General features: G+C 47.6%; 2 protein-coding genes across 2 annotated transcripts; one reads left to right on the forward strand and one right to left on the reverse strand.

Annotated features, from left to right (window-relative positions):
• Positions 1-238: 238 nt before the first annotated feature.
• On the forward strand, positions 239-27,994 carry APRT (adenine phosphoribosyltransferase). The gene is made up of 5 exons (XM_029608623.1): positions 239-431; positions 15,667-15,770; positions 15,883-16,016; positions 21,321-21,399; positions 21,976-27,994. The coding sequence occupies exons 1-5, from the start codon at positions 340-342 to the stop codon at positions 22,113-22,115; spliced, it is 549 nt and encodes a 182-aa protein (XP_029464483.1). The 5' UTR covers positions 239-339; the 3' UTR covers positions 22,116-27,994.
• An 887-nt stretch (positions 27,995-28,881) lies between these two features.
• CDT1 (chromatin licensing and DNA replication factor 1) lies at positions 28,882-86,947 on the reverse strand. Its single transcript, XM_029608622.1, has 10 exons — positions 86,483-86,947; positions 85,825-85,974; positions 74,287-74,507; positions 67,061-67,255; positions 66,039-66,184; positions 48,444-48,547; positions 47,599-47,787; positions 42,148-42,288; positions 29,802-30,003; positions 28,882-29,478 (listed from the first exon to the last, which is right to left on the reverse strand). The coding sequence occupies exons 1-10, from the start codon at positions 86,789-86,791 to the stop codon at positions 29,315-29,317; spliced, it is 1,821 nt and encodes a 606-aa protein (XP_029464482.1). The 5' UTR covers positions 86,792-86,947; the 3' UTR covers positions 28,882-29,314.
• Positions 86,948-101,547: the final 14,600 nt, after the last annotated feature.

Genomic DNA, 101,547 nt, shown 5'->3' on the forward strand with positions numbered 1-101,547 from the left:
TGCAGCTCCTGCTCTGATTGGCTGACTGCTGCAATATAGGGATAGGGTGCGCCTGCTATGGACAGGCTTCATCGCAGCAGCCGCCGCCAATCACTGTAACATGATTCAGAGCACAAGTCCCGCCCAACAAGCCCAAAAAAACGCGACTGGCAGAAAAAATAGCCCAATTAAAAGCAACCCGCGAATCGGAAAAAAAAACCGCGAATGACTACAAAAACAAGCCCAATCTCGCGGTAAATAAGCGAAGTTGGCAACAGGACAGGAACTTCCGGCGGGGCGCGCTCTGCGCATGCTTTCTAGTCCAGGGGCTGGCGCGAGGCTTTCCGTAGAACTGCAGCCATGAGCGTGGAGACCCCGGAGCAAAAGCTGCTGCGCGTCCGAGAGCGGATCCGGGACTTCCCCGACTTCCCGGTGCCAGGCGTCTGTTTTCGGTGAGAGGAGCGGTACGGCCCGCGGTAGCGCTTCAGGGTATCCGCCGCCCCCTCCCTCCCTCCTTCGGTGCCCCGAGGCTCCGTCCCCGCTTGCAGCTCGCGGCAGAGCTCCGGTGGCTGCCCGGATTCTGCTCCTCACACCGTTTCTGACCTCCTGGTCTCTTCTCGGTGGCTTCCATTACATCTTTGCTGCCTCCTAAATCCGTACGGACAAGTGCTCAGAGCGGCTTTCTCGTCCACGGATAAAACTTCTTGTTTGTTTTTTCTCACTTTTGCATATTTCTTTTTGTTTTGTTTGCCTGCTAATTTCTCTCTTCTATATGGTCTGCAAATTTTTCAGCCTTCCTGGTTAGCCATGCCCTTGAAAGTATATAGAATCAGCTTGGATCCTCAAATTGCTACAAGGACAAAATCCAATGGATTCTGCCACTAGGCCAAGAACAGTAATCTGACCAGACACATGACCATCATCCTGGAATTGCTCTTTGATCTCTGTAATGTTTTTTACTCTTATTTTCAACGTTATGTACTTCCACTTTATGCATTATTTTGGTAACATTTACTGGAGGCGAACTGGGCTAGTCCCGGGGGCGCGGAATATAACACTGGGTCGAGCAGGAGGAAAGGCGGTGGAAGGGAAGGAAAATAGGGGGAGGGGGCAGGAGGTAATCAGACCAATAGCGGCGCAGCCTTTTGAATGGCTGCGCTGCTATTGGTCATTGGGGATGAGGAGAATAGGGCCAGCAGGGGTACAGGCAGTTGGGAATCCGGCGGCGAAGCAAGCAGCCGAGTTTTGCTTCCCTCCCTCCCTCAAGGTGGTTGTTGTTTGGATTTCCATATGTGTTGCAATGTCACAGTAGGTGGAAATCCGAGCCATGTTTGGTTTGTATTATTTGAAATTGTGAAGGACACGGTGGAGGGGGGGGGTTAATGCTCGTGCAGTTTGGGGCTGCTGCACGAGAAGGCCTAAAGAGCAAGGGGGGGGCCGATGCTCAGGCCGCAAGCTTACCCTCGCTGCCGACTTGGGGGGGGGGGGGGAGCTCCAAGCTGCTTACCATTGGGCCGCGGTGGTAAGTGAAGAACGGCGTGCGGCGGAGGTGGGGGAGTTGTTTTGGAATTATGTTAACTTAAGGCTCGGGTTAGGTTTAATAAACTGCGGCCTTATTTGTTATTCCATACAGTTGTATTGTGTATTTTGTATAAAGGGGGGGGGAGGAAGTTCGTGTGCTTGCCTGGACGACTGGTCTCGAGTACCTGTGTTACAGATCCTACTAGTTAACTGAATCGGAATAGGAGCCTGACTCACTCAGATTTGACCTAAATTTGAGCAACTATAGGCTCTGCTGCTTTGGAAGTCATGGCCAATAGCTGTTGATTTGGGCTCATTAAATTTACCATATTTTTCGCTCCATAAGACGCACCTGACCATAAGATGCACCTAGGATTCAGAGGGGGAAAATTAAAAAAAAAAAAAAAATTGTGCTAAACCGGCTCTGCGTCTGGGCGTCTTATGGAGCAAATTAGGGGAGTGCATAGCTTTTTTTTTTCTCCCCATTTTGTTTTCGGGTCTGGGGAGGGCCATTTCGGTCCACTCCCCAGATCAGAAAACTTTTCTTTCTCTGGGAACCCCCGAAACCCCCATCCCAACCCAACCCTTTAAATTAACAACCTCCACCCCCCTGACCCCCCAAGACCTGCCGAATTAATTTCCTGCAACCCCCCACCCTCCTGACCCCCCCCAAGACCTGCCGAATTAATTTCCTGCAACCCCCCACCCTCCTGACCCCCCCAAGACCTGCCAAACGTCCCTGGTGGTCCAGCGGGGGTCCAGGAGCGGTCCGGGAACGATCTCCTGGGCGTGAGCCGTTGGCTGCCAGTAAACAAAATGGCGCCGACGGCCCTATGCCCTCACTATGTCACTGAGACCGACCAATAGCAGCGGTCTGTCTCAGTGACATAGTGTGGGCATAGGGCCGTCGGCTGCCAGTAAACAAAATGGCGCCGACGGCCCTATGCCCTCACTATGTCACTGAGACCGACCAATAGCAGCGGTCGGTCTCAGTGACATAGTGAGGGCATAGGGCCGTCGGCGCCATTTTGTTTACTGGCAGCCGACGGCCCACACCCAGGAGATCATTCCCGGACCCCCGCTGGACCACCAGGGACGTTTGGCAGGTCTTGGGGGGGGGGGGGTCAGGAGGGTGGGGGGTTGCAGGAAATTAATTTGTCAGGTCTTGGGGGGGGGTCAGGGGGGGGGGGGGTTGTAGGAAATTAAGTTGGCAGGTCTTGGGGGAGTCGGGGGGGGGGGGGGTTGTTAGATTTTTGTTTGGTTTTTTTTATATTCGCTCCATAAGACGCACATACATTTTCCCCCCACCTTTGGGGGAAAAAAAGTGCGTCTTATGGAGCGAAAAATACGGTAGTTTGCCTGATAAATTTTGAGCACATTCTGTAGACTTAAAGGAGAGGGGGTTTCCCCTCAAAAGTCTTTTAAGTTGCTATATGTGCAGTTGGGGCATCTTATTAGGCAGTGTCCTACAAAATAAAACTTCCAAAAAGTTAATCTATCTTAATATGGAATTTGTTAGCTTTTACATGTCTCAACTGCATGCCACTGCTAGCAGTTAACATTTTGTGGTGCATGTAGCATTTATATATATCTGCCAGTTTAACATTGTTCAGAGCCAAGTACATATTCAAGAATCCAGACTCCGGGAGGTCATCCTTCAGAAGTTCCTGTACTGCTTCAGAAACAGGTTGTGAAAATGTCACAATCTTTTAATGTTATAATGTGGCTGGTTGTTTATTGTTTTTTATAGACAGCTAGCCTGATCTTAATAAAAGCCTCCAAGGTGGTGAACAATAAACAGTAATAATATCAACAGCATACAAATATAAAATAACACGAACATAGATAACAACAATCCATGACTCTTACAATCTAAAATAACAAAATACCAATATGAACCAGCTTAGTGGAAGAGGTGTAGCCTTATCCTACTCATCCTGTTTTGTAAAAGGACAAATAATCCCTCTCCAACATCTATCTCAAATGGCAATTTATTCTTATAAGGTTGTTGCCACGATGAAAAAAATTCTAGCATGGACCCTTGCCCCCATCACTTTCTTGAAAGAAGGGATACTTAACAGCTTGCCCTGACCAGAATGCAATTGCTTCCTTGGTTCATTCCAACTCACTTTATCACATAGCTAGTGAGGCCCATTGCCTCAGCACCCTAAAGACAAGAGTCAAGATTCTAAAACTAATCTGTTAGGAGCTAGTATACGCTGTAGAAATGTGGCACTAGGCAGGAGATCTCAAAAGTACCTTTGCTGCAGCATTTTGGACCATCTGAAGTCACCTTGGGTAACCCTTTTGTGCTCTGAAGTCAGAGTATTGCAGTAGTCCCAATGACACATCGCCAAAGCTTGAATCACTGTCTCTTTATTGTCAACCACTTTAATATGAATGTGAGATTGCAATATATAAAAAAATTTTTTAGGAAAGGTCGCAATCTTCTGCCCACCTAAAACATTTTCTTGACATTAAAGACGTATGGAATTTCCAGTCCAGAAGCACTCCCAAATCTCTTACTTGTAGCACAGAAACATGGAGGCCACGCAATGCTGCGACTGAAATAGGTAAAATCTCTGGATCCTCAATTGTCAATCCCCAAAAATATTCAATACCAATTTACTGATCAACCACTTGGCCATCTATAATAGCCCTTCATTCAACTTATCCAAGATTTTATTAACGTCCTTCCCTGAAGGACCCATAGAGTGGGTCCTTCAGCCTGGATGCATCCTTTTAGGCCCTATGCTTGGAGTAGCCTACCCAAAAGTTGCATAAAGATGACCCCTGGGGAACTCTGCACAATAAACTTCTAGTTCTTGACACCTGATTACCTACCCTAAAAAAATGAGTGAATCCACTAAAGAACTCTTCCCTCAGGCTCAACTACTTTGCATCTATTCAGCAATATATCATGATATATATAACTTTTTGGGAGCATGGATCCCTTTTCAACCTCCAGAATGTTCAGACTCCCACATTCTTCTTTTATTTTTACCTGCAGTAATATATCATATATAGAAAAGTTATTTATGTAATTATATGCATCCCAGACTCATCATAATGTATCAAATTTATTAAATAATGCTTACTGATATAAATGTAAAACAAGTAATTGCAAAGCACAGTAATAAATGTGCAAGAATGTGCTCATATTCAATAACTTGTGGTGTAACTATAGGCAGTCACACAGCTGGATCTGGACCGACTGAGGGGAATGGAGTTGTGGAAGGAGAGAGAGTGAGATTGGTGGAGATGGACTGATTGGGGGGAGGGGTGCGGGCAGAGAGACCAGGATAGACTGGAGGAGGAAGGAAGAAAGGGATAGGTGGAGGGAGAGTGAGAAAATGGTAGAAAATGGACTGATGGAGAGAGATATAGACAGATTGGGAGGTACTGGTAGAGAGGAGACAAACTGTTAAGAATGGACTGGTGGAAGGCAATGGAGAGTGGGGAAAGAGAAACTGGTGGGGATGGCATGGTGGAGAGAGACAGACTATCAAGGATGGACTGGTGGAGAGAGTTCCCTGTACGTACCCAGATCAGTCCAGACTCCTGGGGTTTATTCATCCCTGCCAGCAGATGGAGACCGAGAAAGTTTCACTGACACTGCTTGATAAACCCTGGTGCCACCTGCAGTTCCTCAATATTTCTGTGTCTCCAGCAGATGGTGGCTGGTGCATAAATCTGCAGTTTCTGGCGGTTTTTGTTTTGGTCGTTTTTTTAGTCTTTCCCTGTGGAACCCTTCCCTGTTTGGTTGAGATCAACGAGCTGGAGGTCAGTGACCTTTGAATACACTCGCCCCGGCTCTCATCTGTGGGGTGCAAATCTGGTGGTCCAGATCCCTCCCCTTCACGAGGCCGCTTAGGTGACTTTGGGCTCTGGTCAGCTGCTTTTTTTGTGAGGGCTCTCCTATCTTTCAAGCTGAGATGATGCTGGGCCACTGCAGTCAGCTGGGGATGTGGAGGATTCCAGAAGGTCCTAAGAGCCTCCAGGGGTTTATGGGCTCCCCTGGGCGGGGTCACCGGCCTCTGATCATGTTGTGGCTGACTCGGATGCGGGCGATCCAGATGCTGATGGTCCGGGGGAAGGCGTGTCAGATTTACCGATTTCAGACTGAGTCGATCCAAAGATTCTTCGCTTGTTTTGCCACGAGGAATTGGCCCCCTTAATTCCGCAGGTCCTCGGGGAGCTCAGATTAAAGCCCCCTCTGTCGGATTTGGACCCGAATGGGGCGGACCCTGTCCTGGATGGGACTCGTGGTCCTCCCTCGGCCTTTCCATATCATAGATCCGTGCAGAGAATGGTGGCTCAGGAGTGGAATTCTGATGCCGGCTTGAGGGTGGGGAGAGCTATGGCGAAGCTTTATCCCTTATCCGAGCAGACTTTGTATCTCTTCATGATGTCAAAAGTGGACACTGCGGCCTCGGCGGTCACTAAGAAGACAACTATTCCAGTGGCGGGGGCTTCGGCATTAAAGGATGTACAAGACCGTAAGCTGGAGGTTAATTTAAAGCGGATCTTTGAGGTTTCCGTTTTGTCTCTGCGGGCAGCCATTTGCTCCAGCTACATGCAACGGACGTGTTTGCATTGGGTACAACAGTTGCAGAGCGGTCAGGCTAGCCCCGGTGTGGATGATGGTCGCGCTGAACGCATGGAGGCGTCAGTGGCATACGTAGCAGACGCCTTCTATATCTTGGTGCGAACCTCTTCTCAGCTTATGGCCTTTGCGGTTTCAGCTCGGAGGCTTTTGTGGTTGCATCACTGGTCTGCTGATGTTTCGTCCAAGTCCCAATTGGGTTCTCTGCCCTTTAAGAACAGTCTCTTGTTTGGTGAAGATCTCAATCAATTGATAAAAAAATTGGGGGACAGTAAGGTTCACAAGTTGCCGGAGGATAGGCCTAAGTCCAAGCAGTGCTTTCCATTTCAGTCCAATTTCCGGGAAGGCAGACAGCCTCTTCATAGGAGGGGTGAGCCAGCCTCGCAGAAGCAGTTTGTGGGTCGAGATCAGTCCTGGGGGCAGTCCTTTCGTGGACCTCATCGGCCCTTTAGAGCCCCCACCAAAGGAGGGGTGCCAGGAGCAATATCCTCCCAATGAGGCAAGGCTGCACCACTCCGCCATTCCTTTAAGGGGGGTGTCTAGCTATTTTAGATTTAATTCTTAGTGGAGCACAGGATTTGCTGAGAGAGGTAACAGTGGTGGGGCCACTTGGCAATAGTGATCATAATGTGATCAAATTTAAATTAATACCTGGAAGGGGGACAATAAGTAAATCTACAGCTCTAACACTAAATTTTCAAAAGGGAAACTTTGATAAAATGAGGAAAATAGTTAGAAAAAAACTGAAAGGTGCATCTGCAAAGGTTAAAAGTGTTCAACAGTAATGGACATTGTTTAAAAATACAATCCTAGATGCGCAGTCCAGATGTATTCCACACATTAAGAAAGGTGGAAGGAAGGCAAAACGATTACCGGAATGATTAAAAAGGTGAGGTGAAAGAGGCTATTTTAGCCAAAAAAAATCCTTCAAAAACTGGAAGGGTCCATCTGAAGAAAATAGGATAAAGCCATAAGCATTGTGAAGTTAAGTGTAAAACATTGATAAGACAAGCGGAAAGAATTTGAAATGAAGTTGGCCATAGAGGCAAAAACTCATAATAAAAACTTTTTAAAATATGCCCGAAGCAAGAAACCTGTGAAGGAGTCAGTTGGACCATTAGATGACAGAGGGATTAAAGGGGCTCTTATGGAAGATAAGGCCATTGCAGAAAGACTAAATGAACTCTTTGCTTCCATGTTTACTAATGAGGATGTTGGAGCTACCAGTTCCGCAGATGGTTTTCAGGGGTGATGAGTCAGACAAAATGAACCAAATCACCTGGACCGGATGGTATGCATCCTAGGGTTCTGAAGGAACTAAAAAATGAAATATCTGATCTATTAGTTAAAATTTGTAACCTATCATTAAAATTATCCATTGTACCTGAAGACTGGAGGGTGGCCAATGTAACCCCAATATTTAAAAAGGGCTCCAGGGGCGATCTGGGAAACTGTAGACCAGTGTGCCTGACTTCAGTGCCAGGAAATATAGTGGAAATTATTCTAAAGATCAAAATCTTAGAGCATATAGAAAGACATGGTTTAATGGAACACAGTTAACATGGATTTACCCAAGGGAAGTCTTGCCTAACAAATCTGCTTCATTTTTTTGAAGAGGTTAATAAACGTGGATAAAAGTGAACTGGTAGATGTAGTGTATTTAGATTTTCAGAAGATGTTTGACAAAGTCCCTCATGAGAGGCTTCTAAGAAAACTAAAAAGTTATGGGATAGGAGGCGATGTCCTTTTGTGGATTACAAACTGGTTGAAAGACAGGAAACAGTAGGATTAAATGGTCAATTTTCTCAGTGGAAAAGGGTAAACAGTGGAGTGCCTCAGGGATCGGTACTTGGACCAGTGCTTTTCAATATATTTATAAATGATCTGGAAAGGAATATGACGAGTGAGGTTATCAAATTTGCCGATGATATTCGGAGTAGTTAAATCACAAGCAGATTGTGATACATTACAGGAGGACCTTGCAAGACTGGAAGATTGGGCATCCAAATAGCAGATGAAATTTAATATGGACAAGTGCAAGGTGTTGCATATAGGGAAGAATAACCCATGCTGTAGTTACATGAATTTAGGTTCAATATTAGGAGCTACCACCCAGGAAAAAGATCTAGGCATCATAGTGGATAATAGTTTGAAATCGGCTCAGTGTGCTGCAGCAGTCAAAAAAGCAAACAATGTTAGGAATTAATAGGAAGGGAATGGTAAATAAAACGGAAAATGTCATAATGCCTCTGTATCGCTCCATGGTGAGACCACATCTCATAAAAGATATAGTTGTAATGGAGAAGATACAGAGAAGGGCAACCAAAATGATAAAGGAGATGGAACAGCTCCCCTATGAGGAGAGGCTGAAGAGGTTAGGGTTGTTCAGCTTAGAGAAGAGACAGCTGAGGGGGGGATATGATAGAGGTCTTTAAGATCATGAGAGGTCTTGAACAAGTAGATGTGAATCGGTTATTTACACTTACGGATAATAAAAGGACACGGGAGCATTCCATGAAGTTAGCAGATAGCACATTTAAGACTAATCGGAGAAAATTCTTTTTCACTCAATTGGAGGAGAAGTCCATACTCAAGTTCACTTAGGGAATAGCCAATGCTTTTAATCACATCAGTAGCATGGGATCTTCTTAGTGTTTGGGTACTTGCCAGGTTCTTGTGGCCTGGTTTGGCCTCTGTTGTAAGCAGGATGCTGGTCTTGATGGACCCTTGGTCTGACCCAGCATGACAATTTCTTATGTACTTACGAGGAGTGGGCCAATCTTACGCAGGAACAGTGGATCCTTTTGGTCATCAGAAACTGCCTTAGATTTTGCTCGTCCCATCTGCGACATCTTTTTGCTCTCCCCCCACGGGTCGTGGGAAAAACAGTGATTAGTTCAGGAGACCTTAGACAGGGGTTTAGGTCCCCCCTGACGGAAAGGGGCACTGGTCGGTATTCCATATCCCAAAATTTCGCATGGAAACCATGTGGTCAGTTATTGTGGTGGTTCGCAGTCAGGAGTTTCTGTCTTCATTGGATCTGATGGAGGAGTATCCTCATATCCCTATTCGTCGGGACCATCAGTGTTATCTGAAATTCATGGTTCTGGTCAGCACTTCCGGTTTTAGACTCTTCCTTTTGGGCTAGCCACGGCGCCCCGGACCTTCACCAAGATCATGGTGGTAGAGGCCAGTTGTCACACAGCAGTCCGGAAGATGATTCAGCTCTTGCAATCTCTAGGCTGGGTGGTGAATTTCGCCAAGAGCCATCTCAACCCGTCACAGAGTCTCGAATATTTCGAAGCCCGGTTCAACAAGAGCGTGGGCAAGGTGTACCTGACGGAGGAGAGAGCATGCAAATTGCAAGCGCAGGCTCACAGTTTGTTGGCATTGTGGGTACCCAGAGCCTGGGATTTTTTACAGATGCTGGGATCCATGGCCTCCACCCTCAAGTTGGTTCCTTGGGCCTTTGCGCATATTAGACCGTTACAGTAGACTCTGTTAGCACAATGGAATCCACTGTCGGAAGCCTTTCATCAGCCAGTATCACTCGATACCCCTAAGTGGGACAGTCTCTCTTGGTGGCTCCAAGCCTCTCACTTTCTTCGGGGGGGGGTCAACTTACAGGTACCAGATTGGATCATTGTCACTACTAATGCCAGTCTATCTGGTTGGGGGGCAGTTTGCCAGCATCAGTTGGCTCAGGGTATTTGGTCGGCGGAGGAACGCTCTTGGTCTATCAATCGCTTGGAAACCAGGGCAGTGCGATTAATGTTGTTGGCCTTTCTGCCATTGGTCCAATGTCGCTCACTCAGAATATTGTCAGACAATGCGACAACCATGGCATATATCAATCGATAGAGCGGAACCAAGAGTCAACTTGGTAGCCCAGGAGGCTCGGGAGTTAATTCTCTGGACTGAGGCCCACGACCCAGATAGCTGCCTCTCATATTGCGGGAAGCGAAAATATCCGGGCGGATTTTCTAAGTTGCAGTCTTCTAGATCTAGGCGAATGGGAATTGTCATTCAGTAATACAGCTCATTTGCGAGAAGTGGGGTTGCCCACATGGATCTGATGGTGTCTCGCCACAATGCAAAGGTGCTGCGCTTTTTCAGCCGCAGATGAGACTACGGAGCAGAGGGAATCGACATTCTAGTGGTTCCTTGGCCTCTGGCGGTATTTCTTTACGTATTTCCCCCATGGCCTCTGGTGGGGAAGATCTTGTGCGGGATAGAGCGGCATCTGGGGGAACATTGTATTGGTAGCTCCGGAGTGGCCGCATCATCTGTGGTTCGTGGATCTCGTCAACTTGGCAGTGGACAGTCCGATTTGGTTCAGTCATCTGCTTCCTCAGGGCCCCATATTTTTCGATCAGGCAGATCGCTTCGGTTTAGCGGCTTGGCTTTTGAGAGGTGATGTTTGAGGTGTAGGGGGTACCCTGAACCGGTTATTACTACCCTGCTTCATGCTAGTGGACATCTACCTCATTGTCTTACATCCAAGTCTGGAAGGTTTTTGAGGCTTGGTGTGTAGCTAAAGGGGTTCAAGCGTTTACATTCTTCAGTGTCTCAGGTGTTATCCTTCCTTCAAGATGGCTTGAGCAAAGGCTTGGCATTTAACTCTCTCTGAGTTCAGGTAGCAGCTCTAACTTCTTTACGTGGGACAATTGATGGGGGAACTTGTCCACTCATCCTGATGTCGTCCGATTTTGGGGGGTTAAGAATTTACATCCTCCAGTGCGGAGGGTTTGTCCATCTTAATTTGGTCCTTCGAGTTTTGAGTGATCCACCTTTTGAGTCTATTCGCAGGGCGACTCTGGTTGTTTTCTTGGTGGCCATTTATTCGGCGAGGAGAATATCAGAGTTGCAGGCCTTATCTTGTCACGATCTGTTCCTGTGGATTTCAGATTCAGGCATATCCTTGCAGACAGTTCTCTCTTTCCTTCCTAAGGTGGTCTTGGCTTTTCATTTAATTAGACTGTGGAGCTTCCAGCTTTTCCAGATTTGGATGCTTCTACTCGTCATGCGCGAGAACTCAGACGTTTGGACATCCGGAGGGCCTTACTGAGATCTTGAGGTGACCAATGATTTTCAGAGATCCGATCACCTGTTTGTTGAGTGGCGCAAAGAAAGGTTCCCAGGCTTCCAAGGCTACCATTGCGAGGTGGCTCAAGGAGGTTATTGGGTCAACCTATATTCTCAAGTGCCTTCAGGTGTCTGACAGTTTATGGGCTCATTCTACTCTGTCGCAAGCAGCCTCGTGGGTGGAGGCTCAGTTAGTATCTCCACAAGAAATATGTCGGGCGGCCTCTTGGAATTCGCTCCATACATTTGAGACATTATCGCTTAGACGTCTGAGATCCAGAGGCTCATTCTTTCAGCGAGAGTGATTTGCGAGCGGGACTCTCCAAGTCCCACCTCAACTAAGGAGCTTTGGTACATCCTAGGAGTCTGGACTGATCGGTATGTACAGGGAAAGGAAAATTGGTTCTTACCTGATAACATTTGTTCCTGTACTACCACGGATCAGTCCAAAACCCACCAACTCTATGGAGGTGGAGAATCCTCCACTCAGCTTTGATCTTTTTGGTACCCTTTAGAGGTTGAGATTCATATTTTTTATTTAACGTTTTTACAAGTGATTTTTATTTGTTGCTTGGGTACAGATCAATACTAAGGAACTGCAGGTGGCACCAGGGCTTATCAAGCAGTGTCGGTGAAACTTTCTCTGTCTCCATCTGCAGGCAGGGATGAATAAACATCAGGAGTCTGGACTGATCCGTGTTACTACAGGAACGGAAATTAGCAGGTGGTAACCAATTTTCCTATAGCAACTGGTGAGTATGAACTTGTGGAGGGAGACAGAGTGACTGGTGGGACTGGACTGGTGGAATGAGAGAGGGACTGTGGTGGGAAAGGGGAAGGAGGGATGTTTGAGACAGCTACATATTACTACAAGGGAGATGTAGAGAAAGATTTGGTGTATATATTTCCATCCCACCCACCCCCAAGATGGGGTGTTTTGTTTTGTTTTTAAATTATGATTTTTAAAGAAAATCACTTGTTAGTTTGATCTTGGCGGATTCCACTGGCTCTCCCACAGCTGCCTATTACTAAATTTCATACATGCAGAATCAAGACCCCCCTCTACATAAAGCAAGAGGCACTGCTACAAACATTTTGCATCATTGTTGCAAGGTTCTGAGCATGCATATCAGTGGCCTCTCCAAACAAAAGAACCTTCTAAATAACAAACAAAAAAAACCTGGCCAGTTTCAGCTATCTAGTAAAACTACCACTAAAATTATTCAAGAGCATAATGAAAATGTCTAGATAGGAGTGGGACAATCCCAATATAAAATCTGCACCTCTCATTCTACAGTACCCTATGTTCACAGAAGCTCCCCCAACAAAGGATGCAGAGTAGAACAAGGACATTTTCCCCCTTACCATTCATCATAAAAACATAATCAAATGTCATCTCAGCAACAGCAACACACAGTCCCTTTTCTACCAGGAACATTGTATACTACAAAATCCTGCAAAAAATGTACTTAGAGACTATAGAAAATCTGCCATACCATAACACACTAACTACCAGACTCAAAGCAGTGAGAACCTTACCTATGAATTACACCAGGCCCTAACACACCAATATACCTCCTATTAGGAAAACAAATTATGCTGCTATAGATCCCTATTTAGAAAGTACATGCTAGCAGAATACCTCATTGAAGTCATACATGCAGAATACAGACATATGTTCTCCGAATACAGAATACACAGTATACATACAAATGTGCAGACAAAAACTGAACTGGAAACTGCAAGAAGCCAAACTACATAATCATAACAAAAATGGAAAAACTGAAACATTGTCATTTCTCATAAAACAAATACAATCAAAAATATAAAATAATAATAAAACCTTACTAATAAAAGAATATTTCAAAACTGACACATACAACATCCAATAATTTAAAACTCATTTAAATGTTTCAAACTTCACAAATCAACAATATTTCAAACATCAAACAGCCAAGGATAAAACTAAAAAGGATTTTAAAAATTCCCCATTCTCTGAACCTGGAACCTTTTGATTTCCAGTCATCCTGAAATTGCTGTGAAATAGTAGGGCTGGGGAGAGGGGTGCATAAACTCTCTTCTCATAAATGCACACGTTCATTCTCACTCAAAACACATGCTGAGATACACGATAACTGCTCCCTCTCACCCCGGCCGTTTCCTCTTTGTGCTGCACAGGGAGAGAGGGTCCAGCGGCCTCCTCACTCAGGCTGCTGGTGGGATGGAGCGAGCCAGTAGCCCTGCTGCCTCCTGCATTCTTTGGCCGCCGGCAGGATCGGGTGAACTGGTAGCCCTGCGGCTTCCTGCAGTCTTCAACTGCTGGCAAAATGGGATGTGCCATCATCTTCGTAGCCTTCATTTCTCAGCTGTCGGTGGGATCGGGAGAGACAGTGGCCCACTGCAGTCCTCCGCCGCCAGCGAGATGGGATGTGCTGGTGGCCCTCTTCACTCTTCAGCCGCTGGCAGGATGAGGTTCGCCAGCGGCCTGTTGGGTGTTTTCTCTTTTGTGTCCGCTGTGGAATGGGGTTTGTCAGGCTGCCTCTTGGCCTGGGTTTTTGCAGACCCCTGTTATGGTCTATGGACCACAGGTTGGGAACCACTTATCTTAAGATAAAATGCTGAGGAAAGATCCAGCTTTACTAACAGCATCTTCTCACCTTTATCTACATGCTGTAAAATATCTCTAATGTTAAAATTGATTGGATTGAAACTTTATCTAGCCTCTTAATATCATCCAAAAATGAGACCAATTAATGCGTAGCTGAACTTCCTAAAAGGTTTGCCAAAAATGGAATGTTTGTCCCAGTTCTGACCTGTGTTAAACTGTCATCCAGTTTTTATTTCTTCAAGGTGGGTGTTGCAATAGCTCCTTGAAGCTGGAAAGTAAGGTCACCATCCAGCAGGGATCTGTTGATGATCTCAAATAAAAAATTATAAAATCATCATCCAGAAGTGATTTTAAAAGTTTGAACAAGGGCCCAAAGAATAATTTGAAACCCCTACTCCCATTCTTCAGGCCTTCTCCCCAGTAATTCAGTTCATGTGAATTATTGTAGAATGTGATAAAACATATTTTTATGGTCCCTACTAGCTTTCAGTACTTGCCTGTCTACCATTAGGATGGTCACTCAGAACAACATCCTTACCAGAGCTCAGAGTATACTTAGCTGGATCTTGAATTAGTTTAGGCCTAACATTCAAGGATCTGGAGTGTGAGTAGTGTGTCCAAATATTAATTTTTTATCATCTTCAGAAGTAAGTTTGGATGTGGATTGGGCATATTGGGGCTCTGATGATTTGACATGGGGCTCTGATGATTTGACATCCATAAACTAGCTTTTTTTTTTTTACTATTGGTCATTTTCCATTTTATTTGCTGCCCTGGTTCCCATAATAGAATTATATTATTGGAAAGTTGGTTTGTTTATAGTAGCAAAACTGCTTGTAGTTTAAGGGTGTGAATTTTGAGTGCTAATTCAATGATTGTATTATTAAAACACTTTAAGGGAAAGCTCATAAATGTGAGTTAAAGGGACAGTCTCCCCAAACCAGTTTTGCAGGGTCATTTATCATTTTGCATTAAATAGCGCAGTGTGTGTGAATATGCAAATGTGGTTAGTTTTGCAAGTGGGAGGAGTTTGGGTGGAGTTAATGTAAATGAGCAGGGAAAGCGCACGCCTCTGTAGAGACCAATGTGTGACTCTGCTATTTATACCACTGTAAGAGGGGGCACGTTTAACTCGATTGGGGGCAGTTTTACATAAACAGAGGTACAAACAATAAAGTTGACTTCAGTGAAGATTTTCTGTCATTTGAAGCGATGAAAGGTAAAAAATGAGTTGATTTGTACAAGCTGAGTAGAGAGAACATTGTACAAATCAACTCCTCTTTTACCTTTCATCGCTTCAAATGACAGAAAATCTTCACCGAGGCCAACTTTGCTGTTTGCACCTCTGTGTATGTAAAAATCCCCCCCCCCCCCAGCCTACCTTACCCTGAGTTAAAAGTGCCCCCTCTTACTGTGGTATACAGTTACAATATTGATCTCTACAGAGTCTGTCCCCCCAACGGCATTTGCTATAAAAACCTTTTTGGTTGGTAAGTGCGCCTGCAGTGAATTAATCAAGCATGCGATGCAAAAATTAGTGCTGGTGCGATAAATTTATCACAGCTTTCAGAAATTACCTGTGCGATGCAAGAGTAGGGAAATTAGCCTAACCACACTTTTTTTTTTTTTCTTTTTTTTTTTTAATAGCTGGCACTATTTTTGCTATATTTTTAGCTTTTTGGTGTTAGTTTGCTTGTCTTATTGAAAAGTAGGCTTTCAGGGATTTTGTGGCTTTTATTCATCTCAGTAGCCTAGGCATTTTTTTCCCCCTTTTTATCTTTTGGCATCCAGTAGGATAACTCATTGCTTCTGCCACATGTATGTATTTCAGTATTATGAAACCAACACTGCATCTTTAATTTAACAGTGACATCTCCCCACTACTAAAAGACCCTGCTGCCTTCTGTGCTGCCATTGATCTGCTGGAAGATCATTTGAAGAAGACCTACGCCCAGATTGATGTCATTGCTGGTCTGTACAGTATGGATGTTTATTTCTTGCAAATGCCTCAGCAATGTATCTTGGATGATATTCAAAATAATTGGTGCCTTGTTTTGTTAATGCACATTCTCATTTCCACCAGGCCTAGATTCAAGGGGTTTTCTGTTTGGCCCTGTTCTGGCCCAGAGGCTTGGAATTGGGTTTGTCCTAATTCGAAAGAGAGGAAAATTACCTGGTGCCACCGAATCGGTGTCTTACTCGTCAGAATATGGAAAGGTAATTGTATGGTAGGCGTGATCCTTGCACTCAAGGTTAGCCATACAGTGCATATTTCTTATTTAGCTGTGTAACCAGAAGAGAATTTAGGAAAGAGTTACTGTTGTCTGACTAATACAAGCTGGTTTGGTAAAGGCAAAAACTCAGTTGTACAATATCATTGAAATACAAGATGTTCTATCTACATTCACCATTAGAGCAGGCCACCTTTTTTTTTTTTTTTTTTTTTTGACCCTGCAGTTTCCTCCTGCTCCTTTTGCACTTCAGGTCAGTCAGACCCAAGGCTGGGATCTGGCATCACAAGCCTTTATTCACAACTACCTGGGATTTTTCCCCTATTTTATATTTCCTCCCAACTTAATCATTGTAGCAACAGCCCTCAGCCACGGGCCACACGCCAATACTTAATGAACCCTGCAACCATGACTTTAAATCTAGCAACTGGATTTATTTAAATATAAGCATTTGATATTTTGCCTTAAGCTGGTTTCAAGGCAGCTCTCCCTAGAATTCTTTTACATTGGCATATACACTAATCCCAAAGAAATTCCAGGAAGGGCGAGAGGGAGGTACGAAGGCTTAGAACATTCCAGGATGGTTATAAAGGAGATATAGGTACGGATTGGTTAACTAAAAGGGTATAACAAGGCAAAGTAATTAGTTGGGACTGCTGGGTGCTATGAGAACAGGGGGATGGAAAACGTACAAGAAGGGGTGCATGAATTGAAGGAAGCACCTGGTACGAGGGGAGTTAAAGAGAGAGGGAGGCCAGGGGGTAGAAGATAAGAGTTGCAGTTATACAACTGTTTTGGCTTCTTTATAGTCTATCCCCAATAGGCCATGAACACTCTGCAGCAGACCTAAGGAGTGAAACACAGACTGAAGTGGCCGCATCTGTGCCCTTGCCCAGAGTACTACCTCCAATGACCTCCAGACCTGCCAATAAGTCCACACCATTGAACAAATGGCCAGCCTCAAGGCCTGGATTTGAGTCACCCACTTCTGGATGCGTTTCTCTGGCAGGAACATTCTGCCCTGCTCCATATTGAGTCGCACTCAGGTACTCCAGGGTCGGTGTTGGCTGTAGACTGCTCTTAGCTAAGTTCACCACCCTGCCTAGCTCCTGAAGTTGGCAGATGACTCTGTGAGACTCCAATTGACTCTCCGGTTTTCTTGGCTTGAATCAACAAGTCATCCAGATATGAATAGACTAGAATGCTCTTCTTGCTGCTACCACCACAATGACCAAACTGATAATGGTGCCCTAGGATGGCGAAATGAAAGAACCGCTAATGATCCCGTCGAATGGGGATATGTAGCTAGGCTTCTGTCAGATCGAGAGATGTGAGGAATTCCCCTTTCTGTACTGCTATAATTAGAGCGTAAAGTTTTCAGCCTGAAGTGAATTGCTTGCAAATACCAGTTGACTCCTTTCAGATCTAGGGTCAGTGGGAAAGAAACCTCTTCCTTCTTGGGAATGACAAAATAAATAGAATATCACCCTGTATTTTCCTGCTATAGGGGAACTAGAATCATGACCCTGAGGTTGAGCAGCCTTCTAAATGTAATCTCCACTGTCCCAAATGCTCTCTCCAAGGAGTGACTGTGTACAATTTTATTTGCATATGAGCAACAATGTTTTTAAACCAACAATTTTTGAGAGCCAGTATTAGCATTTCATTTCTGTATCTAGTAATGTAAAACCTGTGAGTGATGCTCTGAAATGTATGAGTAATCACTCATGCCCTCAGCTTAATGGGAACTATGACTGCCACTCTTTGTCAGTGAGTTGCACGGAGAGTCCATCTAGGTATCTGGAGGAAGCCTGAGAAGTGCTAGAACATAGTAAGTTCTTATTACAGCCAGGACACTGCTCCATTCTGATTGGGGCCCACCTGCGCTAAAAGCAAGATCGAGGTCCGCCTATCGCCAGAACCGGTAGGTGGGCTTCTGCACTGTTATTGCAAAGACTGAGATGCTCTGGTCTTGCAGCCTGCATCCTCACATGGCTTCTTAGGCTGAAAGGACTGAGCTATTCTGAAGGGATATGATTTGAGTCATTGGCCTCTGTAAGGCCACACCAGGGAGTCCTGTTTTCACCCCAAAAGACCGTGACCCTGCTGCCTTGTGCTCGGCAGTCGTGGAATCTTGGATTCTCAGACTCATTAACGAACAAGAGAGAAACCTTGAAGGGTAACCTTGAGAAATGTGACTTAGAAATCGTATCACCCAACCAGTTCTGCAGCCAGAGCAGGCATCTTGCCCCTATCACAGAAGCTACATGTTGCCTGGAGCCACCCCTGATACCCATGCAGGGTTAACCCTGGGTCTAGCTGGAGGGTCCTGCTAAGCACTGGACATGCCTGCCTGCACATGTGCTCCTACACTGGCACCCTGTCACCTGGGTTCCTGCTTGCCTCTGAGCAGGCTAGCCCGTGGTGCTTTCTAGGGCCAGTGGGCCCCCCACCCAACCTGAGGGTCACACAATTCCTTGAAAACCACCTATAGACCAAAATGCACAACATACCGGGATCATCTGTCAGTCCAAGACAGACAGAGCTAACCAACTAATAAGTTTAAGAAAAAGTGGGGACAGTGAACAGATAAGTTTTAAACTTCAAACAAACAGGTAAAACAAGGATTAAACAGTAGAAACTAGCTAAACACTTTTCAGTACTTAATAGTCCCTGGGCAGGTTAGACAAAAGGCTGTCCACAGAGGCTGAACAAGGCCTCCGCCCAGATCTGCTCTCTCTGTATTCCCAGCTGAGACTGGAGCATTCTAGCACCCTCAGGGCAAACAGTATTAAGTGTTGTGCTGCAGTGCCATTGGCCAAAAAGCTGTTTCAGTGTTACATGTACTCAAGAGTTGCTGGGATGTGTATGTTAAGCAAGCCACTTTCACTCAAAGCAGAGCTCAAGTCTCTGTGAATTACAGGGAAGAGGTCAATTACCACCTGCAGGCCAACACAGAGAAAATGAGCTCTGTGGGGAAATGGCACAAGGCAGAATAATAAACCCCACGTCATCTATTTTGCCACACTCCACTACTAGCAGCTGCCCACTCACAGTCACAGCCCACATTAGCTAGCAATGCAGCTCCTCGTTCCATTTGCCAGCGTGCTATCTGCTCCTACTCCTCGAGTCGCCTGAAAGAGATGCAAACCTGCTCGTACTACCAAGGAACAGCAAGAAGCTGTTGGCAAATTCATTGTCATTGCTTCAGATACCTGCTTGAGGATGGCCTCAATCCTTTTATGCTGGGCATCCTTCACTGCTGCTCCACTTTTGCCTGGGATGGTGGTTCACTTGGGGACAGCATACACTAAGATATCAACCCTACCTTCCCATCCGAGGAGTACAGGCCTGCCAAGGAGTGCCCACTGTTAAACCTCTCGGCTGCAGCCTTCCACTCAAGGTTAATTTACTCTTGCACTGGTTCCAAGAGGGGAAAGAAACGGGATGGCTTCTGCAAGGCCACCAAGATGGGGGTCTTTCTGTTGTAATCTCATAGCATCACCCCTGTCTATTCTTGAGTGTTTTCAGGGTCCACATCAAAAGAGCTGGCCACTTGGCCTTGTGAAAGAAGTGGAGTAGAGTCCAATGTGGCTCCAAGGCAGGTGGCATTTCCCTCTCTTTCCAGAGGTGTGGAATCAGTGGCAACTGGAATCATCCGATGGTTCACAATCCTCTAACTCACCAGGGACAGCCTCACTGTGGCACTGCCCTGACATGGACACCACGTGGGATGACCTAGGATATGTCCACTTCTTACAGGGCTGCTTCACCTCTGCTGGATGCCCTTTCAGGAAGGCCTATAACCCCTGGAAAAACTCAACCCAGGAGGAGGATAAAGCCATACCAGGGCCCATAGACCTAAAAAGGGCAGTCTGTGAACTGCCCCCCTAATGTCTCTCCCAGTGGGTGTGAGGGGTGGAGTCCATTGTCTCACCTCCTGTACCCCCCCCCCCCCCCAGCAACTCTTCCATTCGTAGGGGGGGGGGGGGGGAATGCCCCACTGCTGCCAAAATCCTTGGGAGGCAAATTGCCTTGAGCCTCCAGCCAGTGCTGGCATAGGCACTGGATCGCACGACTCAATCCTTAAAAAAAAAATAAACCTCAACACATGGCTCTTTAAAAAAGCCTTCCTGACAGCAAACTAATGCCCATCCTCCAATTGCACTAAGAACTTCCTCCCCCATCTGATCCTCCTCTCACCCTCCATACCTTTCCCCAATTCCACTTCCAGCTCCTTCTTCCCTCAAATTCCAGAAGCTTAGATGTAAATTACACCCCACTAAATTCACACAGACTAAGCTCCCCATGACATACTATTAATATGCATAACAGCACCAGAAATAACCAATCATAAAACCTTCAGTGCTACCCATTAATATTATCTAAAAACTTGTATAAAATTCCCCAAATAAAAACTTGTTCTACTTTATATCTAAATTGTTCTACTGTTGTCATACAGTTAAATTGTTCTACACTGTTATTTAATAAGTGTTATACAGTTAAATCAACATTGATCCTGTCTTTCTAAGCTATATTGTTGCTCCTATTTCAATCTAAACTATATTGTTACATATGATAAAGTTACAATGTAAAACACAAAGTCTTATTGAACCACTGTAAACTGGTGTGATATGCCAGATCAAACAAAAATAAGAGTACATGACCATCACTGGTTTTCCTAAGCGCAGAGGAAGTAGTAATACTTAGCAAAGAATCAGACTGCTACCTTCCAGGTCTCTTCAGAGACTGCCCGAGATTCAGCCTAGGAAGCAGCCTGTGCGTGTTGAATATGCTGTCAACTCTACTGCTATCAATATCTGCTGCCCTAAGCTTCCTTAATCCATCTGGCTATAGACCAGTGTGCAAATGCATTGGTGCTCTCTTGAAACCCAGACCAAGGTGTGGCACTTAAATAGCAGTTGTAAATACCACCTTCCATTCTGTACCTTCTGCTGCAGCACTGTCACCTCACCTAAACAGACTAAGCCCCCGCCCCCAGCATAAAGGGGAATTTTGTAGTTAGTTGGACATGAACTTTCATGCCATCTACATGCAGCATGTTTTAAGGAGAGAAGTTTAAAACTTAGTTATTGCTAATTCAGAAGGTGGCATTAGTCATTTAAAACTAAGGGAGGCTGAGCTTTTTTTCCTTCTAAAGAAAGGGGAAGCTGACATTTTATTTTTAGGAACACCTCCCCCACCCAACGCAGCAGTACTTCTGCACTCTTCCCAGGATGTAGCACTGCTGCTGCTCTGAAGTAAGCTAAATTGCTTTTCTATTTTTCAGGCTGACCTTGAAATGCAGGCCGATGCAGTAGAGCCAAGACAGAAGGTGGTTATTATTGATGATCTGCTTGCAACTGGAGGTAATAACTGCTTTCTAAGACTACCTTTTCACACAGGCTTTCTATCAGCCACTCTTACCAACTGCATATCTTCTCACACAGTTTTGTTTCTCTTACATGAGTTAAATGGCTAAGGAAAATGTTATTTGCAGACTGGGTAGCCAAATGTGAAGGAAAGTTACTGCCACTGCTCTAAGGAAGAAAATAATGGTAGTGCATAGTATCGAACAAGCCTTGCACTGAGCCAAACTGCAAGGACATCAACCTTGAGCAAATCTAACTTGAACAATGTCTTTTGGAGAAATGTACTACTGCATAAAATCTGAGTTTTGGCTTTAATTCATCATTCTTTGATGTAGTACTTGGCACACAGAGCTTGCATAATAATTAAGAGGCTAACATGCACCTGTTTTTATTAAGATGCCACTGGAAAATCAAAACCAAACTAGTTAGCTGTTGCCTCTTACAACACTTGCAAATTTCCCAACAGGCCACTAAGCACCTTTTTCTACTCTTGTCCTTTATGGATTAAGAAGCTTTTAATCTAGTAAAACATTCTATTCTAGATTAACTTTTTTTTTTTTTGTTTTACCATAGGTACATTGTATGGTGCCTGTACATTGATGAAGAAGCTGAATGCTGAGATTCTTGAGTGCTTGGTTTTGATAGAATTGAAGATGCTGGAAGGTGCCAAAAAGCTCGGCCCTTTCCATCTGTATTCTTTGTTACAGTATTAGCAGTGCAGAGGACCTGTATCATCAGTATCTACAAACATTAATTATAGCTTCTTGAACAAGTGTTAGTGACAGGTCTTTGCTCTCTTCATCCACATTACATGTAAAGTTCACTGCTGGTGGAGCATTACCTGTATCAGGTACAAGATGGAATGTCAAGAATTAGAGATAGGAAAATTAGTTTCTTACCTGATAATTTTCGTTCATGTAGAACCACGGATCAGTCCAGACACCTAGGTTGTGACTCCGCACCAGCAGAGAGAGACAGAGCAAGACCTCTAGGGCATCCCTACATCTAGTAAGGCTCCACCCACAGTCCCTCAGTCTTACGTAATGTCAAAGCCATATCATAGCCAAACTGACCAACTATCTAACTAGACCGCCCTAACCAGGGCCGATTCAACACCAAAAAACCTCCCCATCTGGAACAGAACTGCCAGAACTAGGGGCAAACAATGAGAACCAATCCACAAGAAAAAACAAGGAATCCACCGAGCGGACTCTCCATTACTTCAGAACAAACCGTACCGACAGACGAGCACTACTTGGGTGGGCTCCTGGACTGATCAGTGGTACTACAGGAACGAAAATTATCAGGTAAGAAACTAATTTTCCTTCCCCTGTACGTACCCGGATCAGTCCAGACCCCTGGGATGTACCAGAGCCAAATTACCGAGGGTAGGAACCAGAGAGTCCCGCTCTGAGTACACTCTCTCCAAAACCCCCCGATCCTGCACATCCAGCCTATAATGTCTAGTAAAAGGTGTGCAACGACTTCCAGGTCGCCGCCCTACAGATTTGAGGCAACACGTGAGAAGATTCCACCCACGAAGTAGCGTGTGCTCGCGTCGAGTGCACCCAAAGGCCCATTGGAACAGATTTCCCTTTCAACAAATACGCCGAAGCAATGGCCTCCTTGAGCCAATGCGCAATCGTGATTAGAGAAGCCACACCACCCCTCTTTGGTCCAGCGCACAGAACAAAGAGGTGGTCGCACACCCGAAAAGGGTTAGTAACCTCCAGGTACCGTAGAAGGACCCTGCGGAGGTCGAGTTTCCGTAATTCTTTCGCCGAGTTTTCCCACTGTTCTACCAGAAAGGCGGGAAGTTCAACCGACTGATTCAAATGAAACGCCAACACCACCTTTGGTAGAAAGGAAGGAACTGTCCCGTAAGGACACCCCAGAATCCGAGATCCGCAAAAACGGTTCCCTACAAGACAGCCTGTAACTCAGAAACTCGCCTCGCCTTGCCGACGCAATCGCGACGAGAAAAACCGCCTTCAAAGTAAGATCCTTTAGAGTTGCCCGCCTTATTGGCTCAAAAGGGGCCGAGCACAAAGCGGAAAGAACCCAATTGAGATTCCAGGACGGACAAGGATGCCTCAGAGGACGCAAATGCTTAGCCCCCCCCCCGAAGAAAACGCGCTACATCCGGATGGAGTGCTAGAGACACCCCTCGTACCTTACCCCGGAGACAACAGAGTGCTGCCACCTGGACCCGAAGGGTACTGCAAGCAAGGCCTTTCGAGAGGCCAGCCTGGAGAAAGGCACGGATATCCGACACAGACGCTGACATAGGATCCCCTTTATGATCCCTACACCAACTCTCAAACAACGCCCAGACCCGAGCATAGGCTAAGGACGTAGATTGCTTCCTAGACCTCAGCAAGGTAGCTATCACTGCCTCCAAATATCCCTTATTTCTCAGACGTGCCCTCTCAAACGCCATGCCGCGAGACAGAAGTGATCCGCCTCCTCCAAACAAACGGGTCCCTGGTGGAGGAGAGCTGTGGCCCTGTGAAAGCGAAGGGGAGGTTCCACCGCCAAGTGGACGAGGTCTGCGAACCAAGGCCACCTCGGCCAGTCCGGCGCTACCAGAATCACATCAGCCGAATGTTGCTCTATCCACCTCAATACCTTGCCTGTCAGGGGCCAGGGAGGAAACATGTACAGCAACATGCCTGTGGGCCATGGAAGTACCAGCGCGTCGACCCCCTCGGCCCCTCACTCCCTCAGGCGGCTGTAAAACCGGAGACTGTGTTCTGAGCGGTGGCCATCAGATCCATGTGCAGCGTCCCCCACCTTTTGCAGATGAGTTGATAGGCGACCTCCTCCAGTTCCCATTCTCCTGGATCGAGATGACGGCGGCTGAGGAAGTCCGCCTGAACATTGTCGACCCCGGCGATGTGAGACGCCGCAATGTGGCTGAGATTCTGCTCCGCCCAGCCCATGAGGTGATGCGCCTCCCCCGCTACTAGCCGGCTCCTCGTCCCTCCTCGACGATTGATGTATGCCATGGTAGTTGCATTGTCCGAGAGCACTCTGCCCGCCTTCCCCCAGATCAAAGGTAGGAAGGACTGTAGAGCAAGTGCTACCGCCCTGGTCTCCAATCGATTGATGGACCACCGTGCCTGAGCCCTGGTCCATTGGCCCTGCACCGAGCGACCTAGACAGACAGCCCCCTATCCGGAGAGGCTGGCATCCGTCGTAACTACTGTCCAGCTGGGCATGACCAGGGAAACCCCGCACATTAGGTGGTCGGTATTGAGCCACCACTACAGACTGGACCTCGCTTGGTCCGGGAGCGGGAGGTGGAACTCCTCCGAGACCGGCTTCCAGCAGGAGAGCAAAGCTGACTGTAATGGACGTAGATGAGCGAAAGCCCAGGGAACCAAAGCCAGCGTTGAGGCCAAAGAGCCGAGTACCATCAGGTAATCTCACACCATCGGCATTCGCAGAGACAAGTGCCACACTTGGCCCTGCAGCTTGCACACTCGTTCCTTGGACAAAAACACCTTGGCCTGTTTCGTGTCGAACAGCGCTCCCAGATACTCCAAGGACTGCGTGGGAACCAGTCAGCTCTTGGTGAGATTGACCACCCATCCGAGGGAGCGCAAGAGCTGTAGCACTCTGTTGACCGCCTGCCGACACAGTTTCTGACTTTGCTCGAATGAGCCAATCGTCCAAGTAAGGGTGTACGAGGAACCCCTCCCTCCGGAGGTGAGCAGCCACCACCACCATCACCTTGGTAAACGTGCGGGGAGCGGTGGCGAGCCCGAAGGGAAGGGCTCTGAACTGGTAGTGTCTGCCCAAAATGCAGAACCTGAGGAACCTCTGATAGAACGGCTGGATGCCTATGTGTAGATATGCTTCCGTGAGGTCCAATGACGCCAGGAACTCGCCCGGTCGAACCGAGGCTACCACGGACCGAATAGTCTCCATTTTGAACCGTGGGATGCGAAGACACCCGTTGACCCCTTTTAAGTCTAAAATGGGCCTGAACGTGCCTTCCCTTTTTTGGCACGACGAAGTAAATGGAGTACAGTCCTTTCCGCTGTTGCCCCGGAGGTACCGGGAGTATTGCGCCTAGGTCTGAGAGTCTCTGGAGAGTGTCCTTCAGCGCCTGGCGCTTGACTCATCCTTTGCAGGGTGACACCAGGAACTTGTCTGCCGGAATTCGTGCAAAATCTAAAGCGTAATCTTGATCTATCACGCTGAGGACCCACTGGTCCGAGGTTATTCTGGCCCATTCCTCTGTGAAAAAGGTCAACCTGGCTCCTACATTTGGCACCGCCGCTGGTAACAGCTGTGAGGAATGGACAGTCTGTTTCTCATTGGGATGCCTTGGACCCCGCTCCTGATGGGGGTCCACCAGGCCTCCCAAACTTTTTCCCCCGAAAGGACTGAGACCACGAGGCTGACTTGGCTGGCCCGGAACGGTAAGAGGAACCTGAAGATCTCTGCAGGCGCGACCTCCTGTTCCCTCGGAAACGTGCTCGATTGGTGAAAGGCGTCAGAGTCCTTGGCCTGTCCTCAGGCAACTTAAAAGCCTTGTTTTCCCCGAGAGACTTCAAATCATCCAGCTCCTGTCCAAACAGCAACTTCCCTTTAAAGGGTAGCGAACCAAGGTGAGCTTTAGAGGACCCATCCGCCGCCCAATTTCGGAGCCAGAGGAGGCGCCGCGCCGACACTGCTGAGACCATAGCTGTGGCAGAAGTCCCGAGCAAATCATGCAGTGCATCTGAACTGTAAGCGATCACCGCCTCCAGGTGATCTGCCTGTGCAGCCTCCTCCTCAGACAGGTCCGCACTGGCCTGGAGGACCTGGGCCCACCTGAGCCCCGCCCGCAGCGCAAAGTTACTACAAATCGCTGCACGGACCCCCAAGGCCGAAACCTCGAACACTTTAAGCTGCGTCTCCAGCTTCCTGTCCTGGATATCCTTGAGAGCGGTAGCGCCTGTGACCGGGATCGTCGACCTCTTTGTTACTGCCGAGACCGCTGCATCCACCCTAGGGAGACGAAGTAGCTCCATCGCCGCTTCTGGCAATGGGTACAACTTATCCATGACCTTGCTTACTTTCAGCCCCAGTTCTGGAGTATCCCATTCTCGAAATAAGATGTCAGATGCCAAAAAATGGAATGGGAAAGCTACTGCCGGGCCGGTAAGACCCAACAGAACCGGGTCCATATTGGCCCCCGGCCGGGACTCCACCTGTGGTGCCTCCACACCGAGCTCCTGCAGGATGGCCGAGATAAGCGGAGCTAACTCCTCCTTCCGGAACAGTCGGACTACCCTCGGGTTGTCGCCCTCCACTGTTGTACCTTTGCCTTACTTGGTGGGCCTGACCCCTCTACCTCCAGCCCATCAGCTCCCCCACCCCAGGGGCTCCGTCCTCTGATGAGGAAGACTCGGATTCAGACTCCTGCGGTCTGCCGCACACCAGGCGCATCTGTTTGGGAGGGTCCTTTGTTTTCCCAGGCCTTTTCCCCGCTCTTCTCTTCCGGGATACCCCTAGCTGCCTTTTAGACCTCTTGCACTTCAGGACCTTGTGTAAAAGCAACGCGAAATCGGAGGAGAAGGAGGCCTCCGAACCAGAGGAAGCCTCCTCCCCACTAACCTCAACAGGGGAAGCGGGCCCCCCCTGGGGGCCGGCTGCTGTGGGGAAAGCTCCGGAGGAAGGCCGCCATTTTCTACTGCCTTCCTCGTGGCTTCCCGGACCGCGTTCAAGATGGCCACCGTTCCCGCGCTAAGCGGGAACGGCTCAGCACTGCTCTCTCCTGCCTGCCCGTCGCACGGCTGCACTTTCGCGGGCTGCGAACGGCCTCCCCAACCTGTCTCGGACGGCCCCTCGCCGCCCAAGACACAATTGGAACAGATGCCGTCCCGCAACACATGCGCGGCAAAAAGATCCGCGCGGCATCCCCAGCGCAATAGAGAAAGCCCCAGCAAGCAAAACCAAGAGCAATTAAAACGGAGCCCGAAGTACGGAGAGCTGGCAAGGCGGAGCCGCTACAAAACAAAACACAAACTGTTTTGTTTTTTTTACTTGCGATCACCGCCTCCTGGCCACTATCCCTGGTCCTGAGCTGCCTGCTCCAGCGGGGGTAAGTGAACCGGGCTCCCCAGTGTCACCCCCCGACGCTGCTGCCAGCAAAAGGCTGCGGCCTCTACCAGGGGGGGATGGTTCCCTCAGAACCTTCCAAACCCCCCCTGGGAGGCTGTCAGGGCGAGAGAGTCTACTTCTGGAACTTCTGACTACCTAAACCTTTTTTTTTCAAAAAACCAAACAATCTAACAATCCTGACTAACGCACGCTACCCAGGATCCCAGAGACTGTGGGTGAACCTGCCCCATCTGCTGGAGACAGAGGGACTGTGGGTGGCGCCTTACTCTATGTAGGGATGCCCTAGAGGTCTTGCTCTGTCTCCATCTGCTGGTGCAGTCACAACCCAGGTGTCTGGACTGATCCGGGTATGTACAGGGAAGATGAATTTAATGTATTAAAGGAGTTACATGGAGCCCTGATCAAAGAATTAAAGATGTTCTGAATAAAAAAAAAAAACACAACTACAACTGTAGCTGACTTGTAGAGACAAAGCTCAAATTTTAGGCTACAACCAGGCCAGAAAGCAATCCTTATACAAGGAGGGAGAGGTTGCTTACATTTTGACAGCTGAGGTAAGAGTTGTGGAGCACTACTTAAGCTGCAGTTGTTTAAGCAGCCATAGAAAATTACATATCTAACATTAGAAATGTAATCAAAACTTGCCATTCATTCATAAGTGAAAGGTAGATGTACAAATGGATAAAAGCTTTTGAAGTCTTACAATACACAAGACTAAGGAGCACCACTATTAAAACGAGGTTAATGATTAGAAGTACAATATGTTTAAGTCTTTCCAGTACATTTTGTCCTCAGCTTAAGGCATGTTGAGTACCTTTCTAAATGGTCACCTGTTATCCAATACTTGTTATGACTTGAGCATCTTAAGTGTCTCCCTATAGGCATGCATTGGAGCACTGATGCCTAAGGTGACAGCAATAGGAAGAGTGCACCTGGGACTTCCTCCCCTCAACATCCTGTCAGTGCAATATTCTATTTTAAAATGTCTGTGCTTTTATATTTAAATCTAGGTTATTTTGATGAAGATAGTATAGAGAACCCTGCAGCTGGAGCAAATCACTTATAGGACACTTTCAGTTTAAGGCATTTTTCAGAAACACTTTCCTTAAGTGTGCAGCCTTCTTATACAGTACAAAGCCAAGTGCATGCACCAGTGGCCTAAACTGTTCCCAGTTTGAAACTTGGGAGCAGTAGCCACTGCCCCTTCATGCATTATTCAAAAAGCAGCAAGATGGGTTATGTAACCACATTTCTTAAGCACTGCCCTTAAGAAAAGCTGATTTGTATGGCATGTGCAGCAAGTCACCTTTTGTTCAAAATATTTAATTCTAACATGATTACATAATTAACCACTTTCTTTACAGGGGGGGGGGGGATTAAACAACAAGCTTAGAAGTCCTGAAACCCCATCCATGTTTTGACCAATCATTAAAAGCAAGATTTCACTGTGCCTGGAAGCCTATGGAATTTCATTGAAAAGCACCACATCCTGTATTGTTTAAACCTGAGGGTGTAAGATTCTCCATTAAATGAAGTTAAGGGTCAGTAGCAAAATGTTTCACAACACTTAACAGCCTAGGCAGCTATTTATAAAATCAGCACTAAAAATGTAGGCCTAGTGCCATCTGCATCTGCCAAGCACTAATGGGAAGTTTACCTTACATACTAACGTTCTCCCACCCCCCAAGGATCATTGGACCAAGCCCCAGGCCTGAACACAGATTCCAGCAGCTATTCTCTCTTTTAAAAAGGTATGGAGATGGTTGAGGAAGTCCATTCCACTGCAAATCCCAGGTTAGTGAGTCTCTTCTTCCTTCATCCTCTTGGCCAGGCTCTCTAAAACCAGATTTAAGTCCACAGCCTTATCCAGCTTGAAGTAGGTGTCCTTCCTGAGTGGACAGATGCTGAGCCAAGTGGGAACAAGTTCAGAAAGCAGACGCAGATGTTTCTCCATTTCTCCTGCAATGAGAATATCCACAAATACAGGAGAAAATTAGTGTTCCTGTCTAACCAGATTCATTAATACCTCGTACAGAAGTTGTTTACAAGAGTGCAGTTGTGCAACAGCACCACAGCCCTAGTAGTTTAATAGGACAATCCTTTAACAAAGTATGAAAGGGTGAGAATTAAGAAATTACAGCAAACAAAGAACAAACCTACAGCTTTGGCGTATTGTTACCTGCATAGAATTTGGTAATAGGCCAAGATATTTAAAAAATTTGTAATGTGAATATGGCTCCAGTCTACATATTTAAGATGCCGTCACAGCCACCCTTCTTTACCTAGTGTCATTGTGTTGCAATAACTGGAGATCACTTTAGTGCAAGCCACCTCTACTGTTAAGGCTGGCTTCTTTTCAGCTACAAACACGCTGCGGAGGATCCGTGCCATTTCCGGTAGCCGTGACATCATGAAGATGCGTTCCTCCTGTTGTGGGTTCCGCGTCATCACAGTCTGCATTTTATGGGCCTCCTTTGCCCGAATCTGAAAAGTAAATTACAACTTTCAGACAAACAATAGCACAGCAGCTATTGAAGGGAATTGGACATACTTAAATGTTGTGACTTCTAGGAATCAGAACTAACTAAACTGTGTATATTAAGTATAATTCCTATTCATACCCCAGATACATGGGTTTTGCTCTCCATCCCCTTTATCATTTTGGTTGCCCTTCTCTGTACCTTCTCCATCGCAACTATATCTTTTTTGAGATGCGGCGACCAGAATTGTACACAGTATTCAAGGTGCGGTCTCACCATGGAGCGATACAGAGGCATTATAACATTTTCCGTTCTATTAACCATTCCCTTCCTAATAATTCCTAACATTCTATTTGCTTTTTTGACTGCTGCAGCACACTGAGCCGACGATTTTAAAGTATTATCCACTATGATGCCTAGATCTTTTTCCTGGGTGGTAGCTCCTAACATGGAACCTAACATCGTGTAACTACAGCAAGGGTTATTTTTCCCTATGTGCATCACCTTGCACTTGTCCACATTAAATTTCATCTGCCATTTGGATGCCCAATCTTCCAGTCTTGCAAGGTCCTCCTGTAACGTATCACAGTCTGCCTGTGATTTAACTACTCTGAATAATTTTGTATCATCCGCAAATTTGATAACCTCACTCGTCGTATTCCTTTCCAGATCATTTATATATATATTGAAAAGCACCGGTCCCAATACAGATCCCTGAGGTACTCCACTGTTTACCCTTTTCCACTGAGAATATTGACCATTTAATCCTACTCTCTGTTTCCTGTCTTTTAACCAGTTTGTAATCCACGCAAGGACATTGCCTCCTATCCCATGACTTTTTAGTTTTCGTAGAAGCCTCTCATGAGGGACTTTGTCAAACACCTTCTGAAAATCCAAATACACTACATCTACCGGTTCACCTTTATCCACATGTTTATTAACCCCTTCAAAAAAACAAATCTGCTTCATTTTTTTGAAGGGGTTAATAAACAGATGGAAGTGGTGCAAAACCTGCAGTCTTGACAGATTCTTCAGTTTAAATAAAAAATTAAACAGGACATCAAAGAGCAGAGCAGCCTGTCAGCCTTCTTTGCTTTTCACTGCTGCTGCAAAAAAGTTAAAGTAAAAAGAAAAAATTTGGTCAATGGTTCTCAGAGAAGATAAAGGGCAGGCTCTTTCTCTGGAGTGGCATTTGTTGTCAGATATGCTCCGGAGCTCCACTGGTGCCTGCAATGAAGCACATTTCCCCTGTCCCGTTGGCTCTTTCCCCGCATCTTCCCCATGTTGCGTTTGACACTATGTGGCCTGCAGGCAATCCGCTTCACAGCTCTCCTGTTCTGGGCTGTGTGTCAGGCCATAGACCCTCTTGTGACGGGGTCCAAGTCCACTTAATGAGATGGCCCATCCCTCGGTTCCTCTGGTGGGTGGGTGGCTATCCAATTTTTTTGTGTTACTTTGCTTGGCCTCTCCAAGACCTCTTTATAGTCTCCCCTTAAGGCTCTCATATGAAAGAACAGATTGTTCACCAAACCCTCGACCAGCTGAACTGTCTCAGGGCCATTGTTCCCATACCCTAGGTGGAGTGGTGGCCAGGACACTACTCGATCTATTTCGTGGTCCCGAAGGAGGGCTCCTGCAGGCCAATCCTGGACCTGAAGGTGGTGAACAGGGCCCTCAAAGTTCCGCATTTCCAGATGGAGACCCTACGCTCTTATTGCAGTGGCGAGTTCTTGGCTTCCCTAGATTTAACAGACGCGTACTTGCACATTGCTATTCACAGGGATCACCAGAGGTTTCTTCGGTTCATGATCCCTCGGGCATGCATTTCCAGTTCTGTGCGCCCTTCCATTCGGTCTAGCTACGGCACCTCGCACGTTCACGAAGGTAATGGAGGTGGTGGCGGCAGCTCTCAGGGAGTGAGTACTGGTTCACCTGTATCTGGACGACTGGCTCATTTGGGTGAAGTTGAGTCCTCTGAAAAAATGGTGGTTACCAAAGTCGTGCATCTTCTGGAATCCCTCGGATGGGTCATCAATCAAGCCAAGAGCAACCTTCTCCCAATCTCAAGAGATGGACTTCTTGGGAGCCAGGTTAGACACCCATGTGGGCAAATTGTTCCTCCAGTCGGACCGGATCATCAAATTGATGCAGCAGGTCCGTCTCGTTGCTTCCTTGCCCCAAGATCTGGGACTATTTGCAGGTCTTCTGTTCCATAACGTCCACCCTGGAGTTAGTCCCTTGGCATTTGCTCATATGAGACAGTTACAGAGAACGTTACTCTTCCGTTGGGATATGGTCTGAAGAATTTCAGGTCTCTTTATCACTGAGTCCGCCAGGTCCAGTCTTGGATGGTGGCTTGTTCCAGATCACATGAGTCGTGGAGTGGACCTCGAAGTGCCTCAGTGAGTGGTAGTGACCACGGATACCAGTCTCAGGTTGGGAAGCAGTCTGCCAGTCTCGATCAGTCGAGGACAAGTGGTTGGAGGCGGCGAGCTGGTCCATCAATTGCCTGGAAAAAGAGCGGCACTTCCTGCTTCTGGTACGCAACTGAGATGTCTGTCTTGTCAGACATCGCGATGATGGTTGCCTACATCAACTGGCAAGGGGTACTAGGAGTTGGCCAATAGCCTCGGAAGCAGAGCAACTCATGACCCTGGGCGGAACGGCATCTCGCCCTTCTGGCTGCATTGCACATTGCGGGATCAGATGACATGCAAGCGGATTTCCTGAGCCGACAGCAGATAGACCCCGGAGAGTGGGAACTTTGAAAAAGTCTCTTACCACCTCTAACAACCCATTGATCATGGTAATCTTGGCCCATTCCCCATAAAAGCAGGACAATCTGCCCCCTCTACCAGCTCCACAGAGGTAAGGGTGCCTCTGGCATTATTAGGCTGACTTTCCGCCACTAGTCCCCTGACCAGCCTCTGAAGGATCTGCAATCTCCTTGAAAGGACTGCTGCTTGCCCAGATTCTGCCTTGGGTCAGATACAGAGACACTCTTACCAGAAGGGAACCACCTCAAATTCCAAAAATGGGACTGGGGAGGGAAATCCTTCTTGCCTCTTCTCAGGCAGCTTATTCCCTTTGGACTCTCCCAAAGTCTTTAGCAGTTGATCCAAATCCTCCCCAAACAAGAGCTTCCCCTTAAAAGAGTAGATTACATAACAGACTTGGACCACAAGTCAGCCGACCAATTGCGCAGCCATAACATCCTGTGAGCCGCCACAGCGGAGACTATGCTGCTGGTCAAAGTCCGAACCAAGTCACAGAGCACACCCACCACAAGCCACACCAGCTTCCAGCTGAGCAGGCTGCATGGTGCTAAGCGCCCCAGACAAAGCCTGAGATTTTTGAACCCAGCACAGACAGGCCCTCTGCATCATACTGCCAGCCACAAATCGCCACCAAAACTTCAAACATCCACTTCAACTGAATTTCCAATCCTGAACATCCTTCAGAGCGGCAGAACCTGCCACTGGGAGCATCTTTTAGTAATGGTGCACACAACCACAGCCACATCCACCTCCACCTTTGGAACCCACAGGAGATCCAGAATCTCTTCACTCAGCGGATACAGCTTCGCCATGACACAACAGACCTTCAAGCCCGCTTCTAGAAGTCCCACTCCCGGTTCATCAGCTTACGGATCTTCTTAGGCAGGGAAGGCACCAGGGGGACTCCCCAGGCCATCTATTACCAGATTCACCCCTTCATTATCCACCTCCTCCAGGGCTACCTTAACCCCTAGTTCCTCCAGAACCTGGGGAATGAGGGGCCACAATTTCTTCTTGAACAGAAGGACCACCCTGGGGTCATCTCCTTCCAACACTGGAAACTCATTCAGATCTGGATTATCCGTGGTCGCATCAGGATCAGCAGTCACATCCAGGACTGCTCGCTGCAGATCTGCAAGATCCTCCTACATGTTAGAGTCCTCCAAATCCATGGGAACCTGTTTGGCCCCAGAGCACTCGAGATCCAACTGCCTCAAAAGATCACCAGAGCCACCAGAAGATCCTACCTTCTGCCTCTTGACCGGGTGACCAGAAGCCTCACAAGCACGCTTGCCCCCTGCTTCCTGCCTTGCCAGATTGCCCTCCTCTGCATAAGGCCTAACTTTAGGGAAACCTCCTCTAGATCATCCGCACTGAGTAGGCAAGCTAACATCAGATTCCTCTCTTCCATCCTGATCCTGCGCAGGCACCTACACCACAGGTGAATGCAGGGTAGGGGAATCACCAACCTCCTTGGACTGTGGCCCACTGCCCACGATCCTCTACCAGTCCAGCTGCCGAATTTGATTTCCCTAGGACCACTGCCAAGGCCCCCGACCTATTTATTTTAGATTTCTATATTCTGCTTTTCGGTACTTCAAAGTGAAAAGCAGATTAGAGGCCCTCCGTTCCCCCAAGGAGGTTCCCTCCTCCTGCCACACAGCCAGTGCAAAGGGAACGAGAATTGAGCTGTGTCAACCAGAGGCCGCAAGTCTGCATGCTGCCATACATAGTTTTGGTGCCATCTCCCATGCGGTGGCAAAGGATCTCATTCAGGGAAGAATTGCCACCAGCGGGCTCTGCCGAAAAGCAGGCCACACACGTGGTCAAAAAAAAAAAAAAAATCAGCCCACACATGCAGTTGGACTCAAAACCACGCAGCCTTGCCACAGAGTACAGCACGTGGGGCAAAAACCACCCTTAGCTGCTGGGATCCCCAGCAGAACCAGATAGACTTACCACTCAACTGTCTGCGCCCCCGCTGCCACTAGAGCCCTACCTTCAGTCTGCCGCAAACTCCTGGCTTCTCTTTTTTTTTTTTTTGAAACTTAACACACAAATAGGAATACTTCCCTGTTCAAGAAAGATGGCAGGCAGGAGGCAGTCTGAGGCCATGAGGGAGCCAGTCCCCTGGCTATCAGGGCCTCCAGAAACAGTGGGCTACAGCCAGGGTTTACCAACCCCCAGATCAGCCTGGTCCACCAAGGTACCTAATACCTCAGGGAGCGACAACTCCAATCCAAAATCCACAAGTCTTTTTTACACTATGACTAGTCAGAACGCAGCACCTCTACCAATCTGGCTATGTACAAAAAAAGTTTAAAAAAATAGTATTTGGGACATTCTGTGATACGTATGATTATTTTAAAAAAAGGGGTAGAAATTCATTCACCAAGTGTTCCTATGTTTTCACTTGGAACTGCCATTTAGCGAATCTTTAGAAACCCCACCTATGATGGTCTCAAAGTATTAGCTTGGTTTAGTTATTTTCCTGGTGAATATCCCCTGGGTATTTTTGGTATTCTTTTGTTGATTTTTCTGCAAGCTGGGCTAGCAAAAAGGGCTAGCCTTCAATTTGCTGGGTTGTTTCCAAGAAAAAAAGTTCAAGGGATGCCTCTAGCTTTGCATCCAGCTATAGTCCATTTCCTAAAAGGAGTGAAACATTTGCAACAGCTGGTGTGGTGGCTGTTTCCTCCGTGGAACCTTAACTTAGTATGAGATCCTTCAGAGGACCACAGAGTACTAAGGGTGGTCTTTCTGGGAGAGATATGTTCCACTAGAAGGATTTCAGAGTTCAGGCATCATCTTGTAGAGAAGACAAAAAGGTGTGTAAAACCACATTAAGAATCCAAAAAGGAGTGGTACACAAAAGGACAATAGAGAAATATATATATAAAATATTAACGTGTCTAGAATATTACAAATTTAATAGATAAATACATTAAAAATCAAACAAAATTAACACAGGGATGGATCCAATATATCCAACAATGCCATGTTTTGACAAGATGCCGGCATCTGGGTGATTTGTCCTTAGTTCCTCCTAGCTAATAGGAGAAGAGACTGCCCACTGGATCATAAGCAATGCAAAAATCAGAAACCTAAAAGCATCTGTGTGACATATAAAGTATCAGTGATGGTAAAACGGATATTCTTCCTTACTTGCAACCAGAAACTGTTCGTAATAGAGAGTCTGTAGCACTGCACCACACAATGAAGATTTCTCAGGAAGGGGTGACTTTGTAGACTGTGCTATCATTTTTGCCAAAGCTGGTAACTTCTTTCCACCTCAGTCAAATAGAGCTTCCTGCTTTTCCAAATTGTGATGCTTCTCTGTTGAATGCGCAGAAGCTTTATTTGTTGAATGTGCGTCGGGCGCTGTTGCATTATAGGAAAATTATTTCTTACCTGCTGATTTTCATTCCTGTAGTACCACAAGATCAGTCCAGACTCCTTGGTTTTGCCTCCCTTCCAGCAGATGGAGACAGAAAATTTTGCAGACACTGCCATATAACCCGAGGTGCCACCTGCAGTCTGTCAGTATTGATAAGCACCTAAGCTAAGATAGCAACAATACCAATAACGAAATAACATCCCTCTGAACGAGCAGTGGGAAAGGGAACTTAGAACATTAGTGTGGGCAAAATTAAATAAAAAAAACATCCCGGAACAAAACCTGTGCCATTCTTCAAATTACAACAAATCGAGCAGACTCTCCAAATCTCCCTTCCTCCATTGGGCAGGACTCTGGAATGATCTGTGGCACTACAGGAATGAAAATTAGCAGGAAAGAACCAAAATTTTCCTTTCCCTGTACATACCCAGATCAATCCAGACTCCTGGGATGTACCTAAGTTTCCCTAAATGGGGTGGGACTGCAAGCTCGAAGCACACTCTCATAGCCCATGGCTTCTGGGGTCTGGACATCCAAACAATAACACCTAGTGAAAGTGTGCAATGACTTCCAAGTAGCCACCCTGCAAATCTCTTGCGGCAAAACTTGCTGACATTTGGCCCAGGAGGCCACCTGGGAACGAGTAGAATGAGTCCTTAACCCCTCTGGGACAGGATGTCCCTGACAGATGTATGCAGAGCCAATTGCTTCCTTCAACCACCAGGCAATCATGGCTTTTGATGCCTTATGACCCCTTTTTTGCACCACTCCACAGCACAAAAAGGTAATCCGACAATCAAAAGCTGTTAGTGTAAGGTATCGCAACAATGCACGCTTGACATCCAAGAGAGTATTAACTCTCAACTCTCACATGAGATGCCATAGCATCCAAATTTAGAAAAGCCGGGAGCTCCACAGACTGACTTAAGTGGAACAATGATACCACCTTCGGCAGAAAGGAAGGAACAGTCTGCAAGGAAGACCCCTGAATCCGAAATCCTCAAAAAAGGATCTCTACATGACAAGGCTTGAAGTTCCAAGATCCTAACAGAACAAATCGCCAATAAAACCAACTTCAACACGAGATCTTACATAGTAGCCCTTCTAAGAGGCTCAAACAGTGCCATACACATGCTCTTAAAGACCAAGTTAAGGCTCCAAGAGGGGTAAAGCTTCTGTACCTGAGGGCACAAATGCTTGCCCCCCCCCCCCCCCCGGGAACGCACCACATCCGGATGCGCAGCTACATCTGCTTCTCTGCATCCTGCCTCTAAGACAGCCCGAAGCCACCACCTGAACTCTGAGGGAGTTAAAGGACAAACCCTTCACCAACCCTCACTGCAAAAAGGTCAGAATACATGCCACGGAAGCTTGAATAGGATCAACACCTTGCTCTGCACACCAAGCCTCAAAAACTCCTCATACCCTCAAATACGCCAAGGACGTGGAAGTCTTTCTAGCCTGTAAGAGTTGAAATGACATCCACAGAATATCCTTTTTCGCTTAAGTGCTTCCTTCTCAAAAGCCAAGCCACAACACAGAAGCAAGCAGTCTAATCTGAAAATATGGGGCCTTGAAGCAGAAGCTTCGGCAGATAAGTGGGGCTTAACGGTCCATCCATCGCTAGGTTGATCAGATCTGCAAACAAGGTCACTCTGGAGCCACCAGAATTACACCTCCCGGATGAATCTCCACTCACCACAATATCTTGGAGTGCCATGGCGGAAATGGAACAGAATGTCCCTTTGCTCATTTCTGCTACTGAAGAAGCGCAGTGCTTTGGCATTCCGCTGAGTTGCCAATAAGTCCATGGGGCAGACCCTACATCTGCAACTGATGACATGCCTTGCTTCCTCTGATAACTTCCATCTCCGGGAACTAGCTACTGGTGGCTGAGATAATCCACTTGCACATAGTGGCTTCGCACATAGTTGGGACTGACTATCAATGCCAGATGCTCTCCAGCGCCACAGTTCAACTTTTGGTACCACGAGTTAATGTAAGCCACCGTTGTCACATTGTCTGACAATATCCTGACTGGATGGCCACGCAAAAGTAGTAGAAATGCCAGCAGTGCTTGGCAGACAGCTCCCCAACTGGAGAGACTGGGAACGGTGGTAACCATCATCCGCTCCGCAACACAACTGGTCCTGACCAACCCACAATGAGATACTGGACCTGGCTAACTCCATAAGAAGTAGTGGAAGTTGAAAATGCTCTGACAACAGATCCCACTAGGAAGGCAATGGCACCTGCAGAGGCCTCAAATGAGCAAACGCCCAAAGAACCAGTTCCAAAGTAGATGCAAGTAATCCCAAACCCTGGGCACCTGGCTCTCCAACAGCCTGTGAACTTGTGACTAACTTGACAATGCACTCCTCTGTGAGAAAAACTCTTCCCACCCTGGTAATGAAACGCACCCCCAGAAACTCCAACACCCGGGAAGAGAAGAGATGACTCTTGGACAAATTCACTATCCATTCCAGAGATGACAAGCGTTGCAGCACCAATTCCACCGCTTGCCTGCAAAGGACTTCTGACTTTGCTCGAATGAGCCAGTCGACCAGATAGGGGTGAGCCAGCATGCCCTCCTTCCTGAGAGCTGCCACCACCATGGAGAAATCGGATGGTCCGGCCGGATCTGTGTGCAAGAATGCCTTGGTCAGATCTAGGGAAGCCAAGAATTCTCCCTTGCGCACAGCTGCAATGACAGAACGCAGTCTCTCCCATACTAAAATGAGAAACTTTGAGAGCCATGTTTACTCTTAAAGTCCAAAATTGGGCAAAAAGTCGTCTTTGGAATCATGAAAAAAAAATGGAATAGCATCCCGTCCCCTGCTCCTCTAGGGGATGGGAACAATGGCTCCCTGCATCAACAGATGGTTGATTGTTTGCTATACTACCAGCCTCTTTGCCACTGAGGCGCAAGGGGAGACCATGATCAAGTCCCTTAGCAGATGAGCAAATTCTAAAGCGTAACCTTGTCTTATGCTTAAGACCCACTGATCTGATGTGATCTTGGCCCATTCCTTGTTTAAAAAAAGGTCAACCGAACACCCCCCCCCCCCCCCCCCCCCCAATGACTGGGCATATCTGGCTCTGCCACTACCCTGGACTAGAGATATCCCTGTTCAGCTTTCAGCCTTGAAAGGACTGATTCCAGGTCTGCAGCCTCCCTGACGCCTGCCTCTGGGCTCCTCCTGAAGCCCTACCTTGCTGAAGACACCTTTGCCCTCAAAACAGGTAACGCAAAGGAAAAAGATTAGGTTTATCCTCAGATAACTTGTGTACTTTATTCTCCCTCAGATGCTTTATCAGCTTCTCCAAGCCTTCTCCAAAAGGCAGCTTTCCCCTTAAAAGGGAATGTTCTGAGACTTAGAAAGGTCCACCAACCAGTTTTGTAACCAAAGGTTCCTGGCATCATTCTGGAGGAAGTCCTAATGAGGTCATACAGTGCATCAGCTCCATAAATGACCGCAGTTTCCAGCCACTCTGCCTGCTAGGTCTCAGAGGCAGACATGAAACTGCTGCACCCATTGCAGCCCAGCCCAAAGCATAAAACTGCTGCACACCGCAGTATAGATGCCAAGAGCAGATACCTCAAAAATCTTTTTAAGATGGACCTCAAGCTTTCTGTCCTGCAAATCCTTCAAAGCTGCAGAACCGGCCACTGGAAGAGTTTTCTTAGTAACTGCCAAGACAGATGGGACTCAAGAGTTCCAGCATGTCCTCAGGCAAAAGATAACATTGCTCTACCCACCTTCAAGCCAGTCTCCAGTATCCCACTCCCTGACCACCAACTTCACTGACTTATGAAACAGAAAAGCCTTTGCTGGATCCATGTCCTTCTGATCGGACTCCTCCGGAGGAACCTTTATGCCCAATTCTGCAAGGACATAGGGGGATAAGGGGTCCCAACTCTTTTCTGTGGAACAGACTAACCACCTTCGGATTGTCCCCCTCCACAGCCAGGACCTTCCCCGGCCCCTCATCTGGCTCCTGTCCCCCCCCCCAGGAAAGGATCCACCTCTGGAGGGCTCTCTAGACGGAGCCCCATGTTTGGAATCATCAGAAAAATAGTCCTTAATGGTCCCCTGCACAGACAACCCCAAGCCTTACTGAACCCTGGTAGCCTGGTCTTCTTCTTGGACTGCAGACCTTTCAACGCCCCCTGTATGGAAGCAGGCTGCCCCATGGACTTCCAGGCCAAATAAGATTTCTGTTGCAAGAGACAAAATCCAATGAGAAGGTGGAAGAATCAGGAGAACTCCCCTGATTGGGTCCCCCCCATAGGCCTGAAATTGGCCGGTGACAACAGACGATTCTCTCAGCCGCCGCAGCCGTAAAAGAATCCAAGATGGCAGCCATTCCCACACTCTCCAGGAACAGAGCCACTGCTTTCCCCGACACAGCCGAAGACCTCCCAGGCCTGTTGCGTTGCAGCTGCCATGGTGACTCCCAAAGTGCCCTCGCCACCAGAGAGGCACTGGGAATACTGGCCAGCTCGAGAAAGGCGCACCTGTAACCATGCGGTATGCTACAGCCCTACTCCGACTGTGCGGCACACACCTGAGGAGAAGCACCAGCGAGAGCTGCTGGAGCTGAGGCCCTGACTGGCATCTGCCTCGCTCTGCCATCACCAGTGGAAGAAAAAAAAATATTTTTTTTTAAAGCATGCCTTTATTTTTTTTTAAACTTTACTAAAGACAATAAAACTTCCCTGTGAAGAGTGGCAGCAAGCTCCACTAATCCTCCTGGAGGCGAGGGAACTGGATCCACCAGCTTTCTGCCTCTGGCATGGAAGGACCAAGCAACCAAGGGTCCCCAACCCCCTGCTCGTCCACCTTATACCCAGGAGGGATGGCCCCACAAGGACCTGCTAACCTCCTGGGAGGAAATCCTCCAATCTTTTTTTTTTTTTTTAAACAGGTTCAGAACTGAAGGTTTTTGCACCTCTACCATCTGCTGAAGCAGAGAATTACTGAAGGACTGCAACTGGCACACCAGGTTATATGGCAGTGTCTGTGGGACTCTGACTCCATCTGCTGGAAGGGAGGCAAAATCCAGGAGTCTGGACTGATCTGGGTACGCAAAGGAATTAAAGGTCACTAGTTTAATATGGTCTGACCACTTGTTTATTCTATTTGGTGGTGCGGCCAAAGAGAACGAGGCTTCTAAGGTGACCACTGCACAATGGTTAAAGGAAGCCATTGCCTCTGCCTATAGGGGAGCCCCTTACAAATAAATATAGGCAGCGTCCTGGGCTGCGTGTCAGTTGGTTTCTCCACAGGAGATCTGTCTAGCAGCGACCTGGTCTTTACACACTTTCACAAAGCATTAACAATTAAGATGTTCAGACATCAGAAACGACAGGCTTTAGAAAGTGTGCTGTGCGTGGGGCTTTCGGGTTCCCATCCAGTGTAGGATAGCTTTGGTACATCCCATGCATCTGGACTCTAGGGTTTGAAGAGGAAAGGAAAACTGGTTTTTACTTCTGATTTTCATTCCTGGAATACACAGCTCAGTCCTAAGCCCTGGTGTCAGCAGTGGTTGTATGTTCTCCGTTTCCCTTTTTAGCTATTGGGCTTCAAGTTGGAGATCCCCTTTTATCCCCTGCTCAGAATGGGTAGGTGTTGGTTAATTAATCCCATCTTGGCTTGGGTACAGATCATACTGAGGGACTGTAAATGGTACACTAACATAAGTTGTGCGGTGTCAGTAAAGCTTTTCTCCTCTGTCTCCATCTGCTGGTAGAGAAGCAAGACCCATGCGTCTGGACTGATCTGTGGTATTCCAGGAATGAAAATTAGCAGGTAAGAATTTTCCTATGCTTTCAAATCTAGAGCCAGTTTTCATCTTCAAAGCTACCCTTCTTCCCCTTTGTCAACCATTACCACGTTTTCATTATTTTTCCTCTTCCAGAAATGTCACCTTTTTATAGATTTAAGAAATTGTAGAAAAGGTTATTCCAACTCACCCTTTCGAGCAGCGACTGGGACACTCCTTTCAGAGCTCCTGTGGGCACAGCAGTCTTAAGAGTTTCAGCAGAAGGTACTTTCTGCTCTGCATTGCTTACTTCAGCAGTTCTCAGAGCTAAGTTGGCCAGAGCCTTTTCCATCTAAAGATACAGGGAAGGAGAGGGAAAAAAAAAACCAAAATCGAAACTAAGCTTTCATGTTACAAACAACTTTATAAGAACTAGCATACTGGTTCAGTCTGATGATCCATCAAGTCCAGTATCCTGTTTCCAACAGTGGCCAATCCAGATCACAAATACCCAGCAGGATCCCAAATTGGAGAACTTATTTACCTGATAGTTTTGTTTTCCTTAGTGTAAACAGATGCACTCAGGACCAATGGGTTATGCTCCCCTGCAAGCAGATGGAGAGAGATTTCAAAGCTGACCTCAGCCCTTCAGTATTCTCTTTAAAAGCCACTGTGGACATAGTGAAAAAAACTTGATTTAAAAATATGATTAAAGGGGGAAGTGACATCAACCAGGATGGCAGCTTAAACCAAGAGCTCCCGACACCGTTCAGACTATCTACATCGCAGTATTCCTTAAAGCTTAAATTTTAGATTCGAAGCACTGCCTAGCATCTAGATTGTTCTCCATGGCAGCCAAGCGCAAAAAGTTTGATTTTCGCTGCTTTTCCTACACAAGAGAAGACTTCCATGGAAGGGAGTAGCAATGAAGCGCAAGGCGGCCAAGATGGCGCTGATCAGCTAGGTCCGGAGGACGACAGCCTTATCCAGACTCTGAATGCACCTGATTCCACCGATCCCTCCAGAGCAGAGCTTAGAGAGTGGGTCACAAGTCTCTGTTGGGACATTAAGTCCTATTGCCAAGAGATGCTTTACATGCTGCTTTACATAATATGCTTTACATAATATGTCCACAGCCCTCCAAAACTGGGAATCATGCCTTACCGCCATCAATAAACTCCTCACTGACATGCATCTTGCTCTCAACCCCCAAAAGACTGAACTCCTTATTTCCACAAAACTACCCCTTCCCTCCCCTCCTCTATCCTACTCCTCCACCACCTTCCACCCACACATCCGCAACCTTGGTGTTCTTCTTGATAATCAACTCTTTCAAACCCCAAATCAAAGCTATTTTAAGTGACTGCTATTTTAAACTACAAACCATCAGAAAACTCAGACCCCTCCTGCACTTCTCTGACTTTCGCACGGTACTTCAATCTATCATCCTTTCCAAAATAGATTACTGTAATGCTCTCCTACTCGGCCTCCCCTCCAGTCACATCAAACCCCTACAACTCCTACAGAACGCTGCCGCACGTATCCTTACCAACACTAGAAAAAGAGATATCACTCCTACCCTCATTGAACTCCACTGGCTACCAATCCAATCTCGTATCCTTTTCAAAACTCTATCCCTCATTCACAAAAGTATCACCAATGAAAACTACAATTGGCTCTGCCCCCCCCCCCCCCCACTCCTTCCTCGCACATCCACTAGATCCACACGTCCTGCCCTCCAAGGAACACTCCGTTCCCCCTCTATCAAACCCTTCAAGCTCATCTATACAATGAACAGAGCTTTCTCCCTCGCCACCCCCACTCTTTGGAACTCTCTCCCTCCAGATCTCCGCACAGAAACATCCACACCAAAATTCAAAAAGAAACTAAAAACTCTGCTCTTTCAACAAGCCTACCCTCCCGCTACTTCATCCACATGACATATTAAAACCTTTTGTTCCATAGGACTGTGATTCTCTTGTAAATATTTTGTACATTTAGTTCATACCTATTATAAAACCTGTGTTTTCTGTACCTATTGTAATACCATCATCTCTAATTTTATAGTTACTGTTCTATGAAATGCTCTGCTTACCTTTTTTGTTTCTTGTAATACCTTTTTAATTTTATAGTTAATGTTCCATGTAAAGGCTCTGCCTACCTTTTTTGAGTTAAATGTACACCGATACGATGTGCAAACGGTTGTCGGTATATAAAAAACATTAAATAAAATAAAAATAAATAATAAATATGGAGGAGATTCGCGAGGAGATTGCCTCGATGGGACATCGAATAGACTATTTAAGACTCTCGCCTTGACTCCCAAACAGAGATGTCTAAAACGTGAAGACAATCTGTCCAGACCTGCAGGAAGATAACCAGAACCTGAAAGCTAAGCTTGGAGAACCATGCGCAATGGAGTAATTTGCACTTCAGGGGGTTTAAAGAATCCTCAGATAAAGAGGACTGTATTGACCTAATAACTCGCTTCTGTAAATATCTTTTCTCCTCCTCCCAATCTGAACAGAATGCGGAATTACCAGATATTGTTCAAGACAGAGCACATAGAGCTCTCCATGCCAAATGGTGAATTGAAGCCGCAATATTATCGTATGCTTTCACAGCTTCACAACCAAAAAGAAAATAGCACAGGCAGCCAAAAAACAGGCTACATGGTATGGCAGCCCCTAGACTCCGGAGGCGCCCCAGGGTCTGCTGAATGACCAACACCTTTGCTGGGGAACCATAAGGGGACACCAGAAAAAGGCTTCGAGTGGGCGAGTCAATTCTAACGCATAGCTGTGTTCTATCACACTGAGAACCCACCGGTGGATATGGACCCACAGAGTGGGATGGCCTCGATTCACTGAATGGACTTGACCCAGTTGTGCCCTGTCCAGCTCAGTCCCAGGGTGTGTGCTGTCCAGTTGGGGCCCAAGACTGGAACCACGCAGAAGTTTGCCTGTTGCCCGCATGATTATTCCTGCTCTGATAAAAACGCCTCTGCCCATGAAAGCGAGAGCAGTTGGGGGAAGGTGGTCTTCTGGCCTATCCTCTGGCAGCTTGAGGACCTTATTGTTACCAAAATTCTTGATCAGCTGCTCCAGGTCTTCTCCAAATAGGAGTCCGCCCAGAAAAGGAAGCACTCCTAATTGAGCCTTAGAAGATATGTCCGCAGACCAATTCCGTAGCCACAGGAGTCTCCGGGCTGAGACTACAGAGACCATAGTTCGTGAGGATGTGTGGAGGAGGTCATATAGGGCATCAGACCCATACCGCAGCCTCCAAACGTTCAGCTTTCTTTGCCTCCGCCAGCGCAAGATCCTTGGCACTCTGCAACTGTTGTACCCAGCGTAGGCTCGCCTGGAGCATGTAGCTACTGCAGACCACAGCTCGAATGCCCAGAGCAGAAACCTCAAAGATCCTCTTGAGGTAACCTGCCAATTTGCGATCCTGCAAATCTTTCAAAGCCACTGTCCCCGCTACTGGAATAGTAGTCCTCTTAGTAACCGCGGAGACTGATGCGTCCACTCTTGGACTCCGCAGCAGCTCCAACACGTCCTCAGGCAAGGGATACAACTTGTTCATAGCCCTGCTAACCTTGAGGCCTGTTTCCGGGGAATTCCACTCCCGGAGGATCATCTGCCCCAACATGTCATGCAGAGGAAAGGTTTGCACAGGACTGCACAAGCCCACCAAGACCGGATCCACCGTGATGGGGCTTGGATCAGCAGGAGGGTCCACAATGCCCAGTTCAGCCAAGATGTTAGGAATCAAGGGCGCCAGTTCATCTTTCTGAAATAAGCGGACCTCCTTCAGGTAGTCACCCTCCGACATTGCACCAATGTCAGGGTCATCCACGGGAGGGAGGGGGGCCACCGGCCCTTCCCCTTGGTCAGAGTCATCTGAAGAGGGTTCTCGGGGAGCGTTCTGCGCCCCTGGGCCCTGTACCCAACGAATCCACATCTCCACCGGCATCTCCTCCCTTCTAGGGATCTTGCACAGTGGGCTGCTAGGCTCCTGAAGCGGAGAGGGTCCCCTCTTTTCACCAGTACTAGCCAGGAAGGCCTGATGCATTAAAATTAATTGTGGAGAAAACATCGGGGGCCCTGCAGAAGTACCCTCTAAAGGGTCAAGATCTGCATCAGGGGAGCCCTCAGCGGCTCCCCAGGCCACCCCTGGACTGGAATCAGCTGGTGAGAGGAAGAGGAGATCCCCCTCCCCCCAACGCTCTGCTCTCCGTGGCGCAAAAAGCACCCAAAATGGCCGCCATTCCCGTGCTGAGGGGGGGGAACGGATCACCTGGAGCCTCTAAAGCAGCGAGCAGCCTCCCGGCACTGTGCTGCTGTGACTCAGCTGCCGCGGCCCCGCCGGAGTGGCACAGACTACAAACGCCCCGAAGAAACGCAGCTGGAGAGCCGATCGCCACAGTGGGAGCAACGGCCCGTTCGCGGTATGCCTGAGGGGAGAAGGAAATGCCATGAGGCAGCTGCCGGCTGGCCCGATAAAAATAAGTAAACTAAAAATAACCCTGAGCTCCCTACTTCGGGGAATCCCCTGTCCTACCTGCTGCCAAAGGGAAGCAGACGAATACCAGCTGCCTGCACAGTTTACTTTTTTTTTTTTTTTTTTAACTTTAACAATTAAACGAAAAAAATAGGAATACTTCCCTGAGGAGTCTGGTAAGGCAGAGATAGAGGGGGAGAAGGAGAGGGGAGAGGGAGCTGGCCCACCAGCCGACTCAGGACAAAGATCGGAGTTCCCAATCCCTACTCTAAGACGCCTGCAACCAGGGGGGATGGTCCCACCAGGACCTCTCAAACCCCCTGGGAGACTCCAAGATAGAATCAAATTTTTTTTTGCTTGGATCAGAACCACCTCCATCTGCTGGATACACAGAAATACTGAGGAGCAGCAGGTGGCTCACCAAGAGAGGGTGCTCTTGAATGTTTTCCTCTGTCTCCATCTGCTGGAAGGGAGGCAAAACCCAGTCTGGACTGATCCAGGTACATACAGGGAAATCTGAAATGTATGTGGTACACTAGCTGCAGACACACCACAGGGTATATTTTCAGTTTTATTCTCCATTCCTTTGCCTTAATTCTAGCACTGTTTGCTCAGGCCTACTTTGATTCTTATTTTTTTGATCAATTCATAATTCCTCCTCTCATATAAAACTTTTAAACTCCCTCAGGAATCTCATGAGGAACTTTGTGAAATGCCTTTTGAAAATCCAAACATTTCCACTGGCTCACCATTATCCACGTTTATTAACCCATCCTATTCAGTCAGCACTTAAAATTAGCGAGCCCGGTAATGTAGAATTCACAGTACCGCTTAATTAAAGAAGCAAAATGCAGTAATTAAAACAGATCTGCTGACCCACCAGAACTGCCATAGGATAAAAATCCCATTACAACCTTTACAAGTGTACTATCAGCAGTGGTCCTCAAAATCTGTCTATTCATTGTGGAAATTCTAAAGTCCAAGCTGGTTTGGAGCACTCAAGGGGACCCTCTATAAAGGAAATTACTATTTTGCAACTGTTAAAAAAAAAAAAAAAAAGTGCATCACGTCTTTGTTCAGAACAGATTTCATTTACATAGAAATTGCACTTATAAAGCAAAGCTTGTACAGTGATGGCCTCCCCACAATCCCTCACCTTGGGAGTCATCATGCCACGTGCCTTGCTGAGCACTTCCTGAGCTGTAGTGAGCCTCTCCACCTGTGGGGGCTGTGGGAGCTCAGCAGGATCAACGTCTGGGACTTCATCCACATTAAACCGTGGGTGCCATCGGGTCAGTCTGTCATCTGGTACTGACATTGGAGGATTCAGGGAAGCAAGGAATGCCTAGCAAAGAAAGGACAAACCAAGAAATTTACCCAAATGCTTCTAGGGGGGAAGATGCATGGCTGGAACAAGGTTTATAAAATCAGAAGACTGGGCCCTAAAGGCTGCACACCAAAGAACCAGACAAATAGTTACAAGCTAGATATCTAAGTCAACTAACTAGTACTGTCGATGGTCAAAGCCACATTGTAAGACCTGATGTATAGAAGCAGGTGACTCTGTAGCCTGGAACCAGTGATACTCGTTGGCTGACTGGTGAATGGCTGCTTGTCAGAAGCCACATTTAATATATACAAGTTCAGTGCAAAGACTCTCCAATGAGAGAGTATCATTCATGCAGAAAGCCAAACACTGACAATTTCTCATTAGTGGATAAAGAAAAAAAAGTTTAGCCAAACCATTTCTGCTTCTACCCAGTAACACCCCAGCTTTCATTTCTGCACTCACACAGACCATCAGCAGTTATTTCCTATATAGGAAGCAAAGGTGCTGCAATACTAGATTTATAAAATGCTTAACGGAGATCATCAGCTTCCAATCTAGAACAAAAGATGACAATGAGGTATACACCCAAGTGAATGAGGTGGGGGTTTTTTTTTTAATCCTAAGCAGCCCTTCTGATCAACCTATCCTAAAGGAGAACTTGTAGCCCTTACCTTGTGATGGTGCTTTACTATATTCATCAGATTTCTGTGGAATACACTGCGACGCTCCAGCAAGTGTGATGCACCCAACTGCAGATGCCCATCTGTGGTCTCCACTAAAGACGTGGTGGGAGAGAAGAGAAGGGTTTCAAGGGAAGTAACACTCCATTGCTAAACATATGAAAACAGACAATTCCACTGAAAAAGCAGAAAGCAAAAAAAAAAATGCCAAAGCAACTACTTGCTACACAGATAAGTACAAAACAACTCCAGGATAAAAAGCGCTCTGCTACAAACAAAACATTCTAATGCCGAGCTGAGGACTCGCTGAAGTGGGGAAGGGAAGAAAGAGGAACATGTTACAGACCTAGAATATCACAGCAGATAAGAAGAGTAAGGCTCATCCGAGTCTGCCTAAATGAATTCCTGTTACCGTGCCACAGCCCAGTTACTGTGGGTTCCCCTCAAAGTCCGGGATCCTCTGTGCTTATGGCAAGTTTTCATTTCCAAGCATCCACCGCCCTCTCCGGGAAGAATTATTCTGTTACTCATAAGCCTACCCCCTTTTCTGCTTTGTATCAGAACCCTTTGTTCTAGAAAGGAAAATTGGTTCTTATCTGCTCATTTTCTTTCCTGTAATACCACAGATCAGTCCAGACAAGTGGGTTTATTCATCCCTACCAGCAGATAGAGACAAAGGACAAAAAACTTTGGGCACTGCAGTCCTTCAGTATTGACCTGTCCCCAGGCCAAGATAAGTTACAATAGGGCAAACCAAGCTCCTGGGATGGATACCTCTGAACTGGATAACCACCAACCACAGTCAGAGAAACTCCAGAATATTGTAACGAATTCAACATAGCTTTGAAAACCATCTTCATTAGAGGCTAAAGGCCCAGCAGCAGAACAAGGAGTCTTTCAGCAGAGAACTTCCAAGGGTGGGCCTCTCCCTTTCCCGGACCTTTAACTTCGATTTGGGTTGCCAGATACTGCTATATACCCATATCTCCAATTGCGGCATTTTGCCTCACAGTCAATGATAAATACCCATTTACAACAAGGCATCTCCAACTTTGAAACCTTATGCAAGAATGCAGACAGAACAAGAAAATTATTCCTTGCCTGCTAATTTTCGTTCCTGTAGTACCATGGATCAGTCCAGACGGTGGGTTATGTCCCCCCATCCAGCAGATGGAGTCAGACAAGGCTTCAGAGGGTGCTGTCATATTAACCAGTGCACCCTCTGTGAGTCTTCAGTATAGAGACTATCAAAGCCAGAACAACCACCTAAGAAGGATGGATCAAGTGTACCAATCAGAAAGATTAAAAGGAACTAAGGCAACTGGTGCCACAACTTTAACTTGCAAAGAGAACTGTCAAACAGCCTCAAGAAACTGAGGCAAACATCAAAAAGCAGAATGAGTAGAACAGATCGAGCAGGAAGACCCCAGAATTCCAACCACCACAGGGCGGGCCGTCTGGACTGATCCATGGTACTACAGGAACGAAAATTAGCAGGTAAGGAATAATTTTCTTTTCCCTGTACGTACCAGGATCAGTCCAGACGGTGGGATGTACCAAAGCTTCCCTAAATCAGATGGGCCCCTGAAAGAACTGCTCAAATGACCCTGTCGCTAGAGTGTCCAGAGGTTGACGGAAGGTGCAGCCGATAATGTCGCGCGAAAGTATGCAACGACGTCCAAATCGCTGCCTGGCAAATCTCGAGAGGAGACTGACAGATTCCGCTCAGGATGCGGCCTGCGAATGAAGTGAATGGGGCCTTGATACTCAATGGAGGAGTCCAACCCACTCCAATGTACGCTGCCACTATGGCTTCCTTGAGCCATTAGCAATCGTTGTCTTCGAGGCCTGAGACCTCTTCCTTGGTCCCGACCGAAGAACAAACAAATGGTCCGAGACTCTGAAATCTTTAGTGACTTCCAAGTAGCGAATTAGACTGCGCTTGACATCCAGGTGACAGAGCTCTTTACTAGTCGGCTGTGAAAGACGGAAGCTCCGTCTGATTCACGTGAAAAGTCGAGACGACCTTGGGGAGAAAAGAAGGTACTGTGCGCAGAGAGATACCGGAGTCCGAGAAGTGGAGGTAGGGTTCCCTGCATGAAAGTGCTTGGAGCTCCGAGATGCAGCGTGCGGAACAAATGGCCACCAGGAAGACTGTCTTTAGGGTGATATCCTTGATGGTGGCATTACACAGAGGGAGGACCTGTTAGAATCTTAAGTACCAGATTGAGACTCCAAGAAGGACATGGATCCTGAACTGGAGACCGTAGATACTTCGCTCCTTTGAGGAAGCAGGTGATATCCGGATGAGACAGAGAGGGATAGTCTGCAGACTGAATGAGGAGAGCCCAGCGTGGAAACTTGTACACACAGTGAGTTGTAAGCGAGCCCTTTTTCCAGTCCGTCCTGAAGGAACTCAAGGATCTGAGGAACCGAGGCCCTTGTGGTAGGAGTGCCATGTGCGACACACCAAGACTCAAAGACCTTCCAGACCCTCATGTAGGCGACCCAAGTCTAGGTTTTCTGAGCTTTGAGGAGGGTCGAGACTACTGCGTCCAGGTATCCTTTGCGCTAGAGACTGCACCTTTCAAAAGCCAGGCCGCAAGACAGAAGCGTTCTGCCTGATCGAAAAATACCGGCCCTTGATGGAGCAGGTGAGGAAGATGGCCCAGACATAGCAAGCCGTCCACTGCTAGGTTGAATAAGTCCGCAAACCAAGGGCGCTGCGGCCATTACGGGGCCACCAGTATGACGGGACCCTGATGTAGCTCTATTCTCCATAGTACCTTGCCCACTAGAGGCCATGGAGGAAAGATGTATAGAAGTTGGTGACCCGGCCAAGGGAGAACGAGAGCGTCTACGCCTTCTGTGCCGCACTCCCGCCTGCGGCTGAAGAATCGTGATGCCTTGGCGTTGTGAGCCGTTGCCATGAGATCCAGATGGGGTGTCCCCCAGTGACGAATGAGAAGTTGCATTGCCTCTGAGAGGGACCACTCTCTGGGATCCAGTCTGTCAACTCAGGTAGTCCGCCTGAATGTTGTCTATGCCTGCAATGTGTGAGGCTGAGAGGCGCCTCTCTGCCCACGACATCAGGCGGGCTGTTTCGAGCAACATATGTCAGCTCCTCGTACCGCCCTGTCGGTTGATGTATGCTACTGTAGTCACATTGTCCGACAGGATCCTTGCCACTCGATTCCGCACCAGAGGCAGGAAGTGTATAAGCTCCAGACGTATGGCTTGTTTCTAGACGATTGATCGGCCAGGCAGCTTGCGTCTTCATCCACTGCCCCTGTGCTGAGCTTAGTTGACACACTGCCCCCCAACTGGTCAGACTGGCATCGGTGGTGACCAACATCCAATCAGGGATCTCGAAAGGAATGCCCTGTGTAAGGTGTCGAGAATCCAACCACCAACGCAAACTGGTTTTGGCAAGCTGAGGGAGAGGGAGGACAAGCTGATAATCCTGTGAAACTGGCTCCCAGCGAGAGAGCGATGCTGCTTGTAATGAATGCAGGTGCGCAAAAGCCCACGGTACGAGATCGATAGTGGAAGCCATGGATCCCAAGATCTGTAGGTAATCCCAGGAAGTGGGCGCAGGGAGCACGGTGAAGCGCTGAATCTGGTCTCGGAGGGATTGCGCCTTGTCCGGACGCAGGAAGACCTTGCCCTGAACCGTGTCGAAGCGTGCTCCCAAAAAATCCAAGTGTTGCGAAGTCAGAGAGCTCTTGGCGAAGTTCACCACCCAGCCAAGAGACCGGAGGAGTTGAACAACCCGGGTGACTGCCGCCAGCCCCTGCGAGAAAGACTTCGCCCGGATAAGCCAGTCGTCCAGGTAGGGATGAACTAGAATCCCCTCCCGGAGAGCTGCCGCCACTACCACCATGATCTTTGTGAAGATCCGTGGGGCAGTCGCCAAGCCGAATGGGAGAGCCTGGAACTGGAAGTGCTGGTTCAAGATCTTGAAACGAATGAACCTCTGGTGGGCCTTGAGGATGGGAACGTGGAGATAGGCCTCTGACAGGTCGAGAGAGGTGAGGAACTCTCCCTGATGTACTGCCGCAATCACTGAGCGCAGGGTCTCCATTCGGAAATGAAGACCCGAAGGGACTTGTTGACCTCCTTGAGATCCAGGATTGGACGGAAGGCACCGTCCTTTTTGGGTACCACGAAGTAAATTGAATGACCCAAGCCCACCTCGGAGGGGACAGGAGAGATGGCCCCGAGATCCAGGAGCCTGTCTAGGGTTTGTTGCACAACCAGTCGCTTGTGACTCGGTCCGCAAGGCGAGAAGAGGAACCTGTCCCTTGGGACGCGAGCAAACTCCAATGCGTAACTGCTCCTTAAGATGTCTAGGACCCACTGGTCTGAAGTGATGTGGACCCACTCCTTGTAGAAGAGAGATATTCGTCCTCCGATCCGGGGAGTCGAGGAGTGGATGAGTCTGGCATCATTGAGGGGACTTGGACGAGGCCCCCTGATTCGTCCCCTCACGAGGTGGCCTGCAGCCGCAAAAGGAATGGGGCCAGGACTGGGATCTGGAAGGTGTCCGGGGCACCGGCTGTCTGGAACCGCGATAGCAGCGTTGTGTATGGGAGTGAGTTCTAGAGGAATTGAATGACCTAAAGGTCCGCTGGCGGTCCTCGGGCAAGCGATGGACCACAATTTCCCCAAAAGACTTGATGATCTGGTCAAGATCATCACCGAAGAGAAACTTGCCCTTGAAGGGAAGAGATCCCAGATTAGACTTGGAAAAGGAATCTGCCGACCAGTTGCAAAGCCATAGGAGGCACCTCGCCGAAACCACAAAAACCATGGACCTCGCCAGGACATGGAGCAGGACATACAGAGCGTCCGCTCCGTAGGCTATGACGGCCTCCAGGCGGTCCGCCTGGTTTGCTTCCTCCGGCGGCAGGTCTTGAGAGGTGAGCAGTTGCTGAACCCAGTGGAGTCCCACCCTTTGCGCTAAGGAACTACAAATGGCAGCACAGACTCCCAAAGCCAAGACCTCAAAAAAAAAAAAAAAAAAAAAAAAAAAAAACTCTTGAGGTAGACCTCCAGCTTCCTCTCTTGAAGATCCCGCAGAGCCATGCCATCAGTAACCGATATTGTCCTCTTGGTAACCGCCGAGTCCACCTTTGGGATCTTGAGAAACTCCAGGAAATCCTCGGGGAGAGGATAAAGCTTTTCCATTGCCGTCCGGACCTTAAGCGAAGTCTTGGGAATATCCCATTCCCTGGTCAATAACTGAAGGAAGGTGGAATGGGTGGGAAAACCCTGGGACAACAGGTGCAGGCCAGCTAGGACAGGGTCCCCTTTTTTGGTGGATAAAGCGACGACTGGAGCAGAGGGTCCGGGGGGGGGGGTCTCTAGGTCCAGCTCCTGCAGGATATGAGGAATAAGAGCGTCGAGCTCTTCTCTCTGAAAGATGCAGAGTACCTGCGGGTCATCTCCTTCGAGCTGCGCTGCCAAAAGCGGATCATCCGGATGTGGCGACGGAGGATCCCCCCGGATCTGGTATAGGGCCCGCCACTCCCAGCGGAGGGGCAAAATGCACCCTGGGGGCCCCATGGAGGGTGCCTGGCACCCCCTGTTGTGTCCTGGGCCCCCTGAGGAGAATCAGATAGCAGTCAGAATCGGTGGAGGCATATCGATAAAATCCTCCTTTTCACCCTCTGATGGCTGCTGCATGTGCTCTTCTGCATTCAAGATGGCCGCCATTCCTGCTGAAAGCGGAGATGGGGCTGGCCCCCTGCTGCCTGAGGCGCGCAAAGAAAATCTGTCTGGCAGCCTGGAGGTGCCCTCCCCACCAGGGAGGCACCTTGAACAGAGGCCCACCTGCGACAACCTCGACCCCAGCTCACCGCACGCCGAGCATCGGGAAGGCTGCAGCATGCTCAGCGGTGACCGGGGAGGGGGGCAAGCTGCGGCCGGTGCCAGCAGAGAAGACGCGCCGCGGGGAGCAGGAAACCGCCTCCGCTACACCACTGCCCCCAGGATCGGCAACAGAGGAATGTGACCTCTGTGTGCAGTGGCCCCAGGGAATATTGGGGGGGGGGGGGAGGAAGAGGCTGGTACCACCAGCTTCCACCCCCCTGAATGTCAGCAAGGACCTGTGAAAAAAATTCAGAAATACAAAATAGAAAAACCAAGGAGACCACTTACCCCACGGAGGGATAGGAGGGGGAGAGACCGAAACAGAGCTACCTGCAAGCCACAGCGCACTCCACCAGAAAAACTAAAAAATTTTCCTTTTTTTTTTTTTTTTTTTTTTTAATTAAAAGGACTTGATCCAACCTTAAAGGGACAAACAAAAAAATAGTAACCAGGAGAGAATATCCTCCAAACAGGGGAAGCACCAGGTTCCCCTACTCCTATCTGCTGGAGTCAGAGAGATACTGGAGACTCACAGAGGGTGCACTGGTTAATATGACAGCACCCTCCGAAGCCTTGTCTGACTCCATCTGCTGGACGGGGGGTCATAACCCACCGTCTGGACCGATCCTGGTACATACAGGGAATACTAAATTACTATCAACATTATGCTATGCTGAGTGATATTACCCATGAAACCTACTCACTAAAGGGCTTGGGAGGAGTTTCTCTCAAAAGGAATGGGAGGATATATTCAATCATATGGGCAAAAGTCTCATCTCAGCTTCACTCAGAGCTCAATTTCAAAGTTCTATTTAGGTGGTATTACCCACTTAGAAGGCATAAGATATCCCCGACTTTCCCCAGTGAATGCTGGAGAGGATGTTCTGAAGTAGGCTCGCTATACCATACGTGATGGGAATGTAAATATATATGAAAATTGGCTCTTACCTGTTAATTTTTGTTCCTGTAAAACCACAGATCAGTCCAGAGAGTGCATCCCTACCAGCAGATGGAGTCAGAACAAAATCTTTGGGCACTGCCATCTGCAGTCCCTCAGTATTGTCCTGTACCCAAGTCCACACTAACAGAACTAAGGAGCAAAGAGCCGTTCCCAACCAAACCTTGACCACCCCTTCGCCCAAACAAAAAACTCCAACCGAAATAACTGCTCCAATCATTTCTGCAAAAAACAAGCTTCGTGAAAGAAAACATAGCTAAACTCTAGCCCAAGACAGTCTTTCGGTATCTGAAGAAAGGGGTGGGCCTCTGGCAGATCTGTGGTATTACAGGAACGAAAATTAGCGGTTAAGAACCAATTTTCATTTCCTGAACATACCCAGATCAGTCCAGAGAAGTGAGATGTACCAAAGCCACCCTATACTGGGCGGGAACCCGGAAGACCTGCACGCAGAACACTCACCGTAGGACGATTCATCAGTAGCTTTAACGTCCAATCGATAATGCTTAGTGAAAGTGTGAATAGAAGACACCGCCGCCCTACAGATCTCTTGAGGCGACAGTAGTTGACACTCTGCCCACAAAGTAGCCTGGGCCCTAGTGGAATGAGCTCTGAGTCCCGAAGAAATTTGACGACCTTGGGCTATGTATGCCGAACAAATGGCTTCTTTGATCAACGAGATATGGTTGCCTTAGACGCTTTGTGCCCTTTCTTTGGACCACCAAATAGAATGAATGATCGGAACATCAGAAGTCATTGGTAACCTCCAGATAATGCAATAAGGCACAGTAAGTACATCCAAATGATGAAGATCCCTGTCCTGAGGAAAGTCCTGAGACCAATGTGGAAACCCTAGTAGTTCCACAGTCTGGTTTACATGGAAGGCCGAAACAACCTTAGGGACAAAGGATAGGACTGTGCACAAAGACACCCAGTCGCCGTGAATCCGCAGAAAAGGATCCTGACACGACAGCGCCTCTAATTCCGAGATCCGACGAGCCGAGCAAATGGCCACCAAAAACACAGTCTTCAAAGTCAGGTCCTTCAGAGAGGATCTGCGGAAAGGCTTGAAGGGGTGTCACATAGCACCCGTAGCACCAAATTTAAGTTCCAATCCGGGGACACAGAACGGACGGGAGGCCACAAGTGCTTGACCCCCTTAAGAAACAGAGCAATATACGGGTGTGCCGCAATTGAATAGCCATTAACTCTTCCCCTCAAGGCACCCAGGGCTGCAACCTGTACCTGAAGGGAACTGAACGCCAAACCCTTAGCAAGCCCCTGCTGAAGAAAGTCAAGCACCCGAGGGATATCCGCTAAGAGATCGCAGTCCCGCTGACGACACCATGACTCAGAGTCTCCAGACTCTCACATAGGCCATAGAGGTGGCTGGGCGTCGCATCTGCAGAAGAGTGGAAATAACGTGTTTGGAATAACCCTTCAAACATAAACGTTGCCTCTCCAAAGCCAAGCCGCAAGAGAGACGTGATCCTCCCGATCTGAAAATATGGACCCCTGATGGAGCAGACGCAGCAGGTGAGCCAGCTGTAAACGGACCTTCGAGAGCCAGATGCACCAGATCTGCAAACCACGGTCGACGTGGCCACTCCGGTGCTACTAGGACTACCCTTCCTAGGTGAAGTTCTATGCAACGGAAAATCCGACCTATGAGGGGCCAGGGCGGAAAGGCATACAAGAGAATTCCCGTGGGCCAGGGAAGCACGAGAGAGTTGATGCCCACCGAGCCCTGCTCTCGGCGACAGCTGAAAAAAATGTTCTGTCTTCGCATTGGCCTGCATTGCCATCAGATCCAGCTGAAGCACCCCCCCAATCTGGCACAAATATGGTGCCACACTTCAAGAGACAGTTCCCACTCTCCTGGATCGAGCTGCTGCCTGCTGAGAAAATCCGCCTTCACGTTGTCCACCCCTGCGATATGGGACGAGATTAACCCCCTCATTGTCAGACTACTGTGAAACCTTAAGGCCCAGGACCTCCAGGACCTGTGGAATAAGGGGCCGCAACTCCTCCCTTTTAAATAGGCGGACCACACTGGGATTGTTTCCCTCCGCAGGCGGGGTATCAGGGTCATCTGAATCATCCGTATCCACATGTGCCTGATCCGGGTTGTTCCCTGCATCCGCTCTCGCGGGCGGTGCCAACCCTGACCCCAGAATCGGGCCTTGTGGTCCCTGGGCACCATCCTCTCTCTGGCGAGTGATCCACAGAGCGCTGCCTAGGCTCTGCGCCCCGATTTATCTTTCCAGGTGGATGTACATCTCCTCCCGGGAGTCTGGGCCTCTTAACCGCCGAGCATTTTTGCGCCAGAAAGACTTCATTCATTAGGAGGACAAATTCCGGGGAAAACCTCTCCAGGGGCCCCAGCCACACACCGAACTGTGGCGGGCAAGACCCTGACAGGGATATCCAATCCCCCGGACGCCCGGCTTCCACTGAGGGATGACCCACGATAGTGCCTAACACCTCAGGAAGAGACCGCAACTAAAAAAAAATTCTAACTGAAAAACAAAAAACTGCAGGAGTGCATTTCTACTATCTGCTGGAGTCCGAGAAATACTGAGGGACTGCAGGTGGCACTCTTGTATATATTGCAGTGCCCAAAGTTTTTGTTCTCTGACTATCTGTTGGTAGGGATACACAACCCACTTCTCTGGACTGATCTGGGTATGTTCAGGAACAGGAATTTATGGGTAGACATTATCACTTGGTTGAGAGAAATTTTAGCAAAACCCGTTCATGAGTTACCACACCATGCGCTACTGAATGCCCCACTCATTCAGGGAGCAGAGAATGAAAACATTTTGGTTCGATTTATTTTCACCGCTGCTAAGAGTGTAATTGCACATTTTTGGAAATCACCCCAGACTCCATCACCCTCAGATGTACACCGAAGGGCTGCGAAAATATATATAGTGTCAGATTTCAGCTTATAAGCACAAAACCAAGCATAAGTTTGTGAAGATTTGGAAGGCATATGCAGAGTGGAAGGCAAATTATCCAAACATTAGGTCATGACACATACAGGTAACACTTGGTTACAGAGAATTACCCGCTTTGTTTGCAGCACCCTATTATACATCCCAACGAAAAAGTGTATAGGGAAGGGAGGTGGGACATCGGCAAGAAAAAGTAGCTATTGACTGCAAATAAACACCTCTACCATTTGCTGGAGGCAGAGAAATACAGAGGGACTGCAGGTGGCTCTCAGATGTGTAACCGTGCCCAAAGTTTTGTCCTCTGCCTCCATTTGCTGGTAGGGATGAATAAACCCACTTATCTGGCCTGATCTGGGTACGTTCAGGAACTTAATTTTGCACTTAAAAATGTCTTGCGCATTATTTCTCTCTTTAAGGAATATCTACCTTTGACACATTATTCCGGGCCTTTGATTCATACACAGACTATATTATAGTATTTTTAGACATCTCAGCAGCATTTGATACGGTTGATCACCAAATTCTCATCTCAGGACTACAAGCAATAGGTATCACTGGAACAGTATTAAGTTGGTTTTCATCCTTTCTTACAGATCGCCCTCAACAAGTTAATATCAATCATCAATTTTCCACTCCCTACACAATTCCCTCTGGCGTTCCCCAAGGATCTTCATTGTCTCCCATACTATTCAATATATATCTTCTTCCACTTTGCCACATCTTATCTTCACTCAATTTACAATTCAAAATTTATGCAGATGACATTCAATTTCTGGTACCCTATAAAACTTCCTGGTCTGACACCCTTTCATTAGTTTCACTCTACCTATCTACCATTAATTCTTGGCTATCTCATAATCGTTTAAAATTAAATCCATCAAAAACTGAATTGGTTCATTTAACATCCATTACAGATTCCTCTATAGGTCCGCCATCCCATTTCACATTCAATGGTTCAACCATCCCAATTAATTGTTACGCCATAAATCTAGGAGTAACCATAAATACAGATTTATCCATGAAACAACAAATTTCCTCCCTAACAAAGAAATCATTCTATAAATTACAGCTTCTGAAACGTCTTCGTCCTCTTCTTTTCTATCGTGATTTCAGGACTGTCCTTCAATCTCTCATTTTCTCTGGTCTAGACTATTGTAATGCTCTCTATCTAGGTCTATCTGATTCATCAATTCATCCGCTACAACTAGTTCAAAATAGTGCTGCTCGCTTATTATCCGGTACCTCCATTCGCAATCATATTACACCCATCCTACATTCTCTTCATTGGCTACCCATAAAGTACAGGATAAAATATAAAGTAATCTCAATCATTCACAGTCTAATTAATAATTCCTCATCCACCTGGTTTTGCACCTTACTCCGTATTTACAAACCCACCCGACACTTAAGATCACTTACTCAAAATCTCTTAGACATTCCATCACCACGACAGGCCAGATTAGACATCACCAGGAAAAGAGCTTTTTCAGTAGCAGGACCATCACTCTGGAACTCACTACCCAACCCTCTTCGCTTAATATCAAATCCTCATCATTTCAAAAAAGCTCTAAAAACATTCCTCTTTCAACAAGCATTTAATACTTCCACTAAGCAACCCCCTGATCATAAATGAAACTTCATCTCCCAAATTTCTCTCATCAGTTACATGTCACTTTAACTTCTCCCTTCCCCTATCTTCCCATCAGTGTTCTTTAAGGATATTACGATTCGTCCCCTCTCGTTCCCCCTTTTTACCCTCCCTGCCCAAGGCACGCTACCTTTATTTTATTTTAATTTAATTAATAATTTGTTTTTAGCTAGTTATCATCTAGCTATTTAGTCAAATTTATGTATTTAAGTTTATTTTAGTTATATTTTATTTTTATTTTTATTTTTAACATGTTGTAAACCGTTTTGATAAAATTTTATTTTAAAAAACGGTATATAAATACCTTTAAATAAATAAAATAAATAACTGTCTGCCAAGTAGCCTCCCTTAATCATAGATTGCACTCTGCACAGCCCTTTTCTGGACGGCCTTGATGCAGTCTGTTACATTTCAGAGGCCCAGGCCTCCAGAACTGGACATAATGCTCCAGATGAGGTCTCACCAATATCTTATACAGACACATTATCACCTTTTTTCTACTGGTTCTCTCTCCTCATGCAGCATTCCTCTGGCCACTGCCTTGACATACTATGTTGCAATCTTCAGATCCTTAGATAAGATGAACCAGAGACCTGTCACCCTCAATCATGTCCTCCTCACTTGGATTGCCACACAATACAGACTCAGTATTAGCTGCCAAGCACGTGACCACTTAGGTGCCTAGATAGTGCCCCATTCTGTCCACTTTAGCAGGTAGCGTCCATAGAGTTGCAGATCTTAGTACCATCCACAAAAAGACAGAGCTTAACATGCTCTCCCTTGTGGCTTTATCACTTTTGAAAATATTAAACAGAACCAGCCCCAAGACTGATCCCTGCTGATCACCAATAAATGCCCTTCTTTCCTTAATGAAAATTTCCATTCACTACCATCCTCTGTTGTCTGCTCAGTTTATAAGGCTCTTATGAAGGATGGTGTCAAAAGATTTCCTAAAATCCAATTCCCTGTATGTACCCGGATCAGTCCAGGACAGCTGGATTTTGCCTCCCCTCCAGCAGATGGAGACAGAAAAAGACTTTGCGGACTCTATCCTATACCCCTGAGATGCCACCTAGTGTCTGCCAGTATTTTTCTGTCTCCAGCAGATGGCGGAGGTGCAAAACCTAGTGTCTGATAGAGGTGCTGAGTTAAGGGATGGATTTAGTCTGACTTTAGTCTCTTAAATTTTAGAAGAGAAGCTTAGTTTAAGGATCCCTTTAAATTAAAAAAAGAAAAAAAAAAGCAGGGGTCCCGGCTCACTCACCCTCAGCCAGTCTGTCTTCAGCCAGGTAAAAAAAATAAAAAATAAATATATATTCTGCCCTCCCAGGGTCCCTGTGTGCTCTAGAGCACATAGGGACCCTGGAAGGGCAGAATTACTGCGGCAGCCTCAGTACCTTTTTCTTCTCAGCGCAGGTACTGAAGCCTTACTGCGAACTTTCAGGGAGCAGGAGAAGGCTGCCCATCGCCACCTCTTTTGCCACATCCTGCTGCCCCGGGGGGGGGGGGGGGGGGGGGGGCGACTTGCAGGCAGCACAGATCTAGGACTCTGATGTGTCGTCTTCCTCGTTCTCTGATTTTGTTTTGTTGCTGTATAAAAGCCTTCAAAGCATGAAAAGCAGCAAAGAGCCAGGGTACTAAGGTACCCCGTGAGGTCCCGCCGTCGCTGGGGCCTGGGACAGGAGCTTCATCACTTCAAGCATAGCAAGTCACACAGTGGCATAGAAGCCCCCAAGGCCAAACACCCTCTCCGGTCCTTTTCATGTCAGGTGGACTGTTCAGATACAGACGGGGTGGATGAAGGCGAGTCTCCTCCGCAGGCCCCTGGCGAGGGACTGGATATGGATCAGGATCCCCAGCTCCAGCCAGCCAAGCCAGTAGATGCGCCTTAGAAGGCTCTTTAAAAAAAAAAAAAAAAAAAAAAAGGAAAGAAAAAAAAGATGTACTCAAGATTGTGAAAACCGCGGCAGAAGACGCAGCAAATTCCTTTGAGCCTCCCAGGGGATTGGTAGGTCCTGGTGGGACCATCCCCCCTGGTATCATAGGCAAAAGAGCAGGGGATTGACAACCCGGGGACTGCTACAGCCGACGGGTGATACCGGGGAGCCCGGCTCACTCACCCACGGCAGACAACTCAGCACAGCCTTCGGAGCACTGCGGGAAAAAAAGGTACGTTTTTTTTCTGGTCGGCCGGTCCAGCGTTCTCTCCAGCTCCTCTCTGCCTGCCTTACCGCCGTGTTTCGGCTCGCGCAAATGCCCCTGCCAACCGGTCTATTTTTTGGCGAGCTTACCTCAGCTGATCGAAGCTAAATTTAGCCAGAGGCTACGCCTCGTGGTGCGGCCTGCTCCGCAAGCGGTAGCGCACGCACCCACCTCTCTAGAGCTGGCATCTGAGCAGATTGTGTCTCGGGAGGTGAATGGACCTCGGGGAGGTCCGCTGAGGGGAATCCCCGTGGCAGCAGCAGTTCTTTGCGGCGCCCGGAGCCTCGGATGCCTCAGCCGCAGCCGCCTGATGCATTCCTGCTTAATGTAGGGACGGAAGCCATTTTGAAAACGTTAAGGGATACAGAGAGCGCCGCAATGGAGGCACGGAGTTCCCCGCCACCTCTCTCCCCGTGACCGGGGCCCTCGGGGGGGGGGGGGGGGGGTAGGTCGCAGGAGGATCGGGCTGATAGTTTGGATGGTGATCCTGAGGGGGCCTCAGATGGGTCTTCTTTGTCGTTCTCCTCAGACTTGGTGATGTTTTTTCACAAAATATTCAAGGCACGGAGAGCATCCAAACGCAAGAGGAGCAAGGTCTCAGATTCCCTCCTCCGATAAGCATCCCAAATCCCCACTAGTGAGGGGGCATACTAAGTCTAAGTGCCCTCTCAGATCCGTGGCAGGTCCGGATGATTAGTCTTCGTCGGATCTATCTGATGGAGGAGACCCTTCCCCGCAAGATGTTCAGGGGGTAGATGCAGGCCAGGATGGTCAGCCACTGGTGCCCAAGCAGGGAGGCGCTTCTACGGTGGACGGTGATGATCCCAAGGTTGTACGCTTGTTCTGGAGAGATGAATTGGGTCTACTTAGGTCTACTTATCCCGAATATTCTGGAAGAGCTCGGAATTGAAGTCCCGCAGGAGGATTCGTGTATGGGAGTGGCGGGATTAAGAGGTCCGGCTCGCTCTTTTCCCTTTCTTATGTCTGTCACTGACCTCTTGTTCCGGGAGTGGGACACTCCAGATCTAGGTTTGAAAGTCAGCCGCACTATGGATAAGTTGAACCTGCTACCGGAGGATGCGCTGGAGCTGCTCAGGGTACCCAAGGTGGAGGCGACAGTCTCTGCAGTCACTACAAAGACCACCCTAAAAGATTTGCAGGACCGAAAGTTGGAAGTACAGCTTAAAAAGATATTTGAGCCCTCCTCCCAGGGAGTGTAGGCGGCCATGTGCAGCAGTTTTGCTCTGCTTGCGAGCCTGCGTTGGGTGCAGCACTTACAATCTGGGGCATCCCTTTCGGAAGTGGACGCGGCGGCTTACAGTGCGGATGCACTGTATGATCTCCTGCGCACTTTGGGAAGAACAATGGTCTCCGCCATTTCCGCCCGCAGGCTGCTTTGGCTCAGAAATTGATTGGCGGATGTCTCCTCGAAAGCTCAGCTGAGTTCCTTGCCTTTCAAGGGAAAGCTGCTCTTCGGCTAACAGTTGGAGGACATGATTAAGTCTCTGGGAGAGAATATGGTCCACAAGCAGCCAGAGGACAGGCCCAGGAGCAGAGGCTCTTTTCCTCAGAGGTCCAGATTCTGGGGGACGGTCTTCTGGATTCTTCTCTCAGACTACCAGCTGTGACAGATTTGGCACGGTCCAGTCTTCTTTGGTGGCTGTGTCCAGATTACGATGGGGTGTGGATTTGGAAATTCCCTCCTGGATAGTGGTAACCACAGATGCCAGCCTTTCCAGGTGGGGAGCGGCTTGTCGAGGAACAGCAGTGCATGGTCAGTGGATGAGGTCGAAGTCTTCTTGGTCGATCAATCGGTTGAAGACCAGAGCGGTTCGGTTGGCGCTACAGGCCCTCCTTCCCTTAGTAGAGGGGAGATCAGTGCGGATTCTCACCGACAATGCGACGACGGTGGCTTACATCAATCGTCAGGGCGGAACTCTGAGTTGTCCGGTGGCGATGGAGGCTCAACTTTTAATCAGCTGGGCGGAACAGCTCCTGTGCACGATAGCAGCCTCTCACATTGCCGGAGTGGACAGTGTGCAGGCCGATTTTTCTCAGCCGCCACCAGTTGATCCAGAAGAGTGGGAAGTCCCCGACAAGGCTTTCAGTCTCCTGTGCAACAGATGGTCCAGGCCTGCGATGGACCTGTGGAGACGTATCGCAATGCCAAAGCTCCTCAATTTTTCAGTCATCGAAGAGAGCCTGGTGCTTCCCTGGCCAAGGGTCATTCTGTTGTACGTCTTTCCGCCGTGGCCGTTGGTCAGCAAGGTTCTACGCCACATCAAGGCTCATTCAGACAAGGTGATACTCGTCGCGCCAGAGTGGCCGAGGCACCCGTGGTTTGCGGACCTCTTCAATCTAGTGGTAGACGGCACGCTAAGATTTCATCCGTCCCAGAGTCTGCTGTGACAAGGTCCCGTTTATTTCACAGAGGTAGATCGCTTTTGTCTAGCGGCATGGCTTTTGAAAGGCGGAGACTGAGAAATAAGGGTTACTCTGAGGAGGTGATTACTACGCTTTTGCAGTCCCGTAAACCTTTTATATCCATAGCCTATGCCAGAGTTTGGGGTATTTTCAAGGACTGGTGCCTGAACCACATGGTGGAGCCGTCCAGGGCTACTATTCTGGATGTTCTGGCCTTTCTGCAGGCAGGTCTAGTAAAAGGTCTAGCCTTCAATTCCCTACAAGTTCAGATGGCAGCCCTTGGTAGTTTTTGGGGAAAGGTACAGGGCCTCACTCTAGCGTCTCATCCGGATGTGGTTTGTTTTCTGCATGGCGTTAAACATCTTCATCCTCTGATTCGGAACCCCTGTCCTTCGTGGAAGCTCAACCTGGCTCTCCGTGCCCTTTTGTAATGCGCCTTTTGAGCAGCTGCTGACACGGGCGACCTTGAAAGATCTGACGATGAAGGTAGTTTTCCTCGTGGCTAGCGTATCGGCACAGCGCAGCGCTACAGGCCTTATTTGTTAGGAGCCCTTTCTTTACAAACGGTTCTCCTTCCTTTCTTCTGAAAGTAGTGTCCTCTTCATTTGAATCAGACGGTGGCGCTCCCATCCTTGGCGGGCCTAGATCTTTCTACTTCCGAGTCTAGGGAGTTAAGACAGTTGGACGTCCGGGCCCGAGCCCGGTTCTTTTGGAACCAGTGTACTGCGAGCGGGACTCTCTCAGTCCCACCCTGGTTAGGAAAGCTTTGGGTCATCCCAGCTGTCCTGGACTGATCCGGGTACATAAAGGGAAAGGAAAATTTGTTCTTACCTGCTAATTTTCGTTCCTGTACTACCACGGATCAGTCCAGACGCCCATCCGGGGGAAAATGGAGAGTCCGCTCGGCCGGTAGCTGATCAATTTTTCTGCAAGTTTTATTGAATGCCCCCTTTTCAGGGAAAGGTTTTGGGAATGTTTATTTCATTCATTCATAAGGTTTCAGGTGTTTTCATTTCTTCTGCTCTTCAGGGGAAATAGTTTTATGGTTTTTCTAGTTTCTGCTTGGGTACAGTATAATACTGGCAGACACTAGGTGGCACCTCAGGGGTATAGGACAGAGTCTGCGAAGTCTTTTTCTATCTCCATCTACTGGAGGGGGAGGGAAAACCCAGCTGTCCTGGACTGATCCGTGGTACTACAGGAACGAAAATTAGCAGGTAAGAACCAATTTTCCTGTACGCTTCATCCAATACTCACCCTAATCTGTCTGGTTACTTTATAAGCTCCATTACACTTGGGATCCTGCAGCTTTGCTAGATTCAGGATAATCCACCATGCTTTCCTTTCATAGAGGTGCTGTCGATTTACCCAATACCAAGGTCAAACTAACTTCCTCCCCATGCCACTTCTGTGAAGGAGCATATCTGCCTCTCTCTGAATGAATTAAAGCAACTGAATAGTCACTGAAACCTTCCCTTCCAGTTGGGGGGCCAGATGTCTGAATACCTAGAACTACTACACACCTTGGCCCACCAATGGCTCTATGGTGAGCTGATAGTCCGACTTCTTCATGTCATCCCTGAATGTTGGGATATTCTTCTCCTGCCGGAATCGATATGCAGTAGGGTATACTGCTTTAATCTGCCCCACATGCCGCTCCTGAAATGGCCTGAAATGTAATAAGAAAGCAGATTCATAGACTGTTTTTGTGAGCAAGGAATGGGGAAGGGATACTCTGGGTGGAGCGTCATTTCATTAGCAAGTGCTATGGGAACAGAGGTTTCTATTCTCTATTAAACACTGCCACATAGTTCCCTTCAAACTGCAGTCAGCATATCCCACTCAGTCAAGCTAGCGCTCTCATTAATCCGACTGCTTCACTCCCAGCAGAAAAAAAATTGTTCCAGAAATTTGAGGATTCACTTGTAAATGTGTCATACGAACATAAGAAATTGCCATGCTGGGTCAGACCAAGGGTCCATCAAGCCCAGCATCCTGTTTCCAACAGAGGCCAAACCAGGCCACAAGAACCTGCAATTACCCAAACACCAAGAAGATCCCATGCTACTGATGCAATTAATAGCAGTGTCCACTATTACGAATGGAAAAATTCCCAAGAGTGCAACAAAAAACCTTGCAAGCTCCCACTGGCTAAACAAAGGAAAAAGCAAGCATCTAGAAGCACTACAGATACACAACTCAAAGACAAGCAGAGAAGCAACCCCAAACCAGGCAGGACCAGCATGTGTACAGTGCTGTGAAGAAAGCGGGTGGATTTAGACAACCAACGAAACCAACAGAAGCTGCTGCTTTAAATCCATACCTAATAGGCATTTTTGGAAAGCAAACAAAATTTCATGCTCGTAAAAGGGCACAGGGCTAAAGGAACAGCGAAGCTTGCACATTCCACGCTAGCCCCACCACAAGAATCCTGCACGGCACTGTTCGGACAGCTGCTGTGCCAATAGGGATTAGAGACATGCACAAGGGAAGGGCTCCTAATGTAAAGGCAGAGGCCTGCCGCTACATCACTAAAGCTGCTTACTTGCGCATCAGGTCTTGGATCCCCTGCTTGACTTTGGTGAAAGTGACAGTTTCGGAGCGGTTGAAGAGCATCCCCACGATGGTATCCATGCTGCGAAACATCTCCACCAGGACTCTGTACTTGTATGGAAGAGTAAGCCCTGGGGCAGTGTCCTGGGCGAGGGTGTGGTATCGCTGGTATGCAGGGGCTTTCTCCCTAATGGCACAGAAGGAAGAGACTTTACACCAGCTAATTTCTTTGAACTAGCAAAATTCAGAATGCAAAACCACAAGCAATCTAATCATCCAAGAAGTAACACATTAAATGACAACCAATTGCTCCATCCATTCTGCCCGGACAAGATTCCTCCACTGGTTCTCTACCACTTTTAATAATAAGCCTATAAACACCAGTTATCCCCAGTGCTATACTTCAACTCTATATCTGTGTCTGTGGAGTCCCCTATTAGAATTTGTTTTTGCCTTGGGTGCCTATTTTCCCCAAATGGGCTTTAGAACCAGTTCTGTGTACTCCCGGTATTGGTCACAACATAAGGGTTCTTCTTCCTATACATTCTACAAAGTGCTATCCAATTCATATTGGTAGAGACCAATGCCCACATCGGGGAGCTAAAATCTCCTTAAAATTCTTTTTTTTTTTTTTTTTTTTTTTAACTCCAGATTGCAGGTTTGTACCTCTACCAAATGCTAGAGACAGAAATACGGAGGTTCACTGTTATATAGCAGTGCCTCAAAGTTTTGTTCTCTGCCTCCTCCTCCTCCTGGTAGGGATGCATAAACCCACTTCTCCAGACTGATCTGGGATACGAACAGGATTGTCCTCTAGTACACCAGCAAACTCAAAGGAAAATTAGTTTCTTACCCGATAATTGTTTTCCTGTAGTACCACGGATCAGTCCAGACTCCTGAGTTTTGCCCCCCCCCCCCTCCCCCTTAGCAGATGGAGACAGAGCAGTTATCAAAACAAACTCCGCCTACAAATAGGCTGGTGCCACCTACAGTCCAGCAGTATTACTCAATGTCAAAGCAGAATGGAACTCTCAAAACCATCTTAACTACCATAATTTTTCACTCCATAAGACGCACCTAGGATTCAGAGCAGGAAAATTAAAAAAAAAAAAAAAAGTGTGCTAAACCGGCTCTGTTCCTGGGCCTCTTATGGAAAAAATTAGGGGAGGGCATAACTTTTTTTGGTCCCCATTTCATTTTCAGATCTGGGGAGGGCCATTTCTGTCCATTCCCCGGATCAGAAAACATTTATTGTTCTCTTTGTTGGGGAAAAAAAAACAAAACAAACATACATCCCATCCCAACCCTTTAAAGTTAATTAACTACAACCCCCCATCCTCCTGCCCCCCCCCCCCCCCCAAGACTTGCCAAAAGTCCCTGGTGGTCCAGTATTCAAAATGGCACCGATAGCCTTTGCCCTTACTATGTCACAGGGGCTACCGGTGCCATTGCTCCTACTGTGTGACAGGGGCTGACCTAGTGCGCCTTATGGAGCAAAAAATACAGAATCAACCTAATAAATGAAGGTTGACCGACATGCCGCAAATGCGCAGTAGAGAGCAGCTCTACCGCGCATGTGCGGGTGAGCACGTCGGTCTCAGCCAGCGTCAGAAAAAAAGAAAACATGGCGGCGGCGAGTAGCGAGGGAGGGAGGAGAGAGGGAGGGACTGAGTGAGAGGGAGGGAGGTAGGGGTGGGGAAGAGTGAAGGGAGAGGGAGAATGAGGGAGAGGTGAGAGACAGGGATGTGAGTAAGTGGAAGGGGGAGAGGGAGAATGAGGGAGAGGTGAGAGACAGGGATGTGAGTAAGTGGAAGGGTAAGAAGTTGTGGAGCAGAGAAAAAGGAAGTGGAGGAGGGCGGAGGGGAGGGAGGTGAGAGTGAGGGGAAGGAGGCAGTGGGAGACAGAGGGTGAGTAAGACTGAGTGGAGGGAAGGGGAGGAGTGAACGAGGGGAAGGGGGAGAGAGGGAGAAAAAGTGTAGAAGGGTGCTGTATTAGAAAATGGACTGAAAAAAAAATGTAATGTAGCCCGTTTTAACGGGCTTAACGGCTTGTATATAATAAAAGTTACAAACCAGTCCACTGAACCCTCCTGGGCCCTGAACCTTGAGAACCACTTGAGGACAAAAAATTCAAATCTTTGCCAATCTGAATTAAAAATACTTAAGAAACGAGCGGACTCTCCCTTTCTTCCATGTCTCTGACGGGCGGGATTCTGGACTGATCCGAGGTACCAAAGGAACAAAAATTATCAGGTAAGAAACTAATTTTCCTTTCCCTGTATGTATCCGGATCAGTCCAGACTCCTGGGATGTATCAGAGCTTTCTTACCTGGGATGGGATCCAGAGAGGCCCACTCGAAGCACTCCCTTTCCAAATCCTCCTGGAACTGGAGCCTGGACATCCAGTCTGTAATATCTTGCAAAAGTATGCAGGGATTTCCACGTAGCCGCCATGTAAATCTCCTGTGGTGATACCATCTGACACACTGCCCAAGACACTGCTTGTGAACGAGTAGAGTGGGCACGCAGACCTGTAGGAAGGATCTATCACGAAGGAGATTGGCTAAAGGCTATTAGTTCAGCCTCCTATAGCCAACGAGCTATAGTAGCTTTGGACACCTGCTGTCCTCGTTTAGGACTGCTCCACAGCACAAAAAGATGGTCGGTCACACAAAACTCATTGGTAACCTCTAGGTAATGCAGCAAGGCTCTGCGAACTTCCACAAGTCACCAGCCAAAGGATCCGAACGGTTTAACTCCGTGAAGGCCGGCAGCTCCACTGCTTGGTTGACATGGAATGAGGAAACCACTTTCAGCAAGAAAGACAGAACAGTCTTTAAAGAAACGCCCGAATCCGAAATCCGCAAAAAGGATTCCCTACAGAAAAGTGCCTGGATTTCCGACACCCTACGAGCCGATGTAATGGCCACCAGAAAAATCACCTTTAAAGGTAAGATCTTTTAGAGTCGGTCTCTTCAAAGGCTCAAAAGGCACCGAGCAAAGGGTAGTGAGGACTAAATTCAGACTCCACGATGGATAAGGATGCCGAATCGGAGGACGCAAGTGTTTTGCTCCCTTAAGGAAATGAACTACATCCGGATGTGCCGCTAACGCTACACTCCGGATGGAGCCACGTAAACAACCAATCGCCGCCACCTGCACTCTGAGGGAACTACGTGACAAACCCTTAGAAAATAGAATATCTGACACTGAAGCCTGGGTAGGCTCAAAAACTTTCCATACTCTAACATACGTGAGATTGGTAGAAGTCTTACGCGATCGGAGAAGCATAGCTACTACGGCCTTTGCCTTTGAATAGCCTTTGCGATTTAACCTCTGCCTTTCAAAAGCCATGCCACCAGACAGAAGCGATCAACTTCCTCCAAACAAACAGGCCCTTGATGCAGCAGATCTGGGAGAACTGGAAACCGCAGCGGACCATCCACCGCGAGATTGAGAAGGTCCGCAAACCAGGGACATCTCGGCCATTCGGGAGCTATCAAAATGATCTCCGTTGGGTGGAGATCTATCCGCCTGAGCATTTTGCCGATTAATGGCCAGGGCAGGAAAATGTACAGCAGATGACCTAGTACTGCCTTGGCCTGGTGGGCCAAGGCAGTACTATGGCATCTACCCCTTCTGCTCCCGTCTCTGTGACGAGCGTAGAACCGCAGTGCTTTGGCATTCCGAAAGGTTGCCATTAGGTCCATGCTGGGCGTGCCCCATGCATCGCATATGAGTTGAAAAGCGGTCTCCGCCAGCACCCATTCTCCGGGATCTAGGCGGTGACGTCTGAGAAAGTCTGCCTGCACACTGTCCACGCCGGCGATGTGAGACGCTATGCTCACCAAGATTTGTTCTGCCCAGCTGATCAATTGGCGAATTTCCATCGCCACCGGTTGACTTCTGGTTCCTCCTTGGCGATTGATGTAAGCCACCGTGGTCACATTGTCAGAGAATTCTGATAGACTTCCCTTGGAGGAGAGGATGGAACGCTTGCAACGCCAACCATACCGCCCTGGTTTCCAGTAAATTGATCATCCAGAGCGATTTGACAGGAGACCAAAGTCCTTGCACCGATTTCCCTTGGCATACTACTCCCCAACCACAGGGACTGGCAACCATGGTGACCACTGTCCAGTCGGGCACCTCTAAGGAACTCCTCGGGTTAAATTGTCCGTCACCAACCACTAATAGAGACTGGATTGCGCTGCCTCCGTAAGCGGCAAAAGGTAGATGAAAAGGCTTGGAGATTGGGTTCCATCGGAAAAGCAAGGCAGACTGTAAAGGCCTTATATGAGCAAAGGCCCAGGGTACCAGTTCTAATGTTGAAGTCATCGACCCGAGAACCTGTAAATAATCTGACTATGGGTGGGTGCTTGAGCATTAAACCTCTTACTTGGACTTGCAGCTTGGAGATGTGTTCCATGGTAAGAAAATCTCTTACTGCCGAGTGTCAAATAGAGCAACCAAATACTCCGACTGAGTGGGCTCCAGTCGGCTCTTGGCAAAATTGACCACCTAGCCCAGCTATTGCAGGAGCTGACTTACTCTCTGAATTGCCTCCTGGGCAAGTGCTTTTGATTTCACACGAATCAGCCAATCGTCCAAGTAAGGATGCACCAATAACCCTTTCCTGCGGAGATAGGCTGTCACCACCATCACCTTGGTGAATGTCCTGGGCGCTGTGGCTAGACCGAAGGGCATAGCACGAAACTGAAAATGCTGATCCAGTACTGGAAACCGAAGAAAACTCTGGTGGTCTGACTGAATGTCTATATGAAGATCCGCTTCCTGAGGTCTAAGAATGCTAGAAACTCCCTTGCACACAGAGGCAATGACTGACCGGAGCGTCTCCATGCGAAACTGGGGGACCTGGAGACATCTGTTTACTCTTTTCAGATCCAGAATGGGCCGAAATGATCCCTTTTTTTTTCGCACTATGAAGTAAATGGAGTAATGGCCTTTCCTTCTTGCCTCCAGAGGCACTGAGACGATGGCCCCTAGTTGCAGAAGTCATTGCAAAGTGTCCTGCACCGCTCTTCGCTTGATTTCATAACCGCAGGGAGAAATTGGAAATCTTATTCTCCCCCAGAGATTGGATCGTATCTTCCAGGTCTTTACCGAAAAGTAATTTGTCTTTGAAGGGCAAGGACCCAAGCTGTGACTTGGAGGAGACATCTGCCGACCAGTTTCTCAACCAGAGGAGCCTACGAGCTGAGACAGTTGAAACCATGGATCTGGCTAATGTGCGCAACAGATCATGTAGTGCATCTGCGCTGTATGCCACCGAAGCTTCCAGACGACCTGCCTGGGCCGCCTCTTCGTCCAATAAGACGGCGTTAGCTTGCAACTGCTGAATCCAGTGGAGACCCGCTCATAAGGCGAAATTGCTGCAAATAGCCGCATGCACTCCCAGTGCTGAAACCTCAAAAATCCTTTAAAGTTGCACTTCCAACTTCCTGTCTTGCAGGTCCTTGAGTGCTGTAGTTCCAGTAACCGGGATCGTGGTCTTATTGGTAACAGGGGACACTGCCGCATCTACCTTGGGTACTCGAAGCAGCTCTAAAGCATCCTTTGGCAGAGGATGTCCATGGCTTTACTCACTTTCAATCCCAGGTCCGGAGTATCCCACTCCCGGAAGAGCAAATCTGTAGCAGAGAAATGAAAGGGCTTCTCAGACTCAGCAACACTGGATCTCAGGGGGACCTTCAGTGCCCAGTTCAGCTAAAATAGAAGGAATAAGGGGACCCAACTCTTCCTTTCTAAAGAGGTGCATCACCTTAGGGTCATCCCCTTCCACAGCATGCACCCCCACGCATTGTGCCTTGGTGCTGTAAATCAAGGTCTACATCCACCCCCTGTGGGGGCTTGGGCTGGAGGTCTGGGTCATCTGGATCAGAATCCTGACTAGAAGTATCCGTAGTAATCTGGGAAACCCCTGACCGACAGACGCTTAGGCTGAGCAGGCTCCACACCTCCCTTAGAGGTAGACAGTTTCCTTAGCAGAGGGCTTAGAGCCTTGAGAAACTACCTTTTTACCAGATTGCAGCTTCCCTAACTTCCTCTCCTTATAAGCTTCAAGAAGCAACACAAACTGTGAGGAGGAGGAAGAGGAGGAGGAGGAGGCCCTCTCGGGGCTATCCTCCATTGTAGGGGAATTAGGCTGTAAAGGTTCCCTATCCGTTGGGAAACCTTGCTGGGGAGAAAGAGGAGGAAGTCAAACCCCCTCCTCCAGTGCTGCACTAGACACAACCCTGACTGATTGGAAAATGGTCCCCTGTTCCCCTGCTGAATGGGAACTGATCAGCCTCAGAGTGAACTGCAGACATCCTAACTGGGACCCAGGCAGACTTTGATTTAACTAGTTTTGCCATTTTAATATTTTTTTTTTCCGGCTCCCGACGACCCCACCCCATGGGATGCAAGCCGAGCAAAGACCCTCCCTGGACAGCCACACGCGGACCGACCCACACGCGTGGCAAACGGACGAACGCGGCATCAAGCCGTGACAGGAAAATAAAGACAAAATAAATTAATGAAAATTCAATGAATAAACAGCAAAACGAAAGGCAAATACTGCACTGCGACAGGAAGTGAAGGAGAGAGAGCCAGCGCGGAAGAAAACGAAAGCAAAACTTTTTTTTAAATTATAAAACTTGCCCGGCAGTGGTCCAAAGTGCTGATTCCTTCAGGTGGAGTGAGCTGGGCTCCCCGGTGTCACACCCAAGCTGCTAAGTAGATAAGTAGGGCCCTCGACCCTGTGAAGCAGCTGCCTCAGACCAGTGGGGGATGGCTCTCTCAGAACCTAACGACCACTGTGCTGCCACAAGCTCCTTTCTTTTATATTCTTTTTAAATAAAGCTGAAATAATCCAGAAACAAGACAAAAAAGTCCCCTAAACTAAACACACACAAGATACCAATTAAGCACACAGCCCAGACTGTAGGTTTTGCACCTCCACCGTCTGCTGGAGACAGAGGAATACGGCTGGACTGTAGGTGGCAGCAGCAGCCTATTTATAGGCGGAGTTTGTTTTGATAACTGCTCTGTCTCCATCTGCTAGGGGAGGGGGGGGGGCAAAAAACAGGAGTCTGGACTGATCTGGGTACTTACAGGGAACAGTGGTTTAAAAGGTGATGAGACATGTGCTCTTCATCCCACATTTCTTAAAATGTAACCGTTCCAACACTCACAGCTCCTGAGTGTAAAGCCTCACCTCTCCCCTCTCTTCTGTTGCCCATTTGTTTCTTCAGAGGACTGGCTGTCTAGTTTCTCCTGCTCCTTTGCTTTCCTCTCCCAAGTTTTCAGCTGAAGCTCTTGTACTCGCTTCAGGTGGCTCTTAAAGTCTGCGACAGTGTCACTTGCTACTGGCTGCTTGACTTTCTGGGATAACACCTGGATTTTCTGGAGACGTAACTTCAGCGTTGCAAGGCTTTCCTTTGAAGGGACAAAAAAAACACACAGGTTACAGTGGTTTTGAGCATGCCCTGGTACATGTTTATCTGTGCAGTGGAACTCACAGCAAAGCACTTCACACAGTGTGAGCATAAGCTACCAGCACAGCATGAAATCTTCAGCATCAAATTATATATACAGGAAGCCATTCAGGCATCTAAGGGTACATGGAGAGTATTATCTTCTAGGTCAGTTTAGCAGACATAGGGCCAGATGTCAGCTACCACCACCATTCTGTGCCCGTGGGAAAAAACACTTAACATATCTGGCCCATGCCATGGTTGTTTCCACTAAAAAAAAAAAAAAAGAAAGCTTTTCACCTGGGCCTTCCCACCGACCAAATTACATTTCGTAAATAAGGTCCAGTAGTTACCAACACAATACACAGCTAATCCAAATGATATCGTCTGTTACATGAATCCATTTCAAGTCATTCAAGGTAAAAAGCAGAGTATCAAATATAGGAAAATTGGTTCTTACCTGCTAATTTTCATTCCTGTAATACCACAGATCAGTCCACACAAGTGGGTTTATTCATCCCTACCAGTAGATGGAGGCAGAGGACAAAACTTTGGGCACTGCTACATATCTGAGTGTGCCACCTGCAGTCCCTCAGTATTGACCTGTACCCAGGCCAAGATAAGTTACAATAGGGCAAACCAAGCCCCTGGGATAACCACCAACCACAGTCAGAAACTCCAGAACAATGTAACAAATTCAACATAGCTTCGAAAACCATCTTCGTATGAGCCTAAAGGCCCAACGGCAGAACAAGGAGTCTTTCGGCAGAACTTCCAAGGGTGGGTCTCTGGACTGATCATTGGTATTACAGGAATGAAAATTAGTACTTAAGAACCAATTTTCCTTTCCTGAACATACCCATATGAGTTCAGACAAGTGGATGTACCAAAGCCCACCTATACCGGGCGAGAACCCGAAAGAAACGCTCTCAGCACACTCACCAAAAGGAGTCGCCTCTGAGGCACGCACATCCAAACGGTAATGCCTAGTGAAAGTGTGAAGCGAGAACCAAACTGGGCCCTACGTATCTCCTGAGGAGTCACCAGTTGACACTCGCCCCAGAACGCTGCCTGGACGCGAGTAGAATGAGCTTCAAGCCCCATCTGCACTGCGCTGCCCTGAGAAACATAGGCCGAGCAGTCTTTCAACCAGAAAGCCAAGGAAATTTTAAATGCTCTCCCCCCCTTTTTTGGCCCCCCGAATAGCACAAAAAGGTGATCAGATCGATGAAAGGAGTTGAAGACCTTCAAATAACGTAACAGAGCGCGTCGCACATCCAAAAGATGGAGAGCCTGCCCCATAGAAAAATCACAGGACCAGTCCGGAAATCCCGGTAACTCCGTCTGGTTCACATGAAAGGCCGAAACCACTTTAGGGAGAAAGGAAGGCACTGTATGCAAGGAAACCGCATCAGACGATATCCGTAGGAAAGAGTCTGCAACTCCGAAATCAGTCTAGCCAAACAAATGGCTACCAAAAGACAGTCTTCAAGGATGTTCGAGCCAAAGGTTCAAAGGGATCCTCGCAGAGCACCCGCAACACTGGACACACCTTCTGAAGAGGGGGACGCAGGTGATTAACACCCCTTAGAAAGCGCACAACGTCAGTGTGGGAAGCCAAAGACCTGCTCTTACCATCCCTCGGATGCAACCCAGAGCAGAGACCTGGACCCTAAGCAAGCTAAAGGCCAACCCCTTGGACAAGCCCTGCTGCAAAAAAGCCAAAATGTGCGGGACGGAAATCAACAGCGGGTCCAAATCCTGTTGACGACACCAGGAGTCGAAAACCTGCCACACTCTGGAATACACCAGGGATGTAGCCGGCTGCCGAGCCGGAAGTAGGGTAGCAATAACTATTTCCAAATGCCCCTTCAGACACATTCGCCACCTCTCAAAACTCAGGCCGTGAGACAGAAGCGATCCACCCGATCCGAAAATATGGGACCTTGCCACAGAAGGCCCCACAAGTGAGCCAGACGCTGCGGTTCGTCCAATGCCAGATATACCAGATCTGCGAACCATGGGCATCGCAGCCACTCCGGCGCCACAAGAATCACCGAACCCGGATGAGCCTCTATCCGCCTGAGCACCCACAATATGAGGGGCCATGGAGGGAAAACATGTAGAAGGATCCTGGCAGGCCAGGGGCACACAAGAGCAGAGACCCACAGCCCCGGTCGCCCTCTGGCGAATGAAGACTCTTCATCTAGGCATTGGATCTTGTTGCCATGAGGGCCAGCTAAGGAGTCCCCCAGTGGACACAAATGAGATTACAGGCTTCCACGGATAGTTCCCACTCCCCCAAGGTCCAAATGGCGCCAGCTGAGATAATCCGCTTGGACGTTGTCCACTCCTGCGACGTGTGAGGCAGCCAGACCTTCGAAATGGAGTTCTGCTTATCCGAACAAGAGCTAAGCCTCCAGGACCACGGCGCAACTCTTGGTTCCCCCCCTGGTGGTTATGTATGCCACCGATGTAGAGATGTTTTAAAATACTTTTACCATTCGATTGCGGACCAAGGGCAGAAACACTCGAAGGGCCCTACACACCGCCCGTGTCTCCAGCCGATTGATGGACCACGACCGTTCTGACACAGATCAGACACCCTGCGCTGACCTGCCCAGGCACACTGCCCCCCAGCCTCGAAGACTGGCATCCTTGGTTACCACCATCCAATCCGGGACTTCGAGGGGCATTCCTTTCTCCAGGTTGCTCCTTATCCACCACACCAGAATGTTCTTGGCCACCTGTGACAGATGTAGTGGCAGGAAATACTATTCCGACAGGGGGCTCCAGCAAGCCAACAATGCCTTCTGCAGGGGGCGCATATGAGCTAATGCCCAAGGCACCAGCTCCAAAGTCGAAGCCATCGATCCCAGGACTTTTAGATAGTCCCAGACCTTGGGAGCAGGAAGGTGAAGCAGGCGATCTGAATTTGGATCTTGACCACCTGTCCACAGTGAGGAACACTCTTCCCCGAAGAGTGTTGAAGCAGGCACCCAAGTACTCCAGGACCTGAGTAGGAACCAAGTAACTCTTCAGCCGATTGATGATCCATCCCAGAGAGACTCCAGAAGAGAACACACCCAGAGGACCACCCAAACACACTGTCTGGGACTTTGCTCTGATGAGCCAATCGTCCAGATAGGGATGCACCAGAATCCAGTCCTTCCTCAGGGAGGCCGTGATTACCAACATCACTTTCGTGAAAGTACGAGGAGCAGTGGCCAGGCTGATTGGAAGGGCCCGAAACTGAAAATCCTGTCCCAGCACCTCGAAATGGAGAAAACACTGGTGGTCCTGACAAATGGGGATATGCAGATAGGCCTCGGTGAGGTTGAGAGAAGCAAAGAACTCTCCTTTCCAGACCGCCGCTATCACGGTGCGCAACGTCTCCATCCAAAAGCATGATACCTTCAAACTCCAGTAGACCTTCTGGAGGTCCAAGATGGGTCAAAAAGTGCCCTCCTTTTTTGGGCACCACAAAATAAATGGAGTACCTTCCTTAACCTTGCTCCGAGACCAGAACCGGGACTGCCACTTCCAGATCTAACAACCTTTGGAGGGTTCCCCCAATGGCTGCTCTCTTGCTTTAGGAAAGACAGCACGACTCCAGAAAAGCTGACCTGAGAGGGCGAGAAAACTAAGGTGTAGCCTTCCCTGACTATCTCTAGCATCCACTGGTCGGAGTGATCTTGGTCCACTCCTCGTAAAAACAGGGACACTCTGCCCCCAATTGCACCTCCGAAGAGTGCACCTGCCTGACTTCATAGTGAAGACTTGAGTCCGCCCGCTCACTGGATGGACCCGCTTCTAGAAGACTTTCCGGGACCACAAAAAGACTGCTGCCTCCCTGAAGGCTGTCGTGACACTGCTTGTCCAGCCAACCTCCCAGAACGAAAACGCCTCACTTCTCAAAAACTTCTTATCCTCCGGCAGTTTGTTGCCCCTGGTCTCCCCCAGCAACTTCATAATTTTATTTAAAAGCTTTTTAAGACCAGTATTCATGGGTACATCATATCGGTTTACATAGAACTTGAACATTGTACAAAGAACAGGGTACGATAACTTGGAGGGGGTAACATAATAGTTTACAACAAACTTGAGATATATATATATATATATATAAAAATAGTTTGGACAAAATCGCTAATCTCAGAAACCACTGAACCGATTGCTTTCAAATTTGGACACAACCTTCATTTCGCATACAGGAAGGTTCTTCTGTACTTACATTACAGATATGTCACACCTGTGACAGGTAAAATAGGTTTAAAAATGTTTTTGAGAAAACAGCGACATCTGCTGGACGTAAGCGCCATCTGTTACACCTTACACTAACACACGCTACACTAATCATTTCGCCAGTCCAGGTCCACGTTTCACTTCCATTTTAACACATTCGTGCACTTTTTTCCACCGGAAGATAACTATTTCCTTTACAGATAAAATACACCCACCACCCTCCTCACACCCCCCCCCCCACACACATGCCAAATTGATTTACTTCCCAGAGCTCCCAACACACACAAAACCACCCTCCTCACACACATGCCAAATTTATTTATTTACTTCCCAGGCCCTCACAACACACTCAAAACTTGACAGAAGTCCGGGAGGCTCCAGCGGGGGGCCAGGACCAGTCCGGGACACATCTCCTGCACTATGGCCGTCGGCTGCCAGCAATCAACATGGCGCCGACCGCCCTTTCCCTTACTATGCCACTCGGGGACACCAATGGCGGCAGTAGCCCATGTAACATAGTAAGGGCGAGGGCCCCTCTGCGCCATTTTCAGGACTTGCAGCCAGCGGACCTTTGCCCTTACTATGTCAGAGGACCTACCGCTGCCATTGCTCTACCCCACTGACATAGTAAGGGCAAAGGGCCATCGGAACCCGTTTCAGTGCTCGCAGCCGACGGACAAATGCCAATACATCGCTCCCAGACCGCTACTGAACGCCCGCTCCACCGACTGCCTTTTTTTCAGGTCTCGGGGGGTGGTAATGAATTTATTACGAACATCTTGGGGAGGGGTTACGAGGTGGGCAGGTTTCATTCATTCAGCTGGGGGGGGGGGGGCAGGAGAGTGTGGGGTGGTTAGTTTAAGAGAACTTTTCTCATAGGGTTGCTTTTGGGGGAAGGGGGAGGTTCACACACAAATACATACACTAAACTTGCACGATCTCGGGAACGCACCAAAATAGTCCTCCCCAGACCACAAAACAAATTTGGAAGTGCAAATTTGGTTAGGCACTCCTCTGTTTGGCTACATAACGCGCACAGACGCCCAGGGACAGACCACATGGAGCACCAACAATTTTAATATCCCAGGTCTTGGGAGGGGGCAGGAGGGTGGGGGGTTATTTGATTTAAAGGGTTGGGATTGGGGGTTTTTTTGGGGGTAGGGGGTTCCCACAGAAATAGAAAGAAAGGTTTTCTGATCTGAAGGGTAGGCAGTAGGCGGGGGGGAGGAGGATGAGTGACTGAGGTAAATGAGCAAGGGGAAGGGATGGTAAAGAACCTGACTCTGCCACTGCAACACGATAGATAGATAGATATAGTGTGTGTGTGTGTGTGTGTGTGTGTACCCTAAGAAATTCAGAAAGAAACTTAAGACGTGGCTGTTCACGCACGCCTACACATGATCCCTTCTCTGCCTACCTCCCTGTCCCACACCTTCCTCCACCTCTCCCATCCCCCCCCCCCACCCTCTAGGGCTTCCCCGCCTAGATCCCCTCGCATTACACCACCTCTCCCCCAGCTAGTTCCCCCTCTGCCCCTCCCTCCCTCTCCTCCATCCTCAGCCCCGTTACACCCCTGCTCATCCTTGTTCTTTGATTGTATACAACTTGTATATATGTATCTAAGCTTGTTTTTGTGTTTACTGCTTGTACTCCAAAACCCTTGTTTACCCGTCTCTCTCCCCCCTTCCTCTCCCTCCCCCCAGTTATATTATCAGTTACATTGTAAGGCCCTGTTGGCCAAGTTCACGTTGTATGGAAACCGATGCGATGTTTCTTAACGAGGATCGGTATATACAAAAAAACTTTAAATAAATACGGGGGATAGGAGATAAACGTTAATGGGGTGTACAGTAGGAGGGCAAGGAGGGTATAAGTAAGGTACATTATTTGGGTAAGAGAATGCAGAGGATTATTTGAGCATATACATAACATTATTGGAGCATGAATATAACGTCCTTTGAGCATATATATGACATTGGAGTGGGAGGAGAAGGGAGAGGGGGAAGGGAGCATATATAGAGCATTGAATGAACATATCGATTTGGGGGAGGGAGGAAGGCTACGGCGAAAAATGGAAGGAAGTTATTCAGGGAACGCTTGTTTAAAGAACCATGTCTTTAGCTTTTTTTTTTTAATTTTTGGGTGGATGGCTCAAGACGAAGGTCTGGGGCATAGTGTTCCAGAGGATAGGTCCTGCAATCGACAGGGCTCGCTCTTTCATAGAGTTAAGACGGACTGTTTTGGGAGAGGGAATGTGTAATGTTCTTAAGTATGCTGTCCTGGTTGGGTGGCTAGGAGTGGCGAAGCGAAGGCTATTGTCAAGCCATTGTATATTACAGGTGTGTACGGTTTTATGTAGTATGTACAGGATCTTGTAAGAGATTCGGAAGGATATAGGCAGCCAGTTGAGTTCCTTGAGGACTGGGGTGATGTGTTCTGATTTACGGGTGTTAGTTAGTATTCTGGTGGTGGCGTTTTGGAGCATTTGGAGTGGTTTAAGGGTTGAGGCGGGGAGGCCTAGAAGCAGGGAGTTGCAGTAGTAGATTTTTGAAGGGATTGTGGCTTGAAGCACTGTGCGGAAGTCATGAAGGTGAAGGAGGGGTTTCAGTTAAGGACATGTAACTTGAAGAAACAGTCCTTTAAGGTGGAGTTGATAATTTTTTTTTAGGTTCATCTGGTTATCGATTGTTACACCGAGGTTTCGTGCATTGTGCTATTGTGTGTGGAGATGAAGAGGAGCTCAGTTTTTGCAGTGTTAAGGGCAAGGTATAGGTTGGTGAGGAGGTGGTTTATTTCATTGAGGCAGTTTTCCCAAGTCTTGAGAGACTCGGAGAGGGATAAGGATTTGCATATCATCGGCATAGATGTAGTGAGGGAGGCCAGGATCTGATAGGAGTTGGCAGAGTGGAAGGAGGTATCTGTTGAAGAGGGTGGAAGAATGGGAGGAACCTTGGGGAATGCCTTGGATAAGTTGGGTGGGTGTGGATTCAGAGAGTTATCAATCTTCACTGTGTAATGTCTGTCTTCAAGGTAAAACTTGAACTAATGTAGGGCTGTTCCTGAAATGCTGATTTCTGAGGCGGCTGATAAGGATGTTGTGGTCAACGGTATTGAAAGCAGAGGAGATGCCAAGTAAGGCGAGGATGTAGGAGTGACCATGGTCAAGACCTTTGAGAATGGTGTCTGTGAGGGAGAGTAAGAGGGTTTCTGTACTGAAAAACTTACGGAAACCAAATTGTGAGGAAGATAAGATGTTTTGGTTTTCTACGTGTTCCATGAGTTGGGTGTTAATGATTTTTTCCATGACTTTGGCAATGAAAGGGAGATTGGATATGGGCTGATAGTTTGATGAGTCTGTGGAGCAAAGATTAGGTTTTTTTAGGATGGGTTTTATTACTGCTTGCTTTAAGGGTTGAGGGATTTTTCCACGTGAAAGGGAGCAATTGATTATCTCGGCCAATGGTTTGGCAATTGTACTTGGGATGGATAGGAGGGACTTGGTGGGAATGGTGACAGATGGGTGTGAGGAGGGCTTTAGTTTCTTTAGAATGGCTTCAATTTCTAATGCAGATGTTGAGTCAAGAGCATCTAGGATGGTGATCTGATTGCTTGGAGAAGAGAGCAGGAGGGGTGGGTGTGGGGAAGCGTGTAAGTATTTTTGTGATTTTATCATGGAAGAACTGGGCAAGTTCATCACATTTGATTTTGGAGTCCTCAGCGGTGGGGGGAGGTGACGTTTTGGTGAGGGCAGCTACATATGTGAATAGGGCTTTGGGATTGTATTGGTAGTTATGGATTTTAGATGCGTAGTGGTCGCACTTAGTTTTGAGAATTGTGGTTCTATAAGTGTGTAGGACAGATTTGTATGACATTTGGGAGGGGTCTTTGCGCCATTGTCTTTCTTTTAGTCTAAGATCGTGTTAAGTTTTTTTAATTCGGGGGTGTACCAGGGTTTTTTGGCGTGATGTGAGTGATTTATCTTTTTGGATGAAAGGGGACAGAGGTTATTAGCAATATTGCTTGTGAGGGTGTTCCAGGAGGAGAGCGCTATGTCGGGGCTTGATAAGTCTAAATGGTGGAGGGAGTTAGTGATTGCAGTGATTAATTCGCCTTTGTTGCAGGGTTTTCTAAAGTTGATGGTATTCTCCCACATTTTCCTATGTCATTGGTGCCCACATGTACCACGACAGCCAGCTCCTCCCCAGCACTGTCTAAAATCCTATCTAGGTGACGCGTGAGGTCCGCCACCTTCGCACCAGGTAGGCATGTTACCAGGCAATCCTCACGCCCACCAGCCACCCAGCTATCTACATTCTTAATAATCGAATCACCAACTATGATGGCCGACCTAACCCTTCCCTCCTGGGCAGTAGGCCTTGGGGAGATATCCTCAGTGCGAAAGGACAATGCATCACCTGGAGAGCAGGTCCTTGCTACAGGATCCTTTCCTGCTGCACCTGGTTGGTGCTCTCCCATCATGAGACCTTCTTCCTCCAAGGCAGCACCAGGGCTGCCAGTCTGAAGTTGGGACTTGACTACTATGTCCCTGAAGGTCTCATCTATATACCTCTCTGTCTGCCTCAGCTCCTCCAGGTCTGCCACTCTAGCCTCCAGAGATCAGACTCGTTCTCTGAGAGCCAGGAGCTCTTTGCATCGCATGCACATCTTCTCACCGGTGGCTAAAAGTCATACATGTGACACTCTATGCAAAAGACTGGGAAGCCCCCCTCTTGCTGCCTTCACCTCAATTTTGATCAGTTCCTAGTTAAGTTTTAGGTTGCTATGGGAGTAGGAATGTGTCTAATGTCCTTTAAATGTATTAGTGAATTCACTATATGTCTGGTAGTGGCCTACCAGGGTCTGATCGAATTCTCAATAAAGTTTTTGATGATGTTTTTTTGTTTTGTGAAAGTGGCACCTGCCTATAAATTAAAGGATGAGCTAGGGGTGGGTGTGCTGGGAAATCCAAACAGTCTAACTTCAGTTAGTCAGCCAGAGTGACTCACTGCTCTTGATTAACAAATGTTGGTATCTATTCAAACCCAATCATACTACCTCAACACCTTTCCAAGGTGAGTAACTGAGCTGAACTTTTCAACCTTTTTACTTAGGTATACACTGCTCCTAGCTTATTTCTAGCTTCTGGCTACTTTTTGGGTTTTTGTTTTTTTAAATACACTCAGTTCTTTAAAAGTCTGCAGAACACTCAGTTCTGCAGACTTTTAAAAAATAAACACACTACCTACTGCTTACTAGCTACCTTATTGACTATTTAAAAATACAAACAATCTAACTTGTTTATTCACTGCCTTTGACTATTAAAAGCACAAACACACTAAATAATATTCCCAAATAGTTCACTTTGCCCCAATACTTTTAAAAAAAGACAATGTCCCAAGCAAAAATTAACTGATTCCTTTCAGCCACCAGCAAGGTGACCCTCTCCTCTCAGTGCTCCCTTACACCACCATTAAACCCCTCCAAATGCTTCAGAATGCAGCCACTAGAATTCTCACCAACACTCACTCGTAAGTCTGACCATATTACCCCCATCCTTAAAGAACTCCATTGGCTCCCCATTTCTTCACACATACTCCACAAAACCCTACTCGCTCACATCAACTGGCTCAACGACTCACTCCGCTTTCTCTCTTCTAACCGTCCCATTAGATCCACCTATAAAGGTTGCCTATTCACTCCCTCCCCTAAAACTACACACCTTGCTTCTACGAAAGAACGAGCCCTATCCATGGCAGGACCATCCCTCTGGAACTCCACTCCATCCCATCTTCATTTAGAGCCATGTTCTCAGAAATTTAAAAAAAAGCTCAAGACATGGCTTTTCAAATAGGCATACCCTGAATAGTCTCCGCTTCCTCCCCCCGTCCCGCCTTTTCTCTTCCTTACCCCTTTATCTCTGTACTCATCTGATCTCATATTACTGTAATCATCTTATTCCCCACATTCCATTGTTAGCTCTGCACCTGTATCCCCCTGTATTTCAGTATATTATGCCTCATACCCCAGTATTTCAATATATCTTACACCCTGCATCCCAGTATTTTCCTTCCCGTTATCCCCTCTCCATCCTGCAGTTATGTACAAGTTAAGCCACTTCTCGCCTGAATATGCCTTCGCGCCCCCCCCCCCCTCTCGTACTCCAAGTCCGCTCCCCTCCTCCCCTTCCTGCTAGTTTCACCTTTCATTTCAGTTACTTCTATTTTTTCACACCCCCCACCCCTGCTCCCTAGCCTCCCCCACTCTTGGTCATTGTAAACACGTTAAATTTTCTGTAATCCAATATGTTGTTCTTTCTTCGTCCCGTCCCGTCCCCCCCCCATTTATTGGAATACATTAAGTTACCTGTAAACCAATATAATGTACCCACGAATACAGATATAGAAAAGTTCTTAAATAGAGACGCATGGAAAACAGGTGCGCGATACTATATTTAAGTGAGGGGTTGCGCTAAAAAGGAGGTGCTAGGGACAATAGCTCATCTCTAAAGTCTCCTCAGCAGCAGAAGCCCAGGAGAGGTGGCTGTCAGCAGGTTTGGAAACCACACAGTCACAGGTTAGGAAAATAGTCACTCATTAAATTGAGTGTGTTTTCCTAACCTGACCCACTGGCACACTTTTTTAATCTTTTGGTTCCTCTGACTTAATATCATCATGATATTAAGTCAGAGGATGTACAGAAAAGCAGTATTTTCTGCTTTTCTGCACATTTTTGGGCTGCTTGGAAATTAGCACCTGCCATTGGACAGGGGTTACTTTCTGAGCATAAGATGTGCAGATCAGATGCACTTTTTTTTTTGTATCTGGGATGAATGATTAATAGCCTCATCAACATGCATTTGCATATGATGAGCGCTATTAATTGGGGGGGGGGGGGGGGGAGGAGTTGGATGCATGATTTAGACATGCTAAACCCCTTATTATATAAGGGATAGTGGACGTGCTTCCAAAACACTGGTAAAACCATGCTCAGCTGAGCATGTTTTACTGTATCAGCCTGTATATAAACAGATTTACCTTTCCATTCACCGGACCTTGGGTTTTCTCCTTTCCTTCCTGCTGTACATCTTGAGTCAAAGATGCATTATTAACAAGGTCCTTGCTCTTCTTATCTAGGAATGATGGCACGGGAAGCTGACAGTCCACACTGAAGAGATGATTAGAAAACTGAGGAGGGGAAAAGTTAAAATCACCAAAGATTTTATAAAACATTCCCGACTTCCATCCACTTACTGAGATTAAAAAAAAAAAAAAAAAAAGCACACGTTTGAAGTGATTATTCCTCCCGGTAATCTCTTCCCGCCACGGGATCTTCTTTATGTTTGGGTAACTGCCAGGTTCTTGTGGCCTGGTTTGGCCTCTATTAGAAACAGGATGCTGGCCTTGATGGTCTGACCCAGCATGGCAATTTCTTATGTTCTTAAGGATCTTAGAAAAAGAATTCGCCTCCCTCCCTCATGGATATAAACTGTCTCCCCAAAGCCTGATCCTGCACTGGCAGCACAGAGGCTCAAGATTAGTCCTCAAAGTTACACCGGGAGCTTTCTGCCTCTCTCCCGCCTCCCCAGCTCAGGAACCCTTCATTCTCCCACCGCCAGACCTAGCTCTACAGCCCCTTCCCGAGTACGTGCTCCGGCTGCCCGCATTACTCGCTCATTATCCGGGCCCACTCTACCTGAGGTTGCTCCTGCACTCCGTCGGAAAGGTCTAGCTTCTTTCTGGCCGATTTCTCCGGCCCGTTCTGCTGCTGCACCCTCGCCCTCTGGCGGGGAGTCTCCGTCTCAGCGTCGGGGTCGGAGGGCACCCGGGGCCGCTTCCTGCGGCTCAGTCTCCCGGGAACAGGACTGGGGGCCGCGCGGAGTGGGGTGAGCGGATCGCAGGCCTCGGCAACTTCCAGTCCTGGCTCCTGCACCTTCAGCTCCGCCACAAGAGAAACCGCACGTTTACTGCGAGCAAAGAAATCCGTCACCCGAAGCTGAGCCATGGTAGAAAGAGGGAGCGACCACCGAAACACGTGACGACCACAACAGACAAACTCACAGGACGCAAGCCGGCCAGCAGAAAAAGCGCGCAAGCGCGCTCCAGCCAATGGGCTCACTTCCTGCCTAGCGCGCGAACGCTCCACCCAATGGGCTCACTTCCTGCCCAGCGCGCGCGCACCTACCCAATGGGCTCACTTCCTGCCAAGCGCGCGAACGCTCCACCCAATGGGCTCACTTCCTGCCCAGCGCGCGCGCACCTACCCAATGGGCTCACTTCCTGCCAAGCGCGCGAACGCTCCAGCCAATGGCATGACTTCCTGCCCAGCGCGCAGTTAAAAAAAAGTAAAAGTAAAAACCGCAAGGTTTATGATAAAGCAAAGAATGTGTATCAGGAAAAGCAATCTTGACAGGAAATAGCTGACCCGTTGTTTAAGGAAAGAAAGTGCGTCATTTTAATAACACGACGACCACAGAACCTGACTGCAGCTGCTCAGTTCTATAATCCCTCCTGTTCCCTCCCGAGATCCCCTCCGCCTTTCTCGCGCTCTCTTGAATTTTGACATTGCCCTTCCACCACCTCCACAGGAGGCCGTTTCATGCATCCATCACTTTCTCTGCAAAGAAATATTTCCTAAGATTACTCCGGAGTCTACCCCCTTACACCCTCATCCCACGACCTCTCCTTCCAGCGTCTAATCAAGCCCCGGAAAAAAAAAAAAGAAGGAACCACAAAAATCCAAAGAAAGGAAACACAAATTATAAAACTATTATAATTCCTTCATCCGCTAGGGGAAGTATGTGCCCTAAACAACTAAATGTATTGTTAATCCAATAAAACTATCAATATACAGAACTATGGAATACATTTGACAATTCCAAAGTATAGTTACATTGTATAACATAAAAAGATAATGCACTACTGTGATGAGTGAATGAGAATGTGAAACTTGGTTTAATTAATAGTACCAAATTAATCTGAGCCAGCACTTGTTGAAATTGCTGTTAAATTAAGATTTGAAAGTTTATGTATGTACATTTTGTATTGAAAATTGTGTATTAAACTGATTCTGATTCATCTGATTAATACAAATATTCTTTAAAAAAGTTCTCACACTTTTTTTTCTATTTTAATTTCTGTACATCTGAGTGGACTAATTCAGAAACCAAACTACTCTAAACAACTGATGGTCTCTCTGCAAGGAAACCAATAAAAAATATCACTAGAAAAAAATATATTTCACTGTCAATCCTCAAAGAATTTCTTTAACTGGGATGCATGCAAAACATTAATTTAGCTTTCTTATACTTCACTATCAGGCCAATGCAGTATCGGAGAGTGGAAAATGGGTGCTCATGATTGAGCACCTGCTCTCCTACTATGGCCGCCCCGCCCCATTAAAGAAAAAGGAGAAAAGGGGCAACAAAAGAGAGGGAAGGAAAATTCGCATTACTCCAGCGCCCCCTAGTGAGGGCGCTGGAGACAAATAGAGCAGCTGCTCTCCTAATGCATGCCAACTAACCTCTCCGAGACGCCCAATTTAATATTTAAATCGGCTGCTGAGGTAAAAAGGAGGCGCTAAAGGGAATTGTGTGCCTCTAGCGCCTCCTCGGCATCGGGTGCTCAGGAGAGGTGGTTGTCAGTGGGTTAGGAAATAGTTAATTGATCGACCCTTTTCCTAACTTGACCTACTTTTCTGTACACTTTGTGGGCCTGGATTGGCCACTGTTGGAAACAGGATACTGGGCTTGATGGACTCTTGGTCTGACCCAGTATGGCATGTTCTTATTAACACTTGCTCCGGTCAGGTGTTAATAAGCGCTATTAGCTTCGGGAGGGGGGGGGGGAATTAGATGTATGTTTTGGACACGCAAATCCCATTGTAGCATAAGGGGTTGTAGACGGATGTCCAACCACGGGTTAAACCAGTGTGCTTAGCTAAGCGCACTGTATTTGTTGTGCGGCCGGAACCAAGGGAAGCCTCTTACCTTCCTCCTCGAGCTGGCTCGATCCCCCGACACCGCTGCTCTTCGCGCTATGCAGTCAGGAGATCACCCACTCGTTCCTCCTGCCCGGCGGGCCTTGCCGCCATGCTCTCCCATGGCAGGACACCGACCAGGCCATCTTCGTGGCTCAGAAACAGACACCGACGCCATTTTGTTCCACAGCCCAGAGGCCGCTTCCCTGGACTCACCTGCAGCACGGAAGCCACTTCCAGAATCCTCTTCTCCGGCTGGAAGCCACCTCCCACGAAGGGGCCTGTTCCTCTTCTGCTCGTGGCAGCAGCAAGGATGCCGCTGTCCATGGTCCTGCCCACTTCCCCTAAGGGGCAGGGCCGCATCTTCCTGCCAGATATAAAGGGCAGGCAGACGCGATCCCCGCGAGAAGCAATTGAGACGGATGTCCTGATAAGTATTGACAAACAAGTAGCGGGTCGCCTCATAAAACGGGGAGATAAGGGGATCTTTTTAGATAAAAAAGAAAAAGACAAAATAGAAAATCTACATTGAATTTTGGATAATAAAGATTAATAGACGGGGCTAAAAAGAAGGACACCCATAAAATTGGCTGTCCTTGAACAATAGCCACCGTACATAAGTAATACCAGGACACAAGCATCCCTTGTATTGGTATATGTTATAGAGATATAAAGGGCCAGCACGGAGTGATCCCTCTGGCTTCACCTGAAGTCCTGCCAGGGCTTCTCCTCATGTTCAGCCTTACAAAAGAGTTCAGTCTTCACTCCAGCTTTGCCTTCGCAAGGAGTCAGTTCCTAGCTGAACTGCTCCTGGATCATCCATTCCAGCTTCCAGTCCAGGAGTGTTCATGATGTCCTTCCTCGCTTCTGCAAGGCACTCTGTTCCATGTCGTCCTCGTCCTGATGTCTGTGATCCATTCCTGATGTCTCATCCAAGTCCTGATGTCCCGTGAGTCCAAGTCCTGTGATGTTCCCAGCCTGATGTAAACTTGTCCTGATCTCAGGTTTCAAATAACTCGAGCCTCCGGAGGTTCCTTGCTTTTAATCCGAGTTTCCAGGTTCCAAGTTTTTATCTTCGCCTGTGTCCAGTTCCGACTCCGAAGGATCTGAGGGGTTACCTCTCCTGTGCTATGAGACTTCCTGAGCCTGTCCCGCTCTCCTCGTGGTCCGTGACCAGCCGTCCGGCTGTGTAGGGTGCGTAGGGGACAGTGTGGTCCGCGACCAGCCCCACAAGCTGTGTAGGGCACCTGAGGGTCTTGCTCATCCCCCTCTGTGTCCAAGTCTTCATTCCAAGTACCACGTCTGAGTCTACAATCCCAGAGTCTCCGTCCGCCCTTGTATCCTGTCTGGCCTGCCGCCTTTGCCGTTCCCAGCGGCAGGTCCGAAAGGGCTTGGAGTGGTCAGAGGACCACTCAGAGACCAACCTTGCGTGGTTGGCCTCACGGGAGCAGTGCAGGTCGGCGGGGGGGCCTGGTTTTCGGGTCCCAGCCCAGACTGGACTTGCCTCACCTACCTCGGCGCTTCCTTGGAGCTCCTCTCCTGGTTCGCTGAGGCCCAAAGGCACACTCTGCCCGGGGATCGGGAGCGCTCCCTAGCGTTCATCCTATGGATCCCCAACAGTATTGCATTGGCCTGAATATGTTTTGTAGGAAATATAATGAAGAAATCTGCATTGAAATGCAGAACCTATGCTCTAAGATCAAGAAAGACTTTACATTTAATCTGAGTACCTCTACAAAGATCTGGAAAAACTTGTATTACGAGAAAAAAATATATCTTCAAAGTCCAGTCGTTATTGGGTTCTAAAACAAACAAAGCCACTAACATGGCTCGGAACACTCTTCTCTTTTCTTCTCTTCTCATAAGACTCATAACAAAGTCTTAGCTAAGGCCGAACGGTGAAGTCCATCTTCTATCTCACTTGTCATCCCACTGCAGCTAGGCAAATAATAAATCCTTGAAAAAGTAGGGAAGGCTTTTTTTGAGGATATTTAAAGACATCCACAAAGTTTTTCTTAAGCACATGAAGTCACTAGGGGAGTTTTGGTAAAATCTAAAATTTAACACATTTTCTAGTAACATTTTCTAAATTCTTTATTTAAAATATTTTGTTACATTCGGCGGCTTGTGTGATGGCCCCATGAACCACCGACCAATCTTCGCAACCGGAACGCTGCCTAGCTAGCCAGCCCCTGGCAGAGATCCCACCTAAGTCTTGCCAGCTCTGGCATCCAAAGGCTCAACCTGAGGGGAGCCAGGGTTGGTAAGGGTGAAGGTCCCGACGGGTATCTGCCTTACCTGAGTCCCCCGGCCAATGGTGGGAACCTGCAGGGCTCCTCCCTGCAAGTAAAGCCAATTTCACCTTGGTCCCAGGGTTTACAGACACAGCGTGAGGATAGAAACAAAATTTCATTTATTTTTTTTTACATTAAGTTGCAAACCATGATGAGAGAGACATTTTACATAATTAATACACAGGGTTATTAAATTGATGGTGTATGCTCAGGAGACGGTATGTGGCAAATAAAATTCTATCATTTGCATAGACATTATAATTATCTCCAAGACATGATCAAATTTTATAAAGTGGAGCCAGGTAGGTATTAAAGAGAAGGGATGACAGAGCCAGTCCCTGGGGTACACAAGATGAGACACTGAACTGAGTATAAACCTTTAATATTTATTCTTTGTGTGTGATTTGTCAAATTTGATTTAAAGCAATCAAGAACTTTTCCTGTAATGCAAATAGACTAAGTGTGTAATAAGAATACAGTGAATCACAGTATCAAAGTGGATGATATATCTAGGAAAACCATGATTTAATCAGAATTGGAGTCAAAATCCCGTAATATGGTATCAAAAGTGGACAGTAAAAGTGATTCTTTGCTGAACCTTTTCGGAATCCATGCTGGTCTAGGATATTCTGCTCTTCTACCTAATCAGTAAGTTGTTGTAACACTATAGATTCAATTATTTTTTACAGAAAGGGTAATGAAGCAATGGGTTGTAAATTGGAGAAGTCGGTGTGAGATACTGAGCTCTTCTTGGGTTTAACTTGTTTTAGCGAGTTTGGTAATGTACCAGAGAGAGACAGATTAATCAAAGGTAAAATTTAAGCCGATATGTCATCATATGCATATTTGAGGATGGCTATGGAACAGCTAGTTTGAGGACAGACAGAAGTTTTCATATTGGATATGACCCATTTTATGGAATCTACATTAGCAGGAGCAAATGATTCCTATCTAACATCAAGAGGAAGTGCAGATGAATGTATAGGCAATGGAAGATGAGAAAAACTGTCATAAATGTTTTTGTTTTTTCCTTAAAATAAGAACCCATTTGGTTGGAAAATTCAATTGTTTTTTGAAGGGGGAAATAAGGCTGGGAAATATCTAGCGCAATCACTTAAACGTAGACAAGCGCAAGCCACTGTACCAAAGATAAAAAGTTCAGAGTGTGACTTATTAACAGATAATACTTCCATACACAAACAGTTCCATAAATTTTATACCCAGTTGTATAATCTGGATAATGTTATGAACTCTGCCCGCGGGTCTCCCCGCAAGCAGGCTCACTTACCCACGCTGTGTTTTCTTTGCCCACGCAGCAGGATGCCGCCGTCGGCCTGCCCACGTGGCCCGGAGGCCACCTGTGTCTCTCCTCTTCACCGCAGCCGGAGCCGCGGACTTTTCCACCTTCTTCGGGGCCCGGGACCGCCCCCATTGCTGACTGCATCTTCGCGGCGCTAAGGCCGCAGCCCCGGGCGGGAGTAGCGGCTGGAGCTGCCCCCGGGGCTCCCTGCAGCGGCTGGAGCCGCTGCCGATATCAGGGCCTGCTCCTCAGGCCCTGCCCTGCATCCTACGCAACTACGTCGGTGCAGGCCGCTGTCCTGCACAGCTTCCTGCTCTCTCCTAGGCGCACGGCCGCGTATTCCTTCAACATTTAAAGGGCCAGACAAAGGAAGTGTCTTGGCCGGACCTTGGTGACTGTTTCCTGCCTCAGCCCTATAAAGGGCTGCTCTGTCAGTTGTCCAGTGCCTTGCATCGTGGTGTCTTCACTCTGGAGGCTCCTGCCTGCCAGAGCCTTTGTAAGGTCTTCTAGTCTTGTGGAGCTCCTCATCGTGATGTCTTCTCGTCATGCCATGTCATGTCTTCGTGCCTGAGGTCCTCGTCCAGGTGTCCTGGTGTCTTGATCTTCTACGTCCTGGTGTTCCTGCCTTCCTCGATGTTCTTCCCCACGTCTCGTCTTCGCTCTCGAGCCTTCTGGTCCGGTAGGCCGGGGGTCCCTCAGATGAAGTACTCCTGAGTGGACTAGCCTGCTGGTGGACGGTTGTCCTGTGCTCCTGAGCCGTCATGTCCTGTTTTTTCCTGCGCTGTCCCGCTCTCCTCGTGGTCCGTGACCAGTCTGCAAGAGCTGTGTAGGGCGTGCAGTGGGACAGGGTGGTCCGCGACTCAGTCCCGCGGGTGGCCTGAGTAGGGTGCCCTGAGAGACAGTGCCAATGTCCGCTTTCCTTGCTTCTTGTCTCGTCTGGATTCCAAGTTCCTCGTTGTGTCTGCACTTCAGCGTCATGTTTCTGATGTTGTTGCATCGACCCTGGTCCGGGATGCCATCGCATCGACCACTGGTCCGTGATGTCTTCGCATCAGCCTTGGTGTCAAGTCTCGTCTGCGATGCCGTTGCATCGATCCTGGTGTCACGTCTTCATAGTCCTGGTTTCATGTCTTCAACCCAAGTCTTCGTGTCATGTGATGCCGTCGCATCAACCCAAGACTTCGTGCCATGTGATGCCGTTGCATCAACCCAAGTCTTCGTGCCATGCGATGCCGTTGCATCAATCTTCGTGTCAAGGTCCATCTGCCCTCAACCTCAGGCCAGGCCTGCTGCTCCATGCTGCTCGCAGCAGGTCTGAAAGGGCTCGGAATGGTCGGAGGACCATTCAACTTCCAACATCCTTGGATGTTGGCCTTGGGAGCTTGCCGGCCTGGCGGAGGGTAGACCGTCAGACATGCGGAGCCACCGTCAACCCTCGGCTCGGCCTAGAAGGTCTGGGTCGGGCTGAGGCCCATGGGCACACGAAAAACACCGTTCTCAACAGAATGCAAGGCCTTTCGAGGCCGTTCACAACAGAATACACTAAACCATCAGAGTATAACAGATAAGACAATTGAGGTGGGGACATTGATAAATACTTGGTAGATACCCCCTTACCAGGGTTGACAACCTCCCAGTGTCAATTTCTGGACAAAGATATTAAGATAGGGGAAACCAAGGCTGCCATCCAATCTCTAAAACCAGGTAAATTGCTGGGCCTCGATGGATATACACCTAGATTCTATAAAAAAAATATGCTGCATTACCAGCGCCAGTGCTTTAAAATTCTTTAACTCTTTGAGAACTGGGACAAATCTTTCGGCACAGGCTAATACGGTGGGGATCATTATCCTGGCAAAAACCAAGCCGAGATCCTACATTATATGGATCCTATAGGCCAATTTCACTCCTGCTTATCTGTTAGGTTCAGAGTGCAGCAGTTAGCAATCTGATATCTATCTGCTATCTGATGGGAGGAGCAATCAGATAGGAGTTAGCAATCTGTTATCTATGGTGTTGGAAGGCTGCTTAGGAGACAGCAGTCTGGAGGTATTTGTGGGTGGATCCTTGGACCAGTGGCAAATGACCATGCCCTCGAGGGAAGATCCCGAGAGGGCCCATTGGTCAGGAGTAGAGTATGGAGACAGACACACACTAGTTCATTTATTAAACAGTATATTGAACCACCAGAGGTGACAGTAGTGAGCTGGAACGCCCGGCTGGGCTGCAGTCCCTCAGATACTGGAACGGCAATCCCTGGCGGCTGAACTGAAGAGAAACTGAAATATAGTGAGTAGGCAAGGTATGCAGAGTTCAAGTACCAAACCAATTGGTAACACTCACACAATGTTTCATAGAAGCCCAGAAGCTGGAATGTATAGGCCCTCGAGGAGCGAGTACATGTTCCAGGGAAAGCTCTGAGAAAGTGATAGTAACTCACTGAAGTAGTATTGCAGTGAAGACTTCCAGGCAGATGAGAATTCAGCAACAAGTCTGGGAACATAGGCCCTCGAGGAGCGAGTACCGGTTCCAGACTGTAACCTGAAAAACAAGAAGAAAGTGAGGCCCCCGAGGAGCAGGTACCCCTGGTAAGTCTGAGGAGGCAGAGTAGCTCAGGTAGCAAAACCCTATCCTTGCTAACTCGATGTGTTAGCAAATTCTGAGACCTTAAATATCCGTTGCGGGTGACGTCATCTATGGGAGATGCACCGAGGTTCGCGCCATTGCCGGTACATCAGTTAGGGCCGTGCCCCACGCGCACCCCTAGGTCTCTCAGGAACATGGCGGTTTGCAGCGTGGAGTCAGTCCGGGGAACGCCGGAGGACTTCGGCAGAGGACGTCGCGCTAGCCAAACTTCCCATGGGCGAAGAGGGAGGCGCCAAAGAGGTGAGGAGGGCGGAAAGAGGGCGGAAAGAGGGCGTCAGGCACCGACAGAAACAACAATATCGATGTCAAACTATTATCGAAAATCCTAGCAAACATATTAAATTGTTTTTCTGGAGAAGGACCATCGCTAGTTAACAAGAAACTGGAGGGGAGTGGAGTAGATGTAACTTCATTTACAGTAGAGAATGTATGGGAAGAAATAGGGAAACTGAAAGTGGACAAAGCCATGGGGCCTGATGAAGTTCATCCCAGGATACTGAGGGAGCTCAGAGATATGCTGGCGGGTCTGCTGTGTGACCTGTTCAATAGATCCCTAGAAACAGGAGTGGTGCCGAGTAATTGGAGAAGAGCGGTGGTAGCCCCGCTTCACAAGAGTGGGAACAGAGAAGAGGCTGGTAACTACAGACCAGTTTGCCTCACTTCGGTGGTGGGAAAAGTAATGGAGTCACTGTTGAAAGAGAGAATAGTGAACTATCTACAGTCAGGAGAATTGCTGGACCAGAGGCAGCATGGATTCACCAGGGGAAGATCCTGTCAGACAAATCTGATTGACTTTTTTGACTAGGTAACCAAGGAATTGGATCAAGGAAGAGCACTCAATGTCATCTACTTGGATTTCAGCAAAAGCTTTTGATAAGGTCCTGCACAGGAGACTGGTGAATAAAATGAGAAGCTTAGGAGTGAGTGCCTGGATTGCAAACTGGTTGACAGACAGAAGACAATGTGTGATGGTAAATGGAACTCTCTCTGAAGAGAGAGTGGTTTTAAGCGGTGTACCGCAAGGATCGGTGTTGGGACCGGTCCTGTTCAATATCTTTGTGAGCGACATTGCGGATGGGATAGAAGGTAAGGTTTGTCTTTTTGCGGATGACACTAAGAACTGCAACAGAGTGGACATGCTGGAAGGAGTGGAGAGAATGAGACGGGATTTAAGGAAGCTGGAAGAATGGTCGAAAATATGGCAGCTGAGATTCAATGCCAAGAAGTGCAGAGTCATGCATATGGGGAGTGGAAATCCGAATGAACTGTATTCAATGGGGGAAGAAAGGCTGATGTGCACGGAGCAGGAGAGAGACCTTGGGGTGATAGTGTCTAATGATCTGAAGTCGGCGAAACAATGTGACAAGGCGATAGCTAAAGCCAAAGAATGCTGGGCTGCCTAGAGAGAGGAATGTCGAGTAAGAAAAGGGAAGTGATTATCCCCTTGTACAGATCCTTGGTGAGGCCTCACCTGGAGTACTGTGTTCAGTTCTGGAGACCGTATCTCCAAAGAGACAGAGACAAGATGGAGGCGGTCCAGAGAAGGGCGACCAAAAAGGTGGAGGGTCTTCATCGAATGAGTTATGAGGAGAGATTGAAGAATCTAAATATGTACACCCTGGAGGAAAGGAGGAGCAGAGGTGATGTGATACAGACTTTCAGATACTTGAAAGGTTTTAATGATCCAAAGACAACGACAAACATTTTCCATCCGAAAAAAATCAGCAGAACCAGGGGTCACGATTTGAAGCTCCAGGGAAGAAGACTAAGAACCAGTGTCAGGAAGTATTTCTTCACGGAGAGGGTACTGGATGCCTGGAATGCCCTTCCGGAGGAAGTGGTGAAGACCAGAACTGTGAAGGACTTCAAAGGGGCATGGGATAAACACTGTGGATCCATAAAGTCTAGAGGACGTGAATGAAGAGTGGGTGGCTCGTGGGAATGACGGCTACTACCTGGAGATAATACCCTTAATCAATAAACATACACACGGTTAATCTGACTCCAACATTGCTCTAAGCTTCAACGGCAAGAGGAAATGTGGAAAAAAGGATTTGCATTCACAAAAAAGCGGGGAGTAGCTTTTGTTACGGTGGTTACTACCCCAAACCAAATAAGCCTGATACTTCACTTTCAATGCATATCCAGCATAGCTCTCTGCTCAATGGCAGGGGAGAAAGACTGATACTTCATGCATATCCAGCATAGCTCTGCTTCAACGGCAGGGGAGAAAGACTGATACTTCACGCATATCCAGCATAGCTCTCTGCTTCAACGACAGGGGAGAAAGTTTGATACTTCACGCATATCCAGCATAGCTCTCTGCTTCAACGGCAGGGGAGAAAGTCTGATACTTCACTTTCAATGCATATCCAGCATAACTCTCTGCTTTAACAGCAGGGGGAATGAAGAAAAGTGGATCTATATATAGACAACAACCAACAAGGACTGAATTACATAGTCTGGGTAAACAAATAAGCATGGGTGTAGCTTGCTTACTGCGGCGGTTACTACTCCTAACTAATTAAGCTAGATATTTCACTTAGATGCATGTATTTATTTATTTATTATTTTTATATACCGACGGTCGTTGGGAACATCCCATCAGTTTACATTTCCAACACTGTTCTCTACATTGTTGGTGGAGGTGGAAGGGAAATAGAATCAAAAGGTTACTAAGAGCCAAGAGTAACAGATAAGTATGAGAAGGAAAAAAAAAGTGCGAAACTTGTTGGGCAGACTGGATGGGCCGTTTGGTCTTCTTCTGCTATCATTTCTATGTTTCTATGTTTTATCGCTCAGTTAGTACACACTGATCAAGTGGGGTTCATTCCTGGGAGAACAGCATCAGATAATGTTCACAAAATTCTGGATAACATCTGGTATGTGAAAAAACATAATATCCCAACGCTAGCCTTATTCTTTGACACCGAGAAGGCACCTGATATGGTGCACTGGCCGTACCTCTTTAGAACTTGGAGCGGATGGGATTTGGGGATCCCTTCAATGGCTTCATCAGTTGTACAAGGAACCTAAGGCTTGTATCAAGATTAATGGAGGCTATTCGCCTACTTTTACAGTAGGAAGGGGAACCAGACAGGGTTGCCCCTTGTCACCATTGTTATTCGCCTTATTTTTGGAACCTTTTATGATTCGCATTAGATATAATGTTGACATTACGGGGATTACTATGGGACAGATTACCTCGAAAATTTCATTATTCGCTGATGACATCTTGATTATGCTCACTAACCCTGAACCTCACTTACAAAGATGACTCGAGAAATGGAGATTTTTAGTGGGGTATCGGGGTTCCGTGTCAATTGGGAAAAGTCTGAGATCCTTAACCTTAACATACCATTGAAGGAGGCTAAAACCCTGCAAAGACTCTTCCAATTTAAATGGGCAAAAACACAAAATAAATATTTAGGGGTGCAGCTTAGGCGAAAATACAAATTAAATATTTAGGGATGCAGCTTAGTGCTACCCAAGACCTGTTTCAAATAAATTTTGTACCCTTATGGAATAAATTGACTAAAGATATGGAGGAATGGAGTCATTACCACATATCATGGATGGGTCGAATGGCAGTGTTAAAAATTATATTAATTCCCAAACTTCTCTATTTCAAACCTTACCTACCAAGATTCCCCACATGCAATTGAACATATGGCAGAGGAAGTGCTTGACCTTTATCTAGGCAGGATGGAGGCCACAGGTAGCTAGGCGGGTTCTATACAAACTTAAGCCTCAGGGCAGGCTCAATGTTCCAGAGATTGCTAGGTATTATTTAGCGGCCCAGTTTAAGAAACTTGTAGACTGGCACAGAATGTGCTACCCCAAACAGTGGGTACAAACAAATCAAGAAATCTTAGGACAAGTTCCATTACAAAGCATACTCTGGCAACCACGAAGGACTTGGACCGTTGAATCCAAGTCACTTCTTCCTCCATCCATTACCATATCCCTAGACTTATGGCAACAACAAGGGATGCGAGTCTGGGGTATGAGAGAATATCATGGTAGTACCAGCCTATATGCCAATAAGGATTTCAAGCCCAGTTATGAGAACCCGGCATTTCAGTTATGGAAGAATAGGGGGATATGGACATGCGATCAAATTTGGGGACCATGAGGGCTACGGACATTTATGGACTTAGAGAGACAATATGACTTACCTGATTTGGCGATATTGCCTTATTTGCAAATACGTCATTTTGCCCTTACCTCTATGATTGGATTACACTTACAACAAGACATAACTTGAAAAGCTCTGCAGAAATGCGGATAAGTCCACGAAACTGCTCTCAGTCATTTACAGACTGCTGGGACAAATCGATGAGGTCAAAGCTCCACATCAAAGAGCATGGGAGAGAGACCTCCAACTAGATTTGACATCCCAGGAATGGAAGGGAATCTTTCAGGATCTGGGCAAAGGGTACATCGCCTCTCACCTCATAGAAAATTAATATAAACTGTTATACCGATGGTATTTGTACCCACTAAAATTACATAAATTTACATCTGCATCTTCAAATATGTATTGGAGAAATTGTAAGGAGAAAGGCCCGTTTCTCCACATGTGGTGGGACTGCCCAGTCAAGGGTTATGGAGGAGGGTGACTCAATGGTTGAGAGAACTGGTACCCGACATCCCCATGATCGTGCCAGTTCAAGCACTTTTAGGTAAGGCAATTAAGGGGATATCTGTAGAAGATAACAGACTAGCACATCATATTCTAACTGCCATCCGCTGTGAAATAGAAAAAGTGTGGAAGTCCTCTAGTGCACCAACACAAGTACTTATACAACAAAATTATCCAAGATAACAGCTTACAAACGTAAATGTATACTTAAATTTGAGAAGACATGGCAGGCATATCAAGCATGGAAGACTCAGCAGAATGCTAGTGTAATTAGATGTAATTAATCTATTGCTAGTTGTAACTGCTGTAAATAGTCCCTTCTGTAAATAAGTTCCTCCTATTTCTTATTTTTGACGGTTGTTCCTTACTCTCTTTCACGCTACCTATCTTTCTCTCTCTTCTCCTGTCTCCCTTACCCCCCTCCTTTTTTCTGGCCTGCTCCCATCCCCTGCCCCCTGTTCATTGTAATTTCCTCCTTTAATTGAGTTACTTGTAAACCGGCGTGATGTGCCATACGAACGTCGGTATATTAAAAGTTGTTAAATAAATAAATAAATAAATAGTACACAAGTTGCCTAGGATGACCAGTGTAGTCAGCATTAATAAGACATGCTCTTTGTAGCGTTGGTAAGCGGAATCGGAACACCTCTATCTCCATTGCTTCTTCTTTGCTACTCTTCATATATGAGAATCTTACATGAGTACCTGAGGGGGGGTTGGGGAGGGATGTAATAGTTGGTTTTCTTAACAGTGAACCCAAATACAAGATAGATACATTTGTTTTTAGGGGAGGCTTTGCTGTCTAAGTTGAACAGGTTTTGATATTACAGTATTTATCTGATGTTTAGACCATTTCCTCCCTGTATAAGTTTCAATGTATATTGTGTTATGTTCAAAAAAGTAATAAACTTTAAATTACAAAACAAAACAAAATACTACCTTGGCACATGATTCAGTACATGTTGGCAGGAGAGTCGGGTACCTTCACCGATGATAATGTCACATGCACAAGACTACTTAGCCTGCATGGAGTTGGATTTGTTGCCTCAGCAAGAAGGTCTCCTGGTTCCTGCCACAGACTCATTGGCAGTCCTGGGGTGAGTGAGGTGGCTCACTGGGCTGTTCTGCAATCTGCTGAATGTAACAGTACCCCCCTTCAAAAGGTTCTTCCCCAGTCTTCTGGGCGTGGGCTTCCTGGGGAATCTCCTGTGGAAATCTTAGTAGTTGCGGGGCTTGCAGAGTATAGGCTGGTTCCCAAGAATTTTTCTCTGGTGAAGGCTGAAGAGAGGTTCCGAATTCAGGCTTTGGTCAAGGCTGGCAGCAAGCAAAGATGATCGGTGGTCACAGGCTAAGGTTGAGGCAGGCGACAGACAAGGATGGTCAGGTCTTAGGCTGTGGTTAAAGCAGGTAGCAGACAAGGATGGTCAGATCACAGGCTAAGGATGGTACCAGAGATCAATCTAAGGCAAGGCTGGAGCATGGAAGGCTGGGCAAGAGTGAAGATGAGAAAGGCAAGGCAAAGCTGGACAATGTTGAAGACAAGGAAGGCAAGGAAAGGCTGGATGAGGCTGAAGGCGAGGAAGGCAAGGCAAGGCTGAAGACACGGAAGGCTGGTGAGGCTGAAGACAAGGAAGGCAAGGCAAGGCTGGACAAGCCAGAAGACAACAAAGGCAAGGCACCAATGCAACAACTTACACTACTAGAATTGTAGTCAACCCATTGCTAAGGCATCTTGGAGTTGGCACAGCTAGGGTTTAAATACCCAGCTGTGTGATGTCATCAGGGAGTGCAGAGAACTGGTTTCTTGCCATGGGGCCTTTAAGTGCTAGCACATGCCATGCGTGTGCTCAGGGGCAAACCAGAGGAAGAGGTCAGTGGTATTCCCAGCCACGTGGAG

This window comes from Rhinatrema bivittatum, chromosome 7 (assembly GCF_901001135.1).
Source record: "Rhinatrema bivittatum chromosome 7, aRhiBiv1.1, whole genome shotgun sequence".
NCBI lineage: Eukaryota > Metazoa > Chordata > Amphibia > Gymnophiona > Rhinatrematidae > Rhinatrema > Rhinatrema bivittatum.

What these genes read in the sequence shown, in the direction of transcription:
- APRT (XM_029608623.1), top strand. Translation starts at nt 340, where the DNA reads ATGAGCGTGGAGACCCCGGAGCAAAAGCTGCTGCGCGTCCGAGAGCGG. An exon ending in GTGCCAGGCGTCTGTTTTCG is followed by an intron (nt 432 to 15,666) that starts GTGAGAGGAGCG and finishes TTAATTTAACAG; the next exon opens with TGACATCTCCCCACTACTAA. An exon ending in TGATCTGCTTGCAACTGGAG is followed by an intron (nt 21,400 to 21,975) that starts GTAATAACTGCT and finishes GTTTTACCATAG; the next exon opens with GTACATTGTATGGTGCCTGT.
- CDT1 (XM_029608622.1), bottom strand. Translation starts at nt 86,791, where the DNA reads ATGGCTCAGCTTCGGGTGACGGATTTCTTTGCTCGCAGTAAACGTGCG. An exon ending in AAGGTCCGGTGAATGGAAAG is followed by an intron (nt 74,508 to 85,824) that starts GTAAATCTGTTT and finishes GTCCCTTCAAAG; the next exon opens with GAAAGCCTTGCAACGCTGAA. An exon ending in CCCAGTCGCTGCTCGAAAGG is followed by an intron (nt 30,004 to 42,147) that starts GTGAGTTGGAAT and finishes TTTACTTTTCAG; the next exon opens with ATTCGGGCAAAGGAGGCCCA.